Raw genomic sequence first — 121,896 nt, 5'->3', positions numbered from 1 at the left:
GCAATGAGCATGTTAAAAGGATGGCGAAGATACAAAGCCTCCCAACTGGCACGATCTAAGTGTTCGTCGATGACTTTGACAGTGGAGGAAGAGGGAGCAGAAACAGCAGCGGTAGCCATAGTGTTAGGATTGTCACTTTTTTTTATACTTTTTCAGGACACGTTTATTGAATGGTTTAAACATGAACACGAAAGAAAAAAATACATAAAAGCCAAAGGCTTAAGTACGACGATAAAAGGCACATGAAGACGATCAGAAATAGAAACAAGTTTCTGTACAACATGTTTTGGGTAATGTTCTGACCAGTTTAACAGGGGGTAAGTTTACACAAGTGTCCTCCCGAAAGGGTCTTTCAGGAATGTCCACGACAGTCCTGTCCTGGGTGACGAGTTCTTCTTCTGGTACTGTCACTAACACAGGTTGAAAAGTGACTTTTTTGTTTGGACGTTGAAAGGAATGATCACAACTCTCGAGCATACTGGGCTACTTCTTGGGTCCAAGCCTCAAAACCCCATTTTTACCAGGCTCGTACATCTGTCCAATGGGGGTGTAAGTCACAAGCTACACACACATCGTCATACTCGTCTTCGGTAGCTAAAAGTTGACGAATCTTTTATCCCCGTTGAGGTCGAGAAGTATCCAGGTGAAAACGCAAGGCTTTGAGCAAAATGAGTCTTTCTTGAACATTTAAGGCCATTGGGGCGGTAAGTACTGTTCGTAAAGAGTCCACAAGGAATCGGCTGGTAAACGAAATCCCAGAAAACAAGTCACTAAGACACACACCACTTGTCGACCCAAATTGAATGGATACAGTTCTTGTAATAATTGATGGTAATGATCCACGGTTTGAATATGGTCATTGGGTTCCTTCCACGGAATCTGTTCAATCACATGTGATAAAAGTCGTGGCATGCCAGCCTGCTTTTATATTCTCTTTTTTTCGGAAGCAATACACGTACTTTCTAGCCATAGATCTTCGTTCTCCAGTTGGAAATTTAAATGCTCCAAACTGTAACCTACACTTCAGAGTTCGATTAGAAGTTTCCTCTTCCACTAAGTAGATTCCACGTAAAATATGTTGGTAATCCTTTAACTCTTCTTCCTCAATTCGTTGCTCTAGGTGAATCTCGAAGTAACCAAAATTATGAACATGTCGAGCATTGGCGACCTGGAAGGTTTGGAACAAGGTCTGACCACTGGAACAATTTCTGACGAATCAGTTCCCTTATAGCATTCAGGTACCAGTGGATCAAACACAGGTGACGTAACGGATGCATTTGTTGTTTACGTTTGACTTGTATTTTGACCAGTTCTCGGTAAATCAACAGGTCATATTAAAAAATTTTATTTTCTCGTAGACAATAAGTGTACTGCCTGGTCAGAGATGGTTTTACTCCTGCAGCAAATCTAAATGGTTTAGTCATTAATTTGCACTTTACAGTTCGTTCAGAAGTTTCCTCTTTCACTAAGGTGACATTCTGTTAAAGATGTTGGTATTCCTTTAACTCTTCTTCCTCTGAAATATGTTGCAGTAAATCTACCTGGTGCCAAATAGAATCATCAAGAATAAACCAATTCTTTGAAACAAAAGATAGTTGATCAAGGTCTGTCCAATGAAATACTTTCAAATGAATCAGTCCTTTTATATCATTCAGGTACCAGGGATTTAAAAATCGGTGACGTAACGGATGCAATTGTTCTTTACGTTTGACTTGTATTTTGACCAGTTCTCGGTAAATGCGTTCTCTCAACTCCACAGGTAAAGCACGAATGTTCTCTTGTAAAGTATCCATAAATGGGTCATACTAAAATCCTCTTTTTTCAGAGTTAATAAGAGAATTTTCTGTACAAATCTGATTGTACTCCAGTAGCTGAACCAAATGTTCTAGTCTCTAGTTCACACACTACACATCGCAGAGAATTTTCCTCTAGAGACAAAATTCTATCAGGTAAAAGATTATGGTAATCCACTAACTCTTCCTCAGGTACTCGTTGTAGAATAGTTAACATGTAAGTAGTAGGATGAGTAGACACCAAAGTCTTACTGTCCTTGTCCAGTTCAACAATATCTTTCCACTGAAAAATTTTCAATTCAGGCAGTCCTCTTATAGCATTCAGGTACCAGTGATTCAAAGATTGGTGACGTAACGGATGCAATTGTTCTTTACGTTTGACTTGTATTTTGACCAGTTCTCGGTAAATGCGTTCTCTCAACTCCACAGGCAAGCCACGAATGTTCTCTTGTAAAGTATCCATGAATAGATCAGTCCGTACGATTGAATTTACAATCTTCTCCTAGAGCAAAAGTAATCCACATAGTAAGTAATTTCTGACCACTGCCATTCAGGGTAACGTCCAAGAATGTCACTGAAATCTTGTGATGTAAACGGTCTAAAGCGGTATAATAGGATGAACGCACACTTGATTAAGAGAAATCTAACACATTGGTTAACTTTTTTCACTTTCCTCTTGTGAAGTTCTACATTGAGATTTCACTTTGGCAAGTCCCTGCCAAACTTCCTTGTAAATCTTCTCTTGCAGTTCTTTAGGTAATGATTCAATATCATTTTTGAAATGAAGTTTAAATACTGGTCTCGCTGATGTCCAACATTTGACTCCTACCCAATCTGGTTTCTTCAACGACATGGTAAGTTACTTCAATGTCTCGGTCCCACTAAGGGTAAGTAATGACAATTCGGTGACCATCGAGCATGTTCCAGGTAGCCTGAATCTTGTGGTTCCCAGTGGTGAAGTGACACACCGCAACTGAAGCACTTGACTTTATCCCCTTCGCCCAAGTAGAAAAATCCGGCTCTGGCTAATTCTTCGGGGGTCGGTCCTCCCAGATACTTAGGCCATTTTCCTTTGAACGATTGAAGACGATTTTCAAAGTCGCAGTATTCCGACAAACGTACAGGGAACGAATATTCGTCTTTCACAGGTTCGTTTCGATGAGGGCACGGTGACATGGACAGGAGTTTGCTCAGGTAGACGTGAAGGTTGACATCCACATTGAAAATGAAATCCAGTAAAGTCTCCAAGAGGACGAGTGGCATCGCTTTCGCATCCATCAGGTTTGACACGCACAGCATCACTCTCCATGATAGGGGTAGTGAGAACAAAGTTCCCATGATGCTTTACGGCATCGCTAAGGTCACAACGTACAGCATCGGTCCCATCGCAAGGCTCACAATCGCACTCGTCTGTAAACTCCGTTACGCAATTACAATGGTAACCGCATGGACACTTGCAGTTTCCTTCCGAACATTTTCCGTCGCAATGCATGGGTCTTATCCATTCAATATTTGAAGGTAAAACTTTTTTACAATCCCCAAGCTGTATCTATGTCTCTTTCAAAGGATTCATCTTGTTCGCTTGGTCTTAGTAGTCACAATGAACTATCGATCTTGGACATTGTCCCTTTTTATATACAGACCAATACCAACATGTCCATACGGCAAAGTGAAGCGATTGGGAAGTCGCACTCGCTTCTGGTATACGATTTGAGAGACTTTTTCCAAGGGTCGACTGACGATGTGGTGAGTGGGTAAACGTACAATCTTGTTTAGCTGATAGGTGGTCACTTTAAAGTTGTCATCTTCTCCAGACTGCAAGGCTTCTTTCAATACGCTAAAGTTCACCACTCGACTGGTACGATAATTCAGAGTCAGTCCTTTCACTTTACACTCCGTGTGCACTTCTCCTTGTTTGTCCCGGTATTCGTAGCCGTAATTTTTAGGACCACCACTCGCGAAACTTAGAATCTTGTCGTCGGGATGCTCGTCTGATAGGCTCCTAAACGGTCTCCTTTGATACTAGGGTGCTGTTGACTTGGGTGATCGATGTAGATGCAACTGTCCGTGTCAAAGTACAGGACGCGTTCCCCTAACAGTTCTAAAGATTCGTACAATTTTAAGCGAGCATGAGCTGTACGTAAGCCGCAATGATGACATTTCCAAATTCGTTAGCTTCTACAAAGTCCAAATCTTCTTCGTAATTCACTAAGATCAAATAATCGCGAACGACGTCCAGGTGTTTCATGTATTTGGTTTTGTCGTGAATCATCTGAAAGTAGCGGGAAGGTTCTGTCAAATATTCCGTCTTGGGTAAACACGGACGTTGTGCCATTTTACCCCACAAGCAATTTAACATCACTTTGACAAACGATCGCCTGCCTTCGTTTTTCTCGATGTGGTCTAAAGTAATGCCTTCTTGCGCCCAGTATTTCTCTTTGAACGTCTTTACGTCTTCGGGAGTGTGACAACAGGAATGATAGCCACTGGCTTCTTGTTTCAGTTTCAAAAAAGCATCCACGTAGTCGTCGAAAATGCCTTTCTGACTGGGGTCACCCTTGTGGTATTGTTGTGTCTTGGGAAAGTGACAAATTTTGTACACTTCTAACAGTTGGTATCCCATGTCCAGAGCTTTGAACAATTCCACGGAGACCCACGTCCCCGTCAAGGCACTTTCTACCTGGGTGTGCAGACAAGGCTGGTCTTGGTTGCACGTTTCGGCACAAGTACGGCACAAAGGAAACATCAGTTTTCCTTGACAATGGTGAGGTAACACGGGATGGTACAAGTCGGCGGGATTCAAAACTTTGCACTTGATCAGACCTTCCTATTGTCAAATGTTGGCCAGGTCGATGTGTTCCGTTAACAATTGCGGGTGCCCTGCAGGAAAGAGACAATATTTGCACACGTAGGGATATAGCGAACACACGTCCAAGTATTTGATTTGTTCTCCTTTCTCTTCGTCGGCTTGGTACAGCAAACAGGTGGCATTGGTTCTTCCACCGTACAAACTATCCCTCTAGTTCAGGGAGTCCATGAACTGGTAACTTTCCACGATGCGTTTAAACTCGGGATCGATTTCCAAACGGTGATCGTATTCGTGTTCCCACATTTCCACCACTTGGTATCCTTCCTGTTCTAACTTCAGGCGTCGCTGACGCTGACAAGTGGTCTGGTACAAGTCTTCCATGGTTCGTTGTAAAAACTGATTTTTAGTGCCACGGTCAGGGTAACAGACGGGATATCCGTGAAATAAGCAACCGTTAAACTCGTACACGCTCTTGGGGTTTTCTAAGTCCTAACCATCGACCGAATACGTTCCGATGGTCTTTTCGCCCCCTCCGTTGCGGGCATGCTGAATCCATTTGTCTTCCTTGTTGCACAAGTAATGTAACCAGCGTAGGGCTTTGACCGAGTATTGACGTTTGACATAGTTGGTCGTTTGAGGACTGTTGACAGCCATGGTGTTTTCAGGCATGAATCGTTGTCGGTACACTAAGGAACATGCTTTGGGAATGGTGCAAGCTTCTTTCAAAGGATCGACCCCTCCGTGTTCCATGAACAGTTCTCGAAATTTTCCACAGCAACGCCGTAAAATGTCCACGTCGGAACGACAATACTTTAGCATGTCTTCCTGAAAGTCGAAAGGGTCGGAGGCGTGAGCCTGGTACCAAGCGTAGAAAGCTTCTCGTTGTTCGGTATGCATGTTGTCGGGGTCGTAATAGTGAGCCTCAGGCAAATGGGATAGAACGGCATGTTGATTGGCTTCGGTATTGAAAAAGTGTGGAAAGTACCCTTTATCCATTTCTGTCATTCCAAACGTTTTAGGCATTCGACTCAAAGGCATGACCAAATAGCTCATCGAATCTTTAAACTGTACTTGTCCCACTTGCATGAAAAAATGAGTTTGGCTCCGTTCAAAGTGACTTTAGGACGTTCGGTACCATGTTCCGTATAGTATCTGAGAAGAAATTGTCCATCGTATCCGGAGAAATTGTGAGCCATCACCGTGGCATGACGATAACAATCTCCGTAACGTTCGATGTCCTCTTGGCTCCATGTCTTGTCGATGGGGTCTAGGACCCATCGGGCGAAATCGGCTAGCGTGTTCGGTCCCCGAAAGATTTTTTCACGTCCTCCAGGAATCTTGCTGCAGTGAGGGCAATGACTGAAGATAGGTTCTTGAATGCACTTCTCGCACGCTCGATGAGCCACGCAGAAATTAGGAATGTGAGTGCCGGTCTCTTGCATGCATTCGAAATCGAAAAAGATGAAATTGCCTTTCTTCTTGTGACCATACTCTTTCTCTTGTTGGGGCTGGTATTTTTGCATGTAGCATTGATGTTCCAAGTCCACGATTCTGTGACAAATGTGACATTTTTCCTTTCCTCGACATACGTGTGCCTTGGCATTATTGGTAAGTATGCCTTGTCCACAGGTAGGGCACAATCTCAAGAGTTGACAAGCACATTTCTTCTGTGAACCTTGCGTCTTGAGATGTTGTTGGTAACAGATAGGGCTGACAAACGTGCCCAGACAAGCAGGGCAATGCGCTCGTTCTTGTCCTTCGTCCAGACAGGGTTGAGAGGCCAATTATCCTGAGCATTTCGATCCGCAATGTTTGTGTTGCTCTCGATTGTTATAGCCATAGTCACATTTCTCACAGTATTAACCATATCCCAGGAATGCAGTGATACTGGTAATGGTATCGAAATGTTCATCGTGATGATAGAGATGAAAGTATTTTCCATCTTTAAAGTCTTGGCCTCGAAACAACAGAGGCCCACGCACTTCTTGAGGGTACAGTTTCAAAGTGTAGCGTGGAGCTAGGATATCTTGCAATTTTTGCATCTCAGGAATGCCACAAGGTGTGTCTTTGGACAGACCGGCTTGTTGTAACAGGAGTTCTGTTTCGTTTCGTTGTTTGGCTCGGTTCGATTTTTGAATAGTTTTCCAGGCTCTTTTCCATTCTGCCGTGTCGTTCTTGTTGGCATAGGTTTGCCCCACCACGATAGCCCTGGCTAAACACATGTGGTCTTGAGAGTTGTGAATTTGAATGAGGCTACGCTTAATGCTGCGAAGGCAGTTCACTAATAACACCTTTTTGCGTTGTCCAGTCCCTTGAGGAGGAGAGATGTGGGTCATGTCCAATGTGGCTTTTCCATCGGTGATGTCAAACTTGCCATTGGATTGTTGCATGTGTTGAATCTTGTCCATGACTTTGGAATGGGTCAATTCTGCAGGGCTACTAAACTCGATCCAAACAGGGGATTTCAAGCCGTCGTGTTGTATGGAAAGTCTCAATTCGCTAAGTTAATGTATGTAATTTATCGTCCATTAAGTGTATCGTCCATTAAATACTAACTGCAACCATATGTAAATTATGTACCGTCACACTATATATAATTTTACGACAAATAATTTGTGCGAGTCTGAGTGGCATGCAGATGGTGATAATTGCTACACTAATTCCTGTATAAAAGCATGCAAATTGTCTGCTGAAGGCATAAATAAAAATTAAATTTCTATCCATGAATATTATAGGTCGGCAAGTTTCGACTTTTTAAACAAAGGGGCATTTTTCATTGGGTAAAACACAATAATGTGTCTGAAGGAAGTTTTCAACAAAAAAAAATACTTAAAGTACGAAGGACGATAAAATAGGTTAGGTTGCTTAATGGGGATACAAAAATGTATTTAACCATTGTATTACGACTTCTTGGACTTAAAATCAGTAACAGAAAAGAGTGAGCAGCAGCAAGAAGCTTCGTAAAATTCAATAAATCATTTATTTTACCTAGAATACAAAATGAAAATATAAATATAGTATAAAAAGAACTCAATTAAAAATTGTCCCAAATGATCATTGAGTTACTAACACAAGTCCTAATCAATAACGTTCCTTATAATATTTAGTGATATTCCAAATAATTCCTAACACTAACGGTGTTGATGTGCCTGTGGTGGCCAGTAGTCTATAATGTACTAATGTACCAATTACCTGAATTGTAATGATGTGAAAACAATCTTTTATTGAATCACTGTAATATAATCCAGGGTTTCCTTGTTTGAATTCACTATAATTCCCAGTAAATGTCTCCTTCCAAGAATATAATATAGAACTTTGTATTTCCAGAGAATAATAAATATTTGCACCCAAACGAAAACCTGAATACAGTTGTATATCAATATAAATGATTAATACCCAGATGCTATAGCAGGAATAATGAACTTTTCCAGCAAAAAGGATTATATTAAAAACTAAGACAAAAAGAATAACTCTTATGAGGTCCAAAAGTTCATTCTAGACAAATCTTAGTTAAATTGGAAGGTCTGTTACTAAATTTATAATAAAAAAACATGGTAAACAACCGTCCTTGACTCAGACCAAGATAAATATGTTTACTTCTATTGATAATTTTAAACTTGTAATTCACAGAGGAGAAGGATGTGACAGTCAAGGGAGATTTCTTCTTGCAGATATTCCAGTTAATGGCAATATAATAATTTTTATTTATTCTATATCAATTGTGGAAAATCGAAAGATATTGATTATTGGCGAAATCAGTTTGTTATTACTTCCTTCGTATATTTTTTAATGTAAAAATATATCCACATGTGAAAATGCAATATTTCCCCATCATGCCACGCAATGCTTGAATGTTTGTGTCAACATAATTTATACATGCAGCAAGACAAAGAAGCCGTTTATAACCTACAAAAAAATATACAGAAACTGCACTACCATTCAGATATAGGAAACATTTGCTGAAGAAATGTATCTACCTTGTAAAATAAGATAAACTCGCTGCCACGGTGATGCAAAGTTGAATCGGATTTGTTTTGTGGTCAGACATTGTCAAATATATTATAAAATGTCAAAAATGCTGTTTATTACAACAGATTAGGTCATCCTTCCACATTGCTCTCTTACGTCACTGATATATGACCGGCCTATGAAAAAGGTTGAAAACGAGATTAATTTACGAAAGGGGTTTTGGTGGTTGTTCTGAAAAGTGAGATTGGTTTTCTATACTTTGGGTCAGGAGCTTCGACACTCGTAAAAATATCATGTATTTTACGCAAGAAAATCAAATATCCGCTATGAATTTACATGACTGTAATGATAATAATGTTTACCTATTTTTACATGACAAACACCAACAGTCTAGATCAGGAATTCTAAATATGAAAAACAAATTCGAATTTATTGATCCCTAAATAAATTCCAAACAAAAATTACAAATGTATACCTGGAGGCAAAACTCTCCTCTGAAACAAAGTAGATTAGATTATTTTCTTGTACATGTATCCGATGAAATTCGAATGAATACTGGTTATTCATATATTGTGCCATGATATGATACGGATCGTTATTGTAATGTCATAAATGAGGCTTTGTTTTCCAAATTGTTCAAGGGGAAAGTAATACTAAACATGTAATGTTCGTCTATTGAAGAGCATTTGATATATTGTTTTGGTTATACGCTATTGCTGGTACTGTAGAACAATATTATTTAGAGGAAATTAAAGTGGACCCCTATATGTGTCTCTTTAAGGTCATGATCAGATTTTAATGTCACCATTCTTTAGATTTGAAAAAGGCTTCAGTCAGGAATATCTGTTTGGAACTTTGCTCGTCACTAATTTTAAGATCTTTAGCAATAAATTAAAAGCAAAATTTCCATGTACGGGGACTGATCTTCGATTTCATTAAATATAAATTGTGTCAATATGTTGCTGATGATTTTATTCTTAATATTGGAGTTAAACGTTCTCTTGAAGCAACAATGAATACCGTACAATATTTTGCATCTGTTATCCGGACTTAAGTGAATCATAAGAACGCAAATGATATATGAACTGGCAAAATGACTTTCGGATGAAAGAATATGATCCGAAGTAGACATAACTTGTCCTTTTCTAATTATAATGTTCGTGGTATCAATTGGTCATTAAATTTACAACAAACGCTGGAATTACTTATAGGAAAATTAACGACTAGAAAGAAAACTGGTGAGCTAAAGAGTCCAAGACATCTTTCTAAAGTTGTTCAGGTAATTGTCACTCCAAATCTGTTCTTGCACATATTCATACACCTTTATCAGCACTTACAGCTGCAATAGTAGCAACATAATGTGTGCTTTCTTTGTTTCAATTTGATTTGATGACGATATAACATAACATGAGCTTCTGAGAAATATGACGTGCATTTATTAATTTAATGGATACATTCACATAAGATGGGTTCAAAGAGTGCAGGAAATGATTGTAGCAACAATGAGTCAGTTGAATTATATACATAAATGAAAACGACAGTGGAATTGACAGGGAAAGAAATGAGAAGAATTCGGCAAGATCATCAAAACATGTTTTGATCGGATATCTTTTTGGCAGTATCTTTTTAAAATGAGGAGAAACTAGGTCCAATTGGATAATTATATGAAAGTTTTTTTAAATTATGTCCTTCTTAGAGTATTCCCAAAATCATATATAGCAGCCGACATTAAAATTATTAATACTTTAATAGATTATCAAGGTAATTTAGTAACATTTGAAATGATAAACGAAAAACTAGATGAAACGATTGTTTAGGAATATTTTTCCATATTATCCTAAATTCTCAAATTATGAAAGATGCTTATTGGTTACAGATGCCTTATTTTGCTATAGCAAAGTATCTATTTTTAGTTTCATAGCAGTTAACAATATTCATCTGGGATGAAAAATGTTATTAAAACCATTCAGCACAATAAATTATACAAAGCAGAAATATAATGTATTGTTTTCTGCAGAACAAATTTCACTGAAACTTGTTTACAAAGTGTTTGTTTCATCTTTAAAAATTTGTATATTGGTTGCAAGTATTAATACTAATATATAGTAGCAAAGGGTGGTCTATAATCTATAGTCAGACGAAGGTTTTCACTAAAGAAACCATGATTTTATCTTTTAATTTGAAATTAATTAATATCTTACTCGCTACTTATAATGGCTTATAAACGAACATATAAGACAATTACAAATGAAATTTGTAAAATGATGGGAATGAAAGTATCTTTATTGTTCCTGTGACTGCAATAATACTTCAAATTGTTGGTACCGTTTTATGGAAACTTTTACACCTGTTTGCCAATATAATGTATGTTTGTAAAAGAAAAACAAGAAAGAAAGAAATAAAAATTAGGACGTGGAGAACTGGATATTTTTTGTAGTTTCTTGCTTTATTTGGCTAATAATGTGTTTACAATAGCAGATTTAAATGCTAACATCTTCCACGTATAAGTTTATCAAATAGCTGAACGATCTCAAAAAGCATTAAAAAATTCACGGCTAGAACTATTGCAGACAAGGACCAGTACCTTCACAAATGGGTCTCAATCACGAACCGACAATTTGTGCCAGAAATTCTTTCTATTCGATGTTTACTATCTTCATTTTGATCTAACTTATTGTAAAACAGGAACAAAATATTGTAATATCACCAAACTCGCTTAGACTTATTATATTTTTGTGTATCTAAATTGTAAAGCTAAAGAGATTGCATGTTCTGTATGTACGTGTGTTCTTTCCGTTTTTTTTTTTTTTTTTTGCATATCATAGATAATTTCCTAGATTGTCTTGTAACTAAAGAAATGTTATTATATGATCTTAGGATGGTGCTCAACTATACATTGGTCAATCTACTGCAGAGATTGAAATAAACAATGCAAACTACATAAAAATACATCCTTCATATTGAGTAACTATACACATGTTTAATATTCCGTTTTCATAAAGCTTTTTTTGGATAGTGATTGAAATTAAATTTTTAAAATAAATGGTACAATATTTGTTGTCTGGAGAAGATAAGCCTTGTTTCGGAACGTTAACGTCTTCAGAGTAGATGTGTCCTAAACGAACAAGAATGGATGTAAAATGGGACAAATCTAACTGAGAAACCCTCAGATAGGATTTGAAGAAAAGAAACACAAAATAACAAAGGTTCAAATATTGCTCAAAAGAAATTCGATTATTCTGGTATTACAATGCATACAATTAGCATATACGATAAGAAAATATTTTAAAAAGCAAATCAAACTTGAATATGAATTAAAAAAGCACATAGAAGCTCGGTGTATTTCCACATTAAAAGTGAGATCCATACTTATTTTTTGCTATTAAACGATGGACTTCGACTATAAAATTTTTTTGAACGATACAGCACCTTACCCTTGCCCATCAACTCTATTTAGCGCTGCAGCGTGGCCAAATATATTTAATGAACTATACCGAAGTTCAACTTTTTATATACAAACTATTAACACCTTTTATAACTACAGGTTAAAAGTTTTCAGAGTTTATTGTCTGAATAGGTGCAGATCTCAGCGTGACACGAAATCGACCAAACTTGGCAGTGCGAATGGCAGCATCTGGTTGAAAGATCTCCTACTAGCATTTGACAGACAAATATTTACCAGAATGAGTCAAAATATTGTACAAATGATTTTTTCTTAAATGCAAAACGTTTTGCATGAAATTAAAATACCTTCGCCCAATGACAGCTCTTTAAGTCAAATGACAATAACATAAATATAAAACAAATATAATTTAATTTGCAACAATTTTAAAATACCACCCCATCATGACGTGAGAGAGTTCGAGAGAAGTAAAAAAATTGATGCAAACAAACAAAAAAATACAAAACAAAACCCGTAAAAACCCTTATAGATAATAGAACAGAAGAACATACAGCTGTATAACAAGATGTTTTGTAGTCTACACCTCGTCCTGTGATGACTGCTTCAAACGTAAATTTAGTTATGGTAACATATACTGACGAATACTGGAAAGAATGTCAATTCATGAAATAATTTCTGCGGCAGAAAAAGATGACGTACTTTATGTATCCTCCAGAAAGGAATCAACATGTTGGGCTAACTTCTTACTTCAACAATAAAGAAACAATCTGACAGATACACGTATTTCAAGACTAAATTAAAGCATAAGATCTAAAGTGATCTACTTTTCAGTTGGCCGGGTACAAACAGAACATATATTATGCCCTCTGTTTTGACAGTATCAAACACTGTTATTTATCGATTTGTTTTTTGCTTGTGTACTCAGTTTAGAACTGCTATCGTCCGTTTCGTGTATAATAACTACTGTAACGCCATTTGCGACACGGCATATTGTACAATTTCACTACAATTAAGTAGATTTAAAATTATGACAATTTTGTTTTTGTTATGAATTGTTATCTAAATTATCATTGCGCGACCGAATTAAGAGTTAATCATGTTCTTACAAGAATCGTTATTCATTCACATGAAGAAATATCCTTCGATTAATTAAAGCAATTGCTACCTTGGAATTGTAATTATTGAAATATAACTTTGAAAGGATGCACATTATAATTACAATATATTGGATTTTGCATTAAAATATTGTAAACATTTAGTTTTTTGATATTCGTGCATATTTGGCAATGATACTAATTTGATATTTCCAGTGTAAAAAAGAATAAGTTTGACTTGAAAAACCGTTTATGTTTTCCGTAATGAAAAAAGCAATGCTTAATGTTATCATCCTATAATGTAGCTCCACCAAAACAACATTTCTACCAAGGCTAATTAAATCCCTTCACGAGAGGTTGGAGTTGAAGAAAGTTTCAAATAAAAGTAGGATGACCCGGTAATGAATTCTTTTACCCATTTTTAGTTAAATTTTCCATTCTGCTCTTCAACTTAGTTTGGAGAAGTGTCGTCTGATAGCACTTTATTTTCTTCAAATTAGAGGGTATAAGAAGAACTCTGATAACGTTTACGTTTTTTGCTTCAAAATGGAGGATATAACGATAGCACTAGTGCTCTCACTTAAAATCATCGTGGATCTTCAGCTTGAATTACAAAGTATCAGGGACACATTAACCTTTAACTTTTCTTGATTGCAATGGTTTTAAACGAAAATCAATGCACTAAGATACATTATTTCGTTGCTACCAGCGTGGAAATAATCTCTCTCTCATTCACACACACACACACACACACACACACATACACACTTAACCAACTCATTGATACACTGACGATCATGGCGAATAAATTTACATTTTATAACAAGACTGCCTCGTCAAAACGATCAATATATTAATTCAGCATGGTGGTACTCTCTCTCTCTCTCTCTCTCTCTCTCTCTGTCTCTCTCTCTCTCTCTCACACACACACACACACACACACACACACACACACACACACACACATCCCCCTCAATTTAAACAAAGTTCATCTTTCTCAGATTATCTAAAAAAATCCACATCTTTTTTATACAGGGGCAAATGTCATATATCTGTTAGCAAAATACACTTTTCCAAGGTCTCCTCAGGTTCTAGGTGGCAGCAGTGGTAAAGGTCGAGCACCTGTCAATGTCAGAACACCCTTCACAACAATATCCTTCGGGGTGAGTGCAGGGTTTGCTAAAAGTGGAGACTTGTCTATAGACTTTTGATCTTCAAAGTAATGTTCATAGTTGATGCGTTCTGAAAAAGAGATGATTCTGGAAAATTATTTAATTCTGTCGTGTTTACGGTTTTTAATGGTCCGTGTCTTGAAGAAATAAATTAAAGCAGACATGCATAACAGGCAAGACAGACAAACACATGTACATCGAAAAGTATAATACATTGCTGACAGAGAAACGAGGACGCTACCTGGTCTTCTCGAGCCGGTCTGGTTCTTTGCTATGAAATCTTGAATGTCTGTACCGACATCACACTTTTCTAAAACCAGTCTGACCTGCTCACAACTCTGAAATTTTGAAAATACATCTTTATGAAGTACTGTGATAATTGCAACTGACAAATCGATCATTACAATTAAAAACATTACCCAGTTGTTTAAAAAGGCATTGATAAAATTGCAGTCTAACGAAACAAGACACTTGTGCTTGTATTTTTTCTTGATTCCTTCATTGGTCAAAACCGGAAACATTAAGTGCAATAACATTTATTTTTCATGTATTAGAAACTTTAGATTTACTTTAAAATCTTAATATTCAATTAAGTTTAGTACTATCCCCGTTAACAAGTTCCTATTAATAAAACTAGAACACGCATTCAACGTTGACTCAGGCTCTTCTTGAGCAGAAAAAGTCTTAAATAATTAAACGGAACAGATGTTTGTTGCTTGTACTCCAAGTTAATTAAAGAGACACTGCAAATGGTTATTAAATCAAGGACCTACTTCTCTTATGCAACAATCTTCAATGTTGTTATTTTCTTTAACTAATATAAAATAGGAAAAGCATGGGAAATGCAATAAACATATACAACCACAATACTACTGCATGTATTTATGTCAAATATTTTTAATTGGAACACGTATATGTTCACTGCGGATCCAAGCAAATGCTTTTCCTGTGCATGAAGTATTGATTTCTTCAAAGACTATGAAAATACATTTGAAATAGTGACTATGCAATAGTAGAAGCTAGCCCTCTTTGCTTTCTTTGATTGTAAGTTTTAAATTCTCTGCTTAAGCACTCATCAGAGAAAATTGTGAGAAAACTGGAATATAAAACCAAAAACGAATGCTTTTTTGTTTGATCTCGACAGCTAACCTGGATCGTCGGGCTCTCTTCCGCTTTCATCACCATTATATGCAAAAAATTAAGCCAAGACCCACGGTAAAATGAAACCTAGGGACCGCATATGTTGCGGGGATAGACGGAGTTACAAATATTGACTAAAGTTAATTAAATTAATAATAAAAACAAAGTAAACTAATTCACTTCTTTAAGGTTAACAAAAGAAAATTTATATCTTTCAGGAAGAGCGTTTTACGCTGAATTTATTCTATTTTAACACAATATTAAGTTTTATTTCATACACAACATGGTGTTATGATTTCATTGATGTCCAGATATAATTAAGAGGTGTGATCATTGTTTCCTCATGATGTAAATAATCTGTAAGTGGTTGCAGCTTGTATGTTTTTTCTTCTCCAGACTAATATTAACAAATGTTTTTTAAGAAGACAGTCTGAGCAGGCAGTCCAGCGCAAAAAAAAAAAAAACGTATAATCGCTCCAAGAAAACTTGCTTCAAGATCTGCAGGGCAAATTGCCATCGCTCATAAATCTGTTTTTTTGTAATCATCCACAACGAGTTTCTGCTGAAGATCCTATTATTACGCTTCAACGAACAATTGTTTGTGTCTCTTTATGACCGGATGCACAAATTATTTTATCGTACTACTTAATGTGAGTTGTCTTCTTCCATCCGTTATACGTGTGGAACAAGCTTCTGAATTGGGAAATAAGAAAAGAATTCTACGATTTAAGAAATTAAACAACCAAATTTCGTTTTCGTGACTGACACATGAAAAAAGCGGTGATATTTAATTTTTAAGCGTTTTAATTCAAATTGGCTTCATACAATAATAATAATATAAACGTCGAAATCACTGCTTTAATGTAAAGTCCTATACGGTCGACTTGAGACAGTGTTTGTGTATAGTTTAACACAATGTAAATGAAAAGTCCAACACGGTTGACTTGAGACAGTGTATGTGTATAGTTTAACACATTGTTGATATAGATGTATAATCTAACACTGTGACGATATAGTCTAATACAGATATATGTATAGTATAACACAGTGTATATGTACAATTTAACACAGTGACGATATAGTCTAACACGGGTAGATGTATAGTCTAAGACAGTGTAGATGTATAGTCGATACAGTCGATTTGAGAGTGTAGATGTATAGTTTCACAGTGTCGATGTATTGTCTAACACAGTGTAAATGTATAGTCTATAACAGTCGACCTTTAAGAAAAACAGGGTAGAAACAATATAAAACCCGTTGCTGAGATTAAAGGGGTAGTCTGCCGTGGACTTTTTAAAGGGCAGGAAAATTACACCTTATTTTTCAATGATAATGATTTGAAATAAGAAGCCTTGTTATTCTATGCAGTAGGGTGATTACAGTCATTGAAACTGTGAAGTATACAACCCAGTATCAATTTTATATGTCATACAAATGAATGGCTGGAATCTTACTCAGCTTCACTGATTTTTTGTCAAAAAGAATGTATTCATTTGTCAAAAAAGAACGTATTCATTTGTCTAAGTCTCTACATGATGAATCAGTAAAAACGGAGATGGATTTTAAAGAGTCTCAAAGAAATTTGGCGTTAGAACGAGCATACTATGGTATTAAAGGAAATCATTATTAATTTTAAAAGTAAAAAACGCTGTGCAAGATTTTTTATTCCCCAGTTTCAGTTATAAGAAAACACCCTATTGTTTTTTTTTTTATTTTCTCGACAGATTGAGTCAAATTCAAAATCTGCTTTAAAAAACTTTATTCTGTTTGATTAACTACAATTTAAAACATTTTTATCTAAGTTCTATCTGCTCTCTGTGTCTGTCAATCACAGAACGACGGTCATCTCTAAAGATTCTGGTACACCCGAAGATCCTCCTGACAAATTAACATTATCTTGTGATCGACTCTAGTTTACAATGGTGCAATGTTTTGTATGGTTAATTTTGATTTTTTCTGTATTTTTCAAAGCTTATATGTCATGTGTATCTGTATTTTGTACTCGGCCTTGTCCAAAATAAAGTTAAAGTGACATTTATTTTGTAAACAACATGATACGTAATTAATATTTCTCTATGAATATTGGTTAATTATTTAGATCATTAGAGTTAGAGGTAAATATTTTTATTTGAATTTGAGTCTAGAACATTAGATTTCCACTTGGAAATTCCTAAATTTGTTGACAGCTTTGAGTGTTTTAGAAAGGAGACTAACCTACATCCTGGCTTTATTATTGTTTCTTAGATTTTTAGATTAATGTTGCTTACTTGAAATATTAGTCATTCTTGCCTTAACATCTGAAGCAGAATCAGTCTTATTGTTGTGACTAGTTTGGTCCAGAATGTTTTACTCAAATTATTCTTCACTGCAATTACAGTAATATTCTTGGACTAAAACGTTAATTTGGAATTATATTGGATTCAGACACGGACATTTTGGATTTTATTATTGTGATACATCAAAGATTCTTCACACAACATTACATACCAGGCCGATGGCACATTCACACATTGGAAAATACAGGCACATTAACATATTCAATATTGGACTTTATCTGGAACACCGTAGGAATTCAATTGGAATTCTATACATTTGGACTTGTGATAAAACTTTTAGGACTATATGGGATTTAATTAAAAATATTGTAAGTTCTTTTAAAAATTTCACTTGGTATTATACGGAAATCAATTGTTTGTTAAATTTCAAAAACTCGATTTTGGCTCTGTTCTGTTTCTTAGTTTAAGAGAGAGAGAGAGAGAGAGAGAGAGAGAGAGAGAGAGAGAGAGAGAGAGAGAATATTATTGATATTGTTCTCTTTGTTTTTTCTTATGTTATTAATAACTAAGCAGTGGAAATTAAATACTAATCTAGATAGTTTAGATGCGATAGCCTACTGTTAAAACAACATTCATATATACGTATTAATGCACCAATGGACAAAATGGACAATTTTATATGCCAACAGTATTGGTATATCAAACTGCTTGGTACCAACACCTTAAAAGGTAATGTAATTTTTAGCGTATATATATTAGGAAAAGTGTAATACTGGAATATGACTTACTTCGTCTTGATCCACGCCTATGCGGGAATCAACATTTGTACATCTCCACAACAAATCTCGTAGAAAGTAGATTCGACTCTCCTCAATGTCTTGAAAGACCTAATTGAAAATCGATAGTAGCAAAATATATGATATTTAATTGGACAACATTCTAACAAATTACTCACAAATTTATTCGCAACGATTAACTAAATTATTGTGATTTGAGATATTAACGAACTGATTAACTGATATACCTATTTATCATAGTAACGTGGGTATTTATTCACTCTTTTTCTCTACATACAAAATTTATTAAAAAGTTCTGAATATTTTGTTGAAACGTTTTGTTTTCTTAGAACTTGTAAATAAATTTAACGCCGATCGATAGATAGAATAACAATTTAGGAAATGATCTTTAGATGTACGATAGACACATCAAGATATATGCGTGTAGCGTAACACAAATGAATGTTTTTTTGTGGTTTTTTTTTAAATTTATTTTTTGTTTATTAATTTTTTTTGTTTTAGTGGAGCTTAGCACGATTTATTTAGCAAATGGTAGGAAACAAATAAAATATATCTCGTTGTATCCCTGTTCTTTATTGTTTTATTTCCTCGAATCTATATCTCTCTCCTTCTCTAAATGTTCGATTATTTTACAATCAATAAACTTCATTGTCATGAAAACACACAAGTACACTAAACTATTTTGATATTATTATGTAAAATGTTAACATCCATCAAATCATGCAGTAGGTACCAGCTATCAAATCTACCATAATCGTCCTGTAGTAGATAGCATATTAAATGCCCCATTTATACATGTTACGGCTGAGGGATTTGTCATCTTTAATATGGAGTACAAAATCTCTCCAAGTTATGTGTCACAAAACATACATTATCATAAATTGTTATAACGTCCGCCAAGTATCAAATCACGGAATGGATTCACGTCCTAATCTTCACCCTATGCTTTTGCAATATAAAATCCGAAAAGTGTTCTCTGTTTATTTGTAGCTACATAACGGGATGCTTTGGGTTTAATATTGGTAACATTTACATCGCACCAGTCTTTGGTAAAGAACTTAGCAACATAATAATGTCGAAAAAGAGCTCTGTTTAAAATTGTCTGTTTACATTTATCTGAACCAGCAGTGTAGTCCGCTTGGCTCATGTATGTATCTGTTTGTCCTTTTGGGAATTCTCAAGCCAACCAAAACCCAAAACATTCAGCTGTACTCCTAAACTGTTTTGTTCTAATATCATCGCGGAGAATGATAATTTCAACTACTTCCATTTGAGGCGCGAAATTGTTTGCAATTAAATTTTGCACATTTTCAGGTTGTGGAAGCATGGATATTCCAGGACTTAAATTTGGTGATTTTTCTTTTAAAGCCCAGATGTATTTGGTAGAGCTCGAAAAACCACCCCAGCTGGTGGGTATCCTGTGTGATTAGTCCTGAACACATATTGTCACAGACTTAGTATCCTGAAAATCGCCAGTGGTAACTGTACGCCAATATGTAAATGTTCTCCTTGATAACAATTTTCTTTAAATTATCATGCGACTTTTGTTAACTATACAGTTAAGTTATAAACTGTATAAATGAACTATCTTTAACTAACAATATTGTCATTACAGTATTATACCATTATTTGATAACCTGTCAGAAGCGCAGAAATTAAACATTAGAATGAATCTCCACAAATCAGACTGGCAAACGATTAAAGTGGAAAAGAGCCCAATGGCGAAACATATATCTTCTCCCTGCCATACTTTCAACTAAGTAATACTGACAGGGATCGCCCATAACTCAAAATGGAGCACAGAAAAAGGAAATCCAGACAAACCTATTGGTTTCGCCGGTTGCGAACACTCAAACCCAGCGGTTTAAATCGAGAAAAATACAAACTGGCAGTTGTCTATGAATATGTAACAATCAATTTACAAGTACCCCAAATAACATTTTTCTGCCATTAATTCGCTTTCTCAAACCCGTCGTCTTAACTCATTTTTCTGCAAAAACAAAGTTCTAAAATTAAAAAAATCATACCAATTTTTAAATTTATTTTAAAAAGCGTTTTTAAGCTGTTAATTAATATTCGTTTGTTGATACAGTACTACTGTAGAACATAATTTGTGCAAGTTTTGAGAAATCACCAATTCAAGAAAATATATGGTCCTTTGATCTCATTGGATAGTTTCATATTTTGATACCAATGTGGGTATGTGAGAAAGCTTGCCAGTAGCTTCTCGAGGGTCGGTGGTTCTTTCCGGGGATTTCCCGGGTTCTTCCTCCACCATTAATACTGGCCGCCATGTATAGCCTATCGTGTGCTGAAAAAAAATGGCGTTAAACCCTACAACAATAACAAGGTATTTTGATACTCTCATAAGTTTTGAGGTAGAGGGTATGCGCGCGTAAAATATGAAACTTGTGTTTATAAATAAGTAAATTTTCAAATTGGTTGCAATTTTTCTGCAATCTAAAAGCGACCCCCCACGATCCGCCCCAATTACCAAACAAACATAAAACACTCTGTCCATTGGAACTTTTGTTCTAGTTCTTTTTCCGCCTTACAAGAACTAAAAGTAGCAACATTCAACCTTATTCAACTTGATCTATTATTTCACTGTATATCGTCTATGTATATATCAACATCAATCATAATGTAGATTCTGTATAGTACTTCCTTTTTGTGTTTTGTTCCTGTTTCGTTAATCGTCTTTTTGTGGCTTTGTGCCGTTCAGAAAGGAACTGGAAGATTCCGAAAGCAGTTTGGCCTTTATCAATTGTTTGATGCAGTGCATATAGGAAGGCCATTTAGTTAAATTTGTTAAATCTCTTTACTAACTTGAACTATTTACTTAACATATCAAACACGGAATTTAATTAAAAATGATAAAATATATTTACTCTGTACAGAAAACCAGGGCCTAATGTGGGGGAAGGGGGAGAGGAAGGAGCCGGCACCAATCCAGCTAAACACAAGAGCGAAATGTAAGGACGTTTCCTAGAGTAAGTTTAATTTAAAGTTAAATGATAGATATATAGATATATACATTATTCGTAAATAGTAGCTACAAAGCTGTAAACATGTTTTACCGCATGTACCTAGATGGTTATAGTGAGTTTGTACGTATTAAATATGCGTTGGACAAAAGCTATCAGTCAATGTTATATATCACAAATCAATATAATATAAATACCTTGTACTTAAAAACATTAAAGTTCAGACACATCAGTACATACGATTTCCTTGTAGTAGCTTCTCAATTCTTAACATGTTTTTGCCTGTTAAGTACAGCTATGTTCATGTTATTCGATATATCAGGGTTCAGTTACATTAGATCAAAATTCAGGTTGCAATTCCGCAGCTAGAACTGTAGCAGTAAATCAGCTTTTTTTAAATCATTTTTATCTACGATATTTCAAAGCCTGAGTTTGCAGCCTCAGTTTAGAACACAATTCTTATACAGGCAACAGTTATTTTATAAAATCAGATGGCAAAACGTTTTAATGTTAATTGCTCTAAATTTAAATGAGAATTATACATATAAATTAAAAATACTTAAATCTGAGAACTTTTTACGTTAAACAAGGAATTGATAATGGTATCTCCTGCTGACATTAGGGCTCTAACGTATATGATAACGTTACTTATATATAGATTTTGTTTGTTCTTCAACTTAGAGTATGACCGTTATATCATAAATTGGTCTGGCTTCACAGAGTGCGCTGATCAAGCCAATTTGTTCGCTGAACTGTATATAGTAAGTAATCATACCTTGCACACGACCTCCATGTCGTTCTCCCAATACTGACGGACCCTTTCCAGGTTTTCCAACGCGGCCTGATAGCTCTGGTCTGAAATTTTTTAAACTCATTTGTATTTTCATTCATCCTTTACTAATATCCAATGAACAAAATCAAATTAAGCTGACTCTGTTTACCACTATCTGCTTCGAATGCTTGCGTTTTTTGCTCATTATTAAGTATGTGTTTACTTTAACAAAAGGAAGCACTTTTATGAACTGGAATACTCCCTGGACGACTCTCTTTAGAGCTCTTTAATGATATTCATAGTCTTCGTACACCTTCTCGTGTAGTTGTACCCCACCCCCATTTCAAAAACGATAAGCATCAATGATATAAAAGAATGCATTAAACTTAGCCAAATAATTCATCAATTTACAATTTTTAACCTGATTCGCCATGGGATCCATAACACTGTCAACTTGTTGGCATTTCAGAGCAAACGAAAGCTCGGTATGTAAATAAACATATAGACTGCTCATTGCCCTTTTCTGGTTTCCAGAACAGTAAGTGTGCTCCAAACTGAATGAGACACTATATATTTAGAAGCATACCGTCTATCCAAAAATATTAACGAAGAATACAATAATGGAATTAATCTTGAAACTCTATAGTCTCTTTTTAAGAACACGATCTATAACAGCATGGACAAAATATTCCATCAAAACTTTGCAAAATCATGAAAATAGGTGCCATGGTTTACTCAAACGCTGAAGAGAATATAAAACGTATACCAAAACCTTTCCACAAAGCTAAAAACACAAACCAATGGAATGAATACAGTCATTTTAGAAACAGTGCATAAAATAATTTGAACTAGCAGAGACCATCCATAAAAACACCATTCAAAAGGACCTCGGGTATAAAAACACTAAACCATCTGGAGATGTGTAAATTAAAAAAAAAAACAAGACAACTTTGGCATTCGACACTAAAGTTAAAAGGAACCTTAATAAATTATAGCAAAAGAAAACCTCAAATGCTTGTCGATCAATTTAAAACAGCTTTCATCAAAAACGTTTCAAACAATATGTTAATTTTTATTTAAACAAATACAACCTACCAAGCCATAAGATAGCAACATAAAGTGTTAAAGATTGTTGCCAAATATAAGTACTTCCAACAAAGCAGGTGGACCAGACAACATTGCCAACATAATCCTGAAAAGCTGTGCCCACCAACAAGCCTCTGGCTTGCGAGCTATTTTCCAATTGTCGGTTGACATTGGATGATTATCAACTAACAGGCTGGATGCAAAATGTAATCCCAGTGTTAAAAAAATACAACGCACACCTTGCAGAAAATTACTGACCTTGTCCTTTACATCAGTCACACGCAAACATATTGAACATAGAATATCTAAGCATCTTCTTAACCACCTGAAAAAAATAATATTCTAACTAAACTGAACTTCGGCTTTAGATCGGGATATTCCTGCGGAACGTAACTTCTTGTAACAATGCATGACCTATTTAAAAACAATGACAAAGAAATAGAAACCGACATGGTTATTCTACAGTTTTCAAAAGCGTTCGATGCTGTGCCATATCGTACATTATTGTTCAAATTAGAAAACTATGGAATCACTGGGCCACTAAACTGCTGCCTAGAGATATTCTTGACAAAGCGACACATGAAAGCAACAGTAAATGGAGAAGCATCTGAAGCTGTCACTGTCGACTCTGGTGTCCCTCAGGGAACGGTGCTAGGTCCCCTCCTCTTTCTTTGCTACACAAAAGACCTTCCAGACTGTCTGAAATCTCAGGTTAGGTTGCTTGCAGACGACTATCTCCTTTACAGAACAATTCAAAACCAGTGTGACCGCCGTAACCTTCAGAATAATCTTACTGCCCTCGCTAAATGGGCGGCAGATTGGGGTATGATGCTACCAGATGCTACCTCATGAGTATGACAAGTAAAACAACAAAATCATCAAACCTCATCACATTAAATAATCACGTACCACAACAAGTGAAAACACATATCTTGGGCTAACATTATCTGAGTACTTCAAGTGGGAATCTCGTATTATCAAAGCGACCAATAATGCAAACTCTTCATTGGTATTTCTCAAAAGAAAGACATTGTCCACAGACATGCAGACGATACACCTTTCTAGCAGTAGTCAGATCTATTTCGATGTGTAGTCCGTGATCACTGTTACACCAAGGATATCGACAGAGTCGAGAATGATCAACGCCTGGCAGCAGTATCTGCATCTGGTGACAACAAGTACCAGTGAAGGACGATGCGTCACCAAAATGTCAAATGATCTTGATCTATCAGCCCTGTAAGACAGGCGAAGAATGATCCGACTGACATACCTCAACAAAGTGGTTGATTGTTTAGTGCCAGATCTCTTACCCAACTTGCGTTTAAAACCAAAAATACATAAACAATCTTTTCCTAACTTTGTAACTAAATATATTGTAGAAAAACAAGTATCAAACAGCAGTAGTTGTTTTGCAGTTCAGCATTGTAGAAGAGAACAATTTAGAAATTCTTTTTTCGTAAAAACAATTTTGGACTGGAATCATTTTAATGATAGTGGTGTGTGCGCGCCAACAGGGGAGAGCATCAAAACAGCTTCAGAACAATTATACCAACATTTTAGCGGTTTTCTCCTCCGGTGCAATTTTATGCCGTAACTGGCTTTGCGTTGTATACATTCCGATTCAGATCCAGATTTACTATTGCAGTCAAAACTATGTCGTCTGCGTCCAATATAAGTAAAGTCTTGTTTTAATATTTCTAAAAGAAATTTCAACAAAAAAAGGAGGAAATCTTGTATACATTTGTTCAAAAAGATGTAACTCTAAAATTTACGGAATTATTGAGATTATCATAGAAGGTGAACGATCGCGCATGTTGCTTGAAAACATAGACCCGCATAAGCAAACATAGCGACTGTGTTACTAAGGAACCTAGTGTTTGATGCGAAACGCCAACAAGCCAACGTCACAGGTCGTACTCTCTGTGAAAAATATTTCTTCCTTCAGACCTATTATTTGGACACCATCACTCGAAGGAACATCTGTCAACAGAGCTACAGTGTCATTAATTAAGTGTTGACACTTTGTTCCGCATAATTTAGTCTCTCTGGGTATTAAAGTTCATGGGTCACGTGACTCCACTCAGCTGAATATACCTTGTTAGTGCAAGTAAAAGTGCATCACTAACTCTGATAAGCAGCAGACCCTAACTCATGACCGGTAATGCACTTTGCCTGATAATACTTCAAACGTCGTTCAACTAAGATAATCTAAACTAACATTTACTAAAAAGGTTCTTTCAAAAAATATCTGTATAAAAACATTTCATCAGACTCGGGACAGTTACTGTAAATAAAATCAAACTTAACAGGACATAGATCCCATACCATGTTACTGGGCATGTTAAGATGAATTCTGACATACAACCGACATTGATCCCTGGGTCGATTCCCAACGTCAGGAATTTGTCTTGGATTTACATACTGTATGCATATGTTCACATGTGTGTGTGTGTGTGTGTGTGTGTGTGTGTGTGTGTGTGTGTGTGTGTGTGAGTCGGGCAACGAAAAGCTGCATAGTCTTAAAAAATGTTCTCACAAACTGCACTATAACACATGAAACATATATTAACTTAGTCATAGTTTGGTGATTTGTGGATTTAGCTTGAACGTTTTGTTTAGACATTTATGAGAATGTGGACCTTGCATTGAAATCATAATACTCTTGATCTTGAGCTTTCGTTTTGACCAATCACACACACAGTTACTTTAGGAAGGTCCTCTCTAATTGGTAGACCAATCACACACGCAGTTACTTTCGGAAGGTCCTCTCTAATTGGTAGACCAATCACACACACAGTTAATTTAGGAAGGTCCTCTCTAATTGGTAGACCAATCACACACACAGTTACTTTAGGAAGGTCCTCTCTAATTGGTAGACCAATCACACACGCAGTTACTTTAGGAAGGTCCTCTCTAATTGGTGGACCAATCACACACACAGTTACTTTAGGAAGGTCCTCTCTAATTGGTAGACCAATCACACACGCAGTTACTTTAGGAAGGTCCTCTCTAATTGTTTGATGATTCAACTAATATTTTCATGATATGTTGGCCTAGACTGAGTGCATTAATGTCTTTCTGATGAAAACGTGTTCAATTATAGTTACAACTGATTCAATATGTTACCGGCTTGCTCCATAGCCTCTCGGCACTTCAATGCTTTCGTCTTCAGCTGAAATGAAAAATGTCGGCTTTGACGACAAGAGTTTGAATGAAATTAAAATTTTAATAACTCATATTAAATGAAATAATAACATTTCAACGAAAATAATATACAAGTATACGTTTATCCTGCTATTTAATTCCTAACATCTCACATAACCATGCATGTGATGTAGAAAATCATGAAGAGTTGCAGACAATTCATGTCTCTTTCCTCTCATTTTATCTATGTAAATGTAAGTATGAGTGTTTATATGTAAGTATTGGTATGTATATGTAAGTATGAGTATGTACATGTATGAGTGTGTACATGTAAGTATGAGTGTGTACATGTAAGTCTGATTTGTGTATGTAAGTATGAGTATGTATATTTAAGTATGAGTTTGTATATGCAAGTATGAGTGTGCATATGTAAGTATGAGTGTGTATATGTAAGTATGTTTGTATATATGTAAGTATGAGCATGTATATATGTAAGTATGAGTATGTATATGCAAGTATGAGTTTGCATATGTAAGTATGAGTGTGTATATGTAAGTATGAGTGTGTAAATATAAGTATGAATTTGTATATGTAAGTATGAGTTTGCATATGTAAGTATGAGTGTGTATACGTAAGTATGCGTGTGTTCCCCACTGCAAGGAATATTATTTATCAAGCTTTACATCGAACAATTTGGCATGCATCTAATGGGTGTCCGATCAAAACATAAATAATAGACCCAACAAATTTCAAAGAATATACCACGAATTTGGTATTTTCAGTTGAATGGCAAGAAATCAATCATATTTGGCCAGTCTAACATAATAGAACGTTAGTTTTTGAAGGATGATTTAGAAAATAGCATCGGTTTTAATAGCTTTCATCTTGAAATATAGCAGAGAAAGACCAGTTCAATTGAAAAGCTGATTTATAGAACATACACAATTTTGGACAATGCAATGTTTCTGCGTTTATATATATATATATATATATATATATATATATATATATATATATATATATATATATATATATATATATATAGTCCCCCACCTTTGAAATGTACAATCCCAGTTTAGAAGACAAGAAAGATATTTGTTCGTTTGAAAATGTTCTGACAATACCTCTCTGATTATTCAAGATGATTGTACGCCATACACATTTCCAAAACATTGCTAAATCTTTTGCTAGCAAGTAACAAATTAATTTCATAAGACTGGGAAGGACGTCTACATAAATCTTACTCATGTATATCTGGTGAATATGGATAAATTGCTTCAGGTGTCAACTAGAGCAATTGATACTTGTAACTCTGTCAGACCGGAAAATATATTTTGCCTAACATAAGTACAAAATTACTCTTTTCCTAGTGATGGATCGATGAAGTGTAGCAAGCCATATGCGGCTACTAAACAAGACTCAATGAAATCAAACTCATATTAGTAGCAGGGAAGTGACAGTGTCAGAACACTTATAACTATTCTAGATTATTACCATCTCTTCTAATAAAACGAGAAAGCACCCATTTCAATATAGGGGTAAGAACATGCTGTTTCACAGCCTCTCAATAAATCCTTGACAGTGAGATAATATAATATAATATAATATAATATAATATAATATAATATAAAGCTGTCGTACAGGTTGGAGAATTTTTAATTCGTTCTCTACGGAGATTTGAACCCAGGTCCGTGGGTAAATGGTACCCATTGCATTGCATGCACACACCAGTCCATATTCAATCACGACTAAGTGTACATCACAACTGAGTCGGTATTATATGCACTGGCACGCAGCAGACAATCAAAAACGAATGTTTTTCACCCACAGGATCAGGCCCACATACATAATGAACAGAAGTGAAATGCAAGCAAGCGGTGATTTAAACTTTCTTTAAAGTACTTCACAATGTTTTGACAGAAACTTAGCGAATATATTAAATAGATATTTGACATGATTGCTTATTTGACACTGCACATATATGAACACCAGCCGCTCAGAGAAAATTCGTATATAAACTTCCATAAATGGGTCAAAAACACGCAACTTGTATGTAAAAACACTAATTAATGTTGCTTGTTCCCTGTCGAGTCCAGTTTTAATTTGCCACTTTTTTTTCTCTCAGCCACAAAGCAATACCGTCTTATCTCAACTCTGGATGATGGAAACGGAAAAATGGACAATTGTTTTCTGAATGCACTGGTATCCCTACATGAGTTGGTAAAAAGTATTACAAAGTCACGCCCCTACCACTCATACTGGAAAAATTATAACCATTAGATTGTTTCATGACTGTTATGGACTTATAGAACCCAGTCACTAAACACGCAAATTTGATAAATTTATACACGCGTCTTAAAAATAAAATTGAAACTGACCATTGACCTAAAATCAAACAGGCTCAAGTAAAATGGTGGCCATTGGTGTTTGTTTTATTAGTAATATTTTTGCCACGCTGGTAGACACCAATATCTCTGTTCCACGACTGTTAAAGCAAATTAATTAAACATTACAACGGGATTCTTCAAACATCGTAAATCGACTGGAAAAACGGGAAACTATGCTTTACATCTCTGCCTCCTAGTTCATAACATTTAAAAAATGATTGATTAATTAACACACTAAAAAATGTATGGATAATAACAATTGACTTGCTTTATCTATATCTTTGGCGGTGGTTGTTGACACGTTGTTCTCGGACACCTTCAATTGCTCTTCTTGTTGTACCAAGTCCCGACATTTAGAGTGGTAGGTTTTCTGGCCCTAAAATCAAACATGATGTTAACGACCCGATAAAATGTACAGCGTTCTGTGATGTGTTTGCACGTGTTAATAATGTCAAACCAATAATCCATTATTAGTGCTAATTTTTACGTTTGTATCCATTCCCAATCATTTTATCCATTAAATAGAAACAAATTAACAATACATATTTTCAAAATTATTTCTTAAACTATGTCTAATACAAAACTAATGACTCAAGAAATGAAATAAAACAAAAAACGAACATTTCATGAATAGAAACGATAATAATGTGTTGACGTTTATGACAAAGCAAAATAATACACACTAGGATGGATTGCTTTTTGTAAACACGCAAAACTTCTTGTTCTTTGCCTTTCGAGTTGAAAGATATTCTCAACTTTAGCGGATTTTCGTCCTTACAACATAATGTTTTTTTCCTATATACTCGAATGCGCAGTAGAACTGTTCCCTTATCAGTAAAATATACTGATAGCTTTTATGACGATTGTCTAGAAAGCTCTACATGTATGTATGTGGGCATCCATGATGATACATGGCAAGCGTAAGTTAAACGCATGTATTGCGGTCACTCCATATACTGTACTTCATTAATAGGAATTCTTAGATCTAAAAAAATTCAACTAATGCGAATATGTATAGGTACAGAGAAGTTACTGGGAATTATTGTATTAACGTTCTGTCGTATACTTCGTGTGGGCCAAAGTTGTTCGTGTGATCGTCCAGGATTACTCTACAAGTTTATTGGTTAAACAAGCTGGTACCATTGTATTCTTACATCAATCATCTTGTTGAACAAATTCTTCTTTGCTTTATGAGTCTCCTTCATTTTGTCTTCGTACTGTTGAGGTAAAATTTAGAAGAATATATATATATATATATATATATATATATATATATATATATATATATATATATATATATATATATATCTTGTTATGCATATTTGATTTAATTTCATTGTTTGTAAGTTTTAAAATCGTTTTGTTTTTAATTTCATTGCATGTCAAAGTAATTTAATTTTGTTTACAAAGAATTTTATATTTTCCAGAACTTAGTTTGACCTGACTGTTTCGTCGTAAACACCAAACTTGTATCTTTTGCTGACTTAGTTCCTGGTCTTGATTGAGAATCAAGTAAACAACTACTTTTTTAAATTCATTTTTAATGTGTGAATGATAATAGTGAAATCGAGGCTGTCCTGGAATACGTGATATTAGGCATGTGAATACCTTCTAAAATGTTCTGGAATGTGATCATGTGACCCTCATACGGGCATATGTTTTGCGTTTTAATTGTCTGTGCAATCTTTGTCTATAGAAAATAATCTCAGTTGGGCTTTTACCTTGGACACTAGAAAAGTGTTTGTTTGTGACCAGTTTGGGGTTACATTTTAATTTTGATTCAAATCATTTGGATTCTAAAAGATTAATTCTTTTTCCTGAAAATATTTGAATGCTCATACAGAATTATTGGACAAAGACATTTTTTTAAAGTTTATTCGTAATTCAGACACCGGAATATTATTTTCTGTGATTCACAAGAACTGTAAACACATCAGCGCTATACTGACCACAGTATACGTCATCGCCATCCATTTTGGATTTTTCGTTGGGACTCAAACTTAAATTCATTAAAACATTTCTTTACTAGGACTTCTAAAATTTGATTCGTGGTTTATTCTTGGATTATTTTTGGACTTAATCTACAAAACCCTAAGTTCTTTTTTCCCATTTTACAGTGTTTTTCTAGGGAAATAAATTATTTGTTAAATTTTTCAAAACGTGTTGTTTTCACTCTTTTTTAATACTGTTTATTAGAACCTAAACACATAACATAATAAATTGGGTCGCTCGTCCTCGGGATTTTTGAATTTTGACTAAATATTTTCAGAAAACTTTTATTTGAAATTGTAATTCACCTAGCTTTTGAAATCTTTAGTGAATTCGGCAAGCTTTTTCTAAAATGTCACCAAAAGTGAAGATCCTTCTTTCAAGTCCTACCCAGCACCAATTAGACCTTTTTAAAAAAGATGAGTTAATTCAACTTGCCAGAAAATATGATCTTTCTGAGGTAGAGGCTTCCTTAACAAAGCAAGAAATAACAAATATTGTGGTCCGTAATTGGTAGAAAAGAATGTTTTGGATAAAAGTGCTTTGGTTTCGATCAGTAAGTCTGCATCAGACTCTGACATAAAAGTGAAGGATTTAGAATTAAAATACAAGACTAAATTGAAGCTGAGGAAGCCGGAACTTCAGAAAGATAAAGAAGAAAAACAAATGCAGTTGCAATTGGAGAAAGAGAAAGAATAAATTTATATCGTGGATTATTCTTGGATTATTTTTGGATTTGATTCATAAAACCGTAAGGTCTTATTTTATTATTTCAGAAAAAAAAATTATGTATACATTTTTCAGTGCTTGTTGTTTTTACTCTTTCTTTTTTACTGTTTATTAGAACCGAAACTTGTAACACACACACACACACACACATATATATATATATATATATATATATATATATATATATATATATATATATATATATATATATATATATATAGATAGATAGATAGATAGATATAATTGATTGCACTCATACTAGAACAGTAATAGAATAATAACGTTTCCAAAAATAAAGCCAGAAAGAAAACATACTTTAAATTTCGAGTCACACAAACGTATGTTTATGTACTACTCATTTTTTTATATAAAGGATACGTGTATGTTAGTAATGAACGTGTTTAGGTACATACGTTACATCACTGACATTCGTGATGTAGTTACGTATATAAAAGAAAATACTTTAAAATGACCAAATGCGATGTTTAAAAAAAATTAAATAACCAAAAGAAATTCACATGTTCTTTCGATTTGTTTTTATCGTGACAGAATATAGATTTTCACACTGTTAATTAACACAGTTGCAATGTGGACTCACATTCATGAGACTGGTATCATATACGAATATTTGCAATATCTAAGGTGATACAGACAGAAAAAAAACATACATCACCTGTTTCGACATTTGTCGTTGTTCCTCGGCAAATTTATTGATGCTCTCGGCCATCTTAATGTACTCATTTCCGGATTCCTCGTGGGATTGAGCTATTTTCTCCGTCTGCAATTTTAATTCCTGCCATCCTGCCCCTAAACCACTGGAAATGGACAAAATTAAACATAAAGTACAATTTACTTAGTTCTGTCTATGACCTATCATTCATTTTCCATCAATGGCTAGTGTGATGGTATGCATCATTGTATATTTGGATGTAAAAGATATATTGTCGTACATTATCAAACACATAGTAGTTACCCCTTGATTTATTTGTATGCAAGGATGTTGTTTGTTTGATAATAAATATACCAAGATTCCCTTTCAATTTGAATTCAGACAATGTTTTTTTGATTGCCAAAAACTCATTTATTGTATTCGGTTTTCTTATTTCTTGTCAAATAGTCTTAAAATATTTATGTAATTTTTCAAAAGTTTCTTTTTCAGATTTCGTGTTTGATACGTTGTCTTAAAGATACCTTTTAAAATTCCATGTATTTGTTTGAATGCTTTTTTTGTAAGTTTTTTATTACTTGTAAACTCTTTGCAAATGTTAATTCTATAATATGTCATTTTAATTTTGTCTTTATTAGATATTTTTATATATAATATTTCAATTTGAACCTATTTCGGTACAATGTTTATTTTGTTATTTTCAAATTTGAAATTGTATTCAGAATTGTCTTAACATCTGTTAAATTCCTTGTGAGTTTCGTAAGTTTAGCATCATTTATGGTCTCGGCTATTTTGACAAAATACTCTTGTGGTTTTTATATTATCTGCTGTATTCCATGCCAGTGTCGTATTTGCGGTGTTGCTTTAATTTGGACTCTGATTTTTGTTTGTGGTTTCCGGCGATTTATTTAAGTCTGAGGTAAGTCCATGTCAGTTGTAGACTTTTATTACTAGTTTTAGTTTGATTCAAATGGCAGCCATGTTGGACATATGAAATCAGATTACAATTATTATTTACGGTTCAGAACCCATGAATGTAGCCCCAGTTTGTTTGTAGAGCATTTTCTCCTGTCTCCTTTTGGTGGTGGTAAAGAGTTAGATTTAGGCATTCTTGGTATGGATTTGAAGGCAATTGTTTATTCTTTAGAATATGAGCTTATGGTGTGGTTGTCTGTGCGCGCTTCGGCGACAGTGCGCAGTGAGTAATGAGGCCTTGCTGTTGATCCGGAAGTGAAATATGCGTTCTGTTGCACGTTGCTTTATTTCCAGTTCAGCCTCTGAAAGAAAATGCCGGTGAAACTATGACAAGAACTTTACCGTCATAGTTTACCGTGTTTTAGATTAACATATGATTTGTATCCAAGCAAACCTAAAAACTTGCTTGCCTCCTATAGCAGAACAACTCGATAACTGCTTGCGTTCATTGCTCGACAAACATGCCGGAGCTACCAAGTGCAGAGTATCAATTCAAAAGTGTTCTCCATGGTATAGCAGTGTTAGGGACCAGCTTCGCACCTAAAAGAGACCGCCGTAAAGCTGAGAGGCTTTGGCTTTCCACCAGACTCAATATTCACAAGCTAATCTATGAAGCCGCTAAGAAGAATGTCACAAATATAGTCAATGCAGCGAAATCAGCCCACTACACTACTAAGATCATGGAAAGTTCCAGCTGCAAAGAGCTCTTCGAGATTACTAACAAGCTAATGTCAAGGAACAAATCTACACCACTTCCAACTACCTTCTCTCCAGTCGACCTTCTGGATATGTTTGCAAATTTCTTCCGTGACAAAGTACAAACCATTAGAGATATGCTTGACACCACAATTTCAATTGACTTGTCGTCACCATACAATTGGGAGAGAGAATTTGAGCGGCAACCATTAGCATCATTTGAACCTGCCTCTATGGATTTCGTACGTACAATCCTGATGACGAGTGCACCAAAGTCATGTGAACTTGATCCAATTCCAACATCACTGCTGCTTGAGTGCTTAGATCTAGTATTGCCTTCACTAACTGATGTTATTAATACCTCTCTCTCATCTGGGGAATTCCCATCATTTTTCAAAACTGCCATTGTAAAGCCTCTGCTGAAGAAACAAACACTAGACCATAACGATTTAAAGAACTACCGCCCAGTTTCTAATCTCCCATTCAAATAAAAAATATTAGAAAAGGCTATCCCATCTGAATTCAGACAGTCTTTTTAGCAATGTGCAGTCTGCATATCGCCCTTGCCACAGTACTGAAACTACTCTTCTAAAACTAGTTAATGACATTCTCTATGCGTTTGATAGCGAAAAAATTACAGTCCTCACCCTCCTTGATTTGTCTGCAGCATTTGACACAATAGACCATGATATATTACTTCACCGTCTCGAGCATGTATTTGGCATTCATGATACAGCCTTACTGTGGTTCAAGTCCTACTTGGTCAACAGGACACAAATTGTGTCTACAAATGGAATACACTCCAGCCCAGTTGATCTATGTTGTGGTGTTCCACAGGGGTCTGTTCTTAGACCTGTTCTCTTCATTCTATACACTCAGCCGCTCTCAAGTTTCATAGATCATCATCCAGTGTCTCACCAATTGTACGCTGATGACACCCAAATATACAAATCTAGCCACCCAACTGAAGTTGATGCTACCATCCAAGGTGCAGAGAGGTGCATTTCTGATGTGAAATCATGGATGACATGTAACAAGCTGCAGATGAATGATGATAAAACTGAGGCCATTCTGATTACAACACAAAGACTTTCTCATTCACATCCTTTACCTCAAACAATAAATATCAGCAACACCAACATTAAATTCACACACTCAGTATGAAACCTAGGTGTTACTCTGGATGGTACTCTCACATTGCACCAACATTTCATGAACATATGCAAGGCTGCATATCTTGAGCTTAGACGCATCAGCTCGATTCGCAAATATCTTTCAGTTGATGCCACTAAAACACTTGTGTTCATTAGTACTTTCAAGACGGAATATTATAACTCAGTTCTGTCTGGTTCATCTCAATATCTGCTCCAGAAACTTCAAAAAGTTCAAAACACAGCTGCTTGGATCATACTTAGAGTACCACGATCAGAGCACACTTCTCCGCTGCTCTGTACCCTACACTGGCTATCCAATCGGTCCAGAATCAAATACAAATTTTGTTCTCTGTGCTACGTTTCACTGTCGGACTCTAGTCCAACATACCTATCCGACCTCACCCATGTGTACACATCAGCAAGATACTTACGCTCCTCTTCTGACAATCGTATACTCATTATTCCCACTATGAAAACAAAGTCATATGGACAGCGTTCTTTTGCATACTAGGGCCCAGCAACGTGGAATGAATTGCCCACTGAACTTAGACACAAAGACACAGCGATCCCATTCAAGAGTGCTCTCAAAACTCATTTATTTCGACTGCAAGAACAAACTTAAAGACCTAATAATGTTTCCTACCTTAAATATTTTCAGCATGGTTTTTCATGTTTTCTAATTTCATGGTGTCTGTTTTTGTAATCATATCATTATATGTTTTTTTTTTATCTTATATGTGTTGTCTAATGTTGTAAAGCGCTTAGAGCTTCTAAAGATTAGGCGCTATACAAAGTCCTCATTATTATTATTATCATTATTATTATTATTATTGATGGTCACACAGTGGAAATTTCAGTACTTAGACACAAATGTAGACAATATATAATAAAATTAATTGTGTTCTGAGTCTAGATGTGCGCCACCATGTAAACACCCTCCTTATCCACCTATATAATCTTAATAAGCAACAAATTTACATTTCATCTGGTCTAGAGGCTTTCCCATGTTAATGGGCAACAATGAGGCGCCGTTGGGGACAAACCTTGGTCAAAAAATAGCAGTTGAAATGTTTTTGATCTCACGTGTCTAGAATTCCATTTTCACATGTTGAATCAAATTGTTGGCTTTGAAATTTCCATTTCATATCTTGAATATTTTAATCTTAAATGTTGTTTTACGTAGCAACAGTTGGAAGTTCCATTTGTTCTATCAGTTTTTAAATTTTTTTCTCTTGAACTACATAGCAGTGTTTAAAATTTCGATTTTGTATATCGGGAATTCCAGTTTCAGAGGTTGAATCAAACTGTTTTCGAATTGCCTCGGGTGGCCGAATGGTCTAAAGCGCTCGCCTCTACCGATCACAGTCATCTGACCTCTGTGTGGTTGCAGGCTCGGTCTGTGCGGAGATGGGATGAAATTTGTCAGTAGCTTTCCTTGAGTCGGTGGTTTTTCCCCCGAGTTATTTCTCCACCAGTTGTACTGGCAGCCATGTATAGCCTATCGTGTGCTGAAAAACGAGGTTGAGACAACCACCATCACAACAAAAAAATCACATTATTTGCTTTTAAAGAATATTTCCCTTGTCGAAAGTTTCATATTGTATCTGTTGTTCAATTGCACGCCTATAATTCAAAGTTTTATTTCCTTATTCCCCCAGTGTTTCTAGGCGCTCGCATTTACATAATACCAACATCTCACTTCTGTCTCAGTGGGTTCATGTCTCAAACTCGGCCAACGGGGGTAAGTGAGAAACATTGCCAGTATCTTTCCGTAGGTTGGTGGTTCTTCCCGGGATTTTTCCAAGTTCCTCTTCCACCAGATATACTGGACGTTAAATATGTGCTAATAAATGTCTTTGAACCAATAAGAACAACAGTCGCGGTTTTAAACCTTATTTGTTGAGTTAAACAACGGTTGTTATAATCAAAATAAAAGTAAATATTACAAAATTTAAGCACTTCCCACGAGCCTCTGAATTATTATTATGATTATTATTATTATTATTATTATTATAAATTTCTACTATCATTGTTATTATTGCTTTTCTTGTTATTAATTTAAAAAGGAAATCTTCAACGGGATAAGCTAATTCGCAAAATTTGAAAAATCCGATATTACATATGGAGCTAATCCATTGCAAAGAAAACTCACGTGTACGTGTGTGAAAAATGAATGGCGCTTTTTGCAACTAAACAAAAGGCAAATCGACGGGAAAAGCGCTTGAAACAATGTAGAAAACGGCCTGAAGCGCGAAAAAAGAAGCCTGTCGCAGCGCAATTTTAAAGGACTGTGCCGGAGAGGTGGGAATTGGGGAGTGGGCGTTAATCAGGTAAGACAGAGATTTGCCGCTCATGGCACACTCTTGTGCACAACATTTGTTACAGCCTTTGCTTAAAAGGTCATATTTGGTATTAGTAGTTTGTACTCACAAAGAGAAATATCAGCACTAAGAAGGATGCTTATGATGCATGTAATCCTTGAGAAACTGCATTAGGCAAAAGAATGGCAGGGCCTGCATGTTAAGGCTACGATCAACACAGTGATGTGAACGTGTGAGCTTGACCCAAAAACCCAAAGGTGGCATGTTACGGTACTAATCGTCTTAAGTTCACAATAATGTATGGATACAATTCATCAAAGTGTTTAAGAAATGTAAGCGAATGCAAAAATAACTTGAACTTAAATCTTAATGCAAATATTCGATACAAATGTGACCCAAAGATCAAAAGTCGCGATAGTGAGGCTCGTAGAATGTTATTACCTTCATAATGGTTCACCCGAAGTATGACGAAATTCATCCCTTGTTTAAGAAATATAAGCAAATGAAGAAATAAAAATGAAAAATAAAATTTCTAACAAAAACCTTGACGCAAAATTGTTTTGTGATTGTCACCATGACCCGAAAATCAAAGGGCAATTCTGCAAGTCAGCAAATGAATTGTATTAGCTTCGTTATGACTCATTCCAACAAATCCTTGAAGGAGTTAAGAAAATATAAACCAACGAAAACACTATAACCAAAACCTTACTGAAAACTTTTTACGAACGTGGTCTTGTCTTCTAGGTCAGTTGGGTGAACGAACATACCATAAAATAAGTTTTCTTTCCTTCATAGTGACGACTGCCAAGTTGTGAAAATATTAAATCAAGAAAGAAAACAAATCAAAACCGTAACTCAAATTTTCTGTGAACTTGAACCCATTGTAAAAGGGGCAACCATTTTACAGAAGGAATTGTCTTTGGGTCGTAATTATTCATGCCAAATATGATGAGAAACTCAGGTTTACAAATTGTAACAAATATTTAGTGATTGTTATGTCTCGCTTCCAACTAGCATGGACTTGAAAATAAAAATTGACTTACTTTTTTGATATTTGTGGTATTCATCTAGATGCATCTACAAAGTTGTATTGCACTGAGATTAACTATGCGAGAAGATCTGAACTAAATAACAACAGCAAAAATATAAATAAAACTACGAAAACATCTCATTTGAAGAATTCCAGGTATGATATTCAATATTTTTTTAATAAACATAATAAAAATTGTTGAGGTTTCGGTAGGTTTGGGACATGTTAGTCATTTCGATTCATCATGGATTAGGTAACCGTTCCATGACAAAATACACATAATGTAATCAGCCTTTCTCAGAATTAAAAAGGTGGCTGAGTAAATACATGACTCAATAGAAAAGATGATCCTCGATACTTGTTGAGGTTTCTGGAAATAGGAAATGGAACTTTCAGCCACCGTTGTGTAACCTAAGATAGAAGATCTAAAACTGGACATATAGACTTAAAACTTCAACACAAAAAATTTGATCCAACAAGTAAAGTTGGAATTTTCGACATGCAACATAGAACGTTGCGTAATGCAAAAGCTTAAATCTAAAATCGCGACAGACTAAATTAAATTTTCAACTACTGCTGTGTAATGTAACAAATACAATTTGAAAACGTAAAATATTTAATAACATTCAACGCAATCAGTTTGATTCGGGAGCTGAAACTGGAATTCTGGACAAGCAGCATTGAAAGTTCAACCACCGCTGAGTAATTCCACAGACAGAATCTAAAAGCTAGTCATTGAAAATGGAACTTTTAATCACCGCTGTGTAATTCAACTGATAAAGTTGCAAAACTAAAATGTAAAAAAAAAAAAAACAAGTTGGCTCACAACATGAAATTATAGTTCTCGACCAACGACATCGAAATTTCAAGTCCATAATTCTAACTAGACCAACTTTTGTCCGCTACTGCTCCTCATTGACACCAAATGGTTTTACATTATCAGGTGAATTCTGATTTATCTGGATAGCCATTAAGTGTGCAAGTTCCCTAAACCGACCTACAATGTTGAATGTCATTAGACTACATGTATTCCATCAATTCATAAAATGGCAGCCCATGTCACAGTGATTTTGCTTTCATCGAGGCCAAAAAAATTCCTTAAAATGGTAGTCCGTGTAAAATCTACAAAGCCGCCATAGCAGACCACACTGTTGATCATACTGACACTCTAAACATTAAATTCCCACCATACCTCACAGTTGTCATTGTGGATGCTAAATTAAATTACCCTTATGGTCAGAGCGGTTGAAACCAAAATTGTGGCGCGTCTTGTGCCTGGAATGTAAACTTTGCTTGTTGTCACAGCCTCATCATAGCACTAAATTTTCTTCTTGGTCAAAATGTCATAATGTGAAACGAGTCCCATAACAAGTATCCACTTACTTTTCAGCTTTCATAAATACAAACGGTGGTTGCCACCGACCACAACATCTGCTAGTGTATATAAGAAGAAAAAAAGAAAATAGTTGGATTGATCTTTTAAGAGTTAAAATAATTTAGAAATTCAACCCATCGTCTAATTTTCACCGTAGTTCTGCTAAATTATTTTCTTATTTTTTCTGGGAAAAACTCTATTTATCTTTCTCAAGTCGATTTTGTAGTAAACATTATGAAAAAAGAATCAATTAATCTATGAATCTTTCTATAGCTATATCTGCTACTCTATCCATCTATCATTCAATCTGTCTATCCAGCTTCCTACCCACATATTTAATGAATTTGATAGCAAAAGACATATAAAAATATTGCATAATAAAGATGTGGGTATGGCCGAGTCTTGAACCCCTATAGTATATTTGCCTTATTTATCGTAGTACAAATATTGCAGCTCTATGCATCTTAATATTTAACTATACATATTGACCAGGGACTTTTCTGTATTATTTTTAGTACATTGCTAAGATAGTAGTTGTATATTTTAGAAGTGGAACAACACTTAAATGAGTTGGAGTATTACCAGCCTCTTTCAAAACCAATTTATCATGGTACAGTATTGGAAGTCAGACATGAACTTTCAAAACCAATTGATCATGGTACAGTATTGGAAGTCAGACATGAACTTTCAAAACCAATTGATCATGGTACAGTATTGGAAGTCAGACATGAACTTTCAAAACCAATTGATCATGGTACAGTATTGGAAGTCAGACATGAACTTTCAAAACCAATTGATCTTGGTACAGTATTGGAATTCAGATATGAACTTTCAAAACTAATTGATCTTGGTACAGTATTGGAAGTCAGACATGAACTTTCAAAACCAATTGATCTTGGTACAGTATTGGAATTCAGATATGAACTTTCAAAACTAATTGATCTTGGTACAGTATTGGAAGTCAGACATGAACTTTCAAAACCAATTGATCATGGTACAGTATTGGAAGTCAGACATGAACTTTCAAAACCAATTGATCTTGGTACAGTATTGGAATTCAGATATGAACTTTCAAAACTAATTGATCTTATTACAGTATTGGAAGTCAGACATGAACTTTCAAAACCAATTGATCATGGTACAGTACTGGAAGTCAGACATGAACTTTCAAAACCAATTGATCATGGTACAGTATTGGAAGTCAGACATGAACTTTCAAAACCAATTGATCTTGGTACAGTATTGGAATTCAGATATGAACTTTCAAAACTAATTGATCTTATTACAGTATTGGAAGTCAGACATGAACTTTCAAAACCAATTGATCATGGTACAGTACTGGAAGTCAGACATGAACTTTCAAAACCAATTGATTATGGTACAGTATTGGAAGTCAGGCATGAACTTTCAAAATCAACTGATCATGGTACAATATTGGAAGACAGACATGAATTTTCAAAAACAATTTGATCATGGTACAGTATTGGAAGTCAGACATGAACTTTCAAAACCAACTGATCATGGTACAGTACTGGAAGCCAGACATGAACTTTCAAAAACAATTGATCATGCTACAGTATTGGAAGTCAGACATGAACTTGGACAATTGAATGAAGGCAGTTTTAAGAAAAGGAGAATACAACTGCTTGATTCCGAATAATCCAAGACCAAAATATTTTGTAAAATGTTCCACATATTCACAAACCTGAGGAAAAGTGGATTATACCAACGTGTGTTCAGTCAAGGTAGGTGCATTGTTTCAGACTGTCCAAGAGAGACTGAGCAATAGTAAGATTTTTAAATGTTTAAATCTCCCTGTTACAGCAAATATTGATAGCGTTTGTTTTCACGTCTGGTCTGATCATATTTTGATTGCTTGTAGAAAGATGATGCCTTATAATCCGGATCCAAATCGACTGGATGATAAAATTATAAATTTACCTAAAATTTTTCGTGAAAAGAATTTTCTTTTAATTAATTTTTTTATATCTCCAAAACAAGTACAGTTATGGGGAACATGTTTTTTCCGTGATTTGCAAACATTTATGAAGCTATACCTGAGAAATAAAATATTTACTAAGACTCAAAAGTTTAACATTTTCTATGATATACTTCCTGATGATATTTGCCTTCTTAGGAGGACGAAAAATGGAGTTCCATAACTTCATAACCACCATTTTAAAATTTAAAATAACAACTACAGTTAGTAAAGAAAGTAAAATAGACTTCTTAGCCTTAACAAAATACAAGAGAAATAGCTTTCAAAAGGGGGATAATTTGGATACTAAGGTACATTTAAAGGACACTCATATATTGTTGCATAAAAGTAGTTTTTAATTCATGGCGTACATTGAAAAGCAATTTTAAATACAAAACACGCAGGTTATGCCCAATTTGAGACAATGAACGATGGTTTCACGAGGCTTCTTCGTTGCTTTTCAAAGAACTGCGAAAAAGAGTTTACACAGTCTAGAAACTTCAGAAAGTGAAATATTTTGGGCATTGGGAATGATGGATATTCGAAAGAAAAAATAGTTACTCGCTGTGTTAAGTGTGAATTTAATGGTTGTAAGTTGTGTGAGTTCCGAATTGATTCATACATGGTACAGATTTTGAAAGTAGGTGGATAATTTAAACGTTAAGAACATGTTTCAGGTGATCTTCAAAATTTAATTTATGTGGTTAATTGCGTCAACTTTAAAAAACAAAATATGGGGAAACCCAAATAACTTTAAGCGCCATGATGGAGGGCATTTTTGGGTATATGATTGCAATAAAAAAGACAACATCTATCAAAACATTCCAGTAAAAGCTGCAATCGAGATCATTTGACAATGATTGGCAATGGACACATCTGTTGATCACAAACAGATAGGAGAAAAAGAGAAAGTATTTTGGGTTAATCGTTTAGGAGCTGAAATTAAATCTGAAATTCCACCGAAGGCGCAACCTCAGCCATTGTCTTCAGCCTTTTAAAAACATTTCATTTTGAAATTTTTAATTTTTTCTTTCATGCCTTATCTATCTATCTATCTACGTTTCTGACCAGTTTGATAACTAATTATATATCCGATATGTTACATGTAAAGATGGGTTTGAGCTTTTGACTCGTGTAGTGTTTTTTCTTTGATGTCTCGACAGGAGTCAAGCAGGCCTGTGTGCTCACGCCTCTGCTGTTCAACCGCTTCTTCACCCAAGTCCTCCTCCATGCATTGAAGGACGTTGACAATTGAGTTTACATCAAGAATCGCCTTGATGAATCCCTTTTTGACTTGCATTGGAGTTTTTCATGACAAAGACACTGAAAGACAACATGTTGAAGCTCTGTTTGCAGATGTATGACCGTGTACTTATGACACACAAAGAAAATCGCCTTCAGACCCTTGTGAATAAGTTCTCTGAGGCATCCAGTCTGTTTGGTCTGAACAAAACACAGGTACTCATTCAGCCAGCTCCTTACACAAACCCACCACAACTCACCATACTGAATGAGGGGAGAGAGCTGAAGATCGTGGACAGCTTTACATGCCTGATAAGTACAGTGTGTGAATATAGGTGTCTGGACAATGAAACCACAGCCAGGGTCCGGAAAGCAAGCCAAACACTATGAAGATTTGGTGTCAGAGTCCTGCAGCAAAAAGACATTCGGATGCCCACCAACATCAAAGTCTATACTAAAACTGTCGTCCTCACCTCCCTGCTCTACAGTTGTGAAACCGGGACCGTATACCACAGGCATGTAAAGCGCTCACTACGGTCAATCATACCGGGTACCAGGATTAGAAGTCCTCATCAGGGCCGGTGTTCCTAGCATAGTGGCACAGCTGCTGAAATCTCAGCTCACATGGTCTGGCCACGTGATTTGGATGGACGAGACCAAAATACCGAGGCAGCTATTATATGGTGAGCCCAAGCAGGGAAATGGAAACGAGGGTGACCTTAGGAAAAGGTACAAAGAAAACCTTTAGTGTAACCTGAAATGGTGCGGAATCCAACCCAGCAAGCTGGAAGTCTCGGCCATGCACCAGTCTACAAGGCGTATGTTCGTCGCAAAGGCTGTCGAACTAGTGAAGGATGACCGTCCCAATGCCTCACAAACACGAGAGAAAAACGGCACATCGCAGCACCCTAGACCATCACGTCTACAGACTTCCGATGCCCAACCTGTAACATCCTGTGTGCATCCAGATTTGGGCTCAGGAGCCACATGCGGAGTCACCGTGGGCTGCACAACTAGCATCATCACCGGATACGAGCGACAACCGAAGATCGATACTGTATAATGCAATTTTTGCATTCTAATTAAACTATAAATACTTTTCTGGGGCGTTTCTTTTTTCTGTTTTATTCTCTTAATTTTGTAACCTAGTCGTTATTCAGTGTGAACATTTAGTGAATCTGATACTCGCCCAGTCTCTTCACGGCCGTCTGCAGACTTTGTCAAACTTTGTAGAGCCTTACTGTACTGTTGGTCTGCTTTCCCTCTGAAATAAGAAAGTGGATTAAAGACCATATTTCCAATGTTCAAGACCCGTGTTCAAGTCCTAACGCTATAATGACCAAGGTTTAGGGGTCATACTGTCATCTTAATGTTTGTTCTCCCATATAACTTGGATTTCCTTAATTTTTATAAATGATTTAATCTGACAAATCCTTAGTCAGTTCAAGAGTACAGCATTTTACTAGAACTCTTTGATTAAGATGTCCAATTTGAAGAGACGTTTAAACATATTTTTTGATGACAGTACCATTGGATATTTATTATTGCACATAGAGAGGTATCGACTTATCAGAGGAAGGTATTTTGCCTGAATGAATTAAAAACCAGTGGGATTGCATAGACGTGAAGACTTAGTATCATGTGTGGTATTTTATGCAGAAGAATGTGTGTTAAATAAGCCTAATATCATTTAGTTAGACCATTAAAAGAGTTTGGATACATAAACTGGCTTGATAGATGTCCAATACAACAATGAAAATGACTTTGATATAGTTGTAAATGTATATGAAAACATAGGTTAGTGTAGACTGTATGAATGCAGCTTAGAGAAATTAAATTAATTCTCTCATAGTAGCTGACATCTAAAAACAAATGCATATTGATATGCTAATTATATAGTCCAGTATCGTGGTCCGAACGATTATCAAGATGAAAGTTATCATTACAATCGAATTACAGTTTAGTTAAAATTATATATATATATATATATATATATATATATATATATATATATATATATATATATATATATATATATATATATATATATATATATATATAATGACTAAAGAAGACTGTTCCCTGACATTCACTTACAGTCTTCATCCATTAAAACTTTCGTATATTGTATTATAGTTTCATCGTAACACAAAACTGGAATAATGTTCTTCGTCAATTGTATCTTACGGGAGGTACAAGATGGTATCATGGATATGGCACCATCCAAACGCAGTCAATCAGGATTTTGTTTGTACTTCAAATCATTTCATATATATTACCAACCAATCTATATCATATGTTCTTTTACAACTAATTGTGTACAATGAATAATTTTTTTTAAAACAACACCCACGAATCATACCAGAAAAAGACAATTTAAAAAACAAATGAAAAAATAAATTAACAAAAACAACAACAACAACAAAAATAAAACAAAACAAAGAAACAAAACCTATGATGTTCAGAGATGATGATAGAACGCTTTTCGCTCTCCCAGTGCATGTCATATCTGTGAGAGAACAAATTTAAGACAACGGCAAAGAACACGCACACAAAGTTCGATATCAGGACAGTGGGATGTTTACAACGAATGTCGTTTTAATTCCAGATTTCACAAAATCATCCAGATGAAGCAATACAAATCATTCCTAATAACAACTAGAAATATATTTCAGTCAGCAAGAACTGAATCAGTTGATAGGCTCATGAGAATGGTAGAAAAATAACTGTAAAGATAAACTAGATTTGTTCATTGTTCTCGGTTCGTGAGGCGGATATTAAAACTGGTGGCTACAAAATTTAAATATGAAAAATTCACAGAAAATTTGGAACAGTTCTGAGAGATGGCGATGTCTCCATTGATTTCATGCTACTCAACAGGGCCGTGATGAATGTACACGACAAGGCTTGCAGTTATGTTCAGTGTAATCCAGAATTTTGAGGAAAGACATTTACCCATATTAATATAATGATAGATTAGATAGATTCTATGAAACATACATACCATCCAATGACGAGTTTTTCTCATCACTTCAAATTTATCAAATGACGATTACTCACAGTACATTTCGTAAATGTTATAGATGGGCACTTTGTATTTCCAGTGAATAATAATAATCCCACATAAATGAAACACTAAACTCAACAATAAGACTGATTCCGCCGTTGATAATAAATGCAAGACTCACTTTATATAAAAGGTAAGTCACTAAAGTAGAACCAGGATGAAGGTAAAAAAGTTCATTGGTAGAATATTTTAAGTTGTCAACAAGATAAAATTTGTTACTTACGTTGTAATAAAACACATGGGAATATCAGGAACAACAAGCTCTACATGGAGAAATTCAATTATCCCAGATCCAGACCACAATATATATATATTACCTCCATTGATAATGATCCTAATCTTTAACCCACACTCAAAGTTGAATATTAACTATGCATTTACACAATTAAAGTTGCTGGTCGGATACACAATGAACTTCATTTGGACAAAGTCAAGTCCTAAATACAATTATACATAAGATATACACTATTCAAAATCACTTTATGCATCTGCAATATTTCGGGGCCCCGAGTGGCCGATTGGTCTAAAGCGCTCTCCGTTCCGGATCACTGCCATCTCACCTCTGTCTGCGTGGGTTCGAGTCCAAGGCTCGGCTAGCGTGGGTACGTGGGAAAGCCTGCCAGTAGCTTCTCGTGGGTCGGTGGTTCTTCCCTGGGTTTTCCAGGGTTCTTCCTCCACCAGTTATACTGGCCGCCATGTATAGCCTATATTGTGCTGAAAAATGGCGTTAAACCCTAGAACAAGAACAATAAATCTGTAATATTTCAGAATATACTTTGTCATTTATTGCACTAGTTCAAATTTATTACTACTAGACATCAGTGAAAATTAAGTAGAAAGTAAAAAGTAAATCTTCAAAATCAGCATATCTTAACCATGTGAAATGTGCACTAAATTTAGTATCTAGATGGTGCGAAAAACCCTTTCTATATAAACTGATTTTCGCTATTTTTGTGGTAATTCTATGTATTTGAAGGTACAATGGATGAGCTAAAATGTTACATGGTTAAACGTTTACTTATGCATAGTATATGGTGTAGTTGTCTGTTCTGCTGTAGCTTCCCTGAACCAAATTTGAAGCAAGTTCAAATATTCTGATGATTACGCCAATATTTATATTATTTTCATTACCTTTTATTTGTTCAAAACCTCGTAAACCATCTTGCAGTATTTTATATACTCTTTGTTTTCAGCTGGTCTTACTTGTTTCTGTAACAAATATCGAATGCTATATATTTTAATTTTTTCTGTGGTGTTATTTATTATCATCATGAATATTGCCGACAGTGTAACAGTCTTAGTTCAGGTTTCTTTTATGTGTACCATTTTCTTCTTTAGCTGCGACGGTCTTTTATGTACTTTCTTTCTTCCCTCTAGTTTTGCAACACATTCAAATTCGCATGACATGTATGCTTTTACTGTTTTTTTTATAAAAAAAACTGTATTTTTCCTACGTGAACCACATTTTAATTAGAAACTAATTTTTGCAAAAAAAAATATTTCCAAGCTCTTTAATGTCATTTTTTTAATGTAATGAACTTCATAATTTATTTAAATGGAATGGTATTTTCTGCTGGTTAACCAACTGTTCAAGGGTATATATATATATATATATATATAAATATATATATATATATATATATATATATATATATATATATATATATATATATATATATATATATATATATTACTTTTTTTAATTTGTTCCTTGAAATATTCGATGTGTGCCTAAGTAATATTACCTTCATTACTGTAGAACTGATGTCTTGAATAGTTAAATAATATTCCTAATTTTACTCTGCACAATCTATGATGTCCAAAAATTAGAATTTTACAAGAATTCAGAGAATCCTTCGAGCTTGACAAATAGTCTCTTAGTATTAACAAAAGACCAGCAGGGTATCGCTCTACAAAGAGAAATTTTATTTATTTCAAGCATATAAATACGTTCACCTAGATGACAAATTGTTACTATTTTTATGTTCGACTGAGAGAGCAACTTTATAAACCGAGTCACCATGTGCTGTTTAAAGCTAAAGCTTGTTTCCCATACTTTTTGTGTCTTTTTTTCACGAATCGTTATAGAGTGATCTTGTAAACCTTTACGATATCTTCGCATTGTATTTCAAATTTAGCCGGAAATGAACGTGTGTACATATCGGCATCAATTATGTAAGTCCTTTTTCATACCATACTATTTTATCCTCATGCAATATGTATGCATGATGCTGATATCGATTCTATAATCATTTAATGCAATCTTTAATTCTGCATATTTTCTTAAATATTGCAGGATATCTTTTTTAATGTTTAAAAGCAGCAAATAAACATTTGCGTTCTCTTCTCTTGTATTTGGATGGTTAATATCGCCATAATTCTATGCATGCATTTTCTATTCTTCATTGATGCAAACTGTAAATGGCTGCTTGCAAGTGCTTAGATCTACTTTCCTTCTGCGCCACTGTATATTACAGTTTGCCAGCTACTGAATTGCTTCTGTAGTTTTTCGTATTGCAAATGCTTTGTCAGTAATTACAAGTTTTACTATTCTTTTTATAAACTTCCTATATCACAATTTATATATAAGTTAATTTAAGTACACTCTTGAGTCATGAATACCCTGGATTATACTAGGTTACCGAGGAAAAAGTGTGTGGGTTCTCTCTCTCTCTCTCCATATTAGCCACAATTTCTCTTTCTTTTTGATGCAAACGGTTCTCTTTGTCATTCGTGATGATATGTAGGACATCTATTATTTTATATTTATGACAATCAGTTAGGACAGAAAGCCATGATTAATGGGACAGGATTTTTCCTTTGTAAAATGCACGTGCATATTATATCAATGATACATACAATAAACACCCCCACATAAAGTACTAGGACCAACGTCTTATTCACTGACACTAACATGATGCAGAGTACATTGAGTTACACTAGAAGGTAGCGAAACAGCTGTAGAATTTACAAACATACAAAAGGATAAAGAGAGGCAGTGATAGGTAGTCGAATACATTGGACACACATACTTGACTCAAGATACTAATGATATGGTAGAATGGGAACTAGTCAAGAAATGGATACAATATAATATAGAGCATATATGGGTTTGCCTGGCCAACATTGGTTGATAATGAAAGTAAAAGTTTAGTGAAGTAATCTTTTGAGAGTTTATCATAGTTGAAACTGAGAAAAAACAGAGACAATATTTTGCTAATGGATTTACTTTTAAAGACTTAAGTTTAGAAACTCATTACTGAAATTATCACATGACTCTTTACTGCGGAATTGAGAACACACGTTTATACAAATGTAGATCCAGAAAATGCAGGGGCTCAGATGGTTTTTGAAACGCAGAAGCTGTCATCAAGGGTATGTCTATAGTGAGAAATATAGGTCTCATTCTGAGCATTCAAAAATTTTAAGTTATTCATTTTATAACATCATGCTTTTTGCATAGGTTTAATGCGGGAATTGAATTAGAACATTGAGTCCTATAGAGTGACCTTGTGAATTTATTAGTGAGCGAGGGAATTAACAAATGATGGCTTATGGACATGACAAATACACAACTACATGATGTTATTCCTTTAATATTTAGAAAGAAGTTAATATCACACCAAGTTCTGACTTTCATACACGAAACGGTTCCTTAAGTACGTTTTTCTTCTCAGATGGCCAAAATAATGCTATGGAAACGCACTGGGGCTCCATTTCTACAGACCTTTTTTGTATACGTCCCCTCACCCCCCATCCCAACGATATTCCTAGATCCGGTTGTGATATCACGCCAGCACAGACGTACCAACAAAGTTGAATCGAATAGTTCAACAGTGTAGGTCGAAAAGCTAGTGGAGGAGCAATTATAGTGTTCGTACTTGATTCATTTCCTAAAGTGACATATCTTGTATCAGCTGTTTGTAGTCTTCCTTAAATCGTGGTTAGACAGCGCACATCGCATCCTGTTTGATATCCATAAGATAAATTTGGGATCAGAAGTGTATCTCGAGTTAATGTCCTTAATGTTGGTTGTTAGTATTTTCACTTTAAGAATAAAAGATTATTTGTGTGACATGAAGCATCTATGTGCCTGTCCACCAGTGGTGTAGCACAAAATTCGCATGCCACCCCATCCCACAAAACGTAATTCTGGGGCCTTCATTTTTGTCCATGCTTGCATTTCATTCGTTGATGCAAGCTTCTTTTCTGTCGATGCTAATATTGACTTCGTCCATCAAAACTTCTTATTTGCTCTTGCTAAGATTTCATTCGTGTATAGAAACTTCTTATTTGCTATTGCTAATATCTCGTTCGTCGATGATAACTAATTCGTCGTGGATAACCTTGCATTTGTCTGTCCTAGTTTTGCAGTTGTCAAATTAATTTTATATTTGACACTGCTACCGCCTCCTTCCTACTGGTATACTGTTTATTTATTTCAATTAAATCCCCAAATAATCATGGAATTACAGATACAAGTCCTAATAATAAAAATTATGAATAAACTTTAGTGGAAATCCAAATTAAGTCCAAAAGCTGAATGTATTGATGAGCCTGTAATGGCTTGTATTGTGTTGTTGTACCAACAGTCTTTTGTTGAAGCATAGAAATATAATTCCAAGTTTGAATTCATTATAAATCCCAGTCATTTTCTCTGTCCAGGACTATTGTTTGTATGAGCACTCTGTATTTCCAGAGAAAAAACATCACTGAAAAAAATAATTTGAAGAATGAATTCCAGCCCAAAAGAACTTCTGGACTCAACACAATAAGAATTTATTTTCTGCTGGATCTTAAAGCACGAATGAATAACTTTCCAGTGACAAGATTATATAGTCCTCTACTTGACCTCAGGTCACAATTAGAATTTTAAAAAAAATTAGATGATCAGAAAGAAGCAGGAGACGAATATCTGACTATGGTAATACATTTTCGTTCTTCCAGAAATGTCTTCCGTACTGAGTGGTATATGCCAATAGACCCAGAGTGGACTCCAATTGGGTTTTTACCCTACCTCTCTACATATTTCTACTGCCTACGAATAAAATGTTAGTTGGGACAAATAAGAAGTTTTGGTAAAAGAATGAATAGTTAAGATCAATGAATACAAATCAGCATTAAAGCCCACTTTAACATTCCACAGAGGTTAAAGGTCAGCGTTCAGTGCTAAGGCCTTCTCGTCCATACTGTCTTGTGTACATGGGCGAATGGATGAATGGATGAATGGGGAATATGAAACTAAATCGAAAATGTCGCAATTGTTGATTGTTCTGTACTTACATTTGGGTCTATTCAAGTAAGAACATACCGTAGTTTTAGAAACTGTTCCACGTCTTTACACACTTTTCTTCCATCCTGTATTCGCTTTAATAATCTTTCATAACCCTGAGTGCCTATGAAATCTTCCTCCTACAAAATGATACCGTTTTAAAGTAATTTATTAACTGCTTTAAATCTCAATCTAATTTCTGTGACAATAAAGAAAGATATATAAACATGAAAAATTTACACATTCATTCAGCCCCATATACACATTTGGATGTAAATACTATGTATGTCTGTATCGATGTATGTATGTATGCATCTATGTATTTATCTATGTATATATATATATATGCATATATCTATGTGTGCATCTATGCATGCATCTATGTATGTATGTATGTATGTATGTATGTATGCATGTATGTAAATATGTTTGTGTGTATCCATGCATGCATGTATGTATGTATGTATGTATGTATGTATTTGTGTATCCATGCATGCATCTACGTATGTATGTACGTATGTATGTATGCATGTTTGTGTGTATCCATACATGCATCTATGTATGTATGTATGTATGTATGTATGGATGGATGGATGGATGTATTTATCTATCTATCGATGTACGTATGTATCTTTGTAAATATCTATTCATTTATCTATGTATGTATGTATACATGCATGTATGTATGTATGTATGTATGCACGCATGCATGCATACATGTATGTATGTATGTATGTATGTATGTATGTATGTATGTATGTATCGATGTATGTATGTATCGATGTATGTATTTATCTATGTATTGATGTACGTATGTATCTTTGTAAATATCTATGCATTTATCTATGTGTGTAGCTAAGCATGCATCTATGTATGTATGTATGTATGTATGTATGTATGTATGCGTGTTTGTGTGTATCCATACATGCATCTATGTATGTATGTATGTATGCATGTATGTAAATATGTTTGTGTGTATCCATGCATGTATGCATGTATGTATGTATGTATGTATGTATGTATGTATATATGTATGTATGTATGTATTTGTGTATCCATGCATGCATCTGTGTATGTATGTATGTATGTATGTATGTATCGATGTATGTATTTATCTATGTATCGATGTACGTATGTATCTTTGTAAATATCTATGCATTTTTCTATGTGTGTAGCTATGCAAGCATGTATGTATGTATGTATGTATGTATGTATGTATGTATGTATGTATGTATCTATGCATTTATGTGTTTGTATCTATGCATGCATCTCTGTATGTAGTATGTAAGTAAGTATGTATGTATGTATGTATCTATGCATTTATCTGTGTTTGTATCTATGCATGCATCTCTGTATGTAGTATGTAAGTAAGTATGTATGTATGTATGTATGTATGTATGGATGGATGGATGGATGGATGCATGCATGTATGTATGTATGTATGTATGTATGTATGTATGTACATGCCGGCCGTAACTGCTTAAATCTATTCATGCGCAGATGAGTATAAAGCTGCATGCAGGCACTAGCATGGATACAATGAAATGAGATGAAAATAACGAACAAATGGAAATAAGCTGCTCTCTTTCTTCGATTTTGCTTTTTTTCTTTCATTCTATGACCTAGAGACTTTGGAAACTTAAGAATCGATCGATCCAATCGTTTTTTGGGAGTGAATCAGTCTGAGAGAGGCCCAGTCTCATTTTATAAAGCCCCCACCCCACCCCCGGACTATCATGTCCTCAAATAGGAAGCCCTAGACTATCGTGTCCTCAAATAAAACATTTCTTTATATGAACGTAGAGTTAACCAGACGCAGAACAGAGAAAATAGCTATCTTCGAAATCGGTGTATGGTTTCAGAGGAATGTCTGATGCTTCACTGGAATCCCCGACAATACTGCCAAGTACTATCTATATTATGACTGTCCATTGTTATTACATGTTTCATAATGGGATATTGAAATATACTAATGGGAGCAAAATGATGTTGCCACAGTAGCGATACCACTTTAATCGCCACAGTAGTGATATCACAGTTGGAACTACTTATTTTTTTCCCATTTATAAATACATCTGCCATTATGTATATTTTTCAAATCTGTATTTCCATATTTAAGCATACCATTTTTCTTCTTCTGTTCTCTCTCTCTCTCTCTCTCTCTCTCTCTCTCTCTCTCTCTCTCTCTCTCTTATATCCCCCCTCTTTCTCTCTCTCTCTCTCTCTCTCTCTCTCTCTCTCTCTCTCAGGATAAACAGAACTTAAAATCTGCCAAGAGTTGAGACCCTCTAGTATCCATTTACTTCATTAATAAGGATGTGCCATCAAAATAAGCCGAGAAATAAATTCATGCATTAATAGTTTCCCACTAGAATCCAGCAAATAATATCAGTGACTGATATGTTGCTACTCGATATCTACAGTATTGTATGTCTCTCTCACTCTATGATCAATAAGCACATTTTCAGAGATACGATAGGTTAAATATATTAATAAACTTGTTTTGTGGGAATTCTGTCTCTCAAAACAATGTTAATCGTGTCTGAAAATGATGGAGAAACTGTGCATTGATGAGAGTCGACTGCAAACCGAAATTAAGCGACAATCTAAATTTGGCTTGGTTTGCTACCGAACTAGGGTGAAACTTGCCAAGGCCAAATCTTCACGTTTCAATGCAGACATAAACAGAATAAAGAACCAGAATCCTATCAAGTAAATTCGTAATCAATCAAATCATCTTTTTAAAGATGAAATCTGTTGGATATAACTGCTCTTTGATATTCTACCGTACACCATCCCAAGAATGTTCACTGTATCAATCAGAGCAAGAAATATGCTAAGAAATCAGTCATGAAGCATTATTTGCACGTGCTCAACTTGTAAAAGGTCGCTGTCCTAGAATTTATTGTAAATTGAAGAACTTCTATTTACAGATGTAGTAAGGCAGCTTGTAGGCGCACAGAACGGACAAACATCGATGCAAATATAGGATTTTACCTTCATATGACAATTTTGTGTTGTTTTTATTAGGCAAAGGGATAATTTCACACATGAAGTGGAAACATTTGGTATTGCCGCACGTGGCTTCCCCACTCTTGACAATACAGTGTTTCTCATTTACTCATGACATATTTCCTTTTATGTACTTTTTGTTGTTGTTGTTGGTGTATTAGGGTTTAACGCCATTTTTCAGCATCCCATAGGCTATAAATGGCGGCCAGTATTAATGGTGGAGGAAGAACCCGGGAAAACCCCGGAAAGAACCACCGACCCACGAGACCTTTTACGTAATAAAAAACAAACACGCATATATTCTGTGTGTATCGTTTTTATAAAGTCCTATTATAAATTCGGTAAAACACGCCCTTAAACATTGCTCTTAGCAATTGATTGATACATTGGGCAGTAAAAACTTGTTATTGTCTATACCATAACATACTCATTTCTCATGTTCTGTAGACATTATCATATACAATATGATACTGAAAATTACGTAATAATGTATGCCCTGCGTTTTGCAATGTGCATTCATTTTAGTATAGTACGATGACTTTTGTTTGCATTGTGTGTCATCCGTATGAATATAGATTACTTAAGTGTTCTTCGAAAAGCGGAATCGGGCTTTTGAACCTATGAATGGTGTTATAATGCTATTTTATGCTCACGACCGCAAGACAAGAACTAATATAATATCCAAGTACAAAATTTAGATATAACGAACTGCTTTAGACAATGCGTTTAAATCATTCCCAATATATCGGACCAATATGCAAACTAATTAAATAAACTTTCGACAGATCTGGATCACACATGTGACACAGCCGCTCAGAACGAACTTTTTCTTGGACAAGTTATGCGAACTAGCTCTAAATACAGTTGGAGCCATTTTAAAACAAGCTTCATTTATCACAAACGCGTGATTTTTAAACGATAGGTATTCTTTAAACAAAAATAATACTATCTCTTGTTTGATGACATCATTTTTGTTTCCTTTTACTGTGTGTGTGTGTGTGTGTGTGTGTGTGTGTGTGTGATTTCAATTTTTAACGTAGCTTTAACAATTTTTCAGTCATTTCGCTACGATGTCTGCATTGTGGCAGTTTAATGTGATATCTAGCACTGGGGCATCATGCCGCAGACATGTAGCATGATGTCCCACCCAGTCACATTATCCTGACAACAGGCCGACCAGTGCTAACACTAACCTCTTCATGCTGAGCGCCAAGCGAGGCAGCTGTTAGTACTTTTTGTAAGTCTTTGGTATGACTCGGCCGGGCATCGAATCCACGACCTCCCGCATCCGAGGCGGACGCTCTAACCACTGGGCCAGCGGAGCGGTTTCCTTTTACTGACCCAATATTATATATATATATATATATATATATATATATATATATATATATATATATATATATATATATATATATATATATATATATATATATATATATATATATATGTGTGTGTGTGTGTGTGTGTGTGTGTGTGTATCTCTCTCTGTGTGTGTGTGTGTGTGTGTGTGTTATTTTCTTGTTTGGGAATCACATTGCCAAATTGATTGGAACTGTAAGAAGAACCTAGATCAGGTGAAAGAGATTTATCTTGCATTTATCGGTTTTTCCCATTATAAGTGTTCGAGGTATAATAAAGGTTTTCAGTTGAATATTGCAGTTAATACATAGGATATTACACTTTTAGAAACAGTTACACGACATTTTAGAAATATTAACGCTGCGCAGTTAAAAGATGACACCAGTGTCTCTATCTACAATCAAGTCATACATCTTTATGGCAGGCATGACTGATGTGAATCAGTTACATGTATGTTAATTCATATACTTGCACAAGGAAGTAAGTTTCTTTACTCCCTGGATATCTTATAATGTTAAAAATAAAGTCAGTGTGGAATGCGTCAAGACAAGAAAAACCTTGGTAGGTAGGATGTATAACACTAAATACATGGCCTGATGAAAGCAGTAAAGATAGGAAGATGAAAAACATCCTCGGTAGATGAACCATTTTGATCGCATATGACGTTCCAATTGCAAACGTGGCTCTATTTTTATTGCTACAGTGGCGATATCACTTTGGGAACTACTTTTTCTAAATGCAGGAATTATATCTGCCCTTTTAGATATTATTCAGACCTGTATTACCATATTTAGGCCTGGCTAAGTTTTGTTTTCTCTTTTTCTTACCTCTCTTTCTCTCTCCGGCGGCCTAGTGGTTAGAACGTCTGCCTCGGATGCCGCAGGCCGCAGGTTCGAACCCCCGCCGAGTCACACCAAAGACTTATACAATGGTGCTAACAGCTGCCTCGCTAGGCGCTCAACATTAAGAGGTCAGTAGTTAAGTGGGCCACCATAGGGACAATGGGACTTAGCATTAAAAACACCCCTGGGCAACTCTAGGGACAATGGAAATTTAACATGGAGAAAAACGCTGGGCCACTTTAGGGACAATGGGAATTTAACATAGAGTTTGGGTCTGTCTAGGGACAAGGGAAATTAACATGGGAATAGAGTTTGGGTTTGTCTAGGGACAAGGGGAATTGAATATGGGATTTTTTTTTTTTTAAAAAGTTTTTTTAAATTTAAATTTAAATTTAAATTTAGAAAAGGGGTAGGCAATGGAAAGGCTATCTCTTTTCGAGAAATATGGCTGGCCCTGAAAAGGGCCTTTGGGTTTATGTTAATGTATTCATTAACATAAATGGTATCGCATTGGTCTTCTTCTTGTCCTTAGGCTACGTCTCACTGTTGGTCCGTAAATCAGCACTCTTTTCAGGCATCCTTGTCTTTCTACGTAGATCCTACGTATCCACAGGCTGGTGTTTGTCCTGTGGACAACGGCCCACTTGGATCGGACATACATGGCTATGTCCGTCCGGAACATCATGGAAGACACAAGCGTAGAAGATTGCACATCGGTCCACATCTTGAAGCGACGAGAACAGGTGAATCAATGCACTGAACTGCGCTTATTTATAGGTAGAGGCAGGATTGAAACGGATTGAGTTCATTCACCAATCCAAACACGCGTTACAAAATTCAGTCAGCCCGCATCCAATCCGAAGAGAGTAGTCTGTGACGTCAGTTGGTCTATATAGATTCGCTAGCGCTTGTGTGCAGTCAATCTATGCGACAGTGATTCAACATGACGGAAACTCAGAAAACGATCCATTGGGGTGCACCAGCAGGGGAGACTGCCCAAGGGAACCCGGACTTACTTTCAGAAGAGGTACATTGGGATTTTGTGGATTTTCTTACCTCGCAAGAATTTGTTCCGGAACCTTCGTTACCTTCTTCATTACCGCAAGTGGAGAATTTTAGACAGAGACAGAAAGAAGAATTGGAGAAATTTATGCAACGACAAAAGGAAGCGGAACAAGCTTTTCTCCTACAGCAACTGCAACAGCAACAAGAAGAGGTAAGAAAAAAACAACAACAACAACAGCAAGAAGAAGTAGCAGCAAAGAAACAAGAGGGTGAAAATCAAACGGATACGGTACTGTTGGACATTTTAGCGGAGTTAAGAAGTCTGAAACAAATGTATCAGACTTCTTTATCACGACCGAAGAGAATACGACCTTCCCGAGCTAAACACGCCAACCCTGTGACTAAGCCTGTCGTACCACCCTTAGTGATTTCAACCCAATCATCAGAAGTAGGCCTTGGCCGTGGCAAAGGCTTAAGGCAGTTAAAGTTGATTGGTTAAACTTACCCCTACACCAAAATAAAAAGGCCCTTTTCAGGGCCACCCACATTTCTCGAAAAGAAAAACAATTTCAATTTGCCAATAACTCAAAAATGAACCCCACCCATTTTACCCTTATAGTACGTATCTGTGTATGAGTGCGTGAGTGTAGCTTCTTATTTTAAAATCAAAACTCAAAGACACTTACCTTATATCATTCATGTATTCTTTTCTCCATTTTTTACAATCCAATTCACAATTCACCACAGAACACTTTAATTAAAAGTTCATTGACTTCTTCTTTCTCCTTGTTTAGTCTCTCTGTTTTTTGAATTTCTTCACCGTTTTTTCCTCATTTTCTTCCCTTCTTTTCTTCTCCTGTTTCTTTGCTTCTTTTAAATAGAATTGTCTTCTTTCTTCCTCTTCTTCCTCTGAAGAATCCCTCTCTTCTTTCGAAGAATCCCTCTCTTCTTCCGAAGAATCCCTCTCTTCTTCTGAAGTATCCTTCTTTTCTTCTGACTCCTCTTGTTTCTTTTTTGGGCAATCTGGAGACCAATGTCCTTTTTCTTTACAATAATAACAGGTATCTTGACTTTTGTCTTTTTTAGCCCCTGTTTTTGTTCTTTTTTGACGGTCTGGACACTCTGAAGACCAATGCCCTTTCTTCTGACAGATATAGCAAGTATCTTGACTCTTATCTCGAAAGGAAGGAGAGTAGTCCGTCGGCTGGTCTGAAGAGAATTTTCTAATGACCCCTCGCAAAGCTCTGACGAAACGTTCCATCTGGGTAGTCTCTTCCATCGTTGTGCTCAGCTTGAGAGTGAAATGAATAGTGAAAGGACAAGACACACACCCTTTTTATATATGCTGGTTTGCCAAGACTATAAATTAGTCTTTAAACTTGAGTCATTTGACGTTTTGCACTCAAGATGAAACGATCCTATTCATTCGAGAAGAAAGAAGAAGAAGAAGAAAGTAAGAGGCAGAAACGTGATCTATCGCCTCGTACCAGGGCTGAAATCTTGGCACAGATTCATGCCAGTGATTTTGAAGAGGACATGAGTGAACCAGAATTTGAAACCTCTAAACCAAGTTCACCACCCTTAGTCAACCCTGAAAAATACTATTCCATTCGAGAGACGGAAAAGCGCTCCTCTAGAAAATTTAGAACCACGGCTTACACCTACACGGTGAAGTTTAAAGATTTCAAGACCGACGTACCCTTGGAGAAAGCAGAAGGGTTTATCACCGAGATGTGGGATTCTTTGCTCACCGCACTCAAGCGACAATGTCAACCCAAAGAAGACGATCGCGTGACACTATCCATAGATCACGACGGTTTGAAATCCCCTGTTTGGATCGAGTTTAGCAGACCTGCAGAACTAACCCCTTCCAAAATCATGGACAAGATTCAACACGTACAACAATCTAATGACCAGTTTGACATCACCGATGGTAAAGCCACACTGAAAATGGCTCACGTCTCTCTTCCTCAAGGGACAGGACGCAAAAAGATGTTATTGGTGAACGAGCTTGGCAGCATTAAGCGTAGTCTTGTCCAAATTCACAATCCTCATGACCAGATGTGTTTAGCCCGTGCCATCGTGGTGGGACGAACCTATGCCAACAAGAACGACACGACAGAATGGAAAAGAACCTGGGAGAACATTCGAAAATCGAACCGAACCAAACAACGAAACGAAGCAGAACTCCTGTTGCAACAAGCTGGCCTGTCCAAAGACACACCCTGTGGCATTCCTGAGATGCAAAAATTGCAAGATGCCCTAGCTCCACGCTACACCTTGAAAGTGCACCCTCAAGAAATGCGCGGGTCTCTGTTGTTTCGAGGCCAAGACTTTAAGGACGGAAAATACATTCATGTTTATCATCACGATGACCATTTCGATACCATTACCACTATCACCGGATTCCTGGGGTACAGATATTACTGTGAGAAATGTGACTATAGTTATAATAATCGAGAGCAACACAAGCATTGTGGATGGAAATGCCCAGGATGTTTGGCCTCTCCACCCTGTCTGAGCGAAGAACCAGTGCCTTGTTCGACTTGTCTGCGCACGTTTGTCAGCCCTACCTGTTACCAACAACATTTGAAAACACAAGGTTCACAGAAGAAATGTGCTTGTCAACTCCTGAGATTGTGCCCTACGTGTAGACAAGGCATACGTACCAACAATGCCAAGGCACACGTATGTCGAGGAAAGAAAAAATGTCACATTTGTCACCACATCGTGGACTTGGAACACGAATGTTACGTGCAAAAATACCAACCCCCACCAGAGAAAGAGGTCGGTCACAAGAAGAAAGGCAATTTCATCTTTTTCGATTTCGAATGCATGCAAGAGACTGGCATTCACATCCCTAATTTCTGCGTGGCTCATCGAGCGTGCGAGAAGTGCATTCAAGAACCTATCTTCAGTCATTGCCCTCACTGCAGCAAGATTCCTGGAGGACGTGAAAAAATCTTTCGGGGACCAAACACGTTAGCCGATTTTGCCCAATGGGTCTTAGACCCCATCGACAAGACGTGGAGCCAAGAGGACATCGAACGTTACGGAGATTGTCATCGTCATGCCACGGTGATGGCTCACAATTTCTCCGGATACGATGGACAGTTTCTTTTGAGGTACTATACGGAACATGGCACCGAACGTCCTAAAGTGACTTTGAACGGAGCCAAAATCATTTTCATGCAAGTGGGACAAGTACAGTTTAAAGATTCGATGAGTTACTTGGCCATGCCTTTGAGCCGAATGCCTAAAACGTTTGGAATGACAGAAATGGCTAAAGGGTACTTTCCACACTTTTTCAATACGGAAGCCAATCAACATGCTGTTCTACCCCATTTGCCTGAGGCTCACTATTACGACCCCGACAACATGCGTACCGAACAACGAGAAGCTTTCTACGCTTGGTACCAAGCTCACGCCTCGGACCCTTTCGACTTTCAGGAAGAAATGTTAAAGTATTGTCGTTCCGACGTGCACATTTTACGGCGTTGCTGTGGAAAATTTCGAGAACTGTTCATGGAACACGGAGGGGTCGATCCTTTGAAAGAAGCTTGCACCATTGCCAAAGCGTGTTCCTTAGTGTACCGCCAACGATTCATGCCTGAAAACACCGTGGCTGTCATCAGTCCTCAAACGACCCACTATGTCAAGCGTCAATACTCGGTCAAAGCCCTACGTTGGTTACATTACTTGTGCGACAAGGAAGACAAATGGATTCAGCATGCCCGCAACGGAGGAGGCGAAAAGACCATCGGAACGTATTCGGTAGATGGCTGGGACTTGGAAAACCCCAAGATCGTGTACGAGTTTAACGGTTGCTTATTTCACGGATGTCCCGTCTGTTACCCTGACCGTGACACTAAAAATCAGTTTTTGCAACGAACCATGGAAGACTTGTACCAGGACACTTGTCAGCGACGCCTAAAGTTAGAACAGCAAGGATACCAAGTGGTGGAAATGTGGGAACACGAGTACGATCACCGTTTGAAAACCGATCCCGAGTTTAAACGCCTCGTGGAAAGTTACCAGTTCATGGACCCGTTGAACCCGAGGGATAGTTTGTACGGAGGAAGGACCAATGCCACCTGTTTGCTGTACCAAGCCGTCGAAGAGAAAGGAGAAGAAATCAAATACTTGGACGTGTGTTCGCTGTATCCCTACGTGTGCAAATATTGTCGCTTTCCTGTAGGGCACCCGCAATTGTTCACGGAACACATCGACCTGAAAAACATTCGACAATACGAAGGCTTGATCAAGTGTAAAGTTTTGCCTCCCACGAACCTATACCACCCCGTCTTACCTCACCATTGTCAAGGCAAACTGATGTTTCCCTTGTGCCGTACTTGTGCCGAAACGTGCAACCAGGACCAACCTTGCCATCACAGCCAGGAAGAACGTGCCTTGACGGGAACCTGGGTCAGCGTGGAATTGTTCAAAGCTCTGGACATGGGATACCAACTGTTAGAAGTGTACGAAATTTGCCACTTTCCCAAGACACAGCAGTACCACAAGGGTGACCCTACTCAGAAAGGCATTTTCGCCGACTACGTGGATGCCTTTTTGAAACTGAAACAAGAAGCCAGCGGCTATCCTTCCTGGTGTCACACTCCCGAAGACCAAATACAATTCAAAGAGAAATACTACGCACAAGAAGGCATCTCTTTAGACCACATCGAAAAAAACGAAGGCAGGCGATCGTTTGCCAAAGTGATGTTAAATTGCTTGTGGGGTAAAATGGCACAACGACCGTGTTTACCCAAGACGGAATATTTGACAGAACCTTCCCGCTACTTCCAGATGATTCACGACAAAACCAAATACATGAAACACGTGGACGTCGTTCGAGAGGATTTGATCTTGGTCAATTACGAAGAAGATCTGGACTTTGTACAAGACGACCCTTTTGGAAACGTAATCATTGCGGCTTACGTGACAGCTCATGCTCGCTTAAAATTGTACGAAGCTTTAGAACTGTTAGAAGAACGCGTCCTGTACTTTGACACGGACAGTTGCATTTACATCCATCACTCGATTCAACAGCACCCTGACATCGAAGGAGACCGTTTAGGAGCCTGGACAGACGAGCATCCCGACGACAAGATTCTAAGTTTCGTCAGTGGTGGTCCCAAAAATTACGGCTACGAATACCGGGACCCACAAGGAGAAGTGCACACGACGTGCAAAGTGAAAGGACTGACTCTGAATCATCGTACTAGTCGAGTGGTCAACTTTGGGGTATTGAAAGAAGCCTTGCAATCGGGAGAGGATGGAAACTTTAAAGTGACCACCTATCAACCGAACAAGATTGTACGTTTACCCACTCACAACATCGTCAGTCGACCCTTGGAAAAAGTCTATCAAATTGTATACCAGAAGCGAGTGCGACTTCCCAATCACTTCACCTTACCGTACGGTCACGTCGGTATTGGTCTGTATATGAAAAGGAACCCTAGGCAAGATCGATAGTTCATTGTTCATTGAAGTAACTTACCATGTCGTTGACGAAGAAGAAACCAGATTGGTTAGGAGTCAAATGTTGGACATCACCGAGACCAGGGTTTTGAGGCTTGGACACAAGAGGTGGCCCAGTATGCACGAGAGTTATTCAAGGAAAAAAGTTACTTTTCAACCTGTGTTAGTGACGGTGCCAGAAGAACCCGTCACCCAGGACAGGACTGTCGTGGACAGGCCTGAAAGACCCTTTCGGGAGGACACTTGTGTGACCTTACCCCTACTATAGAACTGGTTAGAACTTTACCCAAAACATGTTGTACAGACACTTGTGTTTATTCCACGTTCATGGTTATCATGTGCCTTTTATTCTTGTACTTAAGCCTTTGGCTTTTATGCATTTTTGTCTTTCGTATTCATGTTTGAAACATTCAATAAACGTGTTCTGAAAAAGTATATAAACTCTTGTCTTGTTTGTTTTTCGTGTCACAAGTGACATTTCTCACACCATGGCTACCTCTGCTGTCTCTGCTCCCTCTTCCTCTACTGTCAAAGTCATCGACGAACACTTAGATCGTGCCAGTTGGGAGGCTTTGTATCTTCGCCATCCCTTTAACATGCTCATTGCTGGACCTAGCGGTTCAGGCAAAACCGAATTCGTCAAACGTTTGATCGAACATAAACATCATTTGATCGATCGACCCCCTCAACGAATCGTGTGGTGTTACAAAGAGTGGCAATCGGCGTACAGCCTCTTGCGAGAAAGTCATGGCGATTCCATCGTGTTTGTGGAAGGCATTCCTAAAGAAGACGATGACATCGTCTCTGACTCCCGTCTAACCCATTTGGTCATTTTCGACGACATGTTAGGAGAAGACGAAGAAGAAATTAAACTGTGGTTCACGCGCAAAGGTCATCACCGTTATGCCAGTGTCGTTTACATCACCCAAAATTTGTTTCAACAAAGTAAAGCCCATCGCACCATCAGTCTCAATGCGCATTACGTGGTCTTGTTTAAAAGCCCTCGAGATAAATCGCAAGTGCAAGTCTTAGCCAAACAGTTAGGAACGCCTTGGCTGACTCAGGCGTACGACGATGCCACTCAAACGCCACACGCCTATTTACTCGTCGATTTGAAACCTACGACTCCTGAGGATTTGCGATTTCGTACCCACTTGTTTCACCACTGGTGCCAAGACGGAGGGCCTGTCCTGTACACGTCTCCGTCCTCGACTTCATTTCACTCCCCATAAAAAAATCTATAAAAACCTCAGACCCTTTTTCGTCTGTCTCACTCTCAGTGCGAACATGACGTCCCTTCAGTCGCATCTTCCCGTCAAATTGATTCGTGCCTTGTATGGCATCAGTCGAGAAAAAGATCCACAAACACGAGGTCGTGTTTTAGAAGCTAGTCTCAAAGAAGTCTTACGATGGTTCACGGTGACGGCACGTCAATTACTCCAAGGAATCATTCAGATTCCTCATCAAACCTAACGCTTTTTCGATCGAAACAAAGTCGCTTTGGTCCAACTGGCCGATCCCCGCATCGACACTCAAACCAAAAAACAAATCATTTTGAAACCTGGAGGGAGCGGTACTCTAGGAGGGGTCATCATTCGCTCACTCTTAAGATGGGATCCTAATACCCCCAAAGTTATCCCCAAGACAAAAGTCCAACGAACCCCCAAGAAGAAAAAGACCAGGTCCCCAAGGAGAACTTCTCCAGTGGCAGGACCCTCCTCTGACCAGACACCACCACCACCCCGGAAAAAGAAAAGAAGCCCCCAGAAAAAGAAAAGTCCACAGAAAACTAGTCGCAAGAGAGGCACTTCGGCCAGGACGCAACCTTACACTCGCAAACCACGACCTGCCACGGCGGTGACTGCGTCTCCGGCAGCTTCACGTTTGTCCACTTCTCCGTTAATGACACCCAGAACTGAAGAGTACTTGGAGACGTTGATCACACCAAGAACTTCTCCGTTGATGACCCCCAAAAGAACTTCCCCAGTGGCAGGACCTTTCAATTTAGTGGCAGTGGCTGCTGCTCACAAAGTACCTTCTCCCAAAATCAAAGTTCAAGAAAGATCGGGCATGTTACAAAGTTTACTGGATTTGTCCAAGCAAGAACTGGCTCGATTTAGTCCGTTACGTACCCGTGCACGACGTGTCATGCCTGTCCTCAAACTGATACGACGTCAAGACAATCAGTGGCGACGCGTTCCAGTATAAAAAAGGCCTGTGACCAAGTCGGGTATCAGAGTTTTTATGGTGCTCCTGAAGACTCAAAGATGTCACCCTCCAGAAAACCCCAAGGAAAGAAAAGGAAAGGACTGCCACCACGTTTAGCCAAACATGGGGACATGTTATCTGTCCTGTCCAAAGCTTCTCCACCCCTACGAAAAAAACTCATTCAAACAGCCTCCAAAGAGGTCATCGATACCATGTGCGAATGTTGTTTGAACGTTTTGAAAGGCACGATCCCTTTGTCCAAACACCAGAAACAATGCTTAAGCAAACATCGTCACGTTCTTCGCCAAATGGTTCGAAAGAAAATTCGCATTCGTCAAAAAAAGAAGATGTTAGTGCAACGTGGAGGTATTTTACCTCTCTTGTTAGGCCCCATACTGAAAGGAGTCTTGGGAACCATGTTGGGAGGACTGGTGGGAGCAAGATAAAAAGGCCTTCGGAAGTCCCAAGATCTCAGAATCGACCCCTGACAACCCCATGGAAGGACGAAAACTAGCTTTAGTGCCTTACAAACGATGGATGGAATAACATCGGTGGCAAGAACAACACACCCCGCATTTACCTCCCAATCCCCATTTGAGCGAGATGTCCCAGTTACAACACGAATTGCAGTCCTTGATGGATCGCCAAGATTTGTCCGAAACAGAAAAATCGCAAAAGTACGGTCAACTCTTGCAACGACTGCAACTCTTTCACCAGAAAGCTTTAGACGAAACAGCTCTACCCACTCTGAAAGATTTTAAGACCTTGATGAAAAGTCCAGCACCATCACCAGTACCAGTACCAGTACCAGTACCACCAGTACCCGTGACAAAGACAGAAAAGGAGAAGAAGAGTAAGGGTTTCAAACTCCACCAGAAAAAGTACGCAAGTTAACAACACCACCTACCTCCAGAATTGGATGGATTAAAAAGATGATGGCCACCCCTTCTTCCTCACAAGAGAAAAAGAAAGTGAAGACAGAAGTGAAGACAGAAGTGAAACAAGAACCGATATCCCCCGCTCAGACATCCTTCTCCTCTTCGACACCTATTGCTGGCCGCACACGCAAAGCATTGCAATCCAAGAAAATACCCCAAGAGAAAAAGAGTAGCATCCTCCAAGAGTGGGTGTCTTATTAACACACCAACCAACACAAAAAAATGGAAAAAGTCTTAGCCAGCATTTACTACGATCCCTCCCATCCTGCAGGTTACGCAGGAGTTCAAAAATTGTATCGTGCTGCCAAAACTCGACTGAAAAGTCTCCGTTTACCTCAAGTGCAACGATGGTTACAAGAACAAGCTACCTACACTTTACACAAACCCATTCGACGCAAGTTTGCCAGAAGTCGCACCCGAGTGGAAGGCATCGATCATCAATGGCAAGCCGATTTAGCCGATGTCTCTCATTTGGCCAGCTACAATCGTGGCTACAAATATTTGTTTTGTGTCATCGACGTCTTTTCCAAATTTACCTGGGTCGTGCCCTTGACTTCCAAATCGAGCAGCGAGTTAGTGCAATCCCTGCAACGGGTGTTGAAACAAAGCGGTCGTCACCCTCTTCGATGGCAAAGGGACAAAGGTACCGAATTTCTGAACCAAGCTTTCCAAAAAGAATTAAAGAAACGTTACATTCATTTTTTTACCACCGAGAATCCCGAAACCAAAGCCAGCATCGTGGAACGTTTTCAACGCACTTTGAAAGAACGCATGTGGAAATATTTTACGCAACACCACACTCTGAAGTACATCGACATCTTAACCGCACCTGGTACAAGCGTACAACCAATCTTACCATCGAAGCATCGGACGTGCCCCGCAAGACGTGACTCCCGACAACGAGGTGTTGGTGTTTGAGCGTCTGTTTGGTACGTCCCCGACGAGGGCTGTCCCCGAGAAAAGTGGAATGTTGGCCGTAGGAGATTGGGTGCGCATTGGCAAAACCAAACGCACTTTCGACAAAGGTTACTTACCTAACTGGACGACCGAATTGTTTCGCGTCACTGGACGAGTGCATGGCCGTCATCCTGCCGTCTATAAATTGGAAGACATGAACGGAGAAGTGCTCAATGGAACGTTTTATTTGCTCGAGTTACAACGTGTCACCAAAAAAGAAGACGACGTGTACGACATCGAAAGCATTCTCGAACGCAGAACCCGTAAAGTGGGCAAACGACGTGTCAAAGAAGTCAAAGTATGTTGGAAAGGATATCCACCCAGTTTCGATTCTTGGATCGACGCTTCGCAAGTCATCGACTATAAAAAGAAGTGACCATCATGCCCTTTCACACAGCAGACGCAGCTACGTCGACCACTCCTCCTTCACCTAGTTCTTCTGTGCAAGATTTACAAAAACAATCCTTGTGGGTGTGGTGTGGAGAACGTGTGCCTAAAACGCAAATCGTCTTTTTCTGCCAAATCTTCGTGGTGTATTGTGTCATCGGGGCAGCCATCGCCAATTTGAGTTTGCAACAAGGAGACAAACAATTGTGGACCATTTTATTGAGCAGTTGCATCGGTTACCTGCTTCCTAATCCCTCCCTGAAATTCACCTCGAACGGGAACCCCGGGAACCTTGTGTCCAGTGCCAGTGCCAGTCACCACTTCAATCACAACCAGAACCCCATTTTAGACGGAGACATGCCTCTGACGTCCAGTAACCCCTCGGACAGCCACAGAACTCTGGAATTATGAGTCACCAAAACCAATTTTACTTAACTTTACCCAGTGACAGTTCCATGGAGGTGTTTCCCAAGAACACGTTGTGCTGTTACACGGCCAAATTACCTCAAGCCATCCAGTTAGATCACGAAGCCCATTGGGAAGTGGCTTTAGTAGAAATGATTCACCCGACCCAAGTCCTCAATGTCCTTCCAAATCAAAATTTTTTTGATGTGGAAGTTCATGACGAGCAAATGCAACAGTGGATGGATAGCAATGTCAAATATGACAAGAAAACCCGTACACAAAAGTACACCACCTATCACTTGTTCATTCCCCCAGGCTATTATTTTAGTGGTCAACATTTGGTCAGCACCATAGCCTCCAGGTTTAATGTCGTGTTTCTGAAAGCTTTGGAGCATGTCAACAAAAGTGTCACCATGGAGTACCACAAAGCAGCTCGTCGCTTCTTGATGAAATTTGAACGGAGTAAAATCCTGTCCATTTTATTTTGTCCTGAATTGTTTGACATGTTGGGCGGAGACATGGACATGAGAAAGACCATGATCAAGAAAAACGAATTACCCATCGTTTACGACAACGAGTCTTTTAGCAAGTTATTTCGTGCCCCGGTAGAACTGAACCAAGGACTGAATTTGATGTTCGTGTATTCCGATGTGGTGGAGTACAACGTGGTGGGACATACCTCCGTACCGTTACTGCGTGTCATTCCTTTCAAAGTGGATTCTGCCACGAACACTGACGAGGAAGGTGGAAACACTTACCACGTCCACCGCGAATTTGTCCATCCTCACTATTTCCCGGTCAGCAAGTCGTATTTGGACACGATCAACATTGCTATAAAAGGAGATTTGGGACAAAATATTCCATTCACCAAAGGAAAAGTCACGGTGAAACTCCATTTTCGAAAACGGTTCTCTCACGACTCTTAAGTCATGTATCCAGTGTACCGAGGGGTTGCTCGACAGCGAGGACACGGCTTAGGAGATATGTTAAAATCGGCCTTTCGTTCGGTGGCCCCGGTGTTGAAACCGATGGTGACACGCGGATTGCACGCCTTGAAAGATGCGGCACTGACGCAAGGCAAAGAATTTCTCCAAAATGTCATCATCGACAAACAAAACCCTAAAGAAGCCTTCATGAGGGCAGGCAAAAATGTCTTGCTGCAAACGGGCAAAGACATTTTAGGCCAACGAGAAACACCTATAAATGCCCTGCACGCTACCGAGTCAGGCATTCAGCAATGACAAGGCAGAAAGAGACGACGAAGAAAACACCCTTTCACCAGACTTCAAGCGAGAAAGGCCAAGAAAAGAAGAACCGTTCGAGACTTAGACGTTTTCGATTATTGAGAAAAGAGACAAAAAAATGATGCACCGAGAATCTTGCGCTTGTTCCAAGACGGAACTGGATCTGTTTGCCATGCCCCCTACCATGATGACGATGCAAGAATCTCAGTGGGTGGAATTTCACCCCGTCTCCTCACTGACCGATTCCGCTCCCATCGAGTTTGAAATCAAAGGACAGCCCGAAGATTACATCGATCTGAATAGCAGTTACTTGTACCTGAAAGTCAAAATTCTAGATAAGACTGGAGGTGCTATAGACGATGAAGCAGTAGCTCCCGTCAACAATTTCATGCATTCCTTGTTCAGTGGAGTGGACTTGTACTTGAATAACAAACTGGTCAGTAGCAGCATGGATACTTACCCTTATCGTGCCTACCTGGAAAATCTCTTGACGTACGGAATAGATGCCAAGAACACTCATCTCAATGCCTGTGTGGTATGGGAAGCTGACGAACCTACCAAGTTTGAAATATTGGAAACTGATGAAAAGAAAGACAACAATGATGGATTTGTAGAACGAAGAAAGAGAATCACGGGAGCCGACACAAGTTTAGAACTGATGGATCGTTTGCATTTGGACATGTGGTTGCAAGAAAAGTATTTGCTGAACGGGGTGGATGTCCGCCTGAGACTGAATCGTAGCAGTGCCGCTTTCCATTTGATGGCTCATAGTGACGGTTACAAAACCAAAATCCTAGAAGCCAGACTCTACGTACGCCGTGTGGAAGTGTTACCTAAAGTGGGAACCGACATCAGTCAGACGTTAAGCAGAACGACCGCCAAGTATCCCATACGACGCGTGGAAGTGAAAACCTTCACCATTCCCAAGGGACAGCGATCCATGATCGAAGATCATCTGTTCCAAGGACAGTTACTCAAACGTTTGATCGTTGGTATCGTCGAGAATACAGCCTTCAACGGAGCTGCCGAAGAAAATCCTTTCTACTTTCAACACTTTGGCGTGTCCAAAATCGAAGTCAGTCGCGATGGCAAGACCTTGTGTACCCGACCTTTCGAACCTGACTTTACCAAGAAGAATTACTTGAGATCGTACTTGTCCCTGTACGAAGCCACCGGACAGTTAGGAACCAATACCAGTCACGGCATTACGTACGAGGATTATGCAGGAGGCTACGCTTTGTGGGCTTTCGATTTCACTCCAGACCAAGGCAGCGACGAGGGACATTTCCACCCTATAAAATCGGGCCAGATTCGTGTGGAAATTCAGTTTAAAGACCGAGACCCTGATGAAACGGTGAACGTCATCCTGTATGCAGAATTCGATAATACCACAGAAATCAACAGTTTGAGAGAAGTCATCCTAGATTACTAGAAACCATGGAAGACTGTTATCCCTCTTTACCTAGAGGAGAAACTTTAAAGATGGAATGTGATTAGACTGTGGAAAAAAAATGTTGTGTTTTGAAAAAAATTGTTTGATGTTATGATGTTGGATTATTGTTAAAAATGTTAGAGTTGTTGTTTAGTGTTAAGTGATTTTTGAATAAAAAATGTTGTGTTTTGAAAAAAATGCCTTTGTCTTTTGTTTAGCTATAAGAATGTTGGATTGATGCTCTTTCATTTCTTACTATCCCTCTCATGACACTCACTAAACGTTGCGACTCAAAAACCGTGTGGGGGATGTTTTCCTTCACGTCCGCGCTTTGACTTTAAGAACCGGGTTGTTTCTAGTCTAACCATCCATTGTCGACTCATCCTCCTAAGAAGATGTGCTCCAAACTAGCTAAACTCAACGAAGCCTACGTGAATTTGCATAGGGTCAGACACAGTCTGATACCGAAGCCAGAAGAAATAGAGAATGTGAGAATGTTAAAAATCACTGAAGACCTGATAGAAGAGCTCTTCAGAGAAGAAATGAACAGGGAGAAAGAAGAATGGACAGAGAAGTACAGACTTCAGAGACAGCAGCAACAGCAGCAACAACAGCAGCAGCAGCAGCAACCTGAACCTGACAGAGGCTTTGTCGATTGCCGTATCGACACCAAAGAGTTCTTCTTTTCTTTCCGAAGAAGCAGACCTATCGCCAGAAAGTCTATCCTCAGAGGACATCGCATTCTTAGAAACTAAAAAAAGAATGCCATAGCAAACAAAAAAAAGAGCCCTTTTCAGGGCTACCCCAATACTCTAGAAAAGAAATAACGATCGATTTGCCAATGTGTGTAGGTAGAGTAGCGTGAAAATAAACACTAACTCTTTTTTAAAAAATGTGAGGGTATGTGTTTGTGTGTTAGTAAGTGCTTAAGTAAGTTGGTATGAATAGTAGATTAAAATCATGTTTTTTTGGTGTTTGAGGTGTATATTTGGAGTTAGATTGGATTGCTTTGCGTATGTGGATAGTCTATTGAAGTGATTTATAAAAAAATTTAAAATAGTGATGGGTAGCATAAAAAAGTGAGTGAGTGTTTCTTTTAGGTCCGCGCGTTGTTGTTTTTGGTCATGATGTAGGTAACATCAATTTTATGTTTTTTTAAGGGGATGTTCTACCGTACACCATCCCAAGAATGTTTACTGTATCAATCAGAGCAAGAAATATGCTAAGAAATCAGTCATTAATTTGACAAAGTACACACCATGAAGCATTATTTGCACGTGCTCAACTTGTAAAAGGTCGCTGTCCTAGAATTTATTGTAAATTGAAGAACTTCTATTTACAGATGTAGTAAGGCAGCTTGTAGGCGCACAGAACGGACAAAAATCGATGCAAATATACGGATTTTACCTTCATATGACAAATTTACGTTCTTTTAATTAGGCATAAGGATAATTTCACCCATGAAGTGGAAACATGTCGTATTGCCGCACGTGGCTTCCCCACTCTTGACAATGCAGTGTTTCTCACTTTACTCATTAAATATTTCCTTTTATGTACTTGTTGTTGTTGTTGTTGTATTAGGGTTTAACGCCATTTTTCAGCATTTCATAGGCTATAAATGGCGGCCAGTATTAATGGTGGAGGAAGAACCCGGGAAAACCCCGGAAAGAACCACCGACCCACGAGACCTTTTATGTACAAAAAAACAAACACGCATATATTCTGTGTGTATCGTTTTTTATAAGGCCCTATTATAAATTCGGAAAAACACGCCCTTAAACATTGCTCTTAGCAATTGATTGATACATTGGGCAGTAAAAACTTGTTATTGTCTATACCATAACATACTCATTTCTTATGTTCTTTAGATATTATCATATACAATATGATACTGACAATTACGAAATAATGTATGCCCTGCGTTTTGCAATGTGCATTCATTTTAGTATAGTACGATGACTTTTGTTTGCAAAGGGTGTTATGCGTATGAATATAAATTACTTAAGTGTTCTTCAAAAAGCGGAATCGGGCTTTTGAACCTATGAATGGTGTTATAATGCTATTTTATGCTCACGACGGCAAGACAGGAACTAATATAATATCCAGGTACAAAATTTAGATATAAAGAACTGCTTTAGACAATGCGATTAAATTTCTTTTTGAGTTTGCAGTCATAGCGGTTCTAAATTCGTATAAATACGGTCATGAAAACTATATCGTAGTATATATTTCTCCACCATTCCCAATATATCGGACCAATATGCAAACCAATTAAATAAACTTTCGACAGCTCTGGATCACACATGTGACACAGCCGCTCAGAACGACCGTTATCTTGGGCAAGTTATGTGACCTAGCTCTAAATACAGTTGGAGCAATTTTAAAACTAGCTTCATTTATCACAAACGCGTGATTTTTAAACGATAGGTATTCTTTAATCAAAAATAATACTCTCTCTTGTTTGATGTCATCACTGTGCATATCCTTTTGTTTCCTTTTACTCTCTCTCTCTCTCTCTCTCTCTCTCTCTCTCTCTCTGTGTGATTTCGATTGTTAACGTAGCTTTAACAATTTTTCAGTCATATCGCTACGATGTCTGCAGTGTGGCAGTTTAATGTGATGTCTAGCACTGGGGCATTATGCCGCAGACATGTAGCATGATGTTCCACCCAGTCACATTATCCTGACACCAGGCCGACCAGTCATAACACTAACCTCTTCATGCTGAGCGCCAAGCGAGGCAGCTGTAAGTACCATTTTTGTAAGTGTTTGGTATGACTCGGACGGGGATCGAACCCACGACCTCCCGCATCCGAGGCGGACGTTCTAACAACTGGGCCACCGAAGCTGTTTCCCTTTATTATTTTTCTCGCATACCCACATTGACAGAATCTGAGGCTCGAACCCACGCAGACAGAGGTGAGATGGCAGTGATCCGTAACGGAGAGCGCTTTAGACCACTCGGCCACTCGGGGCCCCAAAAACTGATTGTAGAAAAGTTAATACTTGAAGCATGCTTTGTTTTATTTGAAGTTCGTTTTCATGCATTTTTGACAGCGTCTTCCGGTTGATTACAAAAATAACAAGTAGAAATTCAACAGTTTTGACACATTTTAAGATCTGTTAATCCTGACAGAGATATAGAGAGTGAGGAAGTGCGTGTGTGTGTGTGCGTATGTGTGCGTGCGTGCGTGTGTGTGTGTGTGTGTGTGTGTGTGTGTGTGTGATTGGATTTTTAACGTAGCTTTAACATTTTTTCAGTTATATCAATACGATGTCTGCAGTGTGACAGTTTATAGTGATTTATAGTACTTGGGGCATCATGCCGCAGACATGTAGCATGATTTCCCACCCAGTCACATTATCCTGACACCAGGCCGACCAATCTTAACAGTGACCTCTTAATGTTGAGCGCCTAGCGAGGCAGCTGTTAGCACCATTTGTATACGTCTTTGGTGTGACTCGGCGGGGGTTCGAACCTGTGACCTGCGGCATCCGAGGCAGACGTTCTAACCACTAGGCCACCGGAGAGAGAAAGAGAGATAAGAAAAAGAGAAAACAAAACTTAGCCAGGCCTAAATATGGTAATACAGGTCTGAATAATATCTAAAAGGGCAGATATAATTCCTGCATTTAGAAAAAGTAGTTCCCAAAGTGATTTCGCCACTGTAGCGATACAAATAGAGCCACGTTCGCAATTGGAACGTCATATGCGATCAAAATGGTTCATCTACCGAGGATGTTTTTCATGTTCCTACCTTTACTGCTTTCATCAGGCCATGTATTTAGTGTTATAAAATAAGAAATAAACATAAATAGAAATAAAAATCTTTACAAATATACTGACAATCATTAAAATCTGTTGTTTGATGATGTTACGTTCTATGTCTGTTTTACCGTTGTGTCAAGTTTCTTCTGAGTCCCACCCCAGCATTGTTCATTATATCAATTCGTGCAAGAAATGTGCTAACGGGAATAATGATTTCTTAATTTTCATATGAAAAACAGTCATTAGTTTATAAAGAACACAACAGGAAGTATTATATGAACATTGTAAATATATAAAATGTTGATGTTCTAAAATTATTCTGCAATTTCCATTTTCTTTGATCTAGAAATGCAGCCGTTAATCGCAATGACACAGAATGGAGAAACAAATAAATGCAAATCGAAGGTATTTTTTTTAACTGAAAGAGATATGTAGTAAAAAATAAAATCTAGGAGTTGATTTAAGGAAATATTTCATTAGTGAAGTGGAAATATTTTGCACTGTCACTCGTTTCGACCAACGGTACACATTTTACAAGAAATACTCGTCAGTAATTATAGTAATAAATTAATTCACCTCTCATAACAATGCAGTCTTTCCACTACACTTGTCAAATATTTTCCTTACATCTAATCCAAAAAAAACAGAAATCGTCTATTTATGTCAGCTTTCTATGTCTCAGTCAGTTTAAATATTCCATGAATATGAACTGAATTCATTTTTGCTGTAACATTGTACAGTACTGCGACATATTGTACAAAGTTAAATGAATTTAATAGACAGATTGCAGAAATAGATACATAAAAAATAGAAAAGTCAAACAATAAGATAAAAAGTCAGAAATAATGTTTTGTTTTTTGAATAATAATGTGTCTGTGTGTGTGTGTGATTGGGACTTTTAACGTAGCTTTAACAATGTTTCTGTCATATCGCTACGATATCTGCAGTGGGGCAGTTTATAGTGATGTCTTGCACTGGGGCATCGTGCCGCATCGTGCCGCAGACATGTAGCATGATGTCCCACCCAGTCACATTATCCTGACACCAGACCAACCAGTCCTAACACTAACCTCTTAATGCTGAGCAGCAAGCGAGGCAGCTGTTAGTACCATTATTGTAAGTCTTATTGAATAATAATAATAATAATAATAATAATAATATGTGTGTATATGATTTTGATTTTTAACGTAGTTTTAACAATTTTAGTCAAATCGTTACGATATCTGCTGTTTGGCAGTTTATAGCGATGTCTAGCACTGGGACATCATGCCACAGTCATGAAGAATAGTGTCCCACCCATTCACATGATCTTGACAACAGGTCGACCAGCTATCGACTAGTATTTTAATGCTGAGCGCCAAGCGAGGCAGTGCCAGTACCATTTTAATAAGTCTGACTCAGCCGGGCTTTTAAACCGCGACCTCCAGCATCCGAGGCGGACGCTCTGGACCACCGGAGCGGTAATAATAAAAATAATAATAATAATAAAATCATCATTATCATCATCATCATCGTTATTGTGAATATCAGTATCACCATTAATATAATGCATCAGCTACCAAAGTCTATCCGACGAAGACAAAAACCAAGTTCCTGTGTTGTATTTCATTCTGAAATATCTGTACACAACAATTTTATTTAATTAATCAAAGATTTTAATTAATCAATCAACGATTTTAGTTAATCAATCAACGATTTTAATTACTCAGTTATCTGTATCATATATGCTAAATCTGCATTAAACTCACCGATCCACTGAGATTTATAATCCTAAATTTTACTGAAAAAACACCGATGGAAAAAACCTGTATTTTTCTTCTGCGCCGATTTGTTTTAAAAAAACCCACATCCTTTCTAATGTTTGTATCTGTAAATTTACACTCCATTTGCTTACACCTGATTTAGATAGGTATGCAATTCTGTACTGAGGCCGTAGCAGGAAAAAGGAAATATATAGACCTTTAAATAACGTAACAATATAATAGAATATATACATATGCGTTTGTTTGGTTATGCTTACCCAGAACGCTTCTACAAAATGGGTGTGCCTGGTCATCACGTCCTTTCTATCCGAGACTCTGTGGGCAACACAGCCTTTGAATGAAGTCGAACGTGTTTAAGTGTTTGTTTTCTTGATTAACCCGATAAAATGGGGAAGTTTTATTCACTATCATCCTTTTACATTGTACTGCAGTGAACATATCAAGACGAGGATGTACTCGTCATACACGTCAATAGTTTCAATACAATACAGTTGTAAAGACTAAAGTCCATTGTGTAAAGGCATGGTGGACCTACGTTGCCCGTTAATCGCCTTGTGGACCTGGGATGCCCATTCATCGCCTTATAACAGCAAAGGAAATAGATCATTTGCATGAGATTTGAACGAGTTGATTTGCACGGTTCCCGTGCAAATTTAATGCAGACTTATTACAAATAATACGCAAATCATTTGAAAACCGTATCAAATTGCGAAGTCATTCATTCGTTATACAGAAAAGTTTACGCATAAAGTAGTAAGACGAAAGACATTGACTCAAAACCAAAATTTACTTAAGTAAGGGGTCGCATCAACCTACTGACAGGTATAAGTAAAGAAACAAGTTGAACGGCATGCATATGTGAACAGAAGAGACCATCTAGAATAGACAAACATTGATAGTTTTCGAAAGACACATAATAGCTGGCGATAAGTAAAATATTTCCTGCAAAATAAAACGCATGCATTGTAAATAAGCATTTTACCCAATCCATTTCAGACTCTCAGTATGTATGTATGTATGTAGTTGTTGTTGTTGTTGTGGGGTTTAACGCCATTTTTCAGCACGATAGGCTATACATGGCGGCCAGTATTAATGGTGGAGGAAGAACCCGGAAAACCCCGGAAAGAACCACCGACCCACGAGAAGCTACTGGCAAGCTTTCTCACATGCCCACATTGGCTGAATCTTAGACTCGAACCACCGCAGACAGAGGTGAGATGGCAGTGATCCGTAACGAAGAACGCTTTAGACCACTCGGCCACTCGGGGCCCCCTGTATGTATGTATGTATGTATGTATGCATGCATGCATGCATGTATGTACGTACGTACGTATGCATGCATGCATGTATGTATGCATGTATTGTGTGTGTGTGTGTGTGTGTGTGTGTGTGTGTGTGTTACCTACGTACGTACGTATGCATGCATGGATATATGTATGCATGTATGGATGTATTGTGTGTGTGTGTGTGTGTGTAGTTAAACGAAAGTCGGAAAACGACGGCGAAAGGAAATTAACAGTTTCCAAACATTTCCACCTAAATCAATGTCTTCCACAGGGACAATGAATTATATACACAGAGACAATAACAGAAGGGAGTTGTTGTACAGAGGGTTGAAGACGGTAGTTGATTAATTCTGATATATTTGTTTTGTGGGTGGTTTTTGCAAGAGATGATAGATCTACCAGGGTTCGGCAGGGATTTCGGTCGTCAGGAAGCATATAAGTGGGGGCCGTATCGTCTATGTCTTCATCTTCAAGCATATCTTTGAAAGGTTGACTTAGTTCGCTGCGTGTGATTCTGTCAAATCTTCGTCTAGTATTGTATGAAACATTTTATCCGACAGAAGTCTGTTGGTCTCAGTGATGTACTGACTTCTGTTCAATACAACAACACAAAACCCCTTAACGGCTGCTTTATAGCCATATTCTCCAGTTCAATGATTTTTTTTTTCTAATTTGATTAGAACAGAGGTGGTTCAAGGAAGCCGAAGCCGATAGTCTGCCATTTGTCCCAATCCAGCCCTACCAAAAAAACGAGCGTAAAACGACTAGACTAACTTTTTTTAACAGTTAGATGCTTTAAATTATGGTCTCAACAAGCGTAAAATGCAGAAGCATTCGGGGGAATAGCCCCCCCCCCCCCGTCCCGCCTTCTTGTTTACATCCCTTTTAAACAATATTTCTGGAACCGACCCTGGTTGGACCAAATTGTTTACTATGTGTTTACGCGAGGGATGAGATGTCACTCTCAATAGCTGACAGGAAAACTTTGAGAGCCACGCCTTTTCTGACAATATACGGTTTTGATATTGTTCTCTAATACGTTTTATTTACATTTTTAAAACTTATACTTTAATCGGCGGCACCGTGTGGCTTAAATTGTTCTGACGTGCCGTTGGGCCCCTATATACTTCCTAGCACTTTTTCTTATGATGTAAATACTTTTTCTTAGTTTGTTATAGCGGCAATTATCCGGGTTGTAAATGCTAGAAGCCAATAATGCACTGCAACATATAAATGGCGTATTATGAAACAAAATATTGCAGTGATGTAGATAGCTAGATCCCTTCTTATAATATGAAGTTACAGGAGTGGATTCAGAAATATCGCTTAAAGGAGAGTAAGTATGTAGATAGAAAACACCCTCCCCAGAGGTGGGTGGGGGTCAAACCTCCGGAAGCTCTTGAGATTTAAAAGCATACTTTTAAGCATCTGATTGCGAAGAAAACTTTACTACAACGAAAGTCCTGGGACAAACGTCATTTAGATACTTTGGGCTGGCGTTGGAGAAACTGTTTGCCCAGTACGTGTTTACTATCTGGGCTGTCTTGTCTGCAAGATTCCTCTGTGCATAGAGGAGTAGGTACACTCACAAAGCGAGACTCGAATTTGGACATACATGGACGTCAATATTCCGTTGCCTTATATACTATCAACTTAATGTCACTGTTGAACGAGTGTACACATGTAGAGTAATTAAAATAGGTCTAGAGCTTACGTCATATATCCAGAGGGTTGGCAGTAAATACCTTTGTATAGCACACATAATACTAGTTAGAACTGGCAAATAACCTTGCATAACATGTAAAAGTCTCATGGGCTGCTAAAGAACTCTGCATGGCATGTAGGTAGCTGAACATTAGAGTGTGAACTTCAATCAGTTATCTACGACTAAAAAGAAGAAAACGTCGACGAATAAGAACATGGAAAGCTTATAAACAAGAATTGTAAATGTGATTGTATTTCGCTACCATATTGTATGACAGATGTCATGTCAATGAAAGCTGATTTATCACATCGAAACCGGAAACAGACCTAGAATTCCATACATACACTATACCAGTCATTACAAGCTCTGTGCTTTTTTATCTATCCATATTCGTTTTATTGCTGTTATTAAACGTACATGTGTCATAGCTTTTCAAGTCAGAATTGTTCTGAAATATTAGGTATACTTGGCATGGTTGGTTGCAGTTTATCTCTTTTTCGTAAGGCTAGGATATCCTTATATCCTTGAACCTATAATGGGTTGGTGCTGTTACTAATTCTGGCCGTGGCTTGCTCCATCTCTACATCGCAGTTAGAAAACGAAATAACACAGAGATACATTCTTCTGATTTCGGTCTGTATATACAACCTTTTGAGTTTTAGTAAATGTCGACGAGGATTTAAAGCTGACAAATTGACATAAAAGTCCCAGTTTGCATCTATAAAGATCATAATTAAATTTGTAAGCTTCAGACATAATTTGTTCCACCTGTGATGTTACATTAATGGACAGGTACATCAATGAACAGACATTCAAAATCGCTTAAAACGACAATGACCGGCGGTAATGCAATGTCAGATAGACGCCGCAGAAGCATGAAGTGGAAAAATGACAGCCAAAAGTGGTCACAGAATATAACAAACGCCGAAGGCATGACGCTTCGTCATAAACTTTGTGTGTTTACCCTCCGACGTTTGTCACTCTTACATTATATAATACTGTGAGTTCCGTCAGGCGTGCTGGTTTATCATTAGTAACATAAGTGGCGATCTGCGGCCTAAGGGAAATGAAAATTACGCAGCAGGTTTACATTATGGGGCCATCTGGAGACTAACGGGAAATCCTAAGTAAAACATGTACATAGGTTTAACATTTTGCGTCTGTTTAGCGGGAAATGTAATATTTTAACATTATGGAGGGTAATATAACATTGTGACATTATGTGGTCAAAAGGGAATTTAACATTATGGGCATAGCAGAGGAAAAGCGGTAAATCCTATGTTAAAAATATAAATAAGATTAACATTGTATATCATTCTGGGGTCAAACGGGAAATCTTTTGTAAATCATGTCCATATGTTTAACACTATGGCTCGTTCTTGGGCATAAAGGAAGTATATAATACATATAGTATCTAACAACCGACGTTTTGATTACTATCAGTAGTTAAGTGGGATACCCTACGTACAATGGGAATTAGCATTACAGGGACCCCTGGGACACTCTACGTACAATGGAAATTTAACATGGCGAAAAATCGTGGGACACTCTACGTACAAGGGGAATTTAACATGGCGAAAACTCGTGGGTCACTCTACGTACAAGGGGAATTTAACATGGGGGAATAGAGTTTGGGTTTGTTTAGGGACAAGGGGAATTGAACATGGGATTTTTTTTTTTTTTAAATTTTTTTTAAATTTAAATTTAAATTTAGGCAATTGAAAGGCTATCTCTTTTCGAGAAATATGGCTGGCCCTGAAAAGGGCCTTTGGGTTTTTTCTTCTTTTAACTTCTTAACTTTTTCCACCATCCTCTTATTTTGTCCATCATTCCTTTCTTTTTCTTCTTTTCTGTTTCCGGCATCCAGTCCGGGTGGCCCATGGCCCGGAACTTCTCTTGGATTTTCATCCAGTTTGTGTTCAGTTTTTCTAGTTCTTCCTTTTTTTTTTCTATTTTCTTCTTCTTTTCTTTCCTTTGACCACTTTTCTTTGATCTTCTTGACCTCTTCGGTCAGCACATTCCTCATTAGTTCTTCAGCTTTCTTAAGTTTTTCTAACCCCCACTTCGCGAAACACCAATCTGTCCATTCTGCAATGTCTTCTAGAAAGCACCTTGCACTCGTCACATGATCTATTGTTTCTTTTAACTTACCCACTTTCACATACGGTAGGTTAATTAAACCTCTGATTCTCTTCTCCTCATCCTCTATCATTTCTTTTACAATATTTACTGATAAGTGTAGGCTGGTTACTTGTCTTGAGACGAAGTCTTTTGTCACTGCATACCTCCATTCCTGTTCAACCCTTTCTGCTACACTCAATCCATCTACCATCCAATACCAACTTCCCATAAGATCGTTGTATAAAGCTGAAGCTGCTGGCATCTTCTTGTTTGCTTATTCCGTAGAATGGGCTCCAATGACCAACACTGTTAGTTTTATAGTGAAAGCGCGTAAGTGATGGAAAACATCCCCCTAAAAAACATAAAATTGATCTTACCTAGATCATGACCAAACAACGCGCGGACGTGAAGGAAAACATCCCCCTACTTTCTCATTTCATATAATAAAAACCCAAACTATACTCTCCACATACGCTAAGAAACAATAAACAAAATCCATAATCTACTATCCACACAATCGTACGTGAGCGGTTACAAAACCCAAACTATACTCTCCACATACGCTAAGAACAATAAACAAAATCCATAATCTACTATCCACACAATCGTACGTGAGCGCTTACAGAACCCTAACTATACTCTTCACCTACGCTAAGAAACAATAAAGAAACCCATAATCTACTATTCCCACAAACATACCTTAGCTCTTACAAGCACCAACACACAAACACATACCCTCACACTATCTTAAAAAAGAGTTAGTGTTTATATTCACACTACTCTACCTACACATTGGCAAATTGATGGTTATTTCTTTTCTAGAGTATTGGGTAGCCCTGAAAAGGGCTGTTTTTTTTGTTTGGAACTTCATGGACACCTGGTTAATGGTGGCACCTTCCAGGCCTGGCGCCGCATACACATCTTGTCCCCCAGTTACTTTTTACCTTTTTGGGGTAGAGAGCAGAGTCAGGATATGTCGCTTCAGAATCCCAATTTTCGCTCTCTGGGATTCTGAAATTTCTTCTTCTTCTCTCCTTTTCCTCCTCCTCCTCTTCTTTGTATCTTCTCTCCTCCTCTTTGTATCTTCTTTCCTCTTCTTCTTTATATCTTCTCTCCTCCTCTTCTTTATTTCTTCTTTCCTCCTCCTCTCTTATCCTTCCCTCCTCCACAATGGCTTCCGCGGCCAGTTCATTTAATATGCGCCTGGCATATTCCAGATGCACATGAAGTTCCAATAGTTCCTCCAGTCTCGTGTTCATTTTTGGTGTTGATCAATCAACAAGGGTAGCTGGACTGCCGAACGAGTTTCAATTTATAGTGAAAGCGCGGACGTGATGGAAAACATCCCCCTAAAAACATAAAATTGATCTTACCTAGATCATAACCAAAAAAAACAACAACGCGCGGACCTAAAAGAAACACTCACTCACTTTTTTATGCTACCCATCACTATTTTAAAATTTTTTATAAATCACTTCAATAGACTATCCACATACGCAAAGCAATCCAATCTAACCCCAAATTTACACCTCAAACACCAAAAAAAAAAGACCTCATTTTAATCTACTATCCATACCAACTTACTTAACCACTTACAAACACAAACACACAAACACATACCCTCACATTTTTTTTAAAAAAGAGTTAGTGTTTATTTTCACACTACTCTACCTACACACATTGGCAAATCGATTGTTATTTCTTTTCTAGAGTATTGGGTAGCCCTGAAAAGGGCTGGTTTTTTTTGTTTTGCTATGGCATTCTTTTTAGTTTCTAAGAATGCGATGTCCTCTGAGGATAGACTTTCTGGCGATAGGTCTGCTTCTTCGGAAAGAGAAGAAGAACTCTTTGGTGTCGATACGACAATCGACAAAGCCTCTGTCAGCTTCAGGTTGCTGCTGCTGCTCTTGTTGTTGTTGTTGCTGCTGTCTCTGAAGTCTGTACTTCTCTGTCCATTCTTCTTTTTCCCTGTTCATTTCTTCTCTGAAGAGCTCTTCTATCAGGTCTTCAGTGATTTTTAACATTCTCACATTCTCTATTTCTTCTGGCTTCGGTATCAGACTGTGTCTGACCCTATGCAAATTCACGTAGGCTTCGTTGAGTTTAGCTAGTTTGGAGCACATCTTCTTAGGAGGATGAGTCGACAATGGATGGTTAGACTGGAAACAACCCGGTTCTTAAAATCAAAGCGCGGACGTGAAGGAAAACATCCCCCACACGGTTTTTGAGTCGCAACGTTTAGTGAGTGTCATGAGAGGGATAGTAAGAAATGAAAGAGCATCAATCCAACATTCTTATAGCTAAACAAAAGACAAAGGCAATTTTTTCAAAACACAACATTTTTTTATTCAAAAATCACTTAACACTAAACAACAACTCTAACATTTTTAACAATAATCCAACATCATAACATCAAACAATTTTTTTTTCAAAACACAACATTTTTTCCACAGTCTCATCACATTCCATCTTTAAAGTTTCTCCACTAGGTAAAGAGGGATAACAGTCTTCCATGGTTTCTAGTAATCTAGGATGACTTCTCTCAAACTGTTGATTTCTATGGTATTATCGAATTCTGCATACAGGATGACGTTCACCGTTTCATCAGGGTCTCGGTCTTTAAACTGAATTTCCACACGAATCTGGCCGGATTTTATAGGGTGGAAATGTCCCTCGTCGCTGCCTTGGTCTGGAGTGAAATCGAAAGCCCACAAAGCGTAGCCTCCTGCATAATCCTCGTACGTAATACCGTGACTGGTATTGGTTCCTAACTGTCCGGTGGCTTCGTACAGGGACAAGTACGATCTCAAGTAATTCTTCTTGGTAAAGTCAGGTTCGAAAGGTCTGGTACACAAGGTCTTGCCATCGCGACTGACTTCGATTTTGGACACGCCAAAGTGTTGAAAGTAGAAAGGATTTTTTTCGGCAGCTCCGTTGAAGGCTGTATTCTCGACGATACCAACGATCAAACGTTTGGGTAACTGTCCTTGGAACAGCTGATCTTCGATCATGGATCGCTGTCCCTTGGGAATGGTGAAGGTTTTCACTTCCACGCGTCGTATGGGATACTTGGCAGTCGTTCTGCTCAACGTCTGACTGATGTCGTTTCCCACTTTAGGTAACACTTCCACACGGCGTACGTAGAGTCTGGCTTCTAGGATTTTGGTTTTGTAACCGTCACTATCAGCCATCAAATGGAAAGCGGCACTGCTACAATTCAGTCTCAGGCGGACATCCACCCCGTTCAGCAAATACTTTTCTTGCAACCACATGTCCAAATGCAAACGATCCATCAGTTCTAAACTTGTGTCGGCTTCCGTGATTCTCTTTCTTCGTTCTACAAATCCATCATTGTTGTCTTTCTTTTCATCAGTTTCCAATATTTCAAACTTGGTAGGTTCGTCAGCTTCCCATACCACACAGGCATTGAGATGAGTGTTCTTGGCATCTATTCCGTACGTCAAGAGATTTTCCAGGTAGGCACGATAAGGGTAAGTATCCATGCTGCTACTGACCAGTTTGTTATTCAAGTACAAGTCCACTCCACTGAACAAGGAATGCATGAAATTGTTGACGGGAGCTACTGCTTCATCGTCTATAGCACCTCCAGTCTTATCTAGAATTTTGACTTTCAGGTACAAGTAACTGCTATTCAGATCGATGTAATCTTCGGGCTGTCCTTTGATTTCAAACTCGATGGGAGCGGAATCGGTCAGTGAGGAGACGGGGTGAAATTCCACCCACTGGGATTCTTGCATCGTCATCATCGTGGGGGGGCATGGCAAACAGATCCAGTTCCGTCTTGGAACAAGCGCAAGATTCTCGGTGCATCATTTTTTTGTCTCTTTTCTCAATAATCGAAAACGTCTAAGTCTCGAACGGTTCTTCTTTTCTTGGCCTTTCTCGCTTGAAGTCTGGTGAAAGGGTGTTTTCTTCGTTGTCTCTTTCTGCCTTGTCCTTGCTGAATGCCTGACTCGGTAGCGTGCAGGGCATTTATAGGTGTTTCTCGTTGGCCTAAAATGTCTTTGCCCGTTTGCAGCAAGACATTTTTGCCTGCCCTCATGAAGGCTTCTTTAGGGTTTTGTTTGTTGATGATGACATTTTGGAGAAATTCTTTGCCTTGCGTCAGTGCCGCATCTTTCAAGGCGTGCAATCCGCGTGTCACCATCGGTTTCAACACCGGGGCCACCGAACGAAAGGCCGATTTTAACATATCTCCTAAGCCGTGTCCTCGCTGTCGAGCAACCCCTCGGTACACTGGATACATGACTTACTTATGAGTCGTGAGAGAACCGTTTTCGAAAATGGAGTTTCACCGTGACTTTTCCTTTGGTGAATGGAATATTTTGTCCCAGATCTCCTTTTATAGCAATGTTGACCGTGTCCAAATACGACTTCCTGACAGGCAAATAGTGAGGATGTACAAATTCGCGGTGGACGTGGTAAGTGTTTCCACCTTCCTCGTCAGCGTTCGTGGCAGAATCTACTTTGAAAGGAATGACACGCAGTAACGGTACGGAGTGTGTCCCACCACGTTGTACTCCACCACATCGGAATACACGAACATCAAATTCAGTCCTTGGTTCAGTTCTACCGGGGCACGAAATAACTTGCTAAAAGACTCGTTGTCGTAAACGATGGGTAATTCGTTTTTCTTGAGCATGGCCTTTCTCATGTCCATGTCTCCGCCCAACATGTCAAACAATTCAGGACAAAATAAAATGGACACGATTTTACTTCGTTCAAATTTCATCAAGAAGCGACGAGCTGTTTTGTGGTACTCCATGGTGACACTTTTGTTGACATGCTCCAAAGCTTTCAGAAACACGACATTAAACCTGGAGGCTATGGTGCTGACCAAATGTTGACCACTAAAATAATAGCCTGGGGGAATGAACAAGTGATAGGTGGTGTACTTTTGTGTACGGGTTTTCTTGTCATATTTGACATTGCTATCCATCCACTGTTGCATTTGCTCGTCATGAACTTCCACATCAAAAAAATTTTGATTGGGAAGGACATTGAGGACTTGGGTCGGGTGAATCATTTCTACTAAAGCCACTTCCCAATGGGCTTCGTGATCTAACTGGATGGCTTGAGGTAATTTGGCCGTGTAACAGCACAACGTGTTCTTGGGAAACACCTCCATGGAACTGTCACTGGGTAAAGTTAAGTAAAATTGGTTTTGGTGACTCATACTTCCAGAGTTCTGTGGCTGTCCGAGGGGATATTACTGGACGTCAGAGGCGTGTCTCCGTCTAAAATGGGGTTCTGATTGTGGTTGAAGTGGTGACTGGCACTGGCACTGGACACAAGGTTCCCGGGGTTCCCGTTCGAGGAGAATTTCAGGGAGGGATTAGGAAGCAGGTAACCGATGCAACTGCTCAATAAAATGGTCCACAATTGTTTGTCTCCTTGTTGCAAACTCAAATTGGCAATGGCTGCCCCGATGACACAATACACCACGAAGATTTGGCAGAAAAAGACGATTTGCGTTTTAGGCACACGTTCTCCACACCACACCCACAAGGGTTGTTTTTGTAAATCTTGCACAGAAGAACTAGGTGAAGGAGGAGTGGTCGACGTAGCTGCGTCTGCTGTGTGAAAGGGCATGATGGTCACTTCTTTTTATAGTCGATGACTTGCGAAGCGTCGATCCAAGAATCAAAACTGGGTGGATATCCTTTCCAACGTACTTTGACTTCTTTGACACGTCGTTTGCCCACTTTACGGGTTCTGCGTTCGAGAATGCTTTCGATGTCGTACACGTCGTCTTCTTTTTTGGTGACACGTTGTAACTCGGGCAAATAAAACGTTCCTTTGAGCACTTCTCCGTTCATGTCTTCCAATTTATAGACGGCAGGATGACGGCCATGCACTCGTCCAGTGACGCGAAACAATTCGGTCGTCCAGTTAGGTAAGTAACCTTTGTCGAAAGTGCGTTTGGTTTTGCCAATGCGCACCCAATCTCCTACGGCCAACATTCCACTTTTCTCGGGGACAGCCCTCGTCGGGGACGTACCAAACAGACGCTCAAACACCAACACTTCGTTGTCGGGAGTCACGTCTTGCGGGGCACGTCCGATGCTTCGATGGTAAGATTGGTTGTACGCTTGCACCAGGTGCGGTAAGATGTCGATGTACTTCAGAGTGTGGTGATGCGTAAAATATTTCCACATGCGTTCTTTCAAAGTGCGTTGAAAACGTTCCACGATGCTGGCTTTGGTTTCGGGATTCTCGGTGGTAAAAAAATGAATGTCACGTTTCTTTAATTCTTTTTGGAAAGCTTGGTTCAGAAATTCGATGCCTTTGTCCGTTTGCCATCGAAGAGGGTGACGACCGCTTTGTTTCAACACCCGTTGCAGGGCTCGCACTAACTCGCTGCTCGATTTGGAAGTCAAGGGCACGACCCAGGCAAATTTGGAAAAGACGTCGATGACACAAAACAAATATTTGTAGCCACGGTTGTAGCTGGCCAAATGAGAGACATCGGCTAAATCGGCTTGCCATTGATGATCGATGCCTTCCACTCGGGTGCGACTTCTGGCAAACTTGCGTCGAATGGGTTTGTGTAAAGTGTAGGTAGCTTGTTCTTGTAACCATCGTTGCACTTGAGGTAAACGGAGACTTTTCAGTCGCGTTTTGGCAGCACGATACAATTTTTGAACTCCTGCGTAACCTGCAGGATGGGAGGGATCGTAGTAAATGCTGGCTAAGACTTTTTCCATTTTTTTTTTTGTGTTGGTTGGTGTGTTAATAAGACACCCACTCTTGGAGGATGCTACTCTTTTTCTCTTGGGGTATTTTCTTGGATTGCAATGCTTTGCGTGTGCGGCCATCAATAGGTGTCGAAGAGGAGAAGGATGTCTGAGCGGGGGATATCGGTTCTTCTTTCACTTCTGTCTTCACTTTCTTTTTCTCTTGTGAGGAAGAAGGGGTGGCCATCATCTTTTTAATCCATCCAATTCTGGAGGTAGGTGGTGTTGTTAACTTGCGTACTTTTTCTGGTGGAGTTTGAAACCCTTCCTCTTCTTCTCCTTTTTCTGTCTTGGTCACGGGTACTGGTGGTACTGGTACTGGTGATGGTGCTGGACTTTTCATCAAGGTCTTAAAATCTTTCAGAGTGGGTAGAGCTGTTTCGTCTAAAGCTTTCTGGTGAAAGAGTTGCAGTCGTTGCAAGAGTTGACCGTACTTTTGCGATTTTTCTGTTTTTCGGACAAATCTTGGCGATCCATCAAGGACTGCAATTCGTGTTGTAACTGGGACATCTCGCTCAAATGGGGATTGGGAGGTAAATGCGGGGTGTGTTGTTCTTGCCACCGATGGTATTCCATCCATCGTTTGTAAGGTACTAAAGCTAGTTTTCGTCCTTCCATGGGGTTGTCAGGGGTCGATTCTGAGATCTTGGAACTTCCGAGGCATTTTTATCTTGCTCCCACCAGTCCTCCCAACATGGTTCCCAAGACTCCTTTCAGTATGGGGCCTAATAAGAGAGGTAAAATACCTCCACGTTGCACTAACATCTTCTTTTTTTGACGAATGGGAATTTTCTTTTGAACCATTTGGCGAAGAACGTGACGATGTTTGCCTAAGCATTGTTTCTGGTGTTTGGACAAAGGGATCGTGCCTTTCAAAACGTTCAAACAACATTCGCACACGGTATCGATGACCTCTTTGGAGGCTGTTTGAATGAGTTTTTTTCGTAGGGGTGGAGAAGCTTTGGACAGGACAGATAACATGTCCCCATGTTTGGCTAAACGTGGTGGCAGTCCTTTCCTTTTCTTTCCTTGGGGTTTTCTGGAGGGTGACATCTTTGAGTCTTCAGGAGCACCAAAAAACACTGATACCCGACTTGGTCACAGGCCCTTTTTATACTGGAACGCGTCGCCACTGATTGTCTTTACGTCGTATTAGTTTGAGGACAGGCATGACACGTCGTGCAGGGGTACGTAACGGACTAAATCGAGCCAGTTCTTGCTTGGACAAATCCAGCAATCTTTGTAACATGCCCGATCTTTCTTGAACTTTGATTTTGGGAGAAGGTACTTTGTGAGCAGCAGCCACTGCCACTAAATTGGAAGGTCCTGCCACTGGGGAAGTTCTTTTGGGGGTCATCAACGGAGAAGTTCTTGGTGTGATCAACGTCTCCATGTACTCTTCAGTTCTGGGTGTCATTAACGGAGAAGTGGACAAACGTGAAGCTGCCGGAGACGCAGTCACCGCCGTGGCAGGTCGTGGTTTGCGAGTGTAAGGTTGCGTCCTGGCCGAAGTGCCTCTCTTGCGACTAGTTTTCTGTGGACTTTTCTTTTTCTGGGGGCTTCTTTTCTTTTTCCGGGGTGGTGGTGGTGTCTGGTCAGAGGAGGGTCCTGCCACTGGAGAAGTTCTCCTTGGGGACCTGGTCTTTTTCTTCTTGGGGCTTCGTTGGACTTTTGTCTTGGGGATAACTTTGGGGGCATTAGGATCCCATCTTAAGAGTGAGCGAATGATGACCCCTCCTAGAGTACCGCTCCCTCCAGGTTTCAAAATGATTTGTTTTTTGGTTTGAGTGTCGATGCGGGGATCGGCCAGTTGGACCAAAGCGACTTTGTTTCGATCGAAAAAGCGTTTGGTTTGATGAGGAATCTGAATGATTCCTTGGAGTAATTGACGTGCCGTCACCGTGAACCATCGTAAGACTTCTTTGAGACTAGCTTCTAAGACACGAGCTCGTGTTTGTGGATCTTTTTCTCGACTGATGCCATACAAGGCACGAATCAATTTGACGGGAAGATGCGACTGAAGGGACGTCATGTTCGCACTGAGAGTGAGACAGACGAAAAAGGGTCTGAGGTTTTTATAGATTTTTTATGGGGAGTGAAATGAAGTCGAGGACGGAGACGTGTACAGGACAGGCCCTCCGTCTTGGCACCAGTGGTGAAACAAGTGGGTACGAAATCGCAAATCCTCGGGAGTCGTAGGTTTCAAATCGACGAGTAAATAGGCGTGTGGAGTTTGAGTGGCATCGTCGTACGCCTGAGTCAACCAAGGCGTTCCTAACTGTTTGGCTAAGACTTGCACTTGCGATTTATCTCGAGGGCTTTTAAACAAGACCACATAATGCACATTGAGACTGATGGTGCGATGGGCTTTACTTTGTTGAAACAAATTTTGGGTGATGTAAACGACACTGGCATTACGGTGACGCCCTTTGCGCGTGAACCACAGTTTAATTTCTTCTTCGTCTTCTCCTAACATGTCGTCGGAAATGACCAAATGGGTTAGACGGGAGTCAGAGACGATGCCATCGTCTTCTTTAGGAATGCCTTCCACAAACACGATGGAATCGCCTTGACTTTCTCGCAAGAGGCTGTACGCCGATTGCCACTCTTTGTAACACCACACGATTCGTTGAGGGGGTCGATCGATCAAATGATGTTTATGTTCGATCAAACGTTTGACGAATTCGGTTTTGCCTGAACCGCTAGGTCCAGCAATGAGCATGTTAAAGGGATGGCGAAGATACAAAGCCTCCCAACTGGCACGATCTAAGTGTTCGTCGATGACTTTGACAGTAGAGGAAGAGGGAGCAGAGACAGCAGAGGTAGCCATGGTGTGAGAAATGTCACTTGTGACACGAAAAACAAACAAGACAAGAGTTTATATACTTTTTCAGAACACGTTTATTGAATGTTTTTTTCAAACATGAATACGAAAGACAAAAAATACATAAAAGCCAAAGGCTTAAGTACAAGAATAAAAGGCACATGATAACCATGAACGTGGAATAAACACAAGTGTCTGTACAACATGTTTTGGGTAAAGTTCTAACCAGTTCTATAGTAGGGGTAAGGTCACACAAGTGTCCTCCCGAAAGGGTCTTTCAGGCCTGTCCACGACAGTCCTGTCCTGGGTGACGGGTTCTTCTGGCACCGTCACTAACACAGGTTGAAAAGTAACTTTTTTCCTTGAATAACTCTCGTGCATACTAGGCCACCTCTTGTGTCCAAGCCTCAAAACCCTGGTCTCGGTGATGTCCAACATTTGACTCCTAACCAATCTGGTTTCTTCTTCGTCAACGACATGGTAAGTTACTTCAATGAACAATGAACTATCGATCTTGCCTAGGGTTCCTTTTCATATACAGACCAATACCGACGTGTCCATACGGCAACGTAAAGTGATTGGGAAGTCTCACTCGCTTCTGGTACACGATGTGATAGACTTTTTCCAAGGGTCGACTGACGATGTGGTGAGTGGTAGGTGGTCACTTTAAAGTTTTCATCCTCTCCCGATTGTAAGGCTTCTTTCAATACCCCAAAGTTGACCACTCGACTGGTACGATGATTCAGAGTCAGTCCTTTCACTTTGCACGTCGTGTGCACTTCTCCTTGTTTGTCCCGGTATTCGTAGCCGTAATTTTTGGGACCACCACTGACGAAACTTAGAATCTTGTCGTCGGGATGCTCGTCTGTCCAGGCTCCTAAACGGTCTCCTTCGATGTCAGGGTGCTGTTGACTCGGGTGATGGATGTAAATGCAACTGTCCGTGTCAAAGTACAGGACGCGTTCTTCTAACAGTTCTAAAGCTTCGTACAATTTTAAGCGAGCATGAGCTGTCACGTAAGCCGCAATGATGACATTTCCAAAAGGGTCGTCTTGTACAAAGTCCAGATCTTCTTCGTAATTGACCAAGATCAAATCCTCTCGAACGACGTCCACGTGTTTCATGTATTTGGTTTTGTCGTGAATCATCTGGAAGTAGCGGGAAGGTTCTGTCAAATATTTCGTCTTGGGTAAACACGGTCGTTGTGCCATTTTACCCCACAAGCAATTTAACATCACTTTGGCAAACGATCGCCTGCCTTCGTTTTTTTCGATGTGGTCTAAAGAGATGCCTTCTTGTTCGTAGTATTTCTCTTTGAATTGTATTTGGTCTTCGGGAGTGTGACACCAGGAAGGATAGCCGCTGGTTTCTTGTTTCAGTTTCAAAAAAGCATCCACGTAGTCGGCGAAAATGCCTTTCTGAGTAGGGTCACCCTTGTGGTACTGTTGTGTCTTGGGAAAGTGGCAAATGTCGTACACTTCTAACAGTTGGTATCCCATGTCCAGAGCTTTGAACAATTCCACGCTGACCCAGGTTCCCGTCAAGGCCCGTTCTTCCTGGCTGTGATGGCAAGGTTGGTCCTGGTTGCACGTTTCGGCACAAGTACGGCACAAGGGAAACATCAGTTTGCCTTGACAATGGTGAGGTAACACGGGATGGTATAGGTTCGTGGGAGGCAAAACTTTACACTTGATCAAGCCTTCGTATTGTCGAATGTTTTTCAGGTCGATGTGTTCCGTCAGCAATTGCGGGTGCCCTACAGGAAAGCGACAATATTTGCACACGTAGGGATACAGCGAACACACGTCCAAGTATTTGATTTCTTCTCCTTTCTCTTCGTCGGCTTGGTACAGCAAACAGGTGGCATTGGTCCTTCCTCCGTACAAACTATCCCTCGGGTTCAGCGGGTCCATGAACTGGTAACTTTCCACGAGGCGTTTAAACTCGGGATCGGTTTTCATACGGTGATCGTATTCGTGTTCCCACATTTCCACCACTTGGTATCCTTGCTGTTCTGGCTTTAGGCGTCGCTGACAAGTGTCCTGGTACAGGTCTTCCATGGTCCGTTGTAAAAACTGATTTTTAGTGTCACGGTCAGGGTAGCAGACGGGATATCCGTGAAATAAGCAACCGTTAAACTCGTACACGATCTTGGGGTTTTCTAAGTCCCAGACATCGACCGAATACGTTCCGATGGTCTTTTCACCTCCTCCGTTGCGGGCATGCTGAATCCATTTGTCTTCCTTGTCGCACAAGTAATGTAACCAACGTAGGGCTTTGACCGAGTATTGACGCTTGACATAGTGGGTCGTTTGAGGACTGATGACAGCCACGGTGTTTTCAGGCATGAATCGTTGGCGGTACACTAAGGAACACGCTTTGGCAATGGTGCAAGCTTCTTTCAAAGGATCGACCCCTCCGTGTTCCATGAACAGTTCTCGAAATTTTCCACAGCAACGCCGTAAAATGTCCACGTCGGAACGACAATACTTTAACATTTCTTCCTGAAAGTCGAAAGGGTCCGAGGCGTGAGCTTGGTACCAAGCGTAGAAAGCTTCTCGTTGTTCGGTACGCATGTTGTCGGGGTCGTAATAGTGAGCCTCAGGCAAATGGGGTAGAACAGCATGTTGATTGGCTTCCGTATTGAAAAAGTGTGGAAAGTACCCTTTAGCCATTTCTGTCATTCCAAACGTTTTAGGCATTCGGCTCAAAGGCATGGCCAAGTAACTCATCGAATCTTTAAACTGTACTTGTCCCACTTGCATGAAAATGATTTTGGCTCCGTTCAAAATCACTTTAGGACGTTCGGTGCCATGTTCCGTATAGTACCTCAAAAGAAACTGTCCATCGTATCCGGAGAAATTGTGAGCCATCACTGTGGCATGACGATGACAATCTCCGTAACGTTCGATGTCCTCTTGGCTCCACGTCTTGTCGATGGGGTCTAAGACCCATTGGGCAAAATCGGCTAACGTGTTTGGTCCCCGAAAGATTTTTTCACGCCCTCCGGGAATCTTGCTGCAGTGAGGGCAATGACTGAAGATAGGTTCTTGAATGCACTTCTCGCACGCTCGATGAGCCACGCAGAAATTAGGAATGTGAATGCCGGTCTCTTGCATGCATTCGAAATCGAAAAAGATGAAATTGCCTTTCTTCTTGTGACCGTCCTCTTTCTCTGGTGGGGGTTGGTATTTTTGCACGTAGCATTCGTGTTCCAAGTCCACGATGTGGTGAGAAATGTGACATTTTTTCTTTCCTCGACATACGTGTGCCTTGGCATTATTGGTAAGTATGCCTTGTCCACAGGTAGGGCACAATCTCAAGAGTTGACAAGCACATTTCTGCTGTGAACCTTGCGTCTTCAGATGTTGCTGGTGACAGGCAGGGCTGACAAACGTACGCAGACAAGTTGAACAAGGCACTGGTTCTTCGCTCAGACAGGGTGGAGAGGCCAAACATCCTGGGCATTTCAATCCACAATGCTTGTGTTGCTCTCGATTGTTATAACCATAATCACATTTCTCACAATAATAACCGTATCCCAGGAATCCAGTGATACTGGTAATGGTATCGAAATGGTCATCGTGATGATAGACATGAATGTATTTTCCGTCCTTAAAATCTTGGCCTCGAAACAACAGAGGCCCTCGCATTTCTTGAGGGTGCACTTTCAAGGTGTAGCGTGGAGCTAGGGCATCTTGCAATTTTTGCATCTCAGGAATGCCACAGGGTGTGTCTTTGGACAGTCCGGCTTGTTGTGACAGGAGTTCTGCTTCGTTTCGTTGTTTGGCTCGATAGGAACGTTGAATAGTGTTCCAGGTTCTTTTCCATTCTACCGTGTCGTTCTTGTTGGCATAGGATCGTCCCACCACGATGGCTCGAGCTAAACACATCTGGTCTTGAGGGTTGTTAATTCGGACGAGACTTGTTTTGGTGTTGCGAAGGTCGTCCACCAATAACATCTTTTTGCGTCCTGTCCCTTGAGGAAGAGAAACGTGAGCCATTTTCAGTGTGGCTTTACCATCGGTGATGTCAAACTGGTCATTAGATTGTTGTACGTGTTGAATCTTGTCCATAACTTTGGAAGGGGTCAGTTCTGCGGGTCTGCTAAACTCGATCCAAACAGGGGATTTCAAACCGTCGTGATCTATGGATAGTGTCAAGCGATCGTCTTCTTTGGGTTGACATTGTCGCTTGAGTGCAGTGAGCAAAGAATCCCACATCTCGGTGATAAACCCTTCTGCTTTCTCTAAGGGTACGTCGGCCTTGAAATCTTTAAACTTCACCGTGTAGGTGTAAGCCGTGGTTCTAAATTTTCTAGAGGAGCGCTTTTCCGTCTCTCGAATGGAATAGTATTTTTCAGGGTTGACTAAGGGTGACGAACTTGGTTTAGAGGGTTCGGATTCTGGTTCACTCATGTCCTCTTCAAAATCACTGGCATGAATTTGTGCCAAGATTTCATCCCTGGTACGAGGCGATAGATCACGTTTCTGCCTCTTACTTTCTTCTTCTTCTTCTTTCTTCTCGAATGAATAGGATCGTTTCATTTTGAGTGCAAAACGTCAAATGACTCAAGTTCAAACACCATAGACTAATTTATAGTCATGGCAAACCAGCGTATATAAAAAGGGTGTGTCTTGTCCTTTCACTATTCATTTCACTCTCAAACCGAGGAGAACGATGGAAGAGACTACCCAGATGGAACGTTTCGTCAGAGCTTTGCGAGGGGTCATTAGAAAATTCTCTTCAGACCAGCCGACGGACTACTCTCCTTCCTTTCGAGATAAGAGTCAGGATACTTGCTATATCTGTCAGAAGAAAGGGCATTGGTCTTCAGAGTGTCCAGACCGTCAAAAAAGAAAAAAAAACAGGGGCTAAAAAAGACAAAAGTCAAGATACCTGTTATTATTGTAAAGAAAAAGGACATTGGTCTCCAGATTGCCCAAAAAAGGAACAAGAGGAGTCAGAAGAAAAGAAGGATTCTTCAGAAGAAGAGAGGGATTCTTCGGAAGAAGAGAGGGATTCTTCGAAAGAAGAGAGGGATTCTTCAGAGGAAGAAGAGGAAGAAAGAAGACAATTTTATTTGAAAGAAGCAAAGAAACAGGAGAAGAAAAGAAGAAGGGAAGAAAATGAGGAAAAAACGGTGAAGAAATTCAAAAAACTGAGAGACTAAACAAGGAGAAAGAAGAAGTCAATGAACTTTTAATTAAAGTGTTCTGTGGTGAATTGTGAATTGGATTGTAAAAAAATGGATAAAAGAATACATGAATGATATAAGGTAAGTGTCTTTGAGTTTTGATTTTAAAATAAGAAGATACACTCACGCACTCATACACAGACACGTACTATAAGGGTAAAATGGGTGGGGTTTATTTTTGAGTTATTGGCAAATTGAAATTGTATTTCTTTTCGAGAAATGTGGGTGGCCCTCAAAAGGGCCTTTTTATTTTGGTGTAGGGGTGAGTTTAACCAATCAACTTTAACTGCCTTAAGCCTTTGCTACGGCCAAGGCCTACTTCTGATGATTGGGTTGAAATCACTAAGGGTGGTACGACAGGCTTAGTCACAGGGTTGGCGTGTTTAGCTCGGGAAGGTCGTATTCTCTTCGGTCGTGATAAAGAAGTCTGATACATTTGTTTCAGACTTCTTAACTCCGCTAAAATGTCCAACAGTACCGTAGCCGTTTGATTTTCACCCTCTTGTTTCTTTGCTGCTACTTCTTCTTGCTGTTGTTGCTGTTGTTTTTTTCTTACCTCTTCTTGTTGCTGTTGCTGTTGCTGTAGGAGAAAAGCTTGTTCCGCTTCCTTTTGTCGTTGCATAAATTTCTCCAATTCTTCTTTCTGTCTCTGTCTAAAATTCTCAACTTGCGGTAATGAAGAAGGTAACGAAGGTTCCGGAACAAATTCTTGCGAGGTAAGAAAATCCACAAAATCCCAATGTACCTCTTCTGAAAGTAAGTCCGGGTTCCCTTTGGTCAGTCTCCCCTGCTGGTGCACTCCAATGGATCGTTTTCGGAGTTTCCGTCATGTTGAATCACAATCATGCGGTACCCTTTATGTTAATGAATACATTAACATAAACACAAAGGCCCTTTTCAGGGCCAGCCATATTTCTCGAAAAGAGATAGCCTTTCAATTGCCTAAATTTAAATTTAAATTTAAAAAAATTTAAAAAAAAAAAAAAAAATCCCATGTTCAATTCCCCTTGTCCCTAAACAAACCCAAACTCTATTCCCCCATGTTAAATTCCCCTTGTACGTAGAGTGACCCACGATTTTTCGCCATGTTAAATTCCCCTTGTACGTAGAGTGTCCCACGATTTTTCGCCATGTTAAATTTCCATTGTACGTAGAGTGTCCCAGGGGTCCCTGTAATGCTAATTCCCATTGTACGTAGGGTATCCCACTTAACTACTACTATCCAACATCCGACGTTTCAAGTATTATATAACAACCCATTTTCTGAGTACTAACACATGTAATTATTAGTACTATCCAACACCAGAATCTAGGGTACTATCCAACACCTAAATATGATTAACAAACAACACATATTCTTTTATTACTATCCAACATCTATTTTTGATAAATCATCAACATACTATCACATATAAACAAACGTAGTAGTGTTTACATACACATTATACCCAAAGACATAAAATGGGCAACAGTTTTAAGTATTTTATTTGGTTGCGAACAGCCAAGGGCATACTTAAACATAGACATGCATATATATTTTTGGCAATGATTGTATATTATCTCTGCCTCTAAATAGGTGGCCATGAGAAGGTCCGTTTGGCTTTCGATAGACTTGCATTTAATGGCTGCATCTTCCAGGTCTGACTGTTTAAAATACTCTATTTTTACCCCGCCCCAGGAGGTGTTTAGCTATATTAAACAAAGACATTGCCTCACTTTGCTCCCCAGACTTGCACTACTCCACTCATTTGTTCTTCATTAACGAGTCCAATATAGAGACAAGACTATTAACGAGTCCAATATAGAGACAATACTATCTAACTCAGCGGACTTTTGTGCTTTAGGTACAGAAGTGATAGAAAACACCCATGTAGCAAAATTATTAAAGCTCGGCAGAGAGAATGTGATTGAGCATGTCGTAAAGATTTTTGCATGTAAAGGAAAAACAAATATTTATAAAAAAAATAAACGGATTTTTCAAGCAAGACTAGAGTTCGAAGGATCTAGTATTATGACATCAAACAATCATTACGTTTCAGTGCTACAGAAAATATATAACCATAATGTTCACAAAAACTCTTTTCTATTTTTATTTTTTCTAGAGAAAGCACATCCAAAACAAATCAGCATATGATCTAATGGAACTCCAACAATCCGTGAATGAAGAAAATATACACAGATTTAGTCACATATTATCGATTATGATCCTTGTAATCTCGCGTCATTGAATTGAGAGAATACAGTATTTCTTCTCATAAAGCAGATGAAATCATCTTACAGAAAAGGCAATCCTCAATACTCAAAATATTCCAGACTGTAGTCATCGGGAAAGTAGACGGCTACCTAATGGATTTCTGAGCTAGGACTGTCGTCTGTTTTGATGAAATTAGCTCAAATATCATTAGGTTTTCTAGAACGAAATTCATCTTTAATATACAACACTGGATTCAAAGAAGATTTGTACGAACTCACAACCGGAAGGTAGTGCAATTTCCATTTATTCCTTCTTCACAGATAATGCTAAGCAATACATTCACAATTCACATTTTCCTTGAAACAAATCTGTCAAGTAAGTCGATGAAAAGGAAGCATTGGTACTCCGTTCCAAGAGAACTTTGATGCGTTTCGTCTCCAAAGAAGTTCAAGGAAGCAGGGAATGGTCACGTATTTCTTAATCCCAGTCATTTTAAATCTTCTATTCTGAAATGATTGTCTATACTTCTTTCAGATACCCTTCCAACTTCTTGACTCATCGTTAAACATTTTTCTTGTTGCACTTGGCTTGGATGTTCTTTTGGACAACTATAGCAATACCCACTGCTCAGAAGTATCATTCTTTCAGCTCAGTGGCGAGCAAAGCATGATACTAAATGTTGTTCTTTTTCAGACCATTACGGCACCAAGACTGTCTTTTTTTCTTGCTTTCTGTTCTATGTGACCGCTATTCAGGAGTGAAACTCCCATTCTCACTCACCTATCTCCATAACTTTGTTTTCCATGTTTTGAATAGTCTAAGATCATTTCACTCAAACAGTTGTTTTTTATAGTATTATCGAATTTCGGATACAAGACGTTCACCATAGCTAATGCAAACTAAAGTTCCACACAGAGATAGCCTAATACTAATTTAGGGTGGTCATGTTTTCGTAGATGTGTTTTTCTAGAGTGAAATAAAGTTTTTATAAAGCATTTTGTTCTGCATAATTGTTACACAAAATGAGTGATAACTCCGTTGAGGGCTGCACTGCTGATGATGCCAATGTGCTAACGTTTTGGCTGTTGACATAGGAAGACATAATCTTCGAGTTTGGATTGGTGTCTAGAGGTAATGGTGGTAGCTTCAGCTTCCGCTCGTCGTAGAGGTTAACTAGACCTCGTTCTGCTCAGAGTCTGACTGATGTCATTTCCTCCTTAAGTTAGACTTCCATCGTACTCTATGTACTCTATGTACGATGGAAGTCTAACTTGAGGAGGAAATGACATCAGTCAGACTCTGAGCAGAACGAGGTCTAGTTAACCTCTACGACGAGCGGAAGCTTGTATATTATGCTTGCTTTGTACTCGTTAGCATTCGCCATCAAATGGAACACGGTTCTAATTCGATTCATTCTCAGATATTCAACAAGTACTTCTTTTGCAATCACATATTTTAGTGTAAACAATCCATCATTAGTAAACTACGCCCTTGTTTGATTTCTTCTTGAGGTTGATAAATATAGTATGAAGCATTATCACCCGCAGTCTAAGGTTTTTACACCTCTGAAGCATCGATATATGTGCTCTTGACGTATCTTCCATATCCCTGTCGTTGCGTCTTTTTGACCCAGGGTTTCATTTTTTGTGTGTCGGAGTAGGGTAAGTGTAAGAATTATGCTGCCACACTATGTGTTTGAGAAGCTGGATTTTGAAATGCAACAATTGTTTCTTTACTTCTTCCATCTCTATCGTTGCGTCTATCATCCTATTCGATAATTTTGATTTTATTCACTTTTAGTAGCATTCTTGAAATCGTTCAAAGTTTAGTTATTTTGTCTGGTGAAACAGTTAAAATCGCTATAATCATTTTCTGTACCTTCGCATTGATTTTTGTTTCTGGCTAATTTGTTCGATCGACTAATGACTGTACTTTTATTTGCAACTGTGACATCTCTGTAAAATGAGAATTAGGAGGTAAATGTTGCATCCGTTGATCTCAACTACGATGGAATTCAATCCATCGTTTATAAGGAACTAAAGTTAAATTTCGTCCTTCCAGAACATCATAGAAATAAGTGTGACGTCCTTCCAGAAAAGTGTTTTTATTTTCTTTATCTCATTATCACTCAGATTCAAAGAGGTCCAGTGATTGATCGTAGCAATGGAGCAAACACGTGTAACAACGTCCAATTACAGTGGTTTGAAATCATCCTCTTTGAACGAGTATTGTTTTCTTTTGAGTGACTGGCATTTCTTTTTCACCATTTGTCGAAGAACGTGACGATGTTGCCTTAAACGCAATTTCTTTTACTGTTACTATCAAACCATTCAAACTACGTTCACACACGGTATCGATGATATCTTTAGGTGCGTTTTGAATTATTTGTTTACGCATTGGAGCATTGGATTTAGCGAGTATCGTCAAAACATCTCACTGTATAGCTAAACGAATACAAAGACCCTTTTCTCTCTTTTGGAAGAATTGTTTGAACATTGTCAGTGACGATGGTGTGAACTTTGTGAAATGTTTATTGAGGAGGAAAACATGCGAATCTTGTCCAACACATATTTTATATACGAATTCGTCTCGACCGATGTTTTTTTAACGTTGCACCAATTTTACTTCAAGTAACACTGATGTTTCCAACGTACTAAATCTTGCTAGTTCTTGGGTGTATGACTCTAGCAAACTTTGTAACACACCTGTTCTGTTTTGTTCTTTGTCGTAGGAGATGCCATTATTTGACGTCTGCCTCAGCAGCTAAGGTAGTTGAAGACGAAATCGCTGGAGTAGTATAAGTCCCCTTAGAAACTGGTTTCCATTTCTGCATTAATTTGGGAGGAACAGGTCTTACAGCAATTTTAGATGTCATCATACTTAACGGAAGAGGGGTAGAAGAGACAAGGGACACATTAAACAGATCGAGGTTTTTTTTAGTATGCGCGAGATCTATCGGCCATAGGTCACTTCGATGAAGAAGTAGTTTTCTCTAGGTATTTCTTATTCTTTTTAGAATGTGAACTTGCTGTCTCGTTTATCTTTTGTCTGCTGTCTGTTAATTCTGTTTAAAAGAGTGAAGTGAAAGAATAATGACACCTCCCAAAGATCAACTTCCACCTGGTTTCAAGATGATTCTTTTTTGGCTTGAGTGTCGATTCTTCTATCAGCTAGTTGTGACAGTGCTATTTTATGATTTACAAGAAACGTTTTGTTTATATGTATGTGTGTGTGTGTGTGTGTGTGTGTGTGTGTCTTAGGTCTTTGTTTGTAGCCTGAGGTACAACAAGAATGAGGAGACAGATAAATCAGTCAAGAACGACACTGCAAGGTGAACGTTGTTAGAATTCAGCATCAGGGAAGAAATAATAACATGCTACGTGATTGTTGCTGCGGGTCACTTTTAGTGACTTTAGTATAGATTATATATAGAAATAAAACGTAATTCAAGTCAAAAGGTATACAAAATGCATATCAAATTTACTGCTATAATGACATAGTTTCTCTATGCACACTTCATTCATTATTTAACCTTACTTTACTTAGATAATGAAGCACAAGTGTTTGAAATTTTGGGCTACGACCGCCACTACAGAGAGAGAGAGAGAGAGAGAGCCCGATACATATAACGCTCTCTGTGTAGCCCAAAATAAAGAGAAAGAAAAAAAGGGGGGGGGGTGTAAGCAGTAAACGGGGCCAGCCTAGGGACAATGGGAATTACCATTAAAAACACCCCTGGGCCACTCTAGGGACAATGGAAATTTAACATGGGGAAAATTGCTGGGCCACTCTAGGGACAATGGGAATTGAACATGGGGAATAGAGTTTGGGCTTGTCTAGGGACAAGGGGAATTGAACATGGGGAATAGAGTTTGGGCTTGTCTAGGGACAAGGGGAATTGAACATGGGAATAGAGTTTGGGCTTGTCTAGGGACAAGGGGAATTGAACATGGGGAATAGAGTTTGGGTCTGTCTAGGGACAAGGGGAATTGAACAGGGGAATAGATCGTGGGACTGTCTAGGGACAAGGGGAAATTGAACATGGGAATAAATCGTGGGACTGTCTAGCGTCAAGGGGAATTTAACATATAGAAATTGATCATGGTGGGTCTGTATAGCGTCAAGGGGAATTGAACATGGTGGGATTGTCTAGGGACAATGATGGTAGAGGGTCAAACACAACAGAGACAGAGACATACATACACTAGCACAAGCGTGAGATTTATATATAAAGCATTACCAAGACCTGAAATCTTGCTGGGGTGTTCAAAAATTTGCATAATTGTAATGATGCTATAAATAGCTATAATCAAGGAAATGCTCAACGACAAAATGGATGTGACTAAAAGTAACGCTAAAATGACGAAATTGTCCCAGAATTTAAAGGAAAATAAACATATCCCCGAAAATTAAGTTACAATGGTTTAGACTAAAATGGATAAAATTAGTAACTACTTACAATATCAACTTGTGTGACGATCGTGGATAAACACCCATGTATCTATTGATAGCTATAATCAGCTAAAATTCCTATGAAATCCCACTATCTATTTATACTACAACTTGTGGGTTATTCCTTTGGAAAATCCCACTATCTTTTAATAGCCTCAGCTTGAGTGACGTTCCTGTTTATGAACTCTAGTACATATGTATAGCTACAACCTATGGAAATCCCCAAGTCCATATTTATAGTCTCGAAATTTCCAGCGTCAGTGACGTCACTGTACTGAACACTAGGGGATAAATGTCAACAGTGTTGCAAGTGGCTGACCTGAATACACGCTACTGCAGGTAGGTAGGTAGAGTTTATCTGATAGGGATAAAGTGAGTTTTTATAGGGACAAACAGAGACTAATACACACACACACACACACACAACGTACGCGCGCAGACATACGCACACACACACACACACACACAGAGGGAAGAGGAAAAAACAAACCCCAAATATAATATCAATACAGAAGGGAGATAACACAAACCCCAAATAAACTATCAACACAAAACGTACGCGAACGCATACAAACCCCAAATATACTATTCACACAACGTCGCTAACGCATACAAACCCCAAATATGCTATCCACACTCGGGAGGAAGAAGAAAGAAACAACCAAATATACGATCTACACAACGTACGCGAACACACACACACATACGCTCACACAGAGGGAAGAGGAAAAAACAAACCCCAAATATACTATCAACACAGAAGGGAGATAATACAAACCCCAAATAAACTATCCACACAAACGTACGCGAACGCATACAAACCCCAAATATGCTATCCACACTCGGGAGGAAGAAGAAAAAATAACCAAATATACGATCTACACAACGTACGCGAACACACACACACACACACACACACACACACATACACACACACAGAGGGAAGAGGAAAAAACAAACCCCAAATATACTATCAATACAGAAGGGAGATAATACAAACCCCAAATAAACTATCCACACAAACGTACGCGAACGCATACAAACCCCAAATATACTATTCACACAACGTCGCTAACGCATACAAACCCCAAATATGCTATCCACACTCGGGAGGAAGAAGAAAAAAACAACCAAATATACGATCTACACAACGTCCGCGAACACACACACACACATACACACACACACACGCACAAACAGAGGGAAGAGGAAAAAACAAACCCCAAATATACTATCAACACAGAAGGGAGATAATACAAAACCCAAATAAACTATCCACGCAAACGTACGCGAACGCATACAAACCCCAAATATACTATCAACACAGAAGGGAGATAATACAAACCCCAAATAAACTATCCACACAAACGTACGCGAACGCATACAAACCCCAAATATACTATTCACACGTCGCTAACGCATACAAACCCCAAATATGCTATCCACACTCGGGAGGAAGAAGAAAAAAACAACCAAATATACGATCTACACAACGTACGCGAACACACACACACACACACACACACACACACACACACACACACACACACACACACACACACACACACGCACACACAGAGGGAAGAGGAAAAAACAAACCCCAAATATACTATCAACACAGAAGGGAGATAATACAAACCCCAAATAAACTATCCACGCAAACGTACGCGAACGCATACAGACCCCAAATATACTATCAACACAGAAGGGAGATAATACAAACCCCAAATAAACTATCCACACAAACGTACGCGAACGCATACAAACCCCAAATATGCTATCCACACTCGGGAGGAAGAAGAGAAAAAACAACCAAATATACGATCTACACAACGTACGCGAACACACACACACACACACACACACACACACACACACATATATACACACAGAGGGAAGAGGAAAAAACAAACCCCAAATATACTATCAACACAGAAGGGAGATAATACAAACCCCAAATAAACTATCAACACAAACGTACGCGAACGCATACAAACCCCAAATATACTATTCACACAACGTCGCTAACGCATACAAACCCCAAATATGCTATCCACACTCGGGAGGAAGAAGAAAAAAACAACCAAATATACGATCTACACAACGTACGCGAACAAACACACACACACACATACACACACACAGAGGGAAGAGTCAAAAACAAACCCCAAATATACTATCAACACAGAAGGGAGATAATACAAACCCCAAATAAACTATCCACACAAACGTACGCGAACGCATACAAACCCCAAATATACTATCAACACAGAGTGAAGAAGAAAAAGTTTTTTTGAAAGCACCTAAGCCCTCACCTGCAATGACCAACTCTGCCAAACACCTACACCCCACCCCCACTCCCAACACTACAAAACCCATTTAACCCGTTATTTTATGGCATCAGTGTGTGATTTAGGAAACATCAAGACACAAAATGATGGATGAATAGACTGACTATTGTTTACCGACTTGCATGCCTAAAGAGCGTGCGTGAAGGAAAACATCCTTCCATTTCAATTCTAACTAAAACATGATCCAGAGGGATAGAGAGAGGTGAAAGAGCACAATTTCATAAAGTGTGAGTAAAAACAAAACACGCCATCCTTATTATACAATGTCAAGACCAAGAGACACTTACGTTTTCTTTCTGGTCTATTCTCTTTTAGAAGGTAGTATGAAATTTCACATCAGGGCCAACGCATCGGCTCACATTGTCAATTTTTCCATTTCCATGTCTTTACTGGCACAAGTTCTTCATCATCTTCAATTTCTTCTTCTTCTGAATCCCTCTTCTCTGTTTCGTCTTGTTTTTGTTTCTTCTCTTTTCTCGTAGGGCACTCTGAATTCCAGTGTCCTTTCTCCTGACAACGATATTAGGTATCTTGACTTCTGTCTCTCTTTCTTAGACGAAGCAGGTATTCTGGAGACAAATACCCATTTACCTTTGCAGATATAGCAAACTTCATTAGCACTTACACACTTTCGTATGACTCTCATCAAATCAACGATCAAAAGAGTAAGTTTTGTTGCCACTTTCGCATGTGAATTATGCTTTCGTATGACTTTTAGCAAATATTTGACCAGCAGGTCGATCTGTGCTGACTCTTCCATCTTCTTGATCGTTTGAGAGCGGAATGAATACTCTGACGCTAAGACACTCTCCTTATATACAGGGACCTGCTGCGTATGAAACCTAGTCAAATGTAATTTTGCAATAAGATGAAACGATTTCATTGAGGAAGTAAAAAGCAATGATGTACCGTATCGCCTCACACAAAACCTGAAGTGTTAGTTCAAATCCGTGTCAAGTGGCAATGTCGCTATGGCGATCGCTTCAAGTTCCCAAAAAAAATTTCAGGGCTACCCCATACTCTCGAAAAGAAATAACATTCCATTGCCTATGATATGTTAGTCAGTTAGAAGAAAAAATACAGAAGTGAGTCTATCAGCACATGATTTCTTTATCTTGGTTAGAAAGTGTGACTCTAAGTTGTTCGTTTCCGTCGCTTATCAAAATTTTAAAAATAGTAATGTTCTGTAAAAAGTGAGTGAGTGTTTCTTTTAGGTCTGTGCGTTTTTTTTTTTTTTTTTTTGTTGGTGATAATATGGATAATGTAAGTTCGGGTACAACGAAATTTAAAGAATTAGGCCCAGAACTCGGTGTGGAGGGAAGAAATATACGCAACAGCAGCGGGAGCAAGAAATGCAGACCTAGCCAGTTAGCACTGAGGCATTCTGCGTTTGACGATGCCTTTGATGTCGTACACGTCGTCTTTTTTGGTGACACGACTTGATTTGAAATAAGTACGGGCTAGCGTTTTGGTGAGTACTTAACATCCATGGCTGTCTTGCTGAACACCTTTTTCCTCCTTTACCACGCTCGGACAGAAAAATGAGTGTGTGGTGAGACAATTCCCACTCATGTTTAAAGCCTTTCAGTCAGGTTGTTAAAGACTAGTTAGTCCTACACCTGATTGGCTAAATTTAAAAGTAGTCTGTGAGTACATAAAAGCCTGGGAGGATGAGGCTCTCTTTCCTTCCCCAGGAGTAATTAAAAATCACGCGGTGCGTTATTAAACCAGTGATACATGCTCCAATAGAGCGAAAATCACTTTAATTCAAGTAAGCAAGCAAGCAAGTTCGGGTACCGTCTCTAGCACTCTTGATGACACCAACTGTCTGGGTTATTTTCTTTCTTGCAAGCCCCTATGTTCCACTTCTGTTTGTGATAATAACTTGTGATACTTCACATTTTCTAAAGTGGAAATCTTTACAAGCCGTACAAAATACAAAGCTTATATGACTTTGGCTTTTGACACTTGCACAGACTCTTCACTTTATAAGTGTCACGAGAAAATTGTATATCCCATTTTTACCATTTTCAAAAACACGCACACACTTGCAGCTTGACCAGAAATATGTACATCTTGTTTTGTGGATAAGTCACAGACAAGTCCAAGCATATATAGGTGGTTATGAACGTTAGGAATATCCCCTCATTTTTTCAGAAATATCAAAGCTTGTATGTGCATTTTCCCTTTTCCACTCTATATTAGTGCTTAGATTTAATCCAAAAAAAAAGAAAAAAGAAACGAAACAATTTTGAAGAAAAAGAAACAACTGAATTTTGAATTCAGGTTTCTCTCTGTTTATAATATTTTTCAAGTTGATGGTGCATGACAGAGTACATTCGCCTACCTTTCCAAAGTGAGAGGCATTTCTTCACATGTCATTGCCTTTGTTAAATTCGGTTTCATTGGTTAGTTATCGTTAATCTTTAATTTTTTTCATGCATTTCTTTTTGATAGAAGATTTAAGGCTTTCTATTGTTGTAACGGTATTTATGTTGTTTAGTCTGTTGATGAAATTATCTATAGCAAAGTGCTTAAGATTTTTCAGTTTCTTTTATTATTTCAAGCCCTACAAAAGGAGACCAAGTTTGTCTTCAAAGACGATTGAAACTCTAAATTACACGGGCGTGAAGGAAAACATCGTTGTGTTTGATCTAATCATGCTTGCCGTATCTCTTTGTGTTTTAGAGGTCATATTTCTTCTTAAGTAAATACACGCATCAATAGACAGACAGATTGGGTCATCATCCTTGAGTTTCACTGTACTTTCGGTTCTTTACTTCACACAAGCCCCAAATTTATTAGTTTGAAAACGAAAAGATAACATGCCCCTCAATACTGTAACACGTCTGTTCTGACTCTACCGATGTGAGTGTGAGTGTTTATGTCGAAATGTTTAAGTGAGATATAAAAAAAATGGTCAGTTTGAAAACGCGAACCAATACTGTGACGCTCAGTATTTTGATGTGGTAAGAGGAAATGGTACAACACACACAAAGAGGGCTTGTAAGTTCACATTTCAGTCTGTCTGCACTGTAATGGTAACAACGCAAGAACATAGGGATTATTATGCCACACAGTCCTAGAACAAAACAATGCATCACGTTGTAAGCCATTTCATTGGCTATACTTATTTTCTTACCGCGTTCGCTTCGAATTGACTTGAGTAGCTATTCAGACAGTGACGAGAATGGACATGCTTTACTGGGTCTATCCTATAGGCGATTTATATAAAAAAAAAATTTTTAAAAATTAAACTAATGCACGAACATTCGTACCATGGGCGATCCCATGGAAATTGTGTCCGTCTTATTGCAAAATACATCAACATTTAATTTAACCGTGCAGATCGCTAGAACAAACCTCTGATAATATACATTTTGAAAAGTGTTGTGTGACACGGATCGCCATTGTCGCTTGGTATCTGCTTTCTTGTTCGAAAAGAGATCGTTTCGTCTTGACTATAAAAATTTAATTTGACTAAGTTTTACGCACTACTTGAACTCATACATTTACGTTGTAGGTGTAAGCCGTCTTTCTCAGTTTTCTGGAAGTTCCTTTTTGCGTTTCTCAGATATGATACTATTTTTTATGGACCGAACGAAATTTCTTTTGGCGTGAATCAGGACTCGTGGTTTTGTGGCATAATTGGAGAGCATTGATTAAAGCTCAGTTATGTCGTCTTCGAAATCGCTGACACGGATTTGAACTAACACTTCAGGTTTTGTGTGAGGCGATACGGTACATCATTGCTTTTTACTTCCTCAATGAAATCGTTTCATCTTATTGCAAAATTACATTTGACTAGGTTTCATACGCAGCAGGTCCCTGTATATAAGGAGAGTGTCTTAGCGTCAGAGTATTCATTCCGCTCTCAAACGATCAAGAAGATGGAAGAGTCAGCACAGATCGACCTGCTGGTCAAATATTTGCTAAAAGTCATACGAAAGCATAATTCACATGCGAAAGTGGCAACAAAACTTACTCTTTTGATCGTTGATTTGATGAGAGTCATACGAAAGTGTGTAAGTGCTAATGAAGTTTGCTATATCTGCAAAGGTAAATGGGTATTTGTCTCCAGAATACCTGCTTCGTCTAAGAAAGAGAGACAGAAGTCAAGATACCTAATATCGTTGTCAGGAGAAAGGACACTGGAATTCAGAGTGCCCTACGAGAAAAGAGAAGAAACAAAAACAAGACGAAACAGAGAAGAGGGATTCAGAAGAAGAAGAAATTGAAGATGATGAAGAACTTGTGCCAGTAAAGACATGGAAATGGAAAAATTGACAATGTGAGCCGATGCGTTGGCCCTGATGTGAAATTTCATACTACCTTCTAAAAGAGAATAGACCAGAAAGAAAACGTAAGTGTCTCTTGGTCTTGACATTGTATAATAAGGATGGCGTGTTTTGTTTTTACTCACACTTTATGAAATTGTGCTCTTTCACCTCTCTCTATCCCTCTGGATCATGTTTTAGTTAGAATTGAAATGGAAGGATGTTTTCCTTCACGCACGCTCTTTAGGCATGCAAGTCGGTAAACAATAGTCAGTCTATTCATCCATCATTTTGTGTCTTGATGTTTCCTAAATCACACACTGATGCCATAAAATAACGGGTTAAATGGATTTTGTAGTGTTGGGAGTGGGGGTGGGGTGTAGGTGTTTGGCAGAGTTGGTCATTGCAGGTGAGGGCTTAGGTGCTTTCAAAAAAACTTTTTCTTCTTCACTCTGTGTTGATAGTATATTTGGGGTTTGTATGCGTTCGCGTACGTTTGTGTGGATAGTTTATTTGGGGTTTGTATTATCTCCCTTCTGTGTTGATAGTATATTTGGGGTTTGTTTTTGACTCTTCCCTCTATGTGTGTGTATGTGTGTGTGTGTGTTTGTTCGCGTACGTTGTGTAGATCGTATATTTGGTTGTTTTTTTCTTCTTCCTCCCGAGTGTGGATAGCATATTTGGGGTTTGTATGCGTTAGCGACGTTGTGTGAATAGTATATTTGGGGTTTGTATGCGTTCGCGTACGTTTGTGTTGATAGTTTATTTGGGGTTTGTATTATCTCCCTTCTGTGTTGATAGTATATTTGGGGCTTGTTTTTGACTCTTCACTCTGTGTGTATATGTGTGTGTGTGTGTGTGTGTGTGTGTTCGCGTACGTTGTGTAGATCGTATATTTGGTTGTTTTTTTTCTTCTTCCTCCCGAGTGTGGATAGCATATTTGGGGTTTGCATGCGTTCGCGTACGTTTGTGTGGATAGTTTATTTGGGGTTTGTATTATTTCCCTTCTGTGTTGATAGTATATTTGGGGTTTGTATGCGTTCGCGTACGTTTGCGTGGATAGTTTATTTGGGGTTTGTATTATCTCCCTTCTGTGTTGATAGTATATTTGGGGTTTGTTTTTGCCTCTTCCCTCTGTGTGTGCGTGTGTGTGTGTGTGTGTTCGCGTACGTTGTGTAGATCGTATATTTGGTTGTTTTTTTCCTTCTTCCTCCCGAGTGTGGATAGCATATTTGGGGTTTGTATGCGTTAGCGACGTTGTGTGAATAGTATATTTGGGGTTTGTATGCGTTCGCGTACGTTTGTGTGGATAGTTTATTTGGGGTTTGTTTTATCTCCCTTCTGTGTTGATAGTATATTTGGGGTTTGTATGTGTTCGCGTACGTTTGTGTGGATAGTTTATTTGGGGTTTGATTATCTCCTTTCTGTATTGATAGTATATTTGGGGTTTGTTTTTTCCTCTTCCCTCTGTGTGTGTGTATGTGTGTGTGTGTGTGTTCGCGTACGTTGTGTAGATCGTATATTTGGTTATTTTTTTCTTCTTCCTCCCGAGTGTGGATAGCATATTTGGGGTTTGTATGCGTTCGCGTACGTTTGTGTGGATAGTTTATTTGGGGTTTGTATTATCTCCCTTCTGTGTTGATAGTATATTTGGGGTTTGTATGCGTTCGCGTACCTTCGTGTGGATAGTTTATTTGGGGTTTGTATTATCTCCCTTCTGTGTTGATAGTATGTTTGTGGTTTGTATGCGTTCGCGTACGTTTGTGTGGATAGATTATTTGGGGTTTGTATTATCTCCCTTCTGTGTTGATAGTATATTTGGGGTTTGTTTTTTCCTCTTCCCTCTGTGTGTGCGTGTGTGTGTGTGTGTGTGTGTGTGTGTGTGTGTCGCGTACGTTGTGTAGATCGTATATTTGGTTGTTTTTTTCTTCTTCCTCCCGAGTGTGGATAGCATATTTGGGGTTTGTATGCGTTAGCGACGTTGTGTGAATAGTATATTTGGGGTTTGTATGCGTTCGCGTACGTTTGTGTTGATAGTTTATTTGGGGTTTGTGTTATCTCCCTTCTGTATTGATAGTATATTTGGGGTTTGTTTTTTCTTCTTCCCTCTGTGTGTGTGTGTGTGTGTGTGTGTGTGCGTATGTCTGCGCGCATACGTTGTGTGTGTGTGTGTGTGTGTGTGTGTGTGTGTATTGGTCTCTGTTTGTCCCTATAAAAACTCAATTTATCCCTATCAGATACACTCTACCTACCTACCTGCAGTAGCGTGTATTCAGGTCAGCCACTTGCAACACTGTTGACATTTATCCCCTAGTGTTCAGTACAGTGACGTCACTGACGCTGGAAATTTCGAGACTATAAATATGGACTTGGGGATTTCCATAGGTTGTAGCTATACATATGTACTAGAGTTCATAAACAGGAACGTCACTCAAGCTGAGGCTATTAAAAGATAGTGGGATTTTCCAAAGGAATAACCCACAAGTTGTAGTATAAATAGATAGTGGGATTTCATAGGAATTTTAGCTGATTATAGCTATAAATAGATACATGGGTGTTTATCCACGATCGTCACACAAGTTGATATTGTAAGTAGTTACTAATTTTATCTAAAAATTTTAGTCTAAACCATTGTAACTTAATTTTCGGAGATATGTTTATTTTCCTTTAAATTCTGGGACAATTTCGTCATTTTAGCGTTACTTTTAGTCACATCCATTTTGTCGTTGAGCATTTCCTTGATTATAGCTATTTATAGCATCATTACAATTATGCAAATTTTTGAACACCCCAGCAAGATTTCAGGTCTTGGTAATGCTTTATATATAAATCTCACGCTTGTGCTAGTGTATGTATGTCTCTGTCTCTGTTGTGTTTGACCCTCTACCATCATTGTCCCTAGACAATCCCACCATGTTCAATTCCCCTTGACGCTATACAGACCCACCATGATCAATTTCTATATGTTAAATTCCCCTTGACGCTAGACAGTCCCACGATTTATTCCCATGTTCAATTTCCCCTTGTCCCTGGACAGTCCCACGATCTATTCCCCTGTTCAATTCCCCTTGTCCCTAGACAGACCCAAACTCTATTCCCCATGTTCAATTCCCCTTGTCCCTAGACAAGCCCAAACTCTATTCCCATGTTCAATTCCCCTTGTCCCTAGACAAGCCCAAACTCTATTTCCCATGTTCAATTCCCATTGTCCCTAGAGTGGCCCAGCAATTTTCCCCATGTTAAATTTCCATTGTCCCTAGAGTGGCCCAGGGGTGTTTTTAATGGTAATTCCCATTGTCCCTAGGGTGGCCCCATTTACTACTGGTGTACCTGCAGTAATCAAATATGGAAAGAAAAGAAAGCATAATGAGATAAGATAAGAATTCTTTATTTCATACTACATAGTCCATACATCTAAATTAAAATATCAAGTAAACACATTGTAAACATAAAAGAACATATATATCATACAGGCAAGTATACAGATAATGCCGAGGGGCCGCGAGTGGCCGAGTGGTCTAAAGCGCTCACCTTTGCGGATCACTGCCATCTCACCTCTGTCTGCGTCGGTTCGAGTCTCGGATTCGCTAATGTGGTTATGTGAGAAAGCTTGCCAGTAGCTTCTCTTGGGTCGGTGGTTCTTTCCGGTTTTATTTCGGGTTCTTCCTCCACCATTAACACTGGCCGCCATGTATAGCCTATCTTGTGCTGAAAAATGGCGTTAAACCCGACAACAACAACAAAATATAAAAAAAAAATAATGCCGAATTGAGCACCCCACATCGCGAAAAGGGTGTATGACATGTCGCAGAATGCAACTGGAGGAATGTTTTTGAAAGATGGTCACACCTTCAATGAACCCATGTGATGTGAAATGCTCTTCAATGAACCCATATGTAGAGCAGTGCCCGTATGATGTGGGCGGCAGTATCGGTTTGTGCACCTACGAGACCTGGAAGACGAATTGGAAAGCAGAACATGTCAGTAGGAAGTGATATGACGACGTGTACACCAACGGAAGTCAGCAGTAAATCACAGACTGGAAATAATATCGCTTAGGCGTATATATTTCTTAAAGGCATCAGACCTCCACCGACCCAATACCCGAATTAGACTGGCTGAGAGACCCTGCTTAGCACCCTCTGTTGCTATCCTAAAGCTATGAGTTTTGAATAATTGAGGGTTCAAACCGCATTTCAGGAGCACTGTGCGCAGGGCTTGGTTGAACTCTTGCCTAGTTATGGGCAACCCTCCAGAGGTAAGGAAGAGTGTTCACGCCTAACATCTCCGCAGTTGTAAATAATGGCGAAGCGCGTGGACTGGTCACCCGTCATGTACATTTTGGGGCACGACACTTAGGCGAAAAAGGGTACCACTGGAATGTTTGTAAGTTGTAAACTGGACAACTAAACCATCCTAACCTGAGAGAAATGAAGCAAGTTTGGATTGCTGCAACCAGGCTGTCTAACGATCATTTCCCCTACCGGCAGAAAAGCATGAAATGCAAGACAAAACATAGACTTAAATAGAGCCACATGAAAAGGATTGTGGTAAATGTCGACAGGACTAGAACGAGTTTTTGTAGCATACATTTGTCATTTGGTAGTCTGGCATCTGTGTGCGGTATATGTTTACGAAGCGTTTGCAGTAGTTTTTGAACAAGAAAGGAATTGGCTGGATCAGGGAAATTGTTCACTTTGTGCACATAGCTAATAGCAGAGACATAAGTATATATGGTTGATGGTGCATAGTGTTTTTGAAAAAGATACGAGATAAAAAGTGCCAAATTGGTACTTGAAACCGGGAAAGTACTGTGGAGTTTTAAAGCAGTTGAAAAATCGATGCAATGTTTCCAACTGTGCCTGAAAGCTTCTACCGAATATGGAGAAAGAGCACTTTGTACTAGCATGGATAATATCACTCCCAGTCTGTTAATGTAGGTAGTTCCGGACCTGTTCTGTGATTTCCTCTGCACAAGGTGAGAGCTTGATGAATCTATGCATCTGTTGGCGAGAAAGAGCATCCGCTAAATCGTTTTAAAGACTAGGGACGTCACGAGCACGGAACAAAAATTGTAGTAGAGGAAGGTGAGGACCAGTCGCCGAATCAAATACATAATGTCAGATTCCCTGCGCGATTGCTTATTGATGATATGAACTAAGGCCTTGATATCAGCATCGAAATGACTACAATTGTAAGGCCCGAAATTTTGCCAAGTGTCAATTCCTTTTGGAGTTTGGCGTCAACAATTTCTGATTGTGTTTCAGCCGATGGCAAGTTGTCACAACCCGATGTCGATATGGACCCACACAATGACAGATGTCAAAGCCCCGAGTGAAACCATTAATTAATGTGTTGAGAGGGGTTCGAACCCCTGCAACCAAAATCGAAGTTGATGTGGTACAATTGGCGTAGGTAACGCCTTACTTGAATTGTATACGGGGGCCCGATAGGACGCGTTCAATACCTTTTTGTGGGCGGTTTGCTACAGATTTTGCGGTCCCACGAAAAAGGAAATGCTTATTTTATAATTTCAACTTTTGGGAGTAACGTGGCATGACCTTGAATGTCTGTGTTACATTCTGCCTGCATGATATAAAGGGGTGGTTTCCAAAAACAATTGAAACATTTGTGTTGGAATGAGCAGGCCGAACCAGCTGTACAGTTTTTACCTTTATTTTTGTTCTGGATTTTGATCCAGTTATGGTTCAGCCTCTCAAACTCTTCCTTATTCTTCATATTTTCTCTTTCTTTCTCTCCTTTAACCAACTTTCCTTGATCTTCTTCACTTTTACATCTTTCACCTTTGTCATATGTTCTTCCGCTCTGACCATTGCTTTATCTCTTCCAAATAACATCTTACTTCTATTACTTTATCCATAGCATCTTTTACTGTGCCCACTCTGACATAGGGGGGATTAATTAATCATCTCAACATCTTCACTTCTTTTATTATCCCCTCTATCATCTCCCTGGCTAATTTCAGTTGGTTAACATAGTCAAGGCTATTTGTTAACATCCATTCTCTTTCAGTTCTTTGAACTGCATATTCACCATCCACCATCCAAAAGTAACTATTTCTTAAATCATTGAACAATGCTGACACTGCCATCTTCTCAGCTTGTTCCGTAGAATGGCGAGAAGGACGAACGCTTTGAGTTTTATATCTAAAGCACGGACGTGAAGGAAAACATCCCTTATTTTTTCTCTTCTCATATTATTTACTATCCACACAGAGTTGAGGAGACAAATAACTAACCACAATCTACGATCCACACACGCGAAGAAGCCAAATCAAACCCCAAAATCTACCATCCACATACGCCAAGAAGCTAAACACATAACCACAATCTACTACCCACACACGAGAAGAAGCAAAACCAAACCCAAAACTTACTATCCACACACGAGAAGAAGTCAAATCAAACCCAAAATTTACTATCCACACACGTTGAGAAGCAAAAACATAACATAATCTACTATCCACACACGCGGAGATGCCAATCAAACCAAAAATCTTCCATTCACACACGCCAAGAAGCAGAAACAAACCCACCATTTACTATTCACATACGCTGAGATGCCAAATCAAACCCAAAATCTACCATCCACACACAGGAGAAGCTAAAAACATAACCACAATCTACTATCCACACACGCCGAGGAGCATAACAAACCCAAAATATACTATCCACACACGCCGAGAAGCATAACAAACCCCAAACTATACTATCCACACACGTTGAGAAGCAAAAACATAACCATAATCTACTATCCACACACGCGGAGATGCCAATCAAACCAAAAATCTTCCATTCACACACGCCAAGAAGCAGAAACAAACCCACCATTTACTATTCACATACGCTGAGATGCCAAATCAAACCCAAAATCTACCATCCACACACAGGAGAAGCTAAAAACATAACCACAATCTGCTATCCACACACGCCGAGGAGCATAACAAACCCAAAATATACTATCCACACACGCCGAGAAGCATAACAAACCCCAAACTATACTATCCACACACGCGGAGAAGCAAAATCAACCATAACCTACTATCCACACATGCCAAGAAGCAGAAACATAACCAAAATATACCATTCACACAGACGGAAAGTTAAACAACCACACACTCTACTATCAACACAAACTTATGTGAGCGCTTACAAACCCCAAACTATACTATCCACACACGCGGAGAAGTATAACAAACCCCAATAATCACTATCCACACACGCCAAGAAGCAGAAACATAACCAAAATATACTATCCACACAGAAGGAAAGTTAAACAACCACACACTCTACTATCCACACAAACGGAAGTGAGCGCTTACAAACCCCAATAATCTACTATCCACACACGCGGAGAAGCTAAATCATAACCATAACCTACCATTCACACACACGCGAAGAAGCCAAACAAACCTTTAACTATACTATCCACACACACGGAGAAGCCAAATCATAACCACAATCTACTATCCACGCACGCGGAGAAGCCAAATTAAATCCAAACTATACTATCCACACACTCGAAGAAGCCAAATTATAACCATAATCTACTATCCACACACGCCGAGAAGCATAACAAACCCAAACTATATTATCCACACACGATGAGAAGGATAACAAACCCAAACTATAATATCCACACACGCCGAGAAGCATAACAAACCCAAACTATACTATCCACACACGCGAAGAAGCAAAATCAACCATAATATACTATCCACACACGCCAAGAAGCAGAAACAAACCCACCATTTACTATCCACACACGCGGAGAAGCCAAATTAAACCCATGATCTACTATCCACACACGCCAAGAAGCAGAAACATAACCCTAATATACCATCCACACACGCGGAGAAGCATAACAAACCCCAAACTATACTATCCACGCACGCGGAGAAGCCAAATTAAATCCAAATTATTTGGTTAGCCCTGAAAAGGGATTTTTTTGGGGGGGACTCCACATGCACCTGTTAGTGATGACATCTCCCAGGCCTAGCACCACATATACATCTCCTGCTCCAGCCATTATCCCAGTTGACTGTAGTAGATGTGAGTGCAGAGGATTTTGTGGCCTCCTTATTTATTCTTCCCAGTTTTCAGTTGGGCGATTGTACTACTGGTGGAAGAGGTTGTGGCTGTGGTTGACGCTGTGGTACTGTTGTTTGTGGAGGTGTCCTCGCCTCAGGTTTCACCTCATACCTAGGTCTCATCATTACGTGAGACCTGATCCCTCTCTTTTTTTCTTCATCTTCTTTCTTCCTTCTCTGCTCCTCCTCCTCTTTCATCCTACCTTCTTCTACAGTGGCCTCCGCTGCCAGCTCATTCAGGAGGCGTCTGGTGTATTCCAGGTGCATCTGGAGTTCCAAAAGTTTTGCGAGTCTACTGCTCATTCTTCAATCTTGTCTCGTTAACAATGGGTAGCCAGACTGACGAGTGATCCGTATATATTACCGAAGCACGGACGTGAAGGAAAACATCCCCTGACACCCAAATCTTACATTACCCATGTGATCACCAAAACCGCGCGGACCTAAAAGAAACACTCGTTCACTTTTTTTACACTGACAATCAATATTTTAAAATGTTTGACAAGCGACGGAAAAAAGGGCTTAGAGTCACACTTTCTAATCAAGATAAAGAATCAATGTGCTTATAGACGCACTTGTAATTTTTTCTAACTGACATATCATAGGCAATTGAATGATTATTTCTTTTCTAGAGTGTGGGGTAGCCCTGAAAAGGGCTGTATTTTTTGTGTGAACGAGGAGCTATGGCAATCTTTTAGGATCTAAGATTACGACCTCATCTGGCGACAGGCTTTCCCACATGAAAGAGAAGAAGAACTCTTTGGTATCGACACGGCAGTCGATAAAACCTCTGTCGGTTCCTGCTGCTCTTATTGCTGCTGCTGTCTCTGTTGTTTCTGAAGTCTATACTTCTCCGTCAATTCTTCTTTCTCCTTGTTAATTTCCTCTCTGAAGACCTCTTCCATCAGGTCTTCAGTGACTTTTAACATTCTGACATTCTCTATCTCTTCAGGCGTCGGTATCAGACTTTGTTTGATACGATGCAAATTCACGTAGGCTTCGTTCAGCTTTGCTAACTTTGAGCACATTATCGTAGGAGGATGAGTCGACAACGGATGGTCAGACTGGAGACTACTCCACTTGTATGGTAAAAGCGCGGACGCGAAGGAAAACATCCCTACACGGTTTCGAGTCGGAACGCTAAAATAGTGTGATGTGAGGGATATAGAGAATCAAAGAGCATGGGTCATGATTCCCATGGTAAAACAAATAACAAACGCATTTTTCAAAACACATTTTTTATTCAAATAACTCACAACTAACAATTAACAATTTGTTTAAAATTAACAATTCAATTCAATAACAAACATTTTTTTCTTCAATAACTATCTATCTTGGACAAGGTTGACAACGTTGTGAATTAAATTGAGATTTCCACTGTTGGAAGTCATTGGGCCACTGATAAACACTCCGTTTCCTAGCTAGAGACAAAATATAACCATAACGGTCACAAAACCATCGATCTACTTTCTCATCGTTTCTAGAAGAATCACGATCAAAATAAGTCACTAAATGTTCTAAAGAATATCCAAGACTGCGTTGATGCAGAAAATACAAACAGTATTGCCCACACACCAATGAATATGTGCCTTGTAATTTCACATTATTGAATCGTGTTCTTTAAGCATTTCTTCCCATAAAGTCAATGATATCGTCTTCCAAAGGGGGCAATCCATACGAATCAAAATACTCCACACATCCTTCTTGAGGAAAGTAGACGGCTAACCAGTGGGTTTCTGGGAGATGGCTGTCGTCCGTGTTGATGACATGATGATGGTCTTGAGGTTTGCGATGAGGCAGTTCATCTTTAGCGCACACGACAGGATTCCAAGAAGCAGCGTACGAACTGTGGTTCAAAAGGTAATAAAGTTCCCAGGTATCCATGTTTGTGTTGTTTTTCTTTTTCTTTTTTTTCTTCACAGGTGATAATAAGTGATCAATTCAATTCGGACTTTTTCTGTGAATTTGTCTGACAAGTAATCGTTTCTTCGCCTCGTCTCCCAACTCTGAGCTAAGAGAGCTTCGATGTGATAGATCTCTTGATTCGTTAATGAAGGACAAGAATGTTCACGGAAGCCACCACTGATTCAACACGTCTTCTTCCGAGATGAGACTTCAAGCTTCGTCCAATACTCGTCCAATTTTCTTCTTGACTCAACATCAGGCATTTATCGTGTTGAATTTAACTGGGATGATCGTTTTGACATCCATGGCAATCATTCTTGATCAATTCCTTAATTTTTTCTGACAGGTATGTGGCAAAACAGGAGACTAAATGTTCTTCTTGTTCTGGCCATTTCGACATCATCACGATGTCCTTTTCGTCTTTGTCTTGGGGTTCTCCTTCCACGGTCTCCTCACATTCCATGTCCAAAGATTCTCCACGATGTAAGAGTCTTCCATGGCTACTGATAGTCTAGAATGACTTCTCTCAAACTGTTGATTTCTAGGATATTATCGAATTCTGCATACAGGAGGACGTTCACCGTCTGGGGTAGAGCTTCTGCAAACTGAAGTTCCACACGCAGTTGACCAGATTTTATAGGGTAGAAATGTCCCTCATCACTGCCTTGGTCTGGAGTGAAATCAAAAGCCCACAAAGTGTAACTTCCTGTATAATCATCGTACGAAATGCCGTGACTGGTGTTGGTTCCTAACTGTCCCGTGGCTTCGTACAGGGACAAGTACGATCTCAAGTAATTCTTTTGGTTAAAGTTAGGTTTGACATGGCGGGTACACAAGGTCTTGCCATCGCGACTGACTTCAATTTTGGACACTCTGTAGAGACACGTTTCTTGTATACTATGTTTTGGGGAACCAAGATGTCCTAGGGACAATGTGAAATGTCCTTACAGGTTCTACATGGGGTAATGTCACACAAGTGTCCTCCCGAAATAGTCTTTCGGGAATGTCCATGACAGTCCTGTCCTGAAGGGAATGATTGTCTTCGGTGACGGGTTCTTCTGGCACTGTTACTAACACAGGTTGAAGAGTGTCTTTTTTCCTAGAACGTTGAAATGGAGGATCACAACTCTTGAGCATAATGGGCCACTTCTTTGGTCCAAGTCTCAAAGCCCCAATTTTTCCAGTTGCGTACATCTGTCCAGTGGGGGTGTAAGTCACAAGCTACACACACATCGTCATACACGTCTTCGGTACCCAAAACTTCACGAGGTCGAGAAGTATCTAGATGAAAACGCAAAGCTTTGAGCAACATGAGTCTCTCGTGGAGAATTAAAGGAACCACTTTCGTGTTTTATTGAGAGGTAAGTACTGTTCGTAAAGAGTACACGAGGAATCGGGTAGTAAACGAAATCCCAGAAAGCAAGTCACTAAGACACACACTACACGTCTACCACAATTCAACGGACACTGTTCTCGTAATAAGTGTTGGTAATCTTTGAATAATGTTATTAATTTCCTTCCATGGAATCTGTTGAATCGCTTCTGATAAAAGTCGTGGTATGGTAGTCCAATTTATACCTCTCTTTATCGGAGGCAATAAATATATTTTCTTGCACATAGATGATCGTACTTCAGTAGCGAATCTAGATGGTTCTCTCACTAACTGAACCATTACACTTCGTTCAGAACCTTTCTCTTGAACTAAGTTTACGTTGTGTAAAATATTTTGTTAATCCGATAACTCTTCTTCTGGAATTGGTTGCAGTATATCTACCTTGTAGCAAAAAGAAATCCAATACTTCTCGCTCACGTCCAGTTTGACAATGTCTGACCACTTGAATAGTTTCAATCGAATCAGTCCTATTATAGCATTCAGGTACCAGTGGTTTAAACACCGGTGACTTAAAGGATGCAATTGTTCTTTACGTTTCACTTGTATTGTGACCAGTTTACGGTAAATGCGTTCTCTCAACTCCACAGGCAAGCCACGAATGTTTTCTTGTAAAGTATCCATGATCATGTCATTATGATTGTATTTAAAATAGTCTCCTAGAGCGAAAGTAATGAACATAGTGAGTAATTTCTGACCACTGCCATTCAGGGTAACGGTCCAGAATGTCAATAAAATCTTCAGATGTAAACGGTCTTAAGCGGAATAATAGTATGAACGGACACTTGATCCAGGAAAATCTGATCAGCTTATTGACTTTTTTTTACTTTCCTCTTGTGAATTTCTCGACACAAAAGTTCTACAGTCACCCATTGAGATTTTGCTCTGGCTAGTCCCAGCCAAACTTCCTTGTATATCTTCTCTTGCAGTTCGTTAGGTAATGCTTCAATATTATTTTTTAAATGGGGTGTAAATACTGGTCTCAGTGGTGTCCAACGTTTGTCTCCTAGCCAATCTGGTTTCTTGAACGACATGGTAGGTCACTTCAACGACTCGGTCCCACGGAAGGTAGGTAGTGACAATTCGGAGACCATCGAGCATGTTCCAGGTAGGCTGAATCTTGTTGTTCCCACTAGTGTAGTGACACACCGCAAGTGCAGAACTTGACTTTATCCCCTTCGCCCAAGTAGAAAAACCAGG

At 38.7% G+C, this 121,896-nt stretch overlaps 1 protein-coding gene across 2 annotated transcripts; it reads right to left on the bottom strand.

Annotated features, from left to right (window-relative positions):
- Positions 1-10,996: 10,996 nt before the first annotated feature.
- LOC149775752 (proline-serine-threonine phosphatase-interacting protein 1-like) lies at positions 10,997-76,548 on the bottom strand. Of its 2 annotated transcripts, XM_089944429.1 has the most exons (11): positions 76,384-76,546; positions 51,364-51,464; positions 44,175-44,249; positions 32,221-32,362; positions 29,984-30,046; positions 29,098-29,205; positions 26,425-26,470; positions 22,216-22,295; positions 18,445-18,543; positions 14,482-14,578; positions 10,997-14,310 (listed from the first exon to the last, which is right to left on the bottom strand). In XM_089944429.1, the coding sequence occupies exons 1-11, from the start codon at positions 76,417-76,419 to the stop codon at positions 14,153-14,155; spliced, it is 1,005 nt and encodes a 334-aa protein (XP_089800555.1). In that variant the 5' UTR covers positions 76,420-76,546; the 3' UTR covers positions 10,997-14,152. The 2 variants fall into 2 exon arrangements, with proteins under 2 accessions (XP_089800555.1, XP_089800556.1); XM_089944430.1 differs by lacking the exon at positions 44,175-44,249 and having other exon boundaries at positions 76,384-76,548.
- Positions 76,549-121,896: the final 45,348 nt, after the last annotated feature.

The sequence above is a fragment of the Sinohyriopsis cumingii genome, chromosome 19, assembly GCF_028554795.1.
Source record: "Sinohyriopsis cumingii isolate HCF-2022 chromosome 19, ASM2855479v2, whole genome shotgun sequence".
Classification (NCBI taxonomy): Eukaryota; Metazoa; Mollusca; class Bivalvia; order Unionida; family Unionidae; genus Sinohyriopsis; species Sinohyriopsis cumingii.
This window is presented reverse-complemented; position numbering and strand designations above follow the sequence as displayed.

What these genes read in the sequence shown, in the direction of transcription:
- LOC149775752 (XM_089944429.1), bottom strand. Translation starts at nt 76,419, where the DNA reads ATGACCAGGCACACCCATTTTGTAGAAGCGTTCTGG. An exon ending in ACATGGAGGTCGTGTGCAAG is followed by an intron (nt 18,544 to 22,215) that starts GTATGATTACTT and finishes ATTTTCAATTAG; the next exon opens with GTCTTTCAAGACATTGAGGA. An exon ending in TAGGCGTGGATCAAGACGAA is followed by an intron (nt 14,579 to 18,444) that starts GTAAGTCATATT and finishes TCAAAATTTCAG; the next exon opens with AGTTGTGAGCAGGTCAGACT.